General features: G+C 38.9%; 1 protein-coding gene across 14 annotated transcripts; it reads right to left on the bottom strand.

Moving 5' to 3' along the window:
- Positions 1-16,424: 16,424 nt before the first annotated feature.
- PPIP5K1 (diphosphoinositol pentakisphosphate kinase 1) lies at positions 16,425-128,354 on the bottom strand. Of its 14 annotated transcripts, XM_075207860.1 has the most exons (33): positions 128,174-128,354; positions 117,809-117,874; positions 104,522-105,032; positions 102,415-102,610; positions 100,430-100,520; positions 96,448-96,533; positions 95,972-96,126; positions 95,259-95,360; positions 95,009-95,170; positions 94,055-94,176; positions 93,740-93,841; positions 92,627-92,713; positions 91,894-91,969; positions 91,130-91,239; positions 87,946-88,031; positions 87,646-87,771; positions 81,289-81,410; positions 80,397-80,579; positions 79,198-79,339; positions 77,771-77,994; positions 77,308-77,435; positions 76,702-76,816; positions 75,139-75,246; positions 73,944-74,060; positions 67,488-67,652; positions 63,383-63,532; positions 55,784-55,874; positions 51,453-51,581; positions 39,463-39,525; positions 30,043-30,222; positions 19,990-20,127; positions 19,321-19,434; positions 16,425-17,290 (listed from the first exon to the last, which is right to left on the bottom strand). In XM_075207860.1, the coding sequence occupies exons 3-33, from the start codon at positions 104,669-104,671 to the stop codon at positions 16,824-16,826; spliced, it is 4,287 nt and encodes a 1,428-aa protein (XP_075063961.1). In that variant the 5' UTR covers positions 104,672-105,032; positions 117,809-117,874; positions 128,174-128,354; the 3' UTR covers positions 16,425-16,823. The 14 variants fall into 14 exon arrangements, with proteins under 14 accessions (XP_075063961.1, XP_075063960.1, XP_075063962.1 ...); XM_075207859.1 differs by lacking the exon at positions 117,809-117,874; XM_075207861.1 differs by lacking the exons at positions 19,321-19,434; positions 117,809-117,874.
- Positions 128,355-137,791: the final 9,437 nt, after the last annotated feature.

The raw sequence follows: 137,791 nt of genomic DNA, 5'->3' as shown, positions 1-137,791 counted from the left end.
CTTAAATATATCATTCCTACTAAGCCGAGAAAAACATAGAAAAAAAAAAGACACGGAGAAAGAGGGTTTGTCACATTATATAGCCTCAAGTGTTTTCTTTTCCTATCTATGCTCAGTTGAGTAGGAAATTAACACAGTGGTTCTGGGTTCCAGAGAGGCCAAAGTGAAAATAGACATTCCCATAGTGTTTCGCTAATCTCTTCAAACAGTAGTAACTTTTCTACTTTTTAATATTGAGTGCTCATTCATTGCTGATATGCACATAATGTACATTATTTTTAATGTTGTTAATACACCCACATTTTAGTCTTTTAGTATAAGAAGGCACTGCAGTGGTGGCAAACATGTTGAAATAACCATGAAATTAATTTTTTTGAAACATTAGAACCCTCCCAAACCCCATATAACATTAAGCCTCGCCCGCAGAACCGACATCAGTATAAAACATAACATTAATCCACAAACACACCCACTCTCACAATGCTTACAACATTTCTCCTTATGGACTATCGTGGGAGTCACCTGGCTCCAACACATAAAAAAAAACAAAACTGCAGATCCCCATCATTAGCAACTGTTACATGGGGATCATATAACCTGGTGATCACCAGCATCTGCAGCTCCCCACAGTGGTGGAGTCGGCCTGTAGTTAGAACACTCCAACCATGGCCTTATCTGTGTGGAGTTTGTATGTTCTCCTTTTGTTTGCATCGGTTTCCTCCCACACTCCAAAAACATAATAACAGTTAATTGGCTGCTGTTAAATTGACCTTAGTCTCTATTGTGTGTGTTAGGGAATTTAGAAGCTCCAATAAGGCAGGGATGGATGCGAGTTCTCTGTACAGCGCTGTGGAATTAGTGGCGCTATATAAATAGCTGCTGCTACTGATGACAGTAAGGAGTGACTGCTGCACATCAGTAGCTCCTACTGTATCAATGGAGGAGGGAGGGCAGCGGGTGACAGCTTTGGAGCCACAAGAGGTGGAGATCAGAAGCAATGCAGGGAGGAGAGCACCAAGCAAGAAAAGGTTGCCTGGGTAGCAGGCAGAGACCAAAGTCTAGAAGAAAGAGGGATAGGTTTCAGACAGAAGCTCAACAGAGTGTGTGGTGGTACCCTCAGCATGCTGTACCCCTGAGCGGCCACCTAGTCAGACAATACCTAGAGAGGATCGTATCCATGGCACTTGTCTTGGCTGCTGTGCTCTGAGGAGAAGGTTCAGCCAATGGTAGGAGTGATTGCAGTCGGTCATAGAGGCTCTGCAATAGGAGGAACAAGATTATGCCTATACAGGAAAGGGAGGGAGGCTGTGTCAGGGGGTGGAGGATACACCTCCACTCAGCACACAGAGGTACCAATACAAAGTCATACAAACACAGCACAGTAGTGCAGATAAAACATGAGCAAGGAAAACAGAATATCAAGTGTAAAAAAACTGTGATCAGTCCAAAAATGTAATCTATGGGTTTGCCTAGCATGGACTATGGCAATATGAAGGTGTTTGATTATATAATCTATCTTTCTGAGAGAGTTTTATGATGTCTGGAACAAAAAAAATGAGTCAAAAAAGAAATATGTAGTGTAAAGCAGTCGTATGTTCAAGATACAAAAGTGTATGGACATAATTGAAAAATGTGAGCGAGTCTTCCTTGAAAACATCATATGGATAAGAGGAAAAACACAGTGTGGAAAAAAACATTAAAAAGTGTACTGGAAGAAAGACAGTATGAATCCAAGATTCTTTAAGAGTGTTCTGCATAGCCAACAAGAGAAAGACTTTCACTGTCTGTAAACAGATAGACATACAACTGGCAGTGATGGCCAAGTGTCTTAACAAATGAAGTATTGAAAAGAGACCACCAAAACAGGCTGATTGTATCAGAGAGCAATTGTTATTTTGAAATAAAATATATAGCAGTTCAGCCAGAAATGGAAACACCAAGAGAAGGCAAAGGACCATCAGAGAGAAACAGTGAGTGCTCAGAAAAAAGTGGCCCATCAAACTGTGATGTTAGAAGAAACTGTTATTGAAACTTTATGAGTAAGAGTTGTAGAGTGTGAGTTAGAGAAAGGTCTGTATGTAAAACAACAATAGTGTGAACAAAATTAAGTGATGCTTTGAGGAAACCAGAAGAATCCCTTCTCTTGTGGCAGAATCGCACGTGGGTAAGAGAGAGAGATGGGAAATAAAAATAAAAATATTGAAAAAGACCCACTTAATGATGCAAAAATAAAAGAAAGTAGTCCTCCGTAATTTTGAGCTCCAGAAAAAAAACCTCTATGAAAGGTGTTTGATCAGTTACTCAGTGAGGAGAAAGCCATTTCTGTAAGATATGCAGAAGAATGTGAGTTGAAGCAAAGGCCAGTCACAGCTCTTACCTGCTCCCTGAAGGACACATTGGAGTGTAAAGCTGGATTAAAAAGACTTGACAAAAAACTGCATGATAAGTTAGATGACTTAGTCAACTCAAAGTACAAGGAAGTGCCACACCCAGGAGCTCATGCAGAAAAACATGCACAAGTTGTTGAAAACCTGTCTGTGTAGCTAGAGCAGAGTAGAAGGGTGAAAAAAGTCATCCTGGCTCTTAAGAGTAAGCATAATGAGCTAGCCAATGATGTAAAGGTCCTTCTAGAAAACAAAAAATGGTGACCTGGGAAAGTATAAACTTCCTCTCAACAAAAAAGTGGGGAAAACGGGAAGAAAGAACAAAAAGATGGAGAGTTAAATAAAAGAAAAGTCAAAGGAGGAAATTTACTGAAGTGCAGTTTAGTGAAACTCACCAAATCACCATGTTAGACATTGGCATCCCGATTGTGATAACATGGTAAGAATATAAAGAGTGAAATTGATCAAGCTGCAGTTTGACAAAAAAAGAAAAAAAAAAAAGAGGAGGTTGTAAGAAGCTTGATCAATCTGCATGTGGTTCAAGTGATCTGACCATTCAGAACAATAGTAGTCATAATTTACTTATTAATTTATTAGAGCAATCCTTAGTTATTAAGGATATAAAAATAATGAATAAATTATCTTTATGGAGCAAAATTATTTTTTGAATACATTAGGGGTAAATGAATGTATGATTATATTAAGGGGACAAAATTATTTTAAAATTATGTGTCGAAGTCGTATAATTGGATGAACGAAAGTATATTGGTTAATAATGTTTTATTGGTCGATACACGTGGCATACTGCGATCGCACGGTAAAATACCCAGGTACACACTCGCATTACATTTAGTTATTTATATAAATTATATTCATATTGGTTCCGTTATACAGTGATTTATGAGCAGATAGTATTTAGTTTATTATTAGTTTATATATTATGATTATATGTACACTTCAGTGTTATTTAAGGTTCAGGTTATAGGAAATGTGTCATGTCTGATATCATTCTAATCCCCTATTCATCAGCAGCTGTCCGGTGCATTCGGCGAAGAGATCACACATTGCATACTTTAGTTATTGAAGTTAGGGAATAAACCTTTACCCACTGCAGAGGGGCCAACACTCAAAGAGGGGTCCAAGTGCACTCATGAATCTGTTCTGGGAGGCCTCGAATGCAGTTAGTAGCACCTGAGCCAGAGGCTAAGACAGTTGTCAATCATGAAGTTGTAATTTTCCTGTTCTGTGTTTCTCTCATCACATTCTCTTTTCGGGATGGTCAATTCTTTTGATTGTTGACAGGTGACAGATGCTGGTTCAGGTAATGATAATGAGGTATTGGGGATGAAGGAGAAGTTAGTAGCATAATCGGTACAGCCAATTACTCTATTCAATTCAGGGGTAAAGGAAAATTTGGAAACCTTGGAGCTTGGAGAAAGTGCGAGGGGCTATTGTCTGAGTAGCATTACGTCCGTAAGTACGTTGACCACATAGTTCAAGCGATGCCAGTCCAGTAATATTCGGACTTGAGCAGGCACCCTTGAGAATGATTATCATTCTTGGGTGGGTAAGGTTTTAGAGCAAACAAAGTGCTGGGCGTGCTCTCACGTGCCTCAGTGATTATATCAAGTAGGATTAGTTCTCTTTCCACTAAATATTCTTGAGGTACCCGAATTATGGGTGGGAGGTCACTAGGGGAAAAGTACAACACCTAGGTCCCTTAATCTGGAGTCTCCCAATGTTTGGCAAGCTAACCGTCGAAGTCGTATAATTGGATGAACGAAAGTATATTGGTTAATATTGTTTTATTGGTCGATTGCACTCAGTACATACTGCGATCGCACGGTAAAATACGCACGCACACACTCGCATTACATTTAGTTATTTATATAATTCATATTGGTTCCGTTATACAGTGATTTATGAGCAGATAGTATTTAGTTTATTATTGGTTTATATATTATGATTATATGCACACTTCAGTGCTATTTAAGGTTCAGGTTATAGGAAATGTGTCATGTCTGATATCATTCTAATCCTCTATTCATCAGCAGCTGTCCGATGCATTCGGCGAAGAGATCGCACATTGCATACTTTAGTTATTGATGTTCCGGAATAAATCTTTAATATGATGCAGACTATAAAATGCTAATAGACTAGTTGTAACTGGAGTCTTGGCGGGAAGAAAGGAGCACATCCCCTGGAGAGATGACCCCCACCTTTGGATTCTTTAGTTTGAACTAGTCTATGACCTGTTTACCCTGGACCCACCTGAAGTCTCGACCTATAGAAGCAAGCCACGTCATCTGCATTGTTCACTCTAACACTGAATGTATATATATATCATAGCTGCGCTCCCACTAGCTTCAGTCTTCTCTGACCACAGTATTCAAGGGTGAACTACTGTTCACTGGTACCCGTGGGAGTGCAGCGAAGCGCAGAGGTATGTATGTATCTTTTGGTATTGACTGTACTGTACTGTATTATATAATTATCATGTATTGAACTGTTAACTTTTTACATCTGCTAAAATAAATCACTTTGTGCGTTGGAAACACAATACAATCGCCTATGCAATGCTTATTTGAAAACGATAGAATTACTTTAATATATGTTATGGGGGCAATATTGATTGCTGATGGGGATATAATTTACTTATGACAGGTGCAGTGACTATGGGACAAAGCCTCCTATGCTAAAGTCCTCCTTCCATTACTTGCCCAGGACTTTTCCACATCTTCTGGGTCATGGTCTTGAAGATGTGGAAATACCTTTGGCAAGTAATCGGTGAGGGGCCAAAGTCACTAACCTCAGAGGTTGCAAGTTGGGGATATGTTGTGGTTGCAAGCTAGGTGACGCCAACGTGCAACCTGTCAATGCCATGGAATCTGGGATCTGGCTAGAAAAAGGTGCGTTACCACAACCATCAACAACCTAATAGGGAGCTCAAGTCCCAGAACTAGAAATCAGCAGACATGAGCCCAATGGTGTGAGCTTAGTAGATGAAATGCGGCTGGCCCTGCAAAACGGTGGTAGTCACGACAGTGATTACACAGTCATTTAAAATCCGAAGACCGACACCCCGACATGACAGAAACAGCGACTTACCATTACAGAGACTGAAAATTCCCAATCCGATCTGTTCCTGACTGTTGAAAACTACGTCACTTGAATACACAACTGCTGATAAAACTCCAGTGCACGGACCCCGGCTTACTATAATCTCATGTAAGTAGTAGGTTAAGGTTGGGGGTAAACTTACCGTCAAAAGTCAGGTCTGTGTATTGCCGTTTTAAAATTGAAAATTTCCCAGTCGCGTTTTTAAATGACGTCATTTTCAACTGTCGTGAACAGATCGGCTCAGAAATTTACTGTTTCTGTGTAATGGTAAGTTGCTGTTTCTGTCATGTGCAGTCACTGTCGGTAAATTGTACCACACCCCCTGCAAAATACAGTTTAACATAGACAGGTCCAGTTGGAGACAGACAAGAGGTCTGTCCAAGGAGGTCCGGATTCCAACAGACAGGGGCTCCGGAAATCCCTTCATTTGTTAGAGACCAAATCTGCTATAGTGGCCAGTTGTGGAAAGGAGGGGGTCCTGTCCTTGAAGAGTTGGACCCATTCCAAATGACCACAGAGACTGCCTGAGGTAATTGGCCTAGCTACTCACTGGTTAGAAAGGGGCCTTGAAAGGTGGGCTAGGTGTTTGTTGTTTACTTAATGCCAGTGTTATTTTGCTGTACAGTTGCTGAAAATGAAAAGTTAGTTTATGTTTAAAACTATGAATTAGCTGGTGGATACCCGTGTTACTGCACCTAAAACACTAGTCACTGACCAAAAGGAGTCCAATCCAGTCACAATAAACATCCCACACTTCTCAAGCAGCTTTCCAGTACTGAATCATGCTCCGTTAAAGTACCACATCCCAGATTTTGTCATTAAGGCATTATACACATTAGTGTTTTACTTGTGTTTGATGTGCATTTTTACTAGCATGTACACTCAAACTCATTTACAAATATGAAGTGCAAATACTAATTTAGCACACAATGCACCAGTTTTTACTGCTAACTGAATTTGCAGGCCAAGATCGCTGCATCTGAAGAGTGGGGGGGGGGGGGGGGTGCAAAAGGCTGTGAGAAGTTGGGCGAAATGGGGGCTCTCTTTGTTGAGTGTTGAATAGGCAACATGGCAAACCTAGAATATTTAAATGAGATAATAGAATTTTATACTTCCATTAAATCCTTTTCTCAATCTATTGGTTCGACACCAGAGACATTTGAGTATAGAGCTCAGCCTGGAGCGCTGGGTTCTTTAATATTTGAATTGTAGTTCCTTCCCTTAGCCCCTGCTACAGCTTCATTTACATTTTAACAAAGACCCACAGGACAGAGAAGGAAAACAAATGAACAAGGAAAGAACATATATGTTTTCCCATAACAACAAAATCAGACATGGAAAACTAGAGTGCAAAGGTTTGGTGTCCAGTGTCCTCTTATGTAGTAAGAGAAAAGGATTAAACTTAAGTATAAAATCCTATTTTCTCAGGCATCCAATTAGGGGACACCAGAGACATTGAAGACATCCCAAAGTTACCCTTACTGAGGTGCAAAGCAATTTCCTAAATGCAAACACGTTAAACCTATAGACTCTGGTAAATGTATGAACGGAGGACCTGGTAACAGCCCTAAACAGCTGCTCAGCCAAGGCCCTGTGCCATCCATGATGCCCCCAGCGACATCGCAGAGTGAGTCCTGCCAATTTCTGGGACAGGTCACCCTGTTTGTCTGATTACTGACATAATCCATCTCACAATTGATCCCTATGAGCCAACCATTCTTATGGGCCTCAGAGGACTAAAAAGACTGTCTTGCAAATACAAGGCCTTGCATACAAGGCCATCAACAAAATTGCACCGACATACATTTCCTCACTTGTCTCGAAATATCTCCCTACTCGACACCTCCGTTCCGCACAAGATCTACGTCTCTCCTCCACTCTCATCACATCCTCCCATTCTCGGTTACAGGATTTTTTCCGGGCTGCACCCACTTTGTGGAATTCCCTCCCACGCACAGTAAGACTTTCCTCTAGTCTTCAAACCTTCAAGCGTTCACTGAAAACCCACCTCTTCAGACAAGGTTATGATATTCCTCAACCATCATCTTAATTTCTCTAGATTACCCTATTACCATCCTCTACACTGCTAACGCAAGACAACAACCCTCTGACCAACATTTCCACACACACAGCACACTCAATACTTTTACCTTTGCAGTCTAGCTGGTCCATTGTGCAATATGATGTAGCACATGCCCTTGTGTTTCTAACTCCCATTGTCCCATAGATTGTAAGCTTTCGAGCAGGGTTCTCTTACCTCTCTGTCTGTATGTATGTATTACCCAGTATTGTCTTATCAATGTTTGTTCCCAATTGTAAAGCGCTACGGAATTTGCTGGCGCTATATAAATAAATGTTGATGATGATGAAATAATGTAAGTCCTATGAACATAGGTCCTCAAAACCCTGGCAACATCCGGAGACTGTAGAGAGCCCTCTTCCACTGAAAGCCTACTGTGGACCAAGGCCGGAATCACTATTTCTTGGTTAAGGTGAAAACTTGAGCACTGCGGCTGCAAGGAAAGTCAGGTTCAAAGGACTGTCCTAACCTCGTGAAATATAGAAAGAGGATAAATCCCGAAGACTGGTATCTGCAGTCACCAGAGTCCATTCCCAAATGGAAACCGTTGATAAGGTTCTCCTTCCTCAGCCAACAAAGGAGTGACACACCTTTTGGGAAAAGTGCATTACCTGGCTGAATAGACAAAGGCAAAATTTGCTTTACTTTGAGATCAGTTCTAGTTGGAACTCTCTCGCAAGAAAAAAAGGAAACTGGACCTTCTTGAAAGTCGAGACCATCTTGCCCATTGGCCTCAAGCAGAAAAAGCTAAGCGTAGTGAAACGCGCGTCGGCGACTCACACGCTGTTCTTTTCCTATATAATTATCTCTGACTTATCTAAATGTCTAAACATATAAGATAATTAATATCCATAGGGGGTGGAGGACATGGGAAAGGCATTATATATAGTTTGAGGACCAAGCCTGTTATTATAATCATGAGCCTTTACAAATTGTAGATATCATTAGCTCAAGCTGTCACAAGGGCAGCATTAGCTGTTATCGAGTGCTGGGAACGCTATAAGCAGGAGCTATAAGGATCCTGTTATATCATGCTAGCTATATAGCAGTACGATGCCCTAATGATAATATCTCATATGCATCTATGATGTATCTCATATATAACAACGAGTTATCATTACCACCAACAGATTATTTATGAGAATCTAGGGGAATAGTAATATCTAACGTGACTCTACAACCCAGGTGACGGCAATTACTACATTTACAGGATTTGCTACCTCAGAGTAGCGTTTGGGATACGGTTAATAGTTCCTTTATTATTGAGTAGGGATAAATCTAATTAGATTATATATAGTCTGAGGACTAAGCCTGTTACTATACTCATGAGCCGTTACAAATTGTAGAGATATTACCAGCTCAAGCTGTCACAAGGGCAGCAATTATTATTATCGAGTGCTGGGAACGCTATAAGCAGAGGTTATAAGGATTCTGCTATATCATGCTAGCTATATAGCAGTACGATGCCCTAATGATAATACCATATTTGCATCTACGATGTATCAGGTATATAACAATCAGGTTTTATTACTACTAACAGATTGTACATGAGAATCTAGGCGAGTAGTATTACCTACCGTGATTCTATAACCCAGGTGACGGCAATCACTACATTCACAGGTTCTGCTACCTCAGAGCAGCGTTTGGTATACGGCTAATAGTTCCTATATTATCGAGAAGGGACAATTTCAATACTTATACCGCAACGCTACAATAGCTTACTATCCCATCTAGTCCTCACATCCCCACTATATGATATAGGTAATTTATCGAATATATTCTTAATATATACCTGATTGAATATATTATAAATAAGAACGGCGTGTACTAGCAGAGTTTGCTAGTCTTAACAGTTAATTATCAATCATTTTGGTGTTATTTGTCATTTACAATTTTTAATATTTCACTACTCTATTAATAATTATTTTAATGAATATCAATAAAATGTATTAAGTTTTATAATGCTCCTGTTCTAAGAGTGCCCCATTTAAACACATTGGCTTTTGTTGATTTGAATGTATAGAAGTGTGTCTGTGATCCAACAAACACTTTTCTATACTGTGCAGAGACAGAATTTTTTAAGAATCCACCTGTGGGATTCTAAAGTTTGTGTCTCCTGCACATGGGCCTCCAGAACTTTCCTGCTTTGATCAACATATTGTTCAAGTAAGGAATGATTTTCACACTCCGGGAAGGCAGCAGAACTATCATGATCTTGGTGAAGATCTATAGTGCAGTGCGCAGGCCAAAAAGGAAGAGCCATATATTGGTAGTGATGGGACTGGACAGCAAACCAGAGAAGACAATGATGTCCTTAACAGTATGTGCAATTTACTCATCCTTTTCCATGTTGTAAACCAATGATGCCAGGGACCCCATCATGAATCTGTGCACCTGCTGCTGGATGTCAAAGAGTTTCAAATTCAAAATGGGCCTGAACGAACTGTCTGGCATTTTATTCAACTCTCTTCTTGGTTAAAAAAAACTAAACCCTTCTTTTGATCCGGAACAACCACTCTCGCATTATGAAGGCATTTTGTCTTGTCTGTGGGAAGCCGTTGTGAAGAATTTTCTGGGTGGTGATCTGAAGATCTATAATGTATTCGAGCCACAATTGCTCTCACCCAGGCATCTGAAGTGCAAATTAATCACTGCTCCCAGAAGAGTAGACGGGCTTCCACTACAGATGAATTTGTAGCCATGCTGATGGCTTGTCAGAAGACTTGGCAGCTAAACGTCTAGCAGCCCAAGCTGCTAGACGGCAAACCTTCCATAGGGGCAAAGGATTGCCCTCTCATATACGGATTCCTAGTTTTCCCTGCATGAACCTCCCGTGAAAAACGAAAAGAGGAAACTTGGGACCTCTAGCTCTAAGAACATTGATAGGAACAAAAGCACTCCGTAACCCCTGAAGACTGACTGACAATTTTATCTAGCTCAGGTCCAAATAAATAAATGAAGCCAAACCAAACAGTATTTTAGGAGAATTTCAATGTTTAAATTAATGAAGGGGTTGGTCCTAAAGTGGCAACTTTGCAGACTTTGGAAAAAAAACCTCAATGAACCATTGTACCCCCTTTTCACCAATAGAAATCCTATAATTCAGTGAGCTCCAATTTGAGCTACAGACTGTTCTACACTCTTGCTAGGGTCAGCATTTCTCAGGTGGTTGATCTAAAGTGGTAGTAGGTTGGACTTCAAGTGACGTTCTACTGTTTCCGCCATGTGCATTTTATGGTGTGCTGCAAGTAGGCATAAACCAATCACCTTCTAACCCCTTGACATGTTTTCCACAATAATTTGGACTGGCCAAACGTGATAGTGAAGTGTCTTGTAGTGCAAATGATGAACCTTAGAAATCACAATGATGCACAAACTGGAAATGTAGCTGGATGTTGACCATGCTTAATGTGGCCTGAAGAAATGTATGGGCTAACCCAATATGTAGGCACAAATGCATATAAAGATGTGTAGGACATGACTGTTCCAGTGATTTTGTATCTACATGCAAAAACATCCACTGTAGAGTATGAGGAGTACTTCATAATATATTATTTAAATGATGTATTTCTCATGTACAGAGGATATCTATGCATGAATTAAAAAATGTTCAAATACAAAGTAATTTTGTTACTTTCAAATACAACTTTATTGCTTTTACACAGGTGTGCTGCATTTCAACAATAAGCCATTATGAATATTACTATGGTTACCAAAGGGTATGTGACGGCTCTTTTAGGAAGAAAACTGTACCATCTGCAAGGTAAGACAGAACAAAGACACACAGTAAACGGACAAGTGGTTTTCAACCATGTAAGGATTGTGGAAACACATAAAATTGGTGATTCCACACAATCTTTTAAAAATATATATTTATTTCAATAAGCCTTCTTATGCATTAAAAATATATGGCTTTATTTTGGCTTAGACAACTTCATTTTAGACTAGATCTGGTATACATTACACAATAATATTTAGAAAAAAACACTAATTAAACAAAAATATGGCAAAAATGAGCCTAAAGATACCACATTTTAGTCTTCAGTCGAGATTCCTATAGAGTTATTTTGTATATAATTCAAGAATTTGCAACACAGGACCAGCATGTTAATGCCTGTCACAATTCGGTAACAGGCTTTTAGTAATTTGATTAACATAATAAGAGGGGAAATTTGAATTTCCAGAAATAACTTTAACAACAAAAGTAAGCAAAACAAAAACATAATATGATAGTAACTTGAGGGCCAAGATCTAAAAAGCAAAAAAAAACAAAAAAAAAACCCACAAAAAAGAAACTATTACTAAATTAAAGATGAAAAAGGTAAGTGAGTAACACAAATAGGACAGGGGGTATCCAATAATCACCAACTTCATTGTTGCTCAATCTCATTTGATTAACAATATATAACTAAAACAGTGAAGACTGTTCCTCAAATTGCATTTTAACAGTAGACAATACTGCGGAGGAAGCACAGAGGTGAAATAACTGCTTCCGCTGGCAAACATTTAATTTCAAATATACATATTCAGTCAAAATATTAAAACATGAGAAATGGAGATAACAATCTTTCATATAGAAGTAATGTCCACTTCAGCCATCCTTTTCCAAAAGCTTCCTAAAAGTCATCCAAGGCTGGTTACCCCAGCACCATAATCACACAAAAACACACAGGCTTACTACGTAATTAGGAGGAATGATGTGGTATCCTTTAAATTAGAAATTCATCTTTATCATTAAAACTGTTGCATGACTGAAAGCTTAACCGTTATTCTGTGCAGCTTTTACTTATAGCAGTGTTACTCTGTAAATAAACAGTACTTTAACAAGGTCCTAAATATTAATTATATGCTTTGGATGTCTCTCGATGGTTGATTATCAGAATTCTTTAGTACAGGCCAAAACGGATATTATATTCTGCCCCCTGAGACGGCACTTGTACTCTGCACCCTCCCCTGCGCACTGTCAGTCACTGCACTTTCTCCAGCAGGAAGCGACTGGTGACTGGAGTGACGTTGGAGGTGAGAAGAGAACCTCATCTCTGCTGTATCTATGATGGTACCACCTGAGATGATGAATGGCCATGTATATAGTAATAGCATTATAAACACTACCTATGGAAGAAATACATTTGATTGCACTTTTGTACATAGAATAGGTGTTAAATGAAAATGGTGTCATAAGGGGGGGGCATAAACAGGGAGCCCTAGGTTTTCCCTTGTTACCATATATTTCTACTCTTTGCAAATTAAGAAATCTAGTGTATAATAGGGCATAGAAGGAAAACAAACTGTATATAAAACACATGTAAATCTTATATACATACTAGTGAAACACCTAAAAACAGTAGTTCAATATAAAGTGACAAATTACACCACGCTACCCCACAAAATCCACAAGTGTACAAAAACCAGAGAATCCAGCAGGTGATTACATCTGGATCACAATCAGGGGTTTTAATACAATTGCACCCACCTATCACAAATACAGAGAGAATAAGAGCAGATACAAATGTCCCGTATTCAGCACAGTGGTACATAGGTCCAACATTTTGGATAAATACTTACAATAGACAACTTTGTTTCTACACATACCATATATATTTATATATAATGCATTTAAGGTTTAATAAATTATTTTAAAAATAACATTTTCCTTTTATACATCCAACAAAACATTTTCCACCTTCAGTTACAGCTTCCGGCTTTTAAGAAAGTTCATATTACTCGACAGCTTTATTTTATTTTGTACTTTTGTTTATGTAATGTTTTACATTTTTATTATATAGAAGACCAGTAAAATAATGGTTGTTATCTCACCATGTAAAAAGTAAAATACAGGAGGATTTAAAATATTCTAGAAAAATGTACCTGTATGTTTGTTTATAAAACCTTATTTCATCAAAACCGGTAGCCAGAATTTACCTTCAAGTATAAGAGGACAGGATGCTTTCTAGTAAGTCGCACTGTATACTGCTAAGCAGTTCATATACATTTGGTTTCATTCCGCTGCAGATTTTCCTTATGTCTACTGACCATCATCTACTTCCTAAAATTACATGGAAGAAAATGGGGGATTTATTAAACACATCCATTCTCTTTTGGCACCTAAATAGGAGTTTTGTTCAATGAGTGGCCAGTGAACTGTATGCACGCAAATGTTCTTGTTGCAGTAGATCTATTCAAGTATTCAACAGAACTAAAATGCACCCTGTAAAGTCTAATTAATATACAAAATAGAAAGCCTTAGCTGCTTAATATAAATCACTCGGTGTCCCAAAGACACACTCCTGGCAGTATAATATACATACAGTTTTCTAAGGTAGGCAGGATAAAGGTAATTCTCCCAAAGGACATACACCGTATCTCTCACACAAATATTTTTCTGGCACAATCTACTGTACCGCAAGAACAAGTGCAAATTAATTGAATCCTATAATGCCAGAAGGACCCATAATGCTTTGAAAAATATTTAGTTTTCCAGGACCAGTTCTCCTAGCAATAAGTGATTTAATGCTGTACTTAAATAAGAGAGAGGTCTGTGGAATAGGATGTAATTGCCAGTAATGTACGTTACACAGTTACAAAGCATTAGCTGCAGTGACAGAGAACTAGAAAATATGCTAGCTATAGAAACACAGGCACACAAAATGTTATATGGATATTTTGTGGTAGGCCTGCATTTTTTTTCTTTATAAAATTTGTAAAAATCCATTATTTTTTCTTTTTTAACTGTGGCAAGAATATGATTGCGTAGATCACATTAATCCCAATTATAACGCTTTTGTGTTACTCTGCTCAATATTTTGTTTGCATGTACTGACTTTTTTTATGAAAAGATATATGGTGTTAACCATCGATACAAAGTACAATACAGAGGAGGGAGACATATAGACCAAGAAGTCAGTGCAGACAATATTCCAGAACAATAATGACAAATCCTTCATCATTCCAGACACCAGCTTGGAGGAGTTCTCCAAGGACGTAATTAAAGTATTGTACATAACAGTGTACAATGACATTACTGCAGTTGTATCTATCAGTGTAAAACTAATTGGAGGAGCGCTTCTATACTTACAGACCTTATTCTAAAGACTGCACCTAAATACAGACTTATGGAGAAAAGCAAAGTATAAAATAGAGTAAGTTGTGGTGCAAACACTTAGATCAAACAATATATATATATCTGCAATAAAAAAATTAAAATTATGTTCCCTAATCATTCATTTCACTATGAAATACATCCTTTACGCATGTGGAAAAGTTCTGATTAAACAACAGAGTTGTCACATCCTCCTCATGTAGTGTACTTACACTTTAGATCAGGCCTGGCCAACCTGCAGCTTTCCAGGTGTTGTGAAACTACAATTTCCAGGATGTCCTTCCAGCTATGGGACGACTATCTACTGGCAAAGTATGCTGGGGCTTGTAGTTTCACAACATCTGGAGAGCCACAGGTTAGCCAGGCATGCTTTAGATGAATTCATATAGCATTGGAAAAGAGTGGACGGATGTTTCATTACAAGGTTCTACTTTCCTTCAACAGATTCTGCGCTTGTGATATATTAAAGGTCCACTTTCTCTTTATATGAGCTGGTCTTGAAATGATTGTAAGTTTTGCAGATGAATACAAGCTTGTTCTTTAGAAGAACAATCTCAGAAAACAGAAATAGAAAATAGAACACTGTCCTAGTGCATTATCCTTTATTGTAATGGAATATTAAAATCAAATTTCTATGAACTTGTATATCATATGGATATTGCAGTATTATATGGGTCCTATTTTACATCTTTTGTTGATTGTCAGATAAGCCAATGCATCTTTGACAAGCGATAATTGAACTTGAACTGTCTTAGTGCATTATTACAATAAAGAATAATGCACTAAACAGTGGCCCTTTTCTTATTTTTATTTTCTGAGATTTACTGTCTAAAAAACAAGCTTGTATTCATCTGCAATAAGTTCTAATTGCTTCAAGACCTGCTCATATAAAGAGAAAGCAGACATTTACTTTATCACCAGCATAGAATCTGTTGAAAAAACTGAAACACCCGTCAACTCTTTTACACCGTTATATGAATTCATCTAAAGTGTAGGTACACTACATGAGGGGCATGTGGCAACTGTTGTGTATTTGGAACTTTTCAACATGCTTAAAGGATATCTTTCATAGTGAAATGAATGATTGGCAAACAGAACTTTTCATTACTACAGTTAGAAGACAAGTAAAGTATCTGAAAGACCTATGAATATTCAGTAGTTTGAAAACTGTCCATCTAATTCCATTGATGTAATCATGCATTACCCTTAAATTTCAGCTATTCCTTAATGATGAACTCAGGAAATACTGTAGTAAAGTGCATTATCACTGTTAGAACATAAAGGACAGTATGCTAAACACATGAAAACGAAAATAGACACAAAAACAAAGTCCATGATTATATGATTATCTTCATTCACGACAAAGAATTTTACGACGTTCTCATCTGGAAACATAGATCTTCTTGTCCTTAGCGTAGTGATTATGAGCCTGTTAGGTGGTGCTCAAGATATCTTATCAGTAAATCTTCAGTTTAATAAATATTCTTCTTGCAGGATCATCTGCTTTATATGTGTGAAACGGAGTTAATCTATGAATAGATCTTTGCTGGCACTAAACCATAACATGCAAAAGTCTAAACCGTTCACTGAAACGGATTACAACTGAAAACAGTTCTCCATTGGTTATATTATAAAGGCCCAACCAAAATGAACATAGGGCCCCCAATCCATTATTATGGTGTTTAGCATTTTCAGTTTAAAACAAAGATATAATATTCAAAACAATAAGGTGATAAATCAATCAGGTTCACTGTGTGAAGATAGCCACCATCATTTATTCCCAGTATTAAACGAACCATTCTCCAGCAATTTCTGAATGCATCAGTCAATTTACTACCATAGTAAGGTTCTAGTAGATGATGGTGACCCATAAGGGATATTATGATTCAAGGATATAAATGTTCAGAAGGCTTTGCTGTGGGTTAGTGGAGTTCCTTTATGCCATTACAAGACAGCATGAAGCGTATTTAATGCAGTCTTTTTGAGTTGAGTTATCATATAACAAAGAACATTTGAATTACCACACTTTTCAATCTGGTCACAAAACCAATACATTTATGGGTGGTGGTGGTCTGTACATAGTTCTTATTGATCCATCCATCCACATACTGCATAGCCTTTTCCTTACTTAATATTTGACCTAAAGTGAGGTTTCTTGTCCATGTAGGGATAACTCTGTTAGAATTTGTTCGTCTAGTGCTGACTGCTGAAGTATCTGGTTATCGGAGTCCATGTTCCATACAGCATGAGTTCCCTTTGCAGATTTTTGATTTGGAAGTGATGCATCTCCTTGTTCTGAGCTAAAATCGATCTCGTCTTCCATGCATGGCTGTGATGGTATTGCCATGTCCCATAGAGACTGCTGTGATACATATGGGGGATCTAAACATTGAGGTTCCTCCTTTGGAGGTGTGTCCGGACACATCTCCTGGCTACTGGATGCATCCTCCGTTTGATGCAACTGAAAAATGTCATCAAGATTTAACTTCCTTCTCTGCTCTTCAGTCAGTGAGGTCTTATCATTAAAGTTGAAACGAGCTGAAAGATCTATAGTGGTTGGAGATGAGGGGCCTGCACTTGACACCGTGCTGGACGGTCCACTACTATCTGCAAATGCATAACATGGTTTATTGTTAACATTCTTTGGGTAAAACAAGTTCTCACAATTGAATGGATATAATATCAAGACTTAGTAAAAAGATATTGACACTGCACACTGCCTATGGCAAGGTATGGTGGCCTTTATAAATATTTCCGCTAAAATATATAGATTTAACACCTGTTATCAATTAGAAAGGAGGCATTCCCAGCAATAGCATTCTTACTATTTCTCAGAGTAGCACATCAAACTCAGCCTTTCCAACCAAGTGCATATGCAAAACATTTACAGAGTGGAGCCTCATGGTATTGGCACAAAGTGGAGATTATGTAGCAGAGTAAGGAGTAAGTGTCCTGGTGCACCTTATTTATTATGTAATGAGACTGAGAAGAGAGGGTACATTTCCATGGGCGACCCATCCTCACAGCCATTTCATTTCCACTGTGCAAAAGGAATTCAATTTTGCCCCAGTTCAGAGCTGGCACACATCGGGTCTTTTATTATACTTTTAATGGGACTTTTTTTGTGCTTACATGTTGTATATTGGTGGAGAAGCGCATGTCCAGACTATCTAAGAAATTTAATAAAACTATACCCACAAATTGCTCCCTGTAGTTTTCACATTCTCATGATTAATATAAGCCATATATGGAGGCTAAACAGGCAGTGTTTTAGGAGAAAAATGTTATTTAAAGAAAGACGTGGTTGTAAACTGGTAATAGATTGTGAAATTGACAGTTTTGCATAGTGCAACTCTAAAGATGTTTCCACCTGTCTGCACATTGAGACACACTTCCACTTTGCACAGGAGTTTCCAGAGAGCGGAGAGTCGGTGTGCTGGAGGATCTATTGATACACAAAAGTGCAAATCCAAGGTAAGGGTGCATCAGTTGGAGGTCTTAACTGCCCTTAATTGGAGGTCTTAACTGACCTCCAATGTGCTCAGCCATCCACAAAATGGCTATATCATTCATTGACACTAACTGCAGAATTTCCACCATTCTGTGTTCATTCCACTTTAATAAATATAGTTTTGTGTGATTAAATTTCTTATTTGCAAAACATGAAATTAAAGAATATGCAATATTTAGAACTGCTATGCTATCAATATGAAACATACTAACATTTATATCCAGTAACTTGTGCCTGAATTAGAGGACTTAAAATGACTATTTATGACTTTGTAAACCACAGCAGCCTAATAATGAACTCTTGCTCCAGAGTTTCCTAGTACTGCCGTATAAACAGAGGTACAGCAAAATGAAATGCTACAGATGACATAATAGCAAGTATGTCATCAGGACAGGTCGATGAGGGATTCCTTATGGATTCAGTCATCTCCCATGCTAGAACAGAAATCTGCTGTAACTGAAATCAGTAAATCTGTCACTGAAGTCTGATTTAAATGTTTATTGAAATTAGGTTACAAGTCATGTAGGGTTTTTTTTTTGTTTTGTTTTTTAAGCGGCTACCTAGAAAAATGTGATTTAAAATGGTTAGCTTAATAGATTGGCTGGTTTTGTATTACATGCATCCATTTCACCGGAGCTCTGAATAGGGGTGAGGGGTCCCATTAGTAAAAAATATTTTCCTAGGTGGTAGTGCTACTTTAAAGTATAAAACCTAATGTAATTTACTTTCAATTTATATTGCAATGAAAAACCACCATTACAATAACTTTAGAAACCCCACTATAGAAGCTAAGGTCACTTAAGAATCACAGACGAACACTGTACACATTTCAGAGGTTGGATAAAAAAGCCTGTAGTCCCATCCCTAAGAATAATCAGGTAACAGTGTGGAATTAGGAAGCCTAAAGACAGAAAAGTAGGGTAAAGCCAGTAGGCGAGCACCACTGAGTTAGGGGAGGAAAGATGGAATTGTTACACTACAAACAACACATAAAGCGTGAATTTATTATGTGTAATTTGTAACAGAACGGTAGGATTATTAAGCACAATGCTACATACCACACATAAATTTAGTAGAGCACCAGACTTGCACGCAGGGAAAAATAAAGAATGCAGAAAGCACTTACACCAGGGAGGCCGCTCGGAGCGCTGCCGCAGAGGAAGTGATGAGGAGGATAGAATTCTGTGAGGCAGATAAGCATCGCTACGTGCGTGGCGGATCATCATGGACTCACATCCAGCTGATACAATAACAATTGGTAGATCAAGCTTCATTACAAGATTTTAAAATAAACAGAAATGTTCACGCAAAAGACTTTGTTGCTCCTGATCATCTGTGTCTGCTCTAGTAATAGGTGGCTGGACTATTAGGCCAAGTTACACATCTTACACATCCAGGCAAGCTTCCCCGCCAACGGGTTGGTGCAGAAAAAAAAGTTAAACATGAATCAGAAATCCCACCCACAAGCTGCAGCTTGTTCATCTGCACCCATACAGAAGGGCTGATCGTTGGTTAACATTACAAGGCTTTTAACTTACTTTACAATTTAGTTTGTAGAGCAATGTTGTCTGGGCAACAAAATCACTTGTGTGAACAAGCATTAGAAAAACTGATTCAGGAGCACTCAACTGACATTATGACAGAATTAGGATCATTAGAATGCAGGGATAAAGAGCAACAGCCTGAACATATCTCTGTAAAACAAATGCGTATGTTTATCGTTTTTTCTACAAGCATTTCATAGAGATCACAAAACCCATGCAATCCAGTGTTTATCACGTAAATTTTGTTATACCTGCAGATCCACTTGAATGGGTCTCAGCAAACTGTTTACACACAGTGGTCAGGAACTCGGCGACTTGTCTCAGTGACAAAGAGTTGTGAAGGGTCTCCAGGGGATAGATTGTGGGAACCATAGAACACCCCTCAAAACCTGTCAAAGATCAGAAAAAGAGAACACTAAAAAATGTCAACACAGACCTGCTTATAAAGTGACATATTGGTGGGATTGACATGCTGGGGCATCAGAGCGTAGACTTTACACAAACAGAAACCATTAACTGATAAGCCCTATACTACAATATTCATTGTGTTACCATCAACAAACTACATAAACATAACTGGCAATATTGTACGAACACAGATAATATCTATTGTTGACAATACCATTGTATTTATCTTCTCATCTATCAAGGTCCTTGCCAAAACTGCTCATGCTGACTATTCCCCAACCTTCAAAATGTAAAATAACCCCTAAAAACACCTTTTCGTAAAGGTCTATGAAACTCCCTATATTCTGTTATTAGATGGCCAAGTCCAGATAGGAAGGCCAAGCCAATATGTTGCCTAAGGCGGAAGGTGACCCTCTCATTCCTTATATAAAGCAACATACACTGTAAACCTAATATATATTACATTTTTACTGGAAGACAGCTGCTCATTATAGGTACAAAATTGGCATTCACCCAATTATTATCCCCATTCCCCTATAACATCTTCAACACCTCAACAAACTGAAAACACTTTTAGCTTGTAAGAGCAAACCACAGAAGTGCAGACTTACAGAACTATTCTGTGACCACTGGAATAAGCCAAATTCATTTGCCACTTGATTTCTGCTAATTATCATGAAATAAGTGATAAACATACATTATGTAAGAAAGACATCTGAAGGAGACAGCACAAAAAACAAGCTAGAATAATGGCATTTCTGTAAAATGTAAATTTTTGGCTTCTGTACATAAAAATCTATTGTTTTAGAGAGCAAACCTCACAATTCAGAAAAGCATAATCCTCGGTCTTCCCCATACAGAGCACACTATGTGGCACCTAGCTGCTGTTTGTTTTTAAATTCCTTTGGCAATAAGTCCCATATTGTCTTATGTATGCATCATATACAACCATTTGCCATAAACATCAATGTTCAATGTTAACCCTTACTTATCAACATCCTATTTTGCACTGCTCTTAATTGAGGTAATTTACAAAGCAGGAAAGAAAAATCTAACTATGATGTGCAAATGCTATTTCTTCCCACTTTGTAATGCCAGATGCCTATTTTTATGAAAGTGTCCACAGATTATCAGGATGTGGATTGCAAAAAAGAGCATTTCTTTCTTCTTCTTATGATGGGAATATTTTGAAGGACATGGTTGTAATGGGAAAGTATTACATTCAATTATGTGCACTAATACAAATAACGAGATCTTGATTTGCAGGACAATATTGTAATGAAACTCGAGGAGTAATGCATATTTGGAGACGTTCTTGGTATACTGAAAGCCCACAAAACCCTTTCCTTACGCATAGTGACCAAATTATTACACCATCAGTAAAGCTGGTAATTGGGCTTCAATGCTAGTTACAATACAACACTTTTTGTGCTATCTAGGCTCATTTCAAGGCAGAAGTGCATTAATACGCACAGATTAACCAAAGTCAACAACAAATCAAAAGTTGAAATAAAGATGGTCCCAGTGTTCTAATGTTGTCATGAATAAGACATAAAGGAGACTTCAATGAGCAGTGTTTAGGCGATGGAAAAGTTGAGTAGCATTTAATTACAGGGTTTCATTTTTAATAATGCTGACCTATGCATTTCTGCCACAGACCAGAAAGTTGATGGACTATATTGACCTCAATAAACTGTATGGAGGCTTGCTCCAATATGAGACAAGCAGCCACATTTGCTCATATACAAATGTGATGACCCTCAGTTTTTCCTATACATGGATCTTTGATAAAGTCTCCTCCAGAGACACAACAAGTCCAAGGCTTATTGGAAGGAAGATAGCGAATGAGGACTGCTCTGCTTTAGGCACCAACTTTGGATGGGCTTTGTCCGGAAAACCTCTTTAGAACAGTGACTCCATCAGCATGTCTGCTGAAAACCACACTGCTTTCAGGTGTTCACCTAGTAACCACAAGGTATCATTCTGCTACAATTGTATTCAATCTGAGATGCAGTAATGGCGCTTTTACAGTGTGCAACAGAGTATATGGGTCCCTGATCCTAAGGCTTGGGACTAAATTGAAGTGACTTATCAATTTATTAAAAAGCTGGTTCCAAGAATTATTCCATTTGTCCTCACCTAGATGAGCTGTTGCATCACTTCCACGTATATGCATTACTGTGGATTTTATATATGTACATATTTTTAATAGTCTGTTTATTAGTACATTTTATGTTATTAGACTATCTTTTATATAAGGTTATTATTCTTCCACATGAATGAGATCATACAGAGGTACTTTTTGTTTCTGCGTTTATTTTTGAATTAGTGCAGTGTGTTTTTTCTTGTTCAAAAATTTTCCCACTGTCTTCAGTTTAATGCTGCTATGCAAAATTCCCACAGTACAGTGACTTAAGTTCCAAAATCTCTGCGAGAGTATTTAGTAATGGTTTCCTATCCTCCCCCTTCCCTATTACTAATGGAACAAGGCAGAGGTGTCCCCTTTCTCCCCTGATGTTTGTCATGGCCATAGAACCTTTAGCGCATACAGTTAGACAGGCTTCTCATTTCCCAGGCATTACTTTTCACTCCTATACACACAAACTATGTTTATCTGCAGTTGATGTGTTTCAATTTGTTACCAGTCCGGAGACCTCGTTGTCAGCCTTGAAATGCATTCTGGACGATTACAGTTCGGCCTCGTTTAATAACCTGAACATTACTAAATCTGAGGCCCTACCTATTAATATACCCCAATCTTCGCTATCGTCTTTGCAAAAGATATTTCCATTTGTCTGGGTAAAGGATTCTTTGCCATATTTGGGTATACATTTTCCCCCTACCTTATCCACAATATTTGAAATCAACTTCACTCCAATTTATTTGCATCTTTCCTTTCTAACCAAGAATTGGCTCAACTTCGAGGTCTCCTGGCTGGGTCGTATAGTTGTCTTCAAAATGATATTACCTAAACTAATGTATATCTTTCACACTATTCCATAAATCGTACCTAAACGGTTGATGGCCCGCTTTCATACGCTAATGATGTCATATGTGTGGCATCAGAAACGCCCCCTCTTCTCCCATAAATGCATGGCCTTATCTAAACAACATGGGGGATTGATGCTTTCTAACTTAACTTATTACCAAGAGGCCTGCATATTGAGCCACTTGCGGGATTGGGTGCTACCTCATACCTCAAAGTCATGGGTAGATTTGGAGAGAGAGCTCTGTGTCCTAGTTACCAGGTGTTGGACCTTTTCTGGACACCCAGATCTGCCCACCTATCTGTTGTATATAGGCTACGGTCCATCTCGGATGCCATGCAGGTGTTGGATAGAATCATTGGGTTGCATATCAATTTCGCACTCCCATCTCGCAATCTCTCTCTTCAGGCAGTATATCAACTCATCTCAGATTTAAATCTGGTCGTTTGGAAAGATAGAGGGATTTCTTCCCTATCAGACTTGTTTACCCAAGGCCTATTTCTTCCCTTTGCTCATCTTCAAGATCGTTATAGCTTGCCATCCTCAGAGACATATAGGTGCTTGCAAATTAGACACTGGGTTGGAACGGTCTCTTAGACCCCCTACTCCCTCATTTCGCTCCCATCGTCTGTCTTGGATAGACTGACGAGGAGTAGTAGTAGAGGTGGAATAACATTCTGGTATCACTACATTTACTCCCTGATCCCCCAACCAAAACCCCTGCACAAACCCAATGGGAAACGGATGTGAATCTAATTCTCACCGAGCAACAAGGGTAAAGAATTTATGTTACCTCCCATCGCATGTCTAAATGCATTAACCATACAGAGATGCAGGTCAAACTTATCAACCGGCTGTACCTTACCCCGGTGCGGTTGCACAGGTTCTGGCCAAGTCAATCAAAATTTTGCTGGCGCTAATGTGTCCAAATAGCAGATATCTTTCATGTCTTATGGACATGTCCGGTACTTCAGCCGCTGTGGAGCGAGGTATTTGCTTTGATCTCAACTGTCTTAAAGACCCCTGTTGCTCCAAATTCAGCCCTAGCTCTTCTTCATGTTTACACGACTTCCATTCCAAAACAGGATTGCTACCTATTGTGCCACATATTGATAGCTGCTAGAGCGGCAATAGCACAAAACTGGAAGTCTCACGTTCTCCCTACCATTACCCGAATCATTACTAAGATACAGTATAGCTTTGAGATGGAAAACAACAGATATGCTCTATTCCTCATCTGCATCAGCTCCCATCATGAGATGGTTTAGGTGGCATGTATATATCACAGACGACCCCGGGGCCCCCCGGGTTATCCCCGATTACCCAACAACTCACTCACCAGCGGCCCTTACAGAATCCCCCCAGCCCACTGATCAGCTCCCATACCCTGGTACTCTTCCCATAGTGGAGGCATCTTCAAAGGCTCATATGTCTTACTGTATTTCTAAATCCTTAAATGTATATTGTCAATATTGTGTGCCTTATTTCAACTGAGTGATTCCCTTCCCCCTGCGTTGGGATTCCTTTTTGTGTTTCCCTCTGTATGTATTTTCTTCTCCCCCCTTTTTTTTTTCTGTACCCCATATACTTTTGAAAACATTGAATAAAAATATTGATGCAAAAAAAAAAAAAGAAAAAACAAAAGTAGTGCTAGGAAGAAAGTATCAGCATCTCAGCAGAGACCATGGGGACTAAAAGTGAAAAAAAAATTAAAATCTGCCCCCACGTGGGCTGATCCTTGTTTGTGTCAAGCGTCTAGTTCAGCTTACAATTTGGCCACTCAAGAGGGAAATAAATTGCGGTATGACATACACCACAAGGTGTGTGTTCACATGCACTAACTACTTATTAAATAGACTCCAAGCAGCAAGATCAGCCCTTGACAAAAAAAACTACATGACGATGAATCAAAATTTCCAAAGGTAACCCCTCACACCTCTATATTGTAAATTTACATGCATTCACTCAGAAGAACACAACATGTCCAGGAGACTGAGGTTTAATTCTCAAAACTACGTACTATACCTTGAATACACTATGCTTAGCATAACCTTGCATACTTATATACAATGTACTACTAAATTTACTGACAATCTGGAGAAACATTAAAAATGAACAAACATCTACTTTAATCTGTACACTACACACTGCACTCATCAGCAACACAGATCAGTGTCATTGTCTGCTCTCCTTCTGGTTGCCTTGCCTTCAGAATACAGGAACTTTGCATGTTTAATGCAGGCTTAAATATACATGACATTCTTACAACATAGACAAAATGGCTTATTGATCTGCACCCAGAGGCATTACAAACGGTGCATCACCTTAAATGCAGAGCGTGTGAAACCAAGTTATGGCATAATTAAAAAAAAACACTATATAGTATACTTGCATCTATATACTAACGATAGCATACACATATACAGCATTTATTTAAACTTTATTAGATGCATTTACATTCTCTAAATAGACAAACTGTACTGGGTACTTTCCTACAAGGAATGTTTAGTACTTATAAGTAGAAACTTTACAGCATTGAGGCCATGTATAGGAACAAGATTTGCTTTCCCATGAGGTGTACAACACTCACTCATGGTAAAATATATCAGACTTGCCAACTCTCCCGAAATATCCGGGAGACTCCCGCATTTTGCGAGAGTCTCCCGGGCTCCCGGGCGAGTGTGGCAATCCCCCGCATCTGGATAATTCTGCCCACTTCCTAGTGAAGTGGGCAGAATTAAGTCCCAAACGCCGCGATTCCCGGTGAATCGCGGCGTTTGGCCCCGCCCCCCGCTGTCAAATAACGCATTTTGCGTCATCACGTCATGGGGGCAGGTCCAAAATGACGTCACTTGGAGCCCCCCCCCCCCCCCGTCACGCCCACCTCCTCTGCAGGCTCCCGGATTTCACCAACAGAAAGTTGGTAAGTATGAAATATATACATACATATAATATAAACATAAAAAGAAAGTGGTACACATGCTATACATTTGGAGGGGTAGAGCCACTTGCACCCACACATGTACAATTTCACACCTACACATACATAGGAAAGACATGCTTGTATTCAAACACACATTGCTACAAGCAATTGTTTAGTTTTGTTAACTCAATAACTGTCACGTTGTGTAATTATTGAGCCATTTTGTTAGTAAACAATAACACATATAACTCCAGGACAGTGAAATGCACACGCTTTGTCTTTGCATTTTACAGAAAGAAAGGAAAAAAAAATGTTTATGGTTCAAACCTAAAATAGCGAAAACTAGAACCTTATAAGCACATTTGTGGTATTCTACAAATTTATTTATAAATAAAACGCAATAAATGATTCCCAGGTCCCAATGGTGTGTCGGCGTTCACATATGTTTGTTACATTTACAGACTACAGATAGAGGAAAGTGATTGGGAAAGGATGATGACAATCCCGGATGTTTATGGCCAATCACATCCAGGGCCGGATTAACCCTAGGGCTAACTGGGCTATAGCCCAGGGGCCTCGGGCATCCAGGGGGCCCTTCAAAGTCCTCAGCAGCATTATTGATCGGTGCGAGGGCCCCCATCCCGATCAATGCTGCTGAGCACTGTCAGTGCAGTCCTCCGTCCCCGGCGCCGCTCAGTAATCTGCTTACTGAGGAGATCTCGTGAGAGTTCACGAACTCTCGCGAGATCTCCTCAGTAAGGAGCTTACAGCGCGCCGCGGAAGGAGGACTGCAGTGACAGGCAAGTGCTTGGGGGGGGGGGGGCTCACGGGGGGCGGCGGGCAGCACACATTGGGGGCCTCACAGGGGGAATGGAGGCCCCCATAGCCCAGGGCCTCCATTCCCTTAATCCGGCCCTGATCACATCACACTTCCAAAATAACATAAGCAGAGCAGATTTGTTTCATGTTGGAAATATTTTGATGTAACACACAGATTCATACAAGTAAAAACACTCAATGCTTTGCACAATTCCCCCTCAAAAAATAATATGCTACCTACACATGCAATGCATTGCCTTTAAGGTCCTTTAGACACCTTTAAGTGGTACATTCTATTATAATAAAAATAAACGGTAAGGAATTCATGCATAGTAATTTCTTACTATTTATAGCATAAGGAATTGATGGAGCACAAATTATGATGTGGTTTACTAAACTGAGAACTAGGGAACACTGTACCAGGACATTTGCATTTTGGATCTGCAACGTGATCCATTCATAGGGTAAAATCAGCAGGACAATGGTAGGGCAATCAGCTATGGTAGATTATACAGTTCAGCCAGTCCTGTTGCCAAGATATGCTAATACAAGATTGTGGTTTAGCCTTTTCTGTTACTTACTTAATAAAAGACAAATGGCTACTCGCATCACTGCAAAGCAGCCTTCACCACAGCAAAAATTACCCTTTTCTAAATGGACATCTAAGTAGGCTTTAATTTTTGTTTACTATGAATCAAATAAAAGGAAGATACCTCTAATATACTTCATAAAATAAATAGTTCAGCAGTATTCATGAAATCACCCATTTTAGAGTAGCTTTAAATTGGTAACCAGTCTAAGACCAATGCAATAATCTACAGCACAAACATAACACCAGACTCAGCTAGGATATAATACAATGTTAGAAAATGCTGTTTTATAAAATTATTTTTAGTTAATAAAGTCACAGATAGACCACACACACACTCATGAACATGCTCATATATTGGATAGCTGCCCAGAGGATGCCTCTTACTGAACTTCACGCAGACAAGATGGTGAAAACTAAAGGAGCTATTTAACTCTCCATTAAAAAAGAAAAAAAGGATTACTATTGCAACCAATCAAATCACTATAAAATTCCATTGTGACTTGCTAATGTACCATGGTAATCCTGTGCCTTTGTATAAGAGTTCTAGCAAGCCGTAAAAGCAAAAACCCATGCAGTGTAACACAATGTGGACTACTGTATTTTAAGGGGCTGCGCACCTAAAACTAAATTCAAATATACAAAAGAAAAAAATGGTGCGCTCCCTCCCAACAGAACAGATTTAGGGTATTCCTATTAAAGATAATAGCTCATAATAAATTAGTGTCGTTTTTCAATGTAACAAGTGAAACAAAGAATAGAGAATTGGAGAACATTATCAGTCAGTAAATATTATTGTGGTGTTATTACAAAGATGTATGTACTCTGCATTTGGATGTATAAGAACAATATATGGACACAAAGATAGTAGTGAAAAAAGTAATCACCTTTGTACGAACCACTAAACATTTATTAATGAACCATTGTTCCCTATTTAGTCTTGAATGATAGACAATCTAAGATGATCAGAAAGGTAGTATGTAAAGTATTCATATATAATTTGGTTTGAGTCAACTGAAACTATATAAAAAAAAATGAAAAGAAAATACTTATTAGTCAAGAGACACAAGACTTATTAACTTGATCAGCACTGCAAATGTAACTCAAAAGTTCACAGTTGATGCATCTGTTTGTATATCTGCAGTCAATGAAAATAGAATAAAAAATACTTACTTTATATATATCCTGTACTGCGAGTATCTTTTTTATTTTTAATTTCTCTTGCATATTCATATACAAGTTGACTGTTCAGTCATCTCTTTAACACTGGTCCCCTTCAAATATAACTGAACTTCATAACAAAATGTACTGGAATTGTAATAGTTATATCTCCCTATCTTGTTAAGTGCCATCTACAAAAAGTATTTATTCAATGTCTAAATCCAGCATTAGCCAACAACAATAAGAGAGGTGCCAGTTATTTAACGCTGCAAAAACTATTATATCGTGAAGACAGTTCTCCTGAAACGTGAAGAAATATAAAAGTGCCACAGACAATTTCCACCCCTGGTGACAACCTTGAGTTTGGATTGCTGTCTACAAGGGCTGACCATCTGCCTGTGACACACAGAGGGTACATAAACTATATACATTCAGGCATCATGGTATATCTATTACCCACTCACAAATCAGAATGGTGGGGGAATAAAGATAGTAAAGGTAAAGGAGTAAGAACAAATACAGATTGTTCACGATTTTGAACATGAGTCTCAAAATCGCAGCTTGATACATTTGCATTTTTTTTTTTTTCAAAACTTGTGATTTGCCGCTGGCAAACTCGCACTTTGATACATTTACCCCCAGGTGTTGTAAAAACTGCAATCCCCAGCATGCTCTGCCAGCAGATAGCCAGACAACAGCTGTCAATGTATGCTGGGACTTGTAGTTCACAACACCCGAAGAGCCACAGGTTGCCTAGGCCTGATCTTGAATTTAGAGTCCACACCATTTCTGTAGCCCCATACAAGTTGTTAACCCTTGAAGCAGAGACAGGGAAATAAATAACTTAAGTCTAACAATAAAGTGAAAATAAAAACACAAGCATGAGGTAGCATTGGTACTATTTAAATAGCTTAAACCTATTAATATATAGGGAGTTTTTAGAAAATTCCATCCACGGCTGGGTATTTCTTTAAGACTGTCCTTATGGAAGGAAAACTCTGAGCTCAGTCATAAGTATGTGGCTAAATGGTAATGACCATTTCTTTTGCACAACATTATTCTACATACATAGTGCATTTCAGCGCACACATGTATTACAGACTAATGTTAAGGCAGGTAGAAATGGTTTGTCACACTCTTCCATTACAAACACAGCAACCAAGCAAAGCTCTCAAGGTGCAAACTTAGAATTTGAGCAGCCGGATATGACTCACTGCAACACAAAAATGCACAGAAAGCATACCACTGGAAAAGAACACTGGGGCAATGGAGGCAGGTTAATGACCAGACAGACATTTAAATGCTAGACTTGTGGTACGGGCATCTGAATATTTCTCAGCGCACTTTGCATTCCATCAAGCAGACAGCAGAACTGTCTCTGCCCTATAGCAAAAGGCACAGCGGAAGCGTGCAGTACCGTAGAGGCACTCCAAATCATCCTGGCCCGAAATCAGCCAGTTCTTGAAGAGACGGAGGTGGTAGTAGCATTGGTGGAGGTGGTGGGCCATTGCCCCATCCAGATAGATGTTCCGAGACTGAGGGTAGTCAGAAGAAAAGCGACGCAGCAGCTGGGCGACCTCGTGGTCTTCCAGGCATTCTAGAGGAAAATGGCCCATAACAAGTGACAAGGAAAAAGAGAAGCGTGAGGATGGCAAGATGGAAAGAAGGGGGCAAAAAGAAAAGCAAAATAAACATGTGAAGAGGTATCTGGAAATGTATAAAATCTCAGATGGAGGATACTTGGAATCCATGCTAAAAATAAAATAAAATGTGAAAAGCTAACGTCTTCTGAAACACTTTAACATTGCTGTGGTTATTTAATAAGCATTTCTAGGTTATGTATTTCATCAATATTGGATATAATGAAGACTCAGAAAACAATAAAAGAAAAAACCTGCAAAGAAAATCTATTAAAAAGCCATTGCAGGGATTATGTTATCTGTTGCTATGTAGTAGGGACAAATAATAGTTGCCGTTACAGATATTAAAAAACAAACATAAAAAAACCCAAAAAAACACACAGAGAAAAACCTCCCAAGTACTGACTACTCAGTCAATGCTTCTTCTATGTTATCACACAGTATTGTCCACTTTCTCAGAGAATGTGTCATTGATTCGTTAGTCTTGTATTTCATCTAGGAAGTGTGGAATGACACAAAAACAAACCTAAAGGGGCAATCTTTGCTTAAAGTGCTCCAGTAATCTTCTCACAATGGAGGCAGACATTTTGTTAGCTTAAAACCACATTCATGAAAATATTCACCTGTAATCGGTGAGGGAGGTACTACATGACCAAACATTCAAGAAGCAAAATAGCTGCCCCCACCGTGTGTGAAAGATGGTGCACAGACTGGCTTTTTATGAAAATTCATGACCATTTCCCCCATTTTTGGCTCCATACTTGTTAAAATACCACATCCATTGACTTTGTTTCACTCAAAATGCCCTGAATGAGAAGTATGCAAATCCACCACAGGAAACCCATGTGCCTTCACCTGCAATCTAAGGCTACTTTACATAATCCAACTACAAATATTTTTAACAAATAGTAGTTGCGGTACGATTAAATGACAACTACATGCAAAACGTGAACTGTTGTATATGAAACAATAGAGTTAAAATGCAGTATTCAATGTTGTTACCATTAAATAGCAAACCATTTTATTAACCAACAATTGCCTTCCCACATCTGCATTGAATGTCCAAATGAATAATGAAATGGTTCAAAGATCAAAACAGTATGATAACAGCAGCTCATTAATGGTTATACAAATATACCAAGCTGTACAAACCTGTCCCAGTGCTGATTATAGATCACGGATGACGCTTTAGATTTCACTCCTTTCCTTATTCTAGACTGATGCCTAGACAGCTTATTACAGATCTGCTCTTAGCAATAAAACAAACCATATATTTTGCTGGACAGATTGTCTCAGGTATATTATTGAGATGAGTGTCTTACATTAGAAATTAGAAGAAAATATTTGATTTATTTTTTTTTCTTTTGTTTTACATTTTCCTTAGTTGTCTTAATTAAGCACAAAAAAAAAATATACTAAAAAGGTAGAGTTCTGTGGTTTTTGCCAAGTACACATACATGTATATGTATACACTATCAGCAGTAACAGCGCTCATTTGCCAGGTATACCAACTAATTATTTTAATGGGAAAGGAACATGAAGGTGCATTATCAGAGTTAATGAACGATATTACTGAATCTTTCTGTCCAGCATTACTCCGCCTTGCTGTCCCTTATCTCTCATCATCTGGATTTTCTATCTCTCTCATCATGACAACATGTATTTTGCGGAGAACATTTGCTGCCAACACCTGTAAGGGAAACCAGTTGTAATATGAATGGCAAGAAGCTCATCCAGATGAGTGCTCTTGAACAAAGTACTGTGAACTACCTGCATTAGCTTTTAAAGGAAATGCGCCACCACCGATAAAATACTGATGGCTAGTAATTAATTGAACGGCTACTGACTTGCTAAAAGTAATGCAACAGCCTTAACAAAACAGTAATAATAGATTTGTGGGGACCATTTAGTTAAAAACTGCTAAATACTTTGTTAGTTTTATCATGCAATAACATTTGTTCAAACTTCTACTTTGTTTTGATAATTTGTCCACTAGGGACACAGTTCTATTGGACAATATTATACCCCAGAAGAGTAAGAAGGACTGAAGAGTCGTACTCAAGGACACCCGTTGTCTACACACATTGGAGACAGCTATTTTGTGGTCTGAAATCATGAGAATACTGCATATTAATGACATCACTGGCTCCTAATGAAGAGCTTGGCAGTAGATTATGATTATTATTGGCTCAGGCTACAAAATAACTGTCTACATTTTTGAAGGCCATATCACAGGTATACATTAAAAGATGCAGATAAATGCAGCTACTTGTGCACATTGACCTTTAGTTTTTTAATCATTTACAGAAACAGAGTGAAATGAAACCCTGCTAATCCATAAGGATTATTTCCTACTGAATGGCTCCTCTAAGGTTCCACTACTTTGTCTTGTTGTGCAGTGGGAGTGCTGGTATAGTGGATATTAAAAGTCTGTACACCATTATTGAAATTGCAGATGTCCTTGCAACCAACAAGCAAAAAACAATTTTTAATGGGGCATGGGGGGGGGGCGGGGGGGAGGCATGTTTTTCGTGGGCCCAGTTCTCCCAGCAATTTCCTCCCCCTACTGACCAGGCTGGGAATGATTCACATTATAAAAGAAAAGAAGGACCCTACACATCAGTCTCCCTGTTATAGAATGACCAGCTAGGCTTAGTGTTGGTTACAGCTTTTGCAAGGGGACCAACACTTGTCCCTCTGATTTAGCAGCCTATAGCTCTAGATACTTATTTAGAGTAACCAGCGCTACATGCATAGAAGGGAGAGCCAGGAATAAGATAGAGGCTTTGAAATATATGAAGGTTTTAACAAGGGGATTCTTCAGAGAACAGAAGTATTAAATCAAGAGGACATGTGATAAAACTTTAGGCAGTTTTTGAGGAAAAATACTTCACTAAAAGAGGAGTGGATAGGTGGAATAGCCTCCCAACAGAGGTGGTAGACTAATACATAGGGGAATTTAGACATGCTTGGTATAGACATAAGTGTAGTCTAAATCTGAAAAAGCTAAGGTCACCCCCTCCATGCAGGAACTACGGTCTTACATTTGGCATGTCGCAAGCATGGAGAGTATAACGTACTATCTGCACGATAACTCACACAATTTCGACAGGGTGTGGGCCCTGTGGTATTTACTAGAAAGCCGTAGTTGCCTATCCAGTACTGCTCCCCCTCGTGTAGTTGGAATATAGCTCTTGGGCCGCCTCTGGATCCTCCGGGCTGGGTACGGCGCACTGTTGGTGAGTAACACCTGTCTGCTATTTAATTGCCTATTTAATTGTTTGGTTTAGTTCCTCCTAGTCATGTTCCATGTATACTTATTAGCAATATCGTCAATACAATTTGTGCCTCTCCCCTTCTGCCTCCCCCTTCCCCCCCTACCCCATTAATATAATGTATAAAACATGGAGGAGACACCTTGTATATTAATTCTCTTGAGTTCAATATGTTTGTATTTCTCCAGTTGTTTCAAATAAAGAGTTTAAAAAAAAAAAAAAAAGGTAAGGTCAAGTAGGGTTATTATGGTAAAAAAAAATAATGTGTAGACTAGAGGGGCCAAAGGGTTTTTATCTGCTGTCAAATGCTATAGATATATAGCAAAATAATATAATATAATGCTACGAATATGCTAAAGATAGAGAAGTTGTCATTATCAACTTGATGATGATGATGCCGCCGTATATTTACTATGCATCACTTCTATGCCCTTAGGATAGCTTTGATGCAGCCACATCTGAACATTGTGTTTTTAAGTTGCATATATCTTAAAACGCCAGAAACCTGTTGCTCGGATTCACAGAAGCTCCTATAAAATGTATGTCCTGAAACATAATAATACAACAAAAACACAGGAATACAATGTCTGCACAAATATTAGCTTTAAGACAGATATCAATTAAATAATTAATTCCTCATTAAATACAAGTGGTCTTACTTGAAGCAGGCCCCACAAGTTGCAATACTTGCAAAGAAAATACCAAAAAATGCAGATAATGACCAGAAATCGGTAAGATCATTATTGGCCATAGAGGAAAAGTCATTCAGTAGATGACATACAGCCCGATAATAGTTGCAATGAGGCTGGAAGTGATTAGACCAGTCGACACAAGATATGAATGATCCGATCTTAAATGTTTGGGCCACACAGAAATAAAACCAAATGGAATATCAATCCTGTCGCTTAACGTCTGGGACAAGAGGTAGGGTGGCAGAAGTGGGATGTTGGCTAAGTGTCCCTCTAAAAAAAAATAAAAAAATGCTTAGGACAAAATACTACTAAGGAACTGGGTAGCAAGAACAACAATATCTAGTGTGCCAAAACATATAATGCTGCTGGTAATTTGACAATTAAATATAGATAGATCTATCACTCTATATATCTATATCTCTAAATCTATATATATCTATATCCATCCCCCAAGCTCTCTCATTTCCTGCAATTATTCAGTGGTTTAGAATTGACAACATATTTCCCCAAAGCTTTGTCTCCTCTGTAATATCTCAGTCTATAGCCAGCAGACAAAATCCTGAGTTGAGAGGGGATTCATACAACAAAGCTTCCATACAGCATAGATGTCAGGAAATGTTAGCTTTATTATTCAGTAAAAATGATAAAATGGATTCCAGCTTAAGCTAATGTTAGCCCTCTAAATATGAATATACTATTGGGAACAGCAGTGTTCAAACGGTTTACTGTGGTTCTCATTAAGCTTTTACTGTACATCTTATTTTGTATGGAGTCTCACAAAATATTTACTGTATTTCCCTTATTTTATTTGTAGTACATATTATTAAGATCATAAACATAAGTGAATATTATCCCAATAATATAAAGTCAGATATAATAAAAGGTAATTTTCATCCTAAGACATCAGCAACCAATATGAATGTTTGGGTCTGGACTTTGAACTAATGTATAATTATAATTGAAACCTTGTTCCCTCATTAATGTTTTTGATTCTTCTAGTTCTGCAAAATAAACGAGCCCTCAGTGTCCCCCTTCATACTTGCCTCTTCTGCGTAATTGGACTTATGTTCGTGAATCTGCATGAGGGATAATGGCATTGCAAGCTGTATAATTAGGCACTGAAAAGAAATAGCTAGCAGGTCATCATCCCATGTAACTGTTTGTAAGCCTCCGCTGACAGACAAGCCGGCTACTGATCTCCATGCAGGTAAACCGTATGCTGGGCCCTCGGCAATAATGAAATGTTTATAATGGAACCGTCAGGGTTAAGTGTTAGGCAGATAGCATAATGACAACCAACAAAAAGCATACTACTATATGTTGTGTTAGTAAAGATGTTATATTGTTAACACAGAACATGCACCATAAAACACAAATAGTTACTGTACACCCAAACACTAATACGAACACACAACTGCTGTTCTGACACTGTGTAAAGTAGTTTGTTTTGAGAAACGTGGACAGAAATGTTTAGATATGTCAGAAAGTAAAGCAAAAATATGTTTTATTACTTTAAATAAAATGTAGTTTCTCTTTTTTTCTTTTTAATGAACCCGGGGTATCTCATATTAAAAGTATGTTTTTAACCAGGGATATCTTCTGATACCTTTAGCAGAATGAATTGCGATAATTGCAGTAGGCTAAATGTCTACCACTTGTGGAATTCGAAAATAATGGGATCGGGATAAAATAATAATCAATTATATATTGATAAAATAAACCATAAGGGAATTCCCAAATACACTTAAGTACGGTAATGTGGTTTGTTTAGATTTTATCAATATTTTATCATAAAAATACTAAAAGCATCCAGCACCATTAACGGTTACAGTAATCTTTAGTAAAAATATTTGATAGAACTATGTTTTGAATGTATGTCAGTGTAACTGAAAAAACACTAACAGCAATGGGAAAATCAAAATCTCTAAAGACACTACAACATTTTTTAGTTCCTGAAGGTGTACAGGAGTACCCTTCTGAAGAATACTAAAACAATTTTCTTGAGTTTTTGATCAGTCTTTTTTTTTTGCTACAGTTTTTTTTACATTTTAAGTGCTGTTTGCCCAAGTGTACTATGTTAATCTGGAGCAAAGCAACACAAATGCCAATCAGAACAAAAGGAGTAGGAGAGAAGAATGAGATACCATGTATGTAAAAAGGTTTAAAATGAAGAAAAATAAAAACTGAGGAAAGAGTAAACTGAAGGAAATCTGCAAAGAATACCTGAAAAGAGAAAGCAGCTTTAAATAAAGAATACCAGGCAATAAATGAATATATAAAAGAATCAGTTGTCTCTAAAAATAAAAACATTTATTGTCATCAGTTTAAACTAATTATTATTGCCTTGCAAGCACTGTGTAATTATCCGATAGGACACACTACTCAAATTCTTTTTTAAATAATTTTAAATATGTATGTTGATGTTATGGTACATATATATTTTTATGTTCGCTTATGATATTTTAAATACGTACAATTAGAAATTAAGTTTATTTTTATACAAATAATTTATTCAAACTTTAATACGTTAGCATTTATGGTTGTGAACTGAAAGACCTAACTGGAAAAAACGGAAACGTTTTATTTGCCTAATGCCACTGAAAATATTGAACTATAACACAATGATCTCTACAGTTTGAAAATAACGCATTTATTGACATTTTAGAGTTCAGAAGATATTAAAACTTCGGAAGACTGACTTACAGCCACAAAGGATTTTATTTTTATTTCATCTTCATCCCTTGTATCTCACCAATAATTGAATGAGGGGAGGTGCTACCAATAGGAACTGGGTTACATTGTCTTGATGCACTATTGGATTTTCATTAAAAACTTTATTCAGCTTTTGGTAAAATAAAAAAATAAAAAAAAGCAACTAACCATCCAGTTCAAGGTCTAATTTTTTGTCAGCCAAATATTAAAAACTAAAGTGAAGTAGTGAATAAAATTATTCAAAATCAATCAATCGCTGAACACCACAGTACTAATAAAATATATTATATTTTATATATATTATATATAATTTTATGTAGGATACATATTTATTATTTCTCCATGTATATCTTAATAAAATCTAGATATCAGATGTCATCTATTATAGGAGGCTGGTCATTCAGTTATTTTCACATCATCCTATTTGTTGCCATATATGCTACTTCAAATTATTGTATTATATTGTTTTGTTTTGATGTGGTCTCTAAGGTGGTTTAACGTATAGCACCGATGATCAGATTATTTTTTAAACCGTATCTTTCTTTATTGTTAGGGGATAGATATAAAAATATATCTCATTTGCTTTTTCACTGTATGAATGTTATACCCCTTTATGTATTCTTTTACTTTGTTCCTCTTGTCACGTCAAAATTGTTAGATATTCATAAGGAACCCGATCATAACACAGTATATTCTAGTGGTCTGAGAATATAGCAAAAGTGAGAATTTTTTTTTTTTTTTTTTTTTTTTTTTTAAATAATCTGCCTAGTTATTTCTAATCTGCAGTTTTACTCTTGTTGTACCCATTATGTCCTGATTATTCGCTCTGTAAATAGTGATACTTATAAATAGGGTGAGTGTTAATAGTTTATACCGCTCTCTCTCAACACTAATCATGTAGCGCTTATCAGCTGGTTTATTAGTTGTTCAAATACTTCGATGGATTCAAGTTTTCATCCAATAGTAGCAAACCATATATGTTGTCGGGGTTTGAAGAAGCAGTATTAAGGATGTTTATTATATGTGAGCTATGTTACATGAATTATTCTTTATCTGCAGTTTATCATTACTAGTAGTACCCTCAGTAATTAGTGATATTTATGGTGTGGGTGAGCATTAATAGTTTGGGTCGCTCTCTGTCAATGATGTAGTATGGCTGTTATATTAGCAGTACTTATACACCCTATGCAACATAACAGATTGTATCGTTGTTCTCCCTACCTCTTCCCCTATTCCTAGAGGTTAATTTATTAATATTCATTCCACAATATAGTTTGGACTGAGGTGTGTAGCGAAACATCAAGGTGCATTTAGCTGTCTGTAGCTTTGCTATATATTGGATATTAAAAGTGTAGACCACAAAATATTCATTATGTAACATGCAAAGTTCTAATGTTCCTCCTAAATGTGGGTGCAGTTTTATTATATGGAGCTAACCCTGAAAACATATGGTGTATGTAGTACATGGTGACTATATAGTCTTACATTTCCCATGAATCCAGGAGAGCAGTTGTGCAAACCATTTAGAAGCTGGCCGCTAGACGTTACGAAATTTCCAGAAATCTGCTCCGCATGCCAAGTCAATAAATTGAAGCAGTATGAAATATACCGCCAACAAAAATGGATGCTACATTTGTGTTTGGTTGTGATTTATCGGTTTATATTACAAAAGATAAGTAGAGCAAAGCCTGCCTATTAACATAATCCTGATTTGAGAGAAATCTATGTGGCAGTTCTCAACAAGCAAAAGCTGGCATAGAACTGCTGCAAGTCAGTACTTAGCCTTGTATAGCTTTCAGATATAGAAACAAAGGTCAAATATGTATTTAAAATTGGTAATATTAGATTTAGATTCAATGTTTTTGGATTATAATATCCTACTTCAGTACTGTGAATTAACAAATCAGTTTTAAAAGCGGTCTTAATTAGAAACCTTTACTCGCCAAAATAAGAACAATATTTTTATTTAGATAAATTATTACCTCCAGTTGAGCTACTTTGTGCAATGTAGCAATATTATTAAGCCATTGGATAAATAGGATTACTTTAGCATGGTTTTAAGAAATGTGAATATTATTTTTTGTTCAGTTAAAAAGATTAAACTAATACATTATTATAGGTTGGGAATATTAAAATATACACTATTTAGAAAGTCAGGAATAAAATGAAGCAAACAAAGGTAATGTAAAAACCATTACAATGGTGTTTCTTTCTTTCCTCGTTTGAGTTTAATGGCGCTTTGTTGGGTTTAATTGAAAGAACAGGATAACTTTGGTACTGCATAATGTTGGGAGATGAGTGAGAGGAAACACGATACGACATAAAAAGATGAAATTAAGTACTTGAAGAAAAATGATGGAAAAAGAGGAAAGGAAGGATCCACATCACAACAACATCAGTATGAACAAGAGTTGTCGGAATGGCAAACGAATATAAAAAAAAAAAAAAGACGAAACGAAAAAATAAAAATGGGGTTAATAGTGTGAGGCAACACTTCAAATCAAAGAAGCGAACGTACCATTAGTCGGATGCTTTGCAAACGACACAGAAAATCGTTTTACAGCTGGCATAGACAACAGTTCTGAGGAAAAAAAAAACAAGTATTGGCGTTAACATCCTGGTCTTGGGCACTGGGACAAGCACATACACACACCAACAGGATCCTTGGACAACACACGGCAGACACAGCTTGTGTTACAGCCCAAACTTCACCCATTCGGTTCAAACATTATCAGAAGCCACATGCATGAGAAAAGCAGAGATACTGAATGAGTCAGCTCATGTAGGTATGTTTTTCATGCACAAGTTATGTGCCTAAAACAGGTACCAAACCACGTGTCCTACAAATACCAATTTACCCAAAATGTGCACTCATGGGAATTGAAATACAGCTGTGAACTATAGAATGGTAGGTGGCAGGAGAACCATTTTGAACGGAAATAGCTTTGAAATCCATCTTTACATAGAAGAATGTTTTGGGTCATTTCAACCAATATTATTTCAAAGATGTCTAAGTGACAGGGTCAGCCATTGCACATTAGGTTGGTTAAGTTTTACAAACCAAACAGATTTACTAAGACAATGATGAAGTTAAAAGGTCATAATATGTAGGTGAATTTAAAAACATTGCTAGACTAATTTGTTTAAAATGTAGAATGATGATTCCTTTCAGATTCAAGAATACAAAACGGCTATCAAAATAGGTCTTTAAAAAAGACAATGCCCCAGAAATAAAAACAATAAAAATGTATGTTCTTAACTAATGCAATTTAAGTCCAACCACACATATGGACTTATTTAAAAAAAAAAAAAAAAAAAAAAAAAAAAGAAGGACAATTGCACTGAAACCACCACATGTGTTACTGGCATGCTGTTATTAAATAATCCTTTAGATGTTTATGTTTACTACAAAGGTATGTACATACTGATGGGAGTATTGGATACTCCATCTTAAAAACAGCAAAACACATAAGAGAGAAGTGCTAACTATTAAATAAATAAAGGCCCCAAATATTTGAATGAAAACCAAAACATAACCTTTGGTATACTCACTCAATGTATTGCTGCAGGCAAACACATTTAAGTAAACTTCAAGGGTTGTGCATTAACAGGTGAGTTTCTGGGAGATACTTATATATTTTTTTCAATAGTAGATCATGAATTCTTCCAACACAATTAGAGGTTTGCTACTTTCACTTGTTTCTTAATTATAAGCAGTGTGTGTGCAGGACTGAATTGAGAATTACAAGATAGGGGGCATGTAATAATAAATACTCTCCATCTGGTACATCAGCAGGATATATGTGTATACATTGTAGAAAGGAAACTAGCAAGTAGGTTGACACAGGTTTACAAAAAGAGAACAGTGTAATTAGTTTCATCATCAAGGTACCTTTAATTTAAGAGAAATTAGTACGTCTCCACAAGGCATTAAACAGCAGGCACTTTGGAGTGAGCTTTTTCCTTAATTTGTGTGTTTTTATTTAGTAGACTGGGTAGTTGTATTTAAAAAAAAATTGTCTTAATTTTTCATCATAATATTGCAGGGCAGTTGTATTTAGAAATGGTGTGAAGGTCTGTTCCCCTACCCCATCAAGGTCTATCTTGGGGATATTTATGCTAAACTTGTGTGAGAAAAGTAGAAACAAGTAAAAGACTTAAGCGACGTACACTCCATTGTAAATAGTGGATTACTCAGCTTGGCTATGCAGCTGACAATTGCATGGGTTAGATGGGTTTTCTCCATGTCACAGAATGTAAGCAGCAGAAATGGACTAATATAGTTGAATATGTAATTGGAGTTTTATTTTAACCAAATAAAATCTTAGATCATTTAAAGGATCATATAAACATCTGATCCACCTAATGTAAGGCCAGCTAGCCTTTCACAACACTATAATGTAGAAGATGTAGCAGCTTTAGCAGAAAAAGCTTCATCAAAACCAGCACAAATTGGTCTAAACGACGCTTGTAAACAAGTCAAAGGAGAGTCAGAGGCAGATTATTTTGACAGATTAAGAGAAACCTTTAAAAAACACTCAAATGTAAGACCCAACTACTTGGGTTCCATAGTTACATCTTTTGAGAATGTTCTTATGTTACCTGTCCAGACACAATTTAAAATACTGATGTGAACTGACAAGAGATGCATTTTAATAAAATAAATCTCAAACAGTTACAGGTGGTTAAACTGAAAGAGCAGATATTTACCATTACACAGGAACTTCAGTGCTCCAGCTCTAGGATTACCAAATTACAATAAACTTTTAACACTTTACTATCAGGACAGGGATAATTTGGCTTTGGGAGTTTTAACAAAGAAACCTAGGTCTATGCACAGTCTTATTGCTTACTACAGCACACTGCTTGATCCTGTAGTACAAGCATTTTCCCTTTGTACAATTATTGTTTTAGGGTTAATATTCATTATTGTAGTACCTCATGCATTATCTTATTTGTTTTGAAAACATAACACCTTTCAGCCATAAAGCTTACAAAGTGTGAGTGTCCATTCTTCCCTTTACCTGATATTTCTATCATATGATGCTCTATGCCAAATCCTGCTTCACTGCTACATTCTGTGGAAGACCAGGTAAAATATGATTGCATGCAAGGTCAAATCTCACCTCATCTAAACAAGGATATATCTTAAAAGACACCTAGGGGTAAATGTATGAAGGATTGGTTTTTGCAAGTCGCTGGAAATCGGCAACTTTGCAGGGGAAATTTAAAGCGGCGATACCTTTTAAAGGCAAGTTTGAAACTTGCCTTTAACTTAATTTGTGTACTTAAATATTCACCGACTCCAAACAAGTTGGTGTAGGGTGTTGTTAAAGTGTATGGACAGCTCTGGAAACGAAGATGCTATTTTATATCTGCAGGCCTATAAAAATGGTCCTTATGTAGATCATATCATGCTGCCCACTGATATAGGGATCATCAAATGCACAGCTCCCACCTCTCTCTTACGGATGTCATATGACAAGAAAGCACTTTGAGGACAATTCTGCTAAGACAGTAGCAGAATTGGAGTACTGTGGGGTTCTGCTAAATAACACACATACTCCTCCGGCCACTTTAGAGGACTTTGCTAAACTCCAAAAAGAAGCCCTTAACTTAAAAAAATTAATTTATAGCTGCCTCAGCTTGCATGTGTGCACCATGAAATTGCACATCTGAGCAAAAGAGGTATTTTTTATTTCACAACAATATTGTCACTCGTCATATATGTCACTTACAATGTTGAAAAGTCGTAACAAAAAACACACATTTGCAAAATGATTTCATTTAGATGAGAAAACGCTGCAGCTTAATTTTCTTTGCAGTTGTATGTAATTAGGGTTGTTTAAGGCCTACATACCAAATTAGACGCTACCAGTCAGCAAAGGGTTAATACCTAGGATATACCGACAAGGATCAAATCAGATAGGGGTATGCATTCCAAGGACAATATGAGAAATATGAAAAACTCTATAAGTCAAAACAGAAATTTGCATGCCTACATCACCCTCAAGCTTCTGAGAAAGCATAAAAGACAACATATGTGAACGGATTGCGTTAAAATGGCCTAAAACATCATCTATAGTCCTAATGATAATGAGATCCACTATGAACAGAAAGACTGCACTCATAAAATATTAATGGAGAGATCTATAAGATTAACCTGCAGCTGTGTGATGACCTTATCTTCCTACAGGCAAGACGGAATAAACCATATCAATTGCCTGGGGCGTAACACTTGGGTCCATGCACTACAATGCAAAACTACCACAGCTCTTGCTGGCTGGGAGGTTAAGAGAAATCAATCCTTGAACTTTTCTAAATCCAGGATAGGGTGAATACCGAACGTAGCAGAGTTACGAATGTTATCAGTGAAATTGAAAAGAGTCAGTACTGAAGCTACTCAAGCTCTGATATCAGTGTTGAGCTCTCTGCCAACAGGATATCTGCTTCACAAAACAGAATGGCGTTGGATTTCCTGCTGGCTATCAGAAGAGAGACCTGTGTACGGAATGAAGGTAAGCAATGTTGCAGAATTCCCGACAATTCTAAACAGACGTCTAATCATGGTAAACTGGAACACTACATTTAAATTATCCCATGAGTTTATTGTATAGCTTTGAATACTAGGTTTGCAAAGATTAGATGGAATTATATGCTTATTACCTTTATAAAGTGCTATTCAAAAAAAAAAAAAAAAAAAAGGATTTCTAATAAAAAGATCCAGCAAGCTGTCCCTTTGACACACACCATAGGCTAAAAGTAAAGTAGCTATGTATTTCTTGTGAATCAAAGTTCTCTCTTATCTACATTTCATACATTCACATGTATCTTTCTAATTTACCCTTGTGAATACGTTTTTGCTTAATTAACTTTTAACATCCAATTAACCTCAACCTTTGTCCTTTTATTTAGCACAACACTTAAATACACTATATTCTTAAGTTCAGTTTCTTTTATTAACTAGTTTCACTTTTGCAAAAATGAAAAGAGATATGTAAAAGAAACTGAACTCAAGAATATAGTGTATTTAAGTGTTGTGCTAAAAAAAAGGCAAAGGGTGTCAGATTAGTTGGATGTTGTGGCTGTATTACTTAGAACTAACTTCTAGTATACATGTATTTCAATTAGTGGTGCACTGCACCACTGTGTATCATTGATAATGTACTGGTTTTTGTATTGGAAATGTATTGATTTTCAAAACAGTATGCCATGTTGAAGGAAACTTGCTTTTGTAACTTCTCTAAAGAAAGAGTCCCTTGCTATTTAAACCTTTTCATCTTAGAGTGAGCAACACATCTTTTTAGCCCAAATGCACAGGAGGGGGCCGTTACCTTTTTATCCTGTGTCTTTAAAAGATAGAGGAACTGAATAATGCAACAGCAAGTAATCTGGGTAATAGACAGATAGATGTAAATTTTGCTAACTTTAAATTGTGTTAAATCCAAGTATAGAGAACATATTGTATTCACTGTTTAGCATCAGTATGCTATATCTGACGTTGTGGTGCCATATATGGGTAGGGGGCTGGATTACCCCCTTCCAACATGTGTATCGGAAACAGTATAAAAGAGCTGTATTTTGTGTTTCAACTGATATATACCATCTGTGCTTCTGGATGATCACTAGTACTTTCAACTAGTGTGTAAATGCAAGGAAAATAATGTCTGGTTTTGCATGTAGAAACCAATATAGGGTCTTTATCCTTAGTCTATTTATTTAGAAAAAGTGGTACCTAAAGCTGCTTTTCGGTATTTTAAACCCATCTATTACGTACTCTTCATACTGCTATCAGGCTATGCAACACCCGAAGATGGATAGTCGTTCCATTCGCACATATAACCTAGTTCATTATCCTCGCCAGTTAATTAAACTAGTGACGTGTAGATATCTATATAATCTGTGAGTTGGTATTTATTTATATTTTATCTGTATTTACCGGTTTCACATGCAGTGCTGCCTGCTGGCCTCGTATAATTGTAGAAAAAAACACAATTAAATAAATCTAGATTGCTTGATTTACCTAACTTTATTAACTGAAACAGCTGTATTATGAAGCAGACAATCATTCTCAGCAGTGATCTCCTGTAACTTGATAAATATACATTTAAATAGATCTGCACTGTACCTACAGGTAGCATATAAATATTGGGCAGCTTTATAATTGATTTTTTGTTGCAGTCATTTTTATAGAGTTTAGCTAGGGCACGCCCCCTTCAATCTCTATCTATGTCATACTTGCCGACTCTCCCTAAATGTCAGAGAGACTCCCGAATTCCGGGTAGGTTTCCCGGACTCCCAAGAGAGTAGGGCATCCACCCGCATCTGCCCACTGGAAGTGGGCAGAATTAGAGCCGCGATGATGCGATTCTCAGGCCCCACCCTTGATGTAAAACGTTGCAGGGGCGTATCCAAAAATGATGTGATTCATCAAGCCCGGGCCCCTCCCTCTGGGGACTCCCAGAGGGGTACTTAAAAAAGTTGTCAAGTATGATCTATGTCTACACAATTTAAATTTGCTCCCTTGCAGCACAACAGGGTTTTCCAAAGTGCAAAATTGCATCTTCCAGCTGGATTCACTGCTAACTCTAAATGAGGCCCCACATGTCCTGCAAAAGTGTCTGTAGTATGAGGGAAAATGAAAAACACTAAAATTAATTGTTATAGATTACATTATTTTTGTTTTGTTCTTAAAGTTGCTTCTTCATAATTGCTGTGTAAACCATAACATAGGATATACTGCAGTCTTGTCCTTGCAATGTAGGCTGAAGTGGAATCGCAAATTGTGCAAATCAATATTTCTTAGCAAAGTTGCTTTTAGAGCTCTCTAAACAGGATGGAGCCCTTTTCACATTCCTCTCTAATTCATTTCTTCTTTGCCAGTAAAAAGAGAAACATTTGATCGTTCAAAATTCAATTAAGTTTTAAAGTGCCCCCCCCCCCCCCCCCCATGTGGATACATGTTTATTTTCTGTGGGAGTAGTGCAGTCACCTGCCCTCACCAGGTAGTTAGACATACAGCCACACAAAAGAAACAAAAGGAAACAAAACACACTACATACAGTATATTGACAAACAGACAGTATAGATTTACATACTGATATGCCCACTACAAGTCAGCATAGACAAATAGACATAATTGGCAACACATACAAAGGATCATAAATACTGTAAATAACGAAAGAGACACTTAAGTACATCTACATATAAGGACAGACATGCATAAACATAGAGACTATATGTACACAAGTGAAAACATGCATACTTAGGAGAGAAACCGTAACGTACTCTAGGATACATGTACACAGAAATAAAACTACTAACATACCTGTACAGTAACAAGAGTACTTGCACATGTAATGCACCTCATACATATGCACTTAAAAGATAAAAAAACAAAACACTTACAAACATTCAAATGTTAAAGAAACTTTAACACGAACACACATGTATGCACAGCCACATACTATAGGTACACTTGCCAAAATTGATATAAATTATCTGAAACATGTCCAGACTTAACACACCTTTATAGGAACTGGTAGCTGTACGCAAATATACATGCATTAACTTCAGTTCACATACATCATACTTGCCAACTTAAGATTTCTCCCCCGTCAGATCCGGGGGATAAGTCATGTGACAAGGGGTAGGAGAGGGGCGTGGTGACATCTACGCTTCACCATAGCCCCGCCCCCACTATGGAATGCCGAAATTCACAGGATTGAATAGCGGGTCGCGATTAAGCCCCACCCCCCCCCCACCCCATTCAATGCCTTGAATTTCGGTGAATGCGGGAGCTTTGCCTACTCTTCTAGGAGGACGGGAGCACTCCCTGAGTTTCGGGAGCTTCCCGGGAATTGCGGGAGAGTAGGCAACATGTCTTCACATTATCAGAGTACAGTTTTTATTATTTCAATAACAAATTCCTACTGGGGAAACAACAAAGTATTTTTGAGGATCGTTCTTAGGATTTATTAAGCTGCATGTAAAAAAGATACATTAACTTTCATAATGACTTTTTTTTTATTGGGCTTTTTAAAGCTAGTGACAGGGAAGACTCATGAAAAAAGCAAACAACTAATGTTGGCCACTCATTGTCTAAACCTGAAGCCAATCTGGCAACATACTTGGTGCGTTTAGTGTCTGTTACAGCAGTCAATAGATGACTACATACACAGGCTGATTGCGGTCATCTTCTGACCACATTTATCAAGATGAACAATAATGCTTCTATCACTTTTGATCAGATTATTACTTTGCATTGCAGTATATCTGAGGCCACACATAATGCAATTTCTAGCCAATTGCACAGTATCACTTCCTCTATTGCAGAGTGTATGGCCAAAATACAATGTATCGTGGACATTAAAGGCTAAAAACAGGAAAACTACACAGACCTACTAAAATAGCAGCACAAAACGATTCACATGTGCTAAAACGATTACTGGATCCAAATGGGTAGCGCATACCTCCCAACATGCCTGTCCCCACCAGAGGGACAGAGGGCCTGGTCACAGCAATATGGGGGGTCCACATCGCAACAGGGGGCATGGTCACACTGTAAAGTGCTAGGTTGCCTATTACATACCTCCCTTCCCCCAAAATTCCCACGCGCCGGACAAACATGTCCCTGAGCGGGACAGAGGCCTAACATTGGGACTGTCCTGCTGAAATCGGGACAGTTGGGAGGTATGGTAGAACAACCACTTTAATAAATAGGCATAAGTGTTCACCAGGAAGAGTGTTGGCTTTCTTGTAATGGAAATTAGAATCACATGTCTGAAAACACTTGTACTGCAACATTCTGGTGTATCAGAAACCTTCACTAGGTCATAGAACTGCGAATATGATACAGAGGCATTAATCTTGCATCTTAGAATTTTGCTTTTATATTTGTTTTTATTTGTTAACATGTCCTCATGGAAAACACAATGTGGGTGAAGCCTTACATTTTATAATGCATGGAGATGAGGATTTATAAAGACAAGGTAACAACATACTTGCCAACTCTCCCTGAATGTCAGGGAGACCCTGAAATAGTGATGATCTCCCTCATTCCCTGAAGTGTCTGTCATTCTCCCTGATGCTGAGCCAGTACAAGACGTGTTTGGCTTCGCCATCTGTGGCATGATGACACAGTTCAGAAATTGTGTCCTATATCCATGTATTTGATGCCTATGGAAATGGCCATTTTCATGGAGACCAAGACTTAATCAAACACTGACAAGTAAGACAACATGACTTCAGTAATGGAGACACAAATGTAAAATACACTTCAGTCTCTAGAGATTCATTAGCTGATTTTCTTTAATGCATAGTTGCCTACTCTTGTGGAATGTCCGGGAGACTCCCTCTTTTCTGTGAGACTTCCCAGGCTCCCGGGAGAGCAGGGCAACCTCCCGGTTCTCACCCCCACAATAGATAAGTGGTGGTAGTGGTGATGGGGGAGGGGCTTAATGATGCAAATATTGTGTCATCAATGATGCGATTTGTCAAGCCTCGTTCCTGCACGCCCACCTCCCCCGGGAGGAAAATTTGGCAAGTAAGGGTAACAAACACACCAAATATGTCTCTTAAATACATCGTTGAACTTCATTATGGATCTTGCCTAATAAAGGGGCCTGTGTGTCCTGAAAGCTTGCCATGTAATGTTTTTTGTTTGTTTGTCAGTTAGCCATTAATAGGCATCACTTTTATATTCATTTTGCTTTTGGCCACACAAAAATATATACTACCTCATTTGCACTAGGAAAAACTGTACAAGAATTATGTGCAGTTCATTGTACTTGGATACAAAACAATGTTAAAACGGATAAAATTAAAGGAAAATATTGTACAGCTAAGGAAAAACAGAGAGCAAGGATATCCGCACTGGCGACAACTATCCTGAATTGCAGAACACCCCCTCACATGGATGTCATGCTGCATTTGAGTTTTAGCAGACATACATGGACTTGAGAGGGCATGGACAATAACTTGCCAAAGAACATGATGGATGTATGAACTCTGCTTTTCACGCCATTGTCTCATAGCAGTTTTACATTACAGCTATGCGCTACTGTTAACATTCAAATGCTTGGATTGGCTTCATTTTAACATAGGTCTTCACATTTTAAACTTACCTAAACATGGACATATGTTAGTTGGATGTTCTGAAAAACTATGTGCTACCATCAACATAATGTTCTGGCTACAGACTGTTCATGCTTGGCTCCTCCACATGTACCCAGTTTTATACAATGATGACAGCAAGTACTCATCTTAGGCAAACATGCATATTATTGGCCTGAGTCATTAAGAAGAGCAAGGCAAAAAAAAAAGGCGCAAATGTGACCCGGGACAAACCATGTTACAATGCAAGTGGTGCAAATTAGTTTATTATTTTGCACATAAGTTAAATACTGTGTACTTTTTCCATGTAGCAAACAAATACTTGATAGCTTATTTTTTACACTGAAATGTAAAGTTGATCTAGGACATGCCCTACCCCAATTATAAAGATGCCATCACATTTTACTCTTTCAATAATACGGAGAAAAGGATCTGGAGAATATTATATAAAAACCTTATCTACAAATTTAAGTATATTTTTTTTTATTAATTATTGTTGTTTTTGCACATGTCACATGTTGAATTATGCTTTTGTGATAATTGTTTGATCTGAACATATGTGAACACACTTAGCCCTGCTGAAATACTCCTATCTATTATAAAGGTACCATGAAGAAGGTGAATTTAGAGGTCAATTCCCAGAATAGTTGGGGGCAGCAGAGTATTTTTCTCTTTGGCAAAGCACTCAAGTATCATATATCCTTAGAGATGTTTCAGCCTAGCATTAGATGCTTATATCCCATCCTGACGCATTTATAGGCACATTTCAACAAATGTAATACAAACGTTCAGATACACAGAAGTGACCCATGTAATAAAGACAGTTCTGGAGCTTCCTCACTCATGAAAAATAAGGGAGATCCAAGAAGTATTTTAGGAGAAAAATATAAATATGAAATGAAGAGCGTCGTCCCAATCCCTCAAAACGTTGAGCAGATGGATTTTCCGAATTCAGTTCCCGAAACTGGGATGTGGGCATACTAGGCAGACAGATAAGTGCACTTGTGCAATAGTCCACATTTTGCACTTTTGTTCATGACATTTATTGTAAATGTTCTGGTAGACAGTGAATGTCTATCTGCAAGTATTATTAATAATTCTACAAAGGCATTACTAGTTCTAGGAGTAGGTAATTATATCTAGAAGAAAAAACCTATAGTATTTGTTTAAGAGTTTTTAACTGAAAACCTAGAAGTTGTTTACCAGAGCAGCTGCAATTCTTAGTATACAGCAGCCAAGCCATCTACAGTTTGACAAAACAGTGTAACTAAAAATTAGTGGTAAAACTAACTGCAACTGGCATATGATGATCAGAGTTCAAAAAGATCAGATTTACTGCTGAATACATTAATTGTACTATGGACACAATAATAGGGATCACATCATAACAAGACTCATTGTGAATGCTTACGGTTACATTTGAACCTATTTTACCCCAACACTCTAATACTAACACAACTAATAACATCTTCATATAGAAAGAGTCTGAGATTGGGCCATGGTGTAGGAGGGTAAATATCTACTGGTGAGCAGGCAATGAAAAAACATTGGCCAATTAATGAAAAAGGGGTTCCCACCTCAAATATATGTATTTTTTTATAAAAAATAACTTCTCTTATGGGAATAACAGAACTTTGGTAGGGTCAATTCCTGGCATATGTAAAATGTGCTGTACTGTACAGGATCAAATTATCATTATTATTATCACTTATTTCTATAGCACCAATCAAATTCCGCAGCACTGTACAGAGAATATCACACCCAGTCCCTGCCCCATTGGAGCTTACAGTCTAAATTCCCTAACATACACACACACACACACACACACACACACACACGTCCATTCTGTCAGAAGTCAAGTAACCTACCAGTGAATTTTTGGACTGTGGGAGGAAACCCACACAAGCCCAGGAAAAACATGCAGACTCCACACACATAGGGCCCTGGTCGGAATGGACCCCATGCCCCCAGATATGAGAGGTAGTCATGCTAACTAGTGTACCACTGTGCTCCTCTGGGGATCTCAGACCATCACCTTCAGAGCTACTCAGCTCTCTCTGGTCAGGAAAAGGTCCATCAAAAGCAGCTTTAGACCTTCTTTCATTTTTAAAGCCATAAACCCCTTTAATCACTACATCATTAAAAAAACGATAATGATGTGGACTTTTGTAAGTTATTATGCTTTAAGAACTATTGCCATTTGCCTATGCCCTCCCCCTCTGTATTAATGATTAGATATCAATTACAACTTATCAGAGCATTATTGCAGGACACTAAAGAGTCACTGTGACATAAAATTAATTCCATGCGGGAGCTCCCCCCTTTCCAAGGCTGAACAGATAAGTACAACACAGGATTGGGATACAAAGTCCAGCTGGTTTTGAACACACGTACCGTCTTTGTAAGTCAGGCTGGCAGCGGCGCTGATTTTTTTGCGGTGGGTGCGTGCGTAGTCCTGTAGGTTTGGAGCGCTGGAGGAGCCTCCCAGCACTGTGGTGCTGAACAAACCAGTGCACTGTGATCCTGGAAAGGTGGTGATTGGGGATTAGTATTCACACAGATCTAGAGCATGCCATTAAAACCCTATGACCCCGGTTAATGGTGGCCATCGTTTCATTTGAGTGGCTTTGGTCCTCATCTGTAAATATTGAAACACCGTTGTTATTTGATGATTTAGTACAATTATAATGGAGGGATACATCAAACAGGAAATCTTTAAATCATCCCATATGTGATTTATTGATATGTATAAGTCAAATGAAAAACAGACTGAGTTTATCCAGGAAAAAAAATAGTATAGGTATTCCATTGGAATACTGAGTGTTCTAACATGAGACTACAGCAAGATACATGAACATAGGGCATGACCCCCAGTCTCATACCTTCCACCTATTAGGATTTTTTATTTTTATTTTAAAAATGCATAGTTTCCTCATATAATTACATTAAGGATGGTCCTATTCACATTTTTGCTAGTATTCTTTTGTACACATCATTTTTAGTCCTTTGAATGCCATGTCTACTATGTTGTGTAGTGGTCATTTTCATTTAATTGTATTCCTCTGCACAAATAAGACCAGTCTAAAAAGTGTTAATATGATCGTAGACATTTTATTTTTCTAAACTTCACATATGTATCGAGGTAAGACAAATACATGCAAATGTGACGGGGTTATCGCAGGAATTTTCATTATATTACATTTCTGCATGCAAATCGTGAGCGGTCTCTCAAAGATCTATGAAATCTAAATGGTATTTATTTAGGTGAAAATGGTAGATAATAAATAAATAAGAAGAAATCATTGGAGAGCGACGACAGGACAAGAAGAACGAAGTAGTGAAATTGGAAATCCAATCACAATAAAGACTGAACGCAACCAATCACCCTAAAGATGAACCAAAAGAAAAAAAGAAATGACAGGAGATGAGACCTATAGCTACACTCGGCTTCTACACACAAAAACCCACAGGAAGCAGCTGACCATATTGAAAATGATTGAGAAAGATGTGCTGTCCAGATAGATAAAAAGAAGAAACTGAAAATATAATGTATGGGAAACAAGGATTTCCAGAGCCCAGGACAATGCATCATTTTGTATTCTAGGATATAGTGTACGTATGACCAGTTTTGTATGCACATGACAGTGAGGATGCAGAGACAAGCACATGCAATGGCTAGAAATAAATACCCATATCATTTAATACATATATATATATATATATATATATATATATATATATATATATATATATATATATACACACACATATTTACATATAATATATTTATACACATATATATATATATATATATATATATATATATATATATATATATATATATATATATATATATATATATAGATATATATATATATAGATATAGATATATATATGCACACACATACACAAACATATGTATATATGCATATATATCTAATCACGGAATATAAAAAAAATAAAAAAATAATATGCACAACAGATAACACAACTACCGTACCAGAAAGTAATAAATCCACAAATAAAAAGGATGGAAGTAACGACTAATGATCATAAACTTGAAGGAAATGGTGGGTATAATATGGGCCATTTGGAAAATCTTCTGTAAGTTCTGTGTCTGTGGTAACAATTTGACATAATGCAGATGTTTGTTAAAGAGTGATGCAGCCCAAGCAAGCTCCAAACACATAGCAGGATTGTTAGTGCGACTACAGAAGCAGCCAATAGCAACGCATGCAGAGTAACTAATCTTCTGCTCTATCACCTCTCTCAGTTTTCATTTTATTGTCACTATTATAAATTATTTCATTAATTGCAGAGTTGTCATTATTGTTTTAAAGGCCTCGAAACTTGTCAATCTTGTATTTACTATTTTTTTTCCCGAAAAGTCTACCCCATGGATGTCCATTGATGAAATGGGATAGGAATATGGATTTTAAAAAACAAACAAACACAGATTAACAGATGGAAGTGGACAGTTCATCATCTGTTCTCCAAAAGTTATCATGAATTCAACAAAGATCCCTATATTACCTCCATGTTTATTCCATTTACTGTACAGCAAACCTCAGGAGGATGCGTGTGCCCAAGCTCCTACATGTACCTTAAAGTTGTATCTGCACATGGATTAACCTACCAGAAACCAGCTCAGTCATATCAGTGGAGTACACAAGCCGAGAATTACCATCTAACGGTAGCAAACTACTGTATGTACTACTATCTTTTCATGAAGTGTGAACGCTTTCTGTAAGACTTATGTCTCAGCTTCTTGTTAATGAAAATTAAAGCTCACAAATATTCACTTGAAATTATTAAAATTATACATATGTTAAAAAAAATGTTACTGCATGAAACATTATACTTTGTATACTGAAATATCAGTACTTATAAAATGTCAAATACTTATAACATGTAAAAGCATGAAAAGGATTACTTACCAGGATTCTGAAGTTGAAACAGAAAATTTCCAATCAAGGGTAATACCATACTAAAATACAGTCCCTATTTATGGTTCACCCCAACTTGTCCTTATTTCTTTTACTATTGTTCCTCATAAACATTAATCTTACAGAGAACATTAATTTGCAGGCGCCTAAAACTGCCCATATAGTTCCTTACTTCATTATTCTTAATATTAACATTTATTTATTTAACGCCAGCATACTGCAAAGCCCAGTAATAAACAAGACTGGGTAATAACAAAGAGATAAGAGGCTTACAAACGAAAGGATAATAAGAGTCTAATACATGAGGTTAAATGCCACAGATTGTAAACCGTGTTTAGTGGGGCTATATCATCTAGTCACCCAGCAGTGTTGGGGTTTGGAGACCATAGGTTGCTGGGGATAGAAAGAATACATGTAAGTTTTGACCAACCTGTATATTTTTAGTGTTTCCAGGGTTTACTTATTAGGGAATTTGGTGTTAAATTATGCCTTTTTTTCACATGCAAAAATAAATGTTTTCAGTGTTCAGTGAGAGATACCAAAAAATAAAGAAAAAAGAAAAAAAGGAAACACTTCATATGATTTGGTTTATCTTGTTTTTATTTTAACAAGCCAGGGAAGAGGGGTAGCAGAGGGGAAATGGAAGGGTGCCAGGAGAGAAATGTGGAAGGGTGCCAGGAGAGAAATGGAATGGATGGATGCTAGGCAAAATGATGCCAGGGAGGAGAGGAAAGGTTGCCAGGGGACAAAGCTCTGGGGAATAGAGTGCCATGGAGAAAGAAGACTGCCTCATGAGAGAGTGTACAAAGGGAAAATGAACAAGGAGAGGGTATCAGGGAGAGTATACAATAAATGTAGTAGTGATCTCCACTTTCTGTCATTTTCTCCTTTATCTTCTTCAGTCTATTTGTCTGTCTTTCCCAGTCTCTCTCTGTCTCACTTACTTGCCTTATTTCATCTATATTCTGAATTTGTTTCTCCTCACCTTTCCTGATTTACCACTTGCACTGGCTCTTCCAAGCTTTCCAACTATTTCAGTTTTAGCCAAACATACCAGGAAAGCCTACAGTGGGAGTTGTTCTGACTTTATTGTTTAAAACAAAAAAAAGGAATCCCTAATTGTTTTGCATGGTGTGTCTTGTTTGTTACTATACAATAATTTGCACTCATATTATATACATAACATGAACACAATTTATTGAGGCTGACCTACAGTACCAATATTTGGCAGTCAGCAATGTTAAGCGGCATGGAACTATTACTTTTCCACCAGATTTTCAGCATTCTCTCTAGAGCGATATCTTCCTAGCAGAGATTGTCACACTCATGGAGTAATCAGAAACTTAATTCAGAAATGAGTCATTACTGGTGTGACCCTTATGAACGTGTGACATAAAGCAACAAAATACCATAAAATTACAAGTTAACCTGATGATTTATCAGGGTAGTTATATGCCACCTTCAGTAAGGGGAATATTAGATGACATAATGCCTGACAACAAACTATTAAAGTATTCAATGACATTTGTGTGTATAAAACAATAATGAACCGAATATTAATATTACATAATTTAATGACAAGTTGTTCTTTAGCTAATACTATATAACATGAATATTATATAATCCCCCCATATGTTACTATTAATTTATAAAGCTGCCTCATTAAAAGCAATGTTCTCATTGTTTGTAATGGGTTTAGAATAAAATCTGGGCATCAGTTGTTATTCCTTTATGTTTGAGGAAATTATCTAGAACAGCAGACAATAGGCTCTAACATACCTAGGCCGCTTTGCTTCATGTCGGAGGGCTGTCTGGCATAAGAAGTGAAGAGACGGTAACCACCGGATTTAGAGGATGTTTCTGAAAGCACCTGTGGGAAGGAGATAGTGAAGTTTGAAAACTATTAATCAGAGCAGTAAAACTTCATCTAATATTAGATATCATTCCTCATTGAGCGTCACCACTCAAAAATGACAGTATTATATGTTCACAACAAAAACACGTTAGTTAACATCACAGGAGATGTTGGTTCAGAAATCTACATTAGGAAAGGAAAACAGAGGATCATATATTAGCTATAGCATCAGCGAGGAATGAAAATGCACAATAACAGGCTCTACACAGAGTGTAGGACAGATAATTCATAGCAGCAGGACTGGTCCTAGGCCAGGGCAGAGTAGGTATTTTTCTGGAGTCACAAAGATTACAGGTGCAGCCCTAGGATTATTCTTAGTGTGCATTGCTTATGTTAAGAACGATATTGTCGTGATAGCAACATGCTTTCTGCCACAAACAATAAAGTAAGCAAAGAAATCAAGATACACTTGTTGTGCAACAAGGAGTTGACTAGGATAATGACACAGCAAGTGCTGCACAGAAGAAGACAAAGAAGAGATGGGTAGTGGGTATTTTATAATGCTTTGCAGACATTGTTTCCCGTGTAGAAGAATAGCTAAATAGTATGTGGTAGCAAAAAAAAAAAGATATAGCTAAGTGTTCACCTAAAAATTAAGAAGACTTTAAATACCAATTAGGCCAGTATGTACAGTAAAAATATAGTGCTGAATATTGCCCCGATTTTCACTCCAGTGCTTTTGCAAAAAAGCATAAAGTATATTATACTCCTTCCTTAAACATATATCCTTGTTATGATTGTTTATTAACTGGATTCTAATCCTATAAAATCTAAAAAAATAAAAAAGGTAAAATATAATAGAAAGCATATTATAATGGAATGATTTAAATATGTTTTTGTCTGTATTCACAAAGGAGCATAACAAAATTCACAGAAAGAGCTTGTGTGGCAATGGCCTATGCACATCATTAAATGTTACTTGTCTAACACAGGAAACGGTGCAGGACTAAGACAGATAAAGTACCTGGCACAGGGGGTAGCCACCCACATGTGCTAAAGGAACGAAGACTTTTATTTCTGATATTTCTGAACTCTCCATAATCAAGTCATTACCTTAAGAGTGAATACCTCAAGAGTGTAGATTAACATATGCGGTATCAATTATTAATAAGGGAACAAAACACAGAATAAGTAAATGATAGACGAGAGAGTCTGACTTTAGTCATTAGAAAATGTGAAGGAATTCTGGGGGATGAGTGTGTGAAATACACTGTAAGCAGAACTTGATAAAATCCGCTATGGCAACAACAAAATACAGCCTAGCACCTGGTCTACAGGGGTGCATGGCCGTGTTGGCCCCTTATCTCTCTTCATTTCCAGTAGCAGGCATTGCATGTCAATGCCGGGTCTCTCATTGTGGGGGTGTAGTCACTGGAGAGACACAGACTGTCAGCGAATCAGAATTAATCAACTGCCAGACTGTCACTCATATACAGTAAAGAGAGGCTCATAAGAGACCTGATCAAAGTCTTTTCTTGCAAGACTAAGCTTAGCATCACAGTAGGCTTGTTGTTGCTGCCAGGTCATTCCTGTGAGCCACCTCATATGTAGCATAGGTTTTCTGAAGAATTGCTGACACCTACAAGCCCCAGCATACTTTGCTAATATATAGCAGCTTATTGCTGGAAAGGTATGCTGGGACTTGTAGTTTCACAACACCTGGAGTGCCACAGGTTAGCCAAGCCTGCTCTAGACCCTACTTCATTCACCTCCTCTCTTAAAACTCCTCTCCTCTCTTCACACCCTGGTCTGCCCTGATGTGGCGACCTCCGTCTACAAACACTCCCACACCACTGCTCCGGATGCTGTTGCTTCCGCCTCTTCTGTCCGCCGTCACCGCTTGATACCCCAATCTTAACACTCCAAATTCACCCGTTTCCTTCCTAAGTGCATTCGTGCTCCCTGGCAGACTTCCTTCATTTCAAATTTATCCTCTCTTCCTATAGCTCCGTCCTCTCCCTCACCAAACAATCTTCCTTTAGGTCCCTTGTTTCTTCTCGAACCTCCAATCCCAGCCTCGTTGAGACGTTCAACTCCCCCAACCCCCCTTCCACCATCATGCTCTCCCTTCTCTGCTAGTGACTTAGCCTCAATTTTAGAGGAGAAAAGGGAGGCAATCAGGCTTGACATCTCCTCCTCACATTATTCTCCTGCACACTCCTCACTCTGCCTTCCTTCAACAACCAACTCTAGTGATCCTTTCGCCCTACTTCGGTTGAAGAAGTCCCCTTCCTCATTCTTTCCTCTCCCCCATCAACCTGTCACCTGGATTCCATCTTCCTCTCCTCTACTGCTGCCCCTATCTTGCACACCTCTTCAACCTGTCACTCTTCACTCTTATCGTCCCCTCTTCCTTTAAACATGCCCTCATCTCTCCCATTGTCACAAAAAACAAACAATCCAGACCCCACCTCACTTGCTTACTACCACCTCATTTCACTTCTCCCCATGCCTCTAAATTACTTGAGCAGGTTGTTGTCTGCAACCACCTCACCAGGCACCTCTCTGAGAATTCCCTCCTTCACCCTCTCCAATCTGGCTTTCGTCCCCTCCACTCCACTGAAACTGCCCTGGCCAAGGTTACTAACGCCCTTCTCTTGGCTAAATCCAGGGGTTATTCTCCCTGTTCATCCTGCTGGACCTCTCTACGACCTTCGACACCGTGAACCACCCCCTCCTGTTACAGACCCTTCTTCTCTCTGCCTCTATCCTTGCTTGATTCATCTCTTACCTCGCCAACCGCTCCTTCTCTGTATCCACTCCTGGTTCACCCCACCCCCACCCCCCTCTTTGTAGTAGTCCCTCGGAGCTCTGTTCTTGGACCTCCACTGTACACTACCTGCCTGGGTGATCTCATCACTTCCTTTAGTCTTCAGTATCACCTTTATGATAATGACATTTAACTCTACATCTATTCTCCTGATCTCCAACCCCCCTTCTCCTCTCACGTGTATCTGACTTCCTTTCCGGCATCTCCTCTTGAATGTACTCACTTTTTCTCAAAATAAACAGAGCTCATTGTCTTCTCTCCTTCTAGATTTTTATCCCATCTTGATCTCTCTATCACTGTCAATAATCCCACCATCCCATCTGTTCTCCAACTCCGCTGTCTGGAAATCACCCTCAACCCCTCCCTCTCTTTTGCCCCTCACATTTAATCTCTTGCTCAATCCTGTCGCTTCCAACTTTGCCCGCATTCGGTCCTTCCTATTTCAGAATGCCAGTAAAACCATTCTCCATGCACTCATCATTTCCCCTTTTTGATTACTGTACCCTTCTCCACAATGGCCTCCCTCGCTCGCACCTTGCCCCCTTTGCTCTAAACTCAACACAGCTGTGAGACTTACACCTCAAACCTCCTCTCCATTCACACTCCCTCCCGTTCCCTGCGATCGGCCAATGACCGTCGCCTCTCCTCCACTCTGATCACCTCATCCCACCCCAGAATCCAAAATTTCTCCCAGGCTGCCCCCCTCCACTGGAATGATCTCCCACTCTGACTATCCACGTAATCTGTGCACCTTCAAACAGGAACTTATAACTCAAGTCTACCAGCTATCTACCTAACCATCTCTCCATACCGCTCTCTTCCCCTTACACACTCCTCTTGCGCTAGATCCGACCCACTGACTTCCTCAATGTGCCTGCTCTCTGTTTGCCATCTCTTTAGGATGTAAGCTCTTATGAGCAGGCATTATTCCCTCCTGTCTCTCTACCTATTTTTCTGCTCCAACTTCACTTTACTAGCTATGCTTGGGAGCTTTTGGAGTCCTGGTATTATTTGTTTATTGTGCTGTACTGTTTTACCCGGTATGGTCCACTGTCTGTATTCTGTACGGTGCTGCAGAAATCTTGTGGCACCTGTGTCTTTTTTTTTAATCTTCCAAACTATGAAAGTATATGCAATCTTTGATCACAAATAAAGCAAAAACACACAATAAAACATAGATCATATTCTTTAAACTTTTAGTGACATTACTAGTTATATCACGGAGTTTGAATTTTACCTAGTAGACTATAAATAAATCTAAATCTAAAGGACCTATTACATGCATAACTTTGTTCAGTTTCACTTTCATAAAACAGAAAAAAAACACCACACCAACACAATGCTGTAAACGTTTCAGCTTTCAGAAAAGGAATAGAACATATACTTTTTCAACAAATTTAGTTTATAATAATCTATTCAGTTTCAATAGTTACTTAGCCCATTAATACAAAAGCAGCATGTTTTTGTCTAAAACTAGAAAATAAAAAAAATGCATGTCCTACTTTAAAGACCAATGATTGTCAATTAGCCAATGACTGATTGTTATACGTGTACCTTACTTGACTAATAAATAATTGTGGACAATAATTAACTGGGACCTCCCCACTATTTCCTGTATGTGTACTATTGTGACTGTTTGAATAGATGTTCGCAATCGCATAGTCCAAGCACGTGATATTCCTTTGTCCAGATCTGCTACTGATGGTGTGGAACACCCTATTGTTCACATGCAATTTATATGGTCTTCATCCTGTAAATGCATTTTTCTCTCTAAAAATTTTTTAAAATCTATTCCAGGCTTCTCTATTTTTGTTTAGCACTCTCCTCTACTTACCTGAACCCTCCGGAAGGTGCAGCTGACACTACCTGGAATAAGGAGAACTTTACCTTGGATCTATTTATCAGAAATTACTGGTTCTTCAATATTGTGAGACTTTTCATCCTATTTTTAAGAGTTAACTTCTATCTAATATACGGAGGATACATCGAGAACTTCTTTTTAGAAAAACCGGAGTATAATTAGAGAAAGCAATCTAATCATTTACTGCTAATTACTTTTTCTATATGATGAAACAGAGATTAACTTAATTTTATGGTACATTGCTTTTTTTCCATAATAGGTTGTATTCTATATCAAAGCAATTAGCCATTAGTCAAAGACCATGTTATACATAAGAATTTGTGCAACTTCATATCAGTGATACCCAACAACTTACCAGACACTGTCATAACTCAGTCTTAATATTTCCAGGGGGTAAAAGTATCAGCAGTTTGTCAATTTAAAATTCAATGCAGATAAGGCTGAGAGGCTTGTGGGAAGTGCCTTTTCTATGAACTTACTTAAGACATCCATGTGGGACTACAGAACACTAATGCAATAGACCGGTCAGCTAGATAGCAAAGGCACACACACATTTTTTAAACCTGTCATGTTAGGAGAAAATTTGAATGTTATAAAATGACCAATGAATTGACTTTCAAATAAGATAAACTTGAGCCACAAGACCATTTTCAGTATTTTAAAGAAGAACTCTGGTAAACAGATGGAGATTGTCTGTGTGTGTCTTGTCTAATCAGTCAACAACTAGCCCCTGCACTAGTTTACATTCAAAATGCAGGCTGTGAGCCCTGGAGGACTTCTGCAGTTCACAAGAAACTTATTCAGCAGGGATTACATCCTCGAGAACTGCGGGGGTCTGTGGGAAGCGAGTGATTGGGGTATTATGGATCTATTGGTAAAGTTAATATTGCACAGCATGTTCTTCTTCAAACAATTACATGAAGTAACTTAGTTCTGCCTTGTCACTGTGCAAAATAAAAGCATTTCTGAACTACACATCACCTGAAGAGACAATTTATTACCATCAATATCAAACTGGCCCATATACACCCAACAACATTAGACATCAGTAAAATATATCAACAGACTGAAAAGGACACCAACAAACATGAAAAGTGCAGTGTGAATGCTTTTTATGCACCACTACAGGTCTACTGTTAGGCAAATACACCTAGACTGACATGAAGAAGTCTGTACCGTTGGATGGATTAAGGGTGATCCTGGCAAAACAAGCGCACCTACATTTCTAATAAAGGGCAAAAACGAGACAGAGAAGGTGAATTTACAGAGCCGTTCAATACTTTGTGAGAGGCAGCAATGCCATTATCTCTTTGCAAAAGAGCTTAAATTCTCTGCTTCCTCGGAGATCCTCGAGATCAGGTCTCCTTGTATCCATCTGTACTTTTATGAGAAAGTTATTTTCTGGGTGAATTTCAACGTGTAATAAAAATAAATAAATAAAAATATAAACACACACACACAAATTTCCACATATAATAAAGACAGTCCTGACCTCACCACACTCTCAGGATTAATAGACATAAGTGAGGAAAAACCAAGAAGTACTTAAGAGTTAAAACAAAAGGAGAAATTAAAAAAGGGAGTAGTAGATTGGATGCCGATATGGCGTTTCCATCCTCCACATTTTTAAAGTTTATCTGCCAAACTCAAAACTATGATGCTCTGGTTGGGGGTAAGCTGTGAAGTGGATGAGCACCTTCCAATGCACATGTAACAGACAGGAAGGTGCACTTGTGCACATAAAGAAGCATCTCAGGTACACAGATAATGACGTTTGTAAACGAGTCTATGTCCATATTAATTTCAAGTGACTATTCAACCCCGTTGTTTGCCCAATGTCTATAAGCGGACATCACAGAGACTGCCACTTATAATTGGCCCTCCAGTTCACATTCCCCTCTGCAGCCATATAAAAATAGTGAGCAGAGATAATACAGACGGCTATCTGGGAGTCAATTTTAATGGCCTTGTATAACTTACCTTCAAGATTCAGCTAGTCTATATAGTAGTACTAATATTGAAATCAGTGCACGTGTGTAATATCTATATCTATCTATATATCACACACAGTATATACATACATGTACCTTAAGACTCATCAACAGCCTTAGTGAATGAGGCACACATCACACTGGTGTGAGTAATATTGATCATTTACACATAACTGTTCTTTTCACTTAACAGGAATTTCAGTCAAGGAAAGTCAAAAGCTGCAAAGGGAAACTTCAAAAAGGCACCAAGACATCAATCAAATCATAATGACTGCGAACACATCTTAGCACAGACTGAATACTTGATGACAAAGACAAATCAATATATATTTCACAAGGTATTCTAAGCGATGTAGAATACACGAAAGACTACAGACTAACAAGCATCAAAGGACCTCACTTATGTAGTATGAGCATGGAATCTGCACCACTTTTTACCAGTTGCATACCGCAAGGAATTACACTACTACCTCAGCATCAAATCAATGCCAAACTGACATAATTAAATCCTACAGGACAGTTTTCAATCGTTCTAATTATGCATATCTGAGGAAACTCACTTGCAGGCAAACTATAGATAGTTTGCAATATGCCAATGCAATACACATAAGTGGACTGCACTGGAGGCCCAGGAAACATAAAAAGAAGCCATATTTTATTTCTATTTGTATGGGTTTAAATGGCAGAATTGTCAGGGTTACAAACTTAAACATCTCTGAAATACACAAAAGGAACAAGCAAAAGGAGAGAATTCAGCCGCTAATAGAAGGAGGGAATTTCAGCAACAAAAGGTAGCAGGAGATGGGTGGCGGAGGAGCAAAATGTAAAAACAAAAAGACACCTGTCGCCATGATGCCAGGTTAGTGTTGGACACGGCCCTGGACTGCAGAGTGGTGGAACATGTGGAATGATGGGGTTCTCCCGATCTTCTCCTCCGGTGCTCCTTGTGGGACATGAAGTCCACATTCCCTGTGTTTTTGCCATTCATCACCTGAAATCAAATCCGTGGACAGCAAGGTTTCAGCCCACTTACAGCTGGCTGAAGAAAGATGATGCCTCACTACTTATATTTACATCACCAAAGACATTAACTCACATTATAAGAATATACCAACTTACTCTTCAACATACAGACACCACCATAAGACCAGTTCGCCAGCTAAAATGATTTCATGGCCAATTATCATTCACACATCACTTGAAATATCTTAAAGTCCTTAAACAATTGGAAAGCTGGGGACTATGCGCTTAACTGAAAGTGTGGCTTCAAAGAACAGAGGACTTTATACTTGAATTGTGCAGAGAAAATTACCCAAATAATTACCACTCATTGACCTCTCTCTCATAAATTTCAAAGTTAAGGGCCATTTACGTGAGCGTTCTTTTCTTCCACACTCCATCTACAGAATAGACAGGGTTTTGTGTATTACAGCAGAGGTCGGGGCCAGCTGAATAAAAAGGAGGCCACCAGCCTGTCAATACGGACTTCAGCTACATTAATATGTATTTTGCAGACAGAGTAGGAGCACCGCATCGCCAGGCTTCATAGCAAAATTTGGAGGGCGGCCAGATTATGCCACTTCAGCCTCCGGGCCACCAATCTCTCTCAGAAGATAAGATCGTGGTCTTTTCTGAGCATGTGGGTCTGGTGCAAGCTCAGAACAGGCCCTGCGGGAGCATTGAATTTGGTTAGCCCCACCACCTCCAGAATATGTGGCAGGTCCAAACCTGCAATGGCGGTAGTTCCACCACTGTTATCGGGGTTTCTTTTACAGTTATGAGAACAACACTTTCATGACTAGGGAGCAGGAGACAATAGGCTGATTTCCTCGCCTTACTGATAAAGTTTAATTTCCCCTTTTGTGAGCCACTCCTTACTTCCTATCAGTAGAGGAATAATTAAATTTATGCCTCTCAAAATATCTTAAGTTGTGCGGCGTACACAATATAAAACAGACTGACTGGGTGAGTTGAATGGACATCCCATGATTTTTAGCAGTTCCTCATTAGTAATTAATGCTGCAATTTTCCTACAAAAGGGAGTTTGAGGATTAAAATGTAAAAATTAAGAGGAATGGTCTTATAAAATTCCACATTACTTTTTAATTCACAATTATCAAATATCCGTTGGATCATGGACATTTGATGTGGGATCTCCATCTATCTCTGGCCTCAGTAATTCTACATGCATTATTAATAGCTTTAATGCAGAAATATATTCTGTTTGTGCTGCTTAAAAATTACTGGCTCAGCACAAAAAAATTGCATTTCTTGCACAGTGGCAATACGACTTAGAAAACTTATTTTCATCCTTACCGAGCCAAAATGAACCTCCCCTAAATTCTATCGAATGGTTCTACTTCAAAAACCTAAAGGGCAATGAATGTAAGTAAGCGGATACAAACTTAAATATTACATTATACCCTGAGAAGAAAGATGTCATTTCACTTAACATTTTTGGAAATAAATCTAACAGGAAAAAGAGGATTCAGTAGGAAAGGGTACTAGGAAAATAATAAAAAAATATATATATATAGATCAGTAAAAGTGTAGTATTTTGCAAAATAAACTTTACTCAATATGGATCTTTAGGTTGATTCTGTATAATGCACCTTTCAGATAATAAATAAGGCTGCTGAGACTGCTACAAACTCTCTAAACTGGAATGATAAGACTCAAACAAACAAAGGAACTTCAGAGGTAAATGGGAATATGCAAGTACACTTCCCTCAGATCTAAGGATTGCCTGGATCAATGAGCAAAGTTAATCCATTAATGAATTTGCAATTGGCAATAAATAATATTGTTCTTCTGAACAAATGCTGGAGAACATCTGCAACCTGGGAAAATGTATAATGCCTCTAAAGAGAGCATAATCCCACTAGGAAAGCATTTCTTGCCCTAGAAGTTTTTGAAACTGAAAAACGACAAAGAAATGTTTTGAGAGAGGTCGGGAGAAGATTGTTTACCCTTCCATAACAACTCTCAACACTCTTGTCATCAAAGAGAGCCAAGATAATGTACTGGAGACACCCTCCCATTAGATCTCTGAACTTAGGAGGGATATGGGCAGGAACCCTATGAAGCTGAAACACCTTTACAGACCCCATTTGATTAAGCTCTTTCTGTTTGCTTTACTCTATTCTGAAAAGTGAATAACTTGTCAAAATAAGTGTAAATTATAAGTGACCTCAAATTTAGATCAAATTGGAACCATGGTATTGGCCACAAAACTTATTTTCGGACTACCCAGTTTTTTGTGTAATTCGTCCTTTAAAAAAAAAAATGTTGCTACTGCTGCACCGGTTTTTAGTGGGAAACCTCATTTTGCCTTGAACTCCTTATTGAGGCAGTACATAAAAACAAACGTTATGCCAATTGTGATTGTTTATACAGAGTCTATCACTCTGTCAAAACGGTCTCCTAGTCCACTGAATGGACCAAATATGTTCACAAAGGACAGCAATGCCTCTACTCTGATCTCCAGCCCGTCCACTTCTAAAATAGGAGAACTTGTCCTCACGAAAAAAAACAAATGGCTCTAGCTCTTCCTTGTCATATCAATTCTAGAAGTCCTAAAGAGACTTACAGAGTTTAAGTTGCTTCCACCTATTTTCCATCCTAGTCAAGCATCTGAATTTGGAGTGCAAAGCAGATTTATTTGCTGCTTTGGAAAAGTCAATGGTTTAGGAAATAGCAACCCTAAAATAGCCAATGAAATGTAGCATCTGATGCGATATATAAATATCAATCTGAAGAGTACAGACAGGAAGAGAAGCAGTATCTGCCTCATCAGAAAGCAGGGAGCAGCTGCACCACACGTTTCGCTGTGCACCTGGAATCAGACCTCTTCATCTTGGTCAGATGAAGACTAGTAATCCTAGTTCTGGCTGGTTACCAAAAAAAAAAAAGAGAGGAAACCATGTGTCAGTGGGGAAGGAGCAAGGTAGCAAAATTTGATCTATATAGACAAAAGAGGTCAAGTGCCCCTTACGCAGATATAGTATGCAGAAGAGGGATGCTCCAGCTGATGTATCTGATCGGTGGAAAAAGCTATTAGACAGTCTCTACTTTTATGAAAACTGCAGAACAACAATACAGCCAAGTACATGAAGAATCCCTCAGCTGTTTGAGTAGCACAGCCAGGCTAATGATGAAATAAAATGCTACAAATGTTATATTTACAGAAAAAGAAAAGGGGTGCAATCTTTAGTCCCGAGCCTCCCATTCTCATGGACAGGTCTGCTCAGACACTAAAGAAAGTCAGCACAAATATAGCACTGACAAGAGGCTGTCGGAGAAATAAAAAATATAATTCCCTTTATATGGTCACACAGGAATACCATATAGATTTGCAAGGACATAATATAGGAATTATCTAATAAATTGTGAAAATAAAATTTTGCAACGACAAGCCAGGACATTACATTAGAAAATATGATATACACAGAGACTGGTACAGTTAAAAAAATTGGTTCAGTCATTTTAAATACAATTTATTATTCAACACCTTTACAAAATATCAGATCATCCAAAACAGCTCCTATTAATTACTGCTACTAAACGCATTTTATTCATAAAGATCACCATTTTGATTTCTGTAAAGGTAGATTAGAACACATCACAAAAAGATAATATTCCCAACATCGTCATTATACATATCTAAAGCACAAAATCTTCATCACTACTGAAACATTATCTTATCTGATCGGGAACAGGTCCAAATATGCAGTATAAAGTAATACTACATTTTGTCCAACCCATCTTTCTCTTCCCAAATGTATGTAAATAACTTCAAAAACTATCAACACAAATGAAAGAGCCACTAGGATCTATATTATGATGGAATATACTGCAGTAAGCTCAGTTTTCATTGACATATTTTATGTTCTATACCAATAAAGGCCAACATTGACATTAAATACAAACATTTAACTGAACATTACCTCCATAGAACCCGTCTTCCTAGTACGTGTAAGAGGCGATTTCCTATTGATGCTGATCAGCTCTGATGGAAGTGGCGACATCAGGATGAATCGGTCAACATCATCAGTGCCTTTTACCTTGGATAAGTCCTCCAGACTCCCTTGGTCTGTCTTTTTATCTTCATTCTAAATAAGGGAAGCACACAAACCTTTATAGGAGCCACTTTAAGGCTATAAATTATAGCCTATAGTTTATTTACTTATACAAAATTATACTGGCTACATGTTATTGTTTAAATAGTCCTGCAGGATGTATTCTTAATATGCATGTTAGAGGATGAGTAACTATTCCTTAGGGCGGTCCAATTAAGATTGCATAAAAAAACACAACAAAAACCTGCTAAGGGAAACAGACACCTTTCCTCTAATTCAAACCAGGAAAATTATAATAAAAAAAAAAAAAATCGCTAACTGTTGTAATCACGCTGCGCCCTCTATGACCAAGGTTAGCAGCATCCCCAAAATAAAATGAATGAGAAATGAATGAGAAATGAATGAGAAATGTCTAAGTTTATGTGAACTCGCATAGAATAGACTTGTTATAAAGTATTCTCACAAGACAAAACAACAGTAACAATAAAACCAGTGTTTCCCAATACCAATCTGAAGATTGCATAATCATATAATTTTACATAGACCACAAAAGCTATTTGGGCAGTATAAATGGGATTATTATACTCACGATAAATCCATTTCTCTGATTCCATCTGGGGAACACTGCTAACATGGGTTGTAGTGGGGAGTGAAGGAGTTGGTACTTAACTAGTTAACTTGTGACTTGCTGATAGACCCTTCACCTCTGCAACCTCCCTGTAACTCCTCAGTGTAATTCTAAAGCCCCAAGGACGGGGAGAAAAAAAAGCCAAAGACCGAAGAGCAGAAGGGAGGGAACGCAGTGTTCCTCAGATGGAAACAGAGAAAAGGATTTAATCGCGAGTATAAAAATCCCATTTTCTCTTTCATCATTCTGGGGGACACTGCTACTATGGGGACTTACAAAAATAGTCCCCCTAAGGGAGGGAACGCTGTGATTGCCCGGCCTGTAAAACACTACGGCCAAAGCTAGCGTCGCAAACACATTGAACTGGTAAAATTTAGTAACTGTGTGTACTGAGGACCAGGTGGCCGCTCGGCATAGCTGCTCCACCGAGACGGCATTTCGCGCGGCCCAAGAAGCTCCCACTGACCGGGTGGAATGGACAGTAACGCGAATGTGCACAGATCGGGTCGCACTGATGTAAGCATACTTAAGTTGAAATAAGCCATCTGGAAATGCTCTGCTTAGACAAACAGGTCTGCTTCTCAGTTTAGCACTCCTGGGATAATTACTGCCGAAAGCGAGGGAATGAATAGTTCCGCCCATTTCAGGATCTGAGTAGCAACCTGCATTGCCCTGGCACTTTTGGTTCCCATTTGTTGACGTATGCCACTGCTGTGGCATTGTCGGATTGGAGGCGAACTGGAATCCCTGAAGAGCCTGAGCCCCCTTCAGTGCCATTAACATAGCCTTCAACTCCAGAATGTTTATTGGAAGCTCAGCTTCTGCTTGTCACCAGAGACCCTGGAGGCGAAGATGACGGGTCATCGCCCCAGGGTCTCTGGGGCGATGACCATGGATAATCATCACAATGGACAGTTATCCAGTGTCCTGGATAATCGTCCATTGTGACGATTATCCAGGACACTGGAGCAAACGACCTGCCGACAATCAAATGGTCTCGAATTATCCATCAATTAAGGGACGACTGGGTCTACTGAGACAGACGGACTGGCTGGGAGTCCAATCTGAGGTGAGACCCTGATCACTCTGATAGAAGATCCCACTGAAACTGTCTGGAGTGGAAACTTCCGTAAGGGATACTCTCGAATGTCGAGACCATCTTCCCTAGGAGCTTCATACATAGGAGCATGGACGGACTGTGTGGAGACAAGACCCGGGTCGTCAAGATCTGAATGGATCGGACTTTGTCCTCGGGAAGAAACACCTTCTGTTCTATGGTGTCCATGATAAGACCCAAGAATGTCATTCGTTGTCAAGGGATTAACTGGGACTTGTTTAGATTTAAAGATTCATCCGTGAGACTTCAACACCATGATAGTGAGATCCAGATGTTGACTCGAGAGATGAGCGGATGCCGCCTTGAAGAGAAGATCGTCCAGATAGAACACTATTCTGACCCCTCTGGAACGAAGACAACTGGCCATCACCGACATGACCTTTGTGAAAACTCTTGGCACTGACGAGAGACCAAATGGGAGCGCCCTGAACTGGTAGTGAGAGGCTTCTATCGTGAAACGAAATAGGGACCGATGTCCCTCCTATATTGGAATGTGCAAGTAGGCATCCCGAATATCTATGGATGCAAGGAATTCTTCCGGTTCCAGGCCATTTATTATTAGACTGAAGAGATTCCATGCAAAATCTTTCCACCCGCATGTGTAAATTTAGGGACTTAAGATTGAGAATTGGGTGAAAGGAACCATCCGGTTTTGAGACCAAGAATAGGTTTGAGTAGAATCCCTGGCATCTCAGCACTCCTGGAACTGCACAAATGACCCCTGCAGAAAGAAGAGAAGCGATGAAATAAAATGCTACAAATGTTATATTTACAGAAAAAGAAAAGGGGTGCAATCTTTAGTCCCGAGCCTCCCATTCTCAAGAATTTATGTAACATCGCTTGTCTCCTTGTGGGATCTAACGGTAAGGAGATCGAAAACAACAGACGCGGGGCCTGACCCCCCGTCGCCTGAGAAATGATATTACCCAGCTCATGGCTAAACAGTACAGATCGTAAGTATGGAAGAGCCTCAAGGAAACACTTTGACTCTGCATCGGCTTCCCAGGATCTAAGCCAAAGGGTTCGTCTTGCTGCCACCACTGAGCCAGACAAAGCGGAAGACATTGAGGCTGCATTTTGAGCCACCTCATTTAAATAGCCTGATGCCTCTTTAAGGTGCAGCGCCAGGGGGAGAAGGTCAGAATCCTAAAGTGCTGCTGCGAGCAGGTCAGCTCAGGACTCCATGTCCCTGGCAACCCATGCCGAGGATAACATAGGTCTAAAAGAAGCTCCTGTAGCTACATGGATGGATTTTAAAAATCCTTACACTTTCCTGTCAGTAGCGTCCTGAAGGGAAGCCGAGTCCGGGACTGGCAAAGTGGTGTGACGCGCCAGGCGTGCTACCGGAGTGTCAACCCTTGGTACTTCCCAACGGTTAATATCCTCCAAATGTAGAGGCTACAATGCCATGAATCTTTTAGGAACTACTACCTTGCGGTCTGGTTGAGACCAACCTGCCTTCGCAATTTCCCTTAACTCAGAAGAAGGGGGAAAACAGACTGCTTCTTTTTTTTTTTTTTTTTTAAAAGCCCCCGATTTGCAGCAGTAGGCTCATCTATGTCTAAAGGTCTAAGGTCCTTCTAACTGCGAAGACCAGATCCTCAATGCCTTGATTTCTGTGAAAATCCTCAACATCCGTCACCTAGTGACCGTCTGTCTAGTAAGGAATTTCTTTCTCCATCCTCTTCAGATGATATTTCTGAATCTGACACTGAAAGAAGAGGATGATTGGTGCTCTTACGTTTGGTTCTAGACTGAGAAGATCTCAGAGAGTCTAGAAACACCTGTACAGTCTATCAATTCCCCTAAACAAAGAGGAAGACCAAGCGGGCTCCCCTACGGGAGCCCTCTGGGAAACAATATAGGATGAAGAGCCAGCGGTTTCTAGGTCTGTCCCGTCATTAACCTATTATTGGAGTACCACAGAAACTGTAGTTCCCCCTCTCGAGGTAGAAGGAGAGCTCGCAGACAGTGCTGCAGTCTCTGCCTGACTGGTAAGAAGCTGCACCAAAGTGCCCATCGACTGTGCCAGCGATATAGCCCACCCTGGTTCTTCCGTTAACAACAAAATACTGCCCTGGAAATCTGCCTCACAATCTATCCAGAGCCCCCGGATCCTGCTGTACATTTGGAAACTTTATCTTGCATTTTGAGAAAGCAAAGAATTTTGCTTTTGGTGATTTCCCTTTATCAGACATTATAAAAGGAATAACAGTCACAGAATAGGATATACGGAGACAGCTAGCAATTATACAATACAAGAAACAAGGCTATGAAAGATACTATCTAATCGCTGACTATCAGTCAAAAGATGTATCTTGGAATATGTTGTATGACACTATATTAGTTAGCTTGAAAAAGTCCGCTTGGACGGACGAAACGCGTCGCTGTTTGTCATCTCCTAATTCACGGAATATCCACTACTGAGCATTAGCTCTGTTTAGCCTCATCTATTGTGAAGACACTTGATACATTGTCTCCAGAGGCATTACGCACATCGTGTCCTCAAGAGGAACATCTTTACATCCTTCTGTGTATTAGAGATGAGCGGGCTCGGATTCCGCTAATCCGAGCCCACCCGAACAGTGCGGATCCGAACACTGTTCGGATATTTCCGGCGGGCAAAAAATTGAAAACGAGGCTCTGTCGTCCAAGTCTCGCTTCGAATCTCGCGAGGGGTGGGAGGGAGGGCCCAGAACAATTCCATCTTGTACCTCTTTTTTTGGCATTATGTGCTCAAGCTACCTCGGTGCAACCTTTTGGCCTAAAAGCAATATTGTGAGGTGTTCAGAATAGACTGGAAATTAGTGGAAATGATTGTTATTGAATGTTATTGAGGTTAATAATAGCATATGAGTGAAAAAAAAACCACAAAACTGGTTTTTAGCACTTTTTATGCTTTTTTAAAAATAAATCAGAACCAAAACCTTTCGTCGGATGTTTTGGCAAAACAAATCAGAACCCAAAACCTCAAGCTAATCAGAACCCAAAACACTAAAAGTGGCCGGTGCACACCCTAAGTATTAGTCCGGACGGATTTAGGTGGTGCGCACCACACAAGACACACTGTGGAGTCTCCAGCTGTTTGAGCCGCTCGTGTGGCGTGACAGGGATTTGGACCTGTATACCCCTTAAAGGGTAAGATTTGGATGGTCTATTTACTCACCAGCTCAACTAATTATATCAGCTGAATGAATACCACTAACAGCGGACCGCTCCACTGCTAACATATCACTATACAGCTGTTATTATGGAGCTATACATTTGATTATATACACCGCTTCACTTGTGGGAACTTGTCATCTTACCTTATAGCCGGAATCTGGTGAAATAGAGTTTCTTCGTCCATATCCGTAAACAGAGCTATTACTCCTTTGGTCATATGGACATTCCGTTCTATGTCAGCATTTAGGCTCTATGTTGAGACACCTGTTGGAACCCTTACCCATATAGGTTCTTATTAGCTTGAGAAATATCTCATGTGAATATGGATTTTACTTGTTTTATTATTTTTATTATTATGTACTGTATTTATCTATTGTTGGAGTAAACATATATACATTTATATATCGAGTTATTTGTCTGTTTAGCTCCATGCATAGTTATCTTTAACAGAACATCTCATGCGCAATCTGCTTTTTGGTTGGTATGTCTGTTTATTAGAGGATTTGCACTCCCTCTATTGATTTGCTACATTTTGATGTTCAATTTGTATTTTTATGTCCATCGTGCTACCTATTAGCTCTGGAGATTTCCAATATATTGTCACTATATTGTGTCCCAGTCAACTGTGAGATGCAGTAATTTCTCTAGCATATGCTGCTATCCAACAATGAATATCAAATATCAATACTGTATCACAGAGTGTATATTAGTAAAAATATAGATATAGTTGTACTTGGCCTTCCTAGACTAGTACAAGTCTGCAGCAGGAGAGGAGTCTCTGTCAGCAGTGTAGCAGAAGCTGGGAGTGTACTGTGTACTTTTCCCGGGCAGATCTTGGCACCTTAAGAGATACCATCGCAACCTCTGCTATGGGGGGGGGGGGGGTGTTCTATTATCCAGCTGCATTTCTCTGCTTCATTAGTCTCTCTCCTAGCCCTAATGTGCACCACTTCCATAATTTAAGAGCATCATCCGGTCTGTTGCCGTACACCCATAGTTGATGTAGTTATTTACCTAAATATTATCATGAAATTAGGGGCATACACACAGTATATTCAGATTTTTTTTCTCCCCAAAGAATGACATGGGCCTATTCTTGTTTTAAAATATATAATGTGTTCCCGATATTGTATATACCACCAGAGGAGCATCTCTCTCCCATAAATATTGTCAAAGTAAACTATGATGAGATGAAGCAACCATAAAAATTATTCCATTTTCATATGTATAATGTTATATAAGGTGTAAAAAACAAAAAACAAACAAAAATACCCCCAAAACTAAATAGAATCGAATCAAGAGCAGATTCAAAATTTAGAGCAGGATCTGGCTTCTGAGCTGCATTTCCACACAAAAGAAAGTATATTTCCAGTAAAACCCTTCACTTCATCTAGAAAACAGAAGACACTCTTACTTCTGCTGATGCCGGACGAAATCCAAATCCCATAGGGGCCTTTTCATCTTCCTCACAGCCCTTCACTCCTGGGCTGAAATGAAGCTCTACATGAAATCTCTCTTCAGAAGATGGGTCCTGACAATACATAAGTAGAGGCAACGATAATGATTTAGAGAAGAAAACCCAGCCAATCTCTAAACCAACACAGAAACATCTCCAGAGCATTGATTTAAAAGGAATTAATTCCAAAAGAAGAACATAGTTATAAAATGTTGCAATCATAAAACATATCTGCAGTTTGCACACAATGACAGTGTGACTACACAGCACAAGCCAACCTTAATGAAAGAAGCGTCACTTCACGCATTGAAGACGCATTGACTAGTGTTGCAATATACAAGTCCTTCTGTTAAACTGCACATCATAATACTGCTTTAGGAATGTAACCCAGAGCTCACCCTTATAAAGAAACATGGTATTTGATTGTTCGTATTTGCAGATATGGAATTTATTTTTACAATTAGTGGCCCAAAGTGATTAGCAGGCTTACTGCATGAATCCAGGAGAAAGGATACTCTATAGAAACTGCTTATGTGGAAAGGAAAGGTTTTTACAGCTGGCATTTATTTATAAATATTTTTTACTATTTAAAAAAAGACACTAATAAGTCTAACTATAATCCTGCATTCAATATTACAACAATAAAATATCAAGTCACAGTTTATTTTATTGATCTGAAATGTAACTCTGCTGTGTGCAGGTTTATCATTCAAGACATTGAGAAAAAAAAAAAAAAGAGGAACGTGCCAACAAATTCTCAAGCCGACTTGAAAGTGCCCTTACATGTCTAACAAAAGAAGGTATTCGTCTAAAGCAAAAATATTATTTTTAAAAGAAATCTTCTAAGTTCTTAATAAATAAGAGAAACCCGAACACCCCATTACCTGAACCCAGAATCCTCAAGATGGGAGCTGTATGGACCATGCTGCGCTGGAGAACTCAGGCCATGCTGTCCTCTTCATCTGAGCAGAGCGAGTTATCCTGCACTCAAAGCTCACAGTCCAATACAGATCCCAGCTTCAGGTAATAAGGTTATTGGGGGAGGGGGGGATCTGAGGTCCCTCCTTGCTACATGGGGTTTTGCTAGAAACTGGATAACTCCTTTAATAATGACATTATTACATGCAAATATAATGCCTTCTATAGAACTTACCTTGTTGTTGTCCTCATACAACATAATAACAATCTGGGTCATGTAGTTTAACTCCGAGACTGCGCTTAAATAATCCATGGCTCTTTTCCACTGTTGATCTTTAGAGTCCTAGAATATACAGTATTAGCATTATATATTGTATTTAAACAAGTTTTTTTTACATACCATAATCTACCACACTCAGCAATAGGTTTAACGATTATTGTCACATGTAAGTGCTAGTATTATTTATTCCAACATGACAGAACACAATTCAAGTATATGACAAAGGACGTTCTCCTTATTATTCGTACAACTGTAAACAAGAAAAGAGTAAATATAATTTTAAAATGCTGATCATGACTTACATGATCTCTTTAAATTAAAACGATTACTTTAATTGTATATTTATAAATCCCCAACATATCCCATTAATATACTAATCGGTAGGCCAGGCATGTGCAGGACACTGCTTCTTCGTTAGAGTTTTAGGATTCTATAAATTAGCCGCTAAGAAAATAAATAACATATCACAATATCATTGTGATATAACATTCTGAGGTCACTTCCACTGCCCCATAGATTGTAAGGGTCCACCTACCTCTTTATGTCTGTCTGAATTACCCAGTATTGTTTTTTTTACTGTGCTTTTCCCAATTGTAAAGAGAACCCGAAGGAATTGCACAGTATATCATCTCACTGTGCAAGTATTAGGATAGTAGTGAAATGTTTTCTGGTCAATGGGTGATAAGGCATCACCACCCCACAGTGGGTTAACCGGCTGCTTTGGCTGTGTGGATAAACCATGCATGGACTTTGATGTCAAGAACAGTAGGAAAAATGCTTAAGGTGCTTAATGTCTGCTGGACATGAGAGCTGCATACAACAATCCTGTGGCCATATATTTTATACTATGAATAACCCAAATAAGCAAAATGTTTTGTAATACTTAATGAACTTAAGGGTGCCCACACACAACAGTATTGCATCTGGTATTGGCAATTGATGCAACAATGCAGAGGGCGATGGGCGATATCAACAACGATTATCAGGCATGGTGGAAACTGTGGTTAGAAGATCTAATCAGCCCATGTGTGCTGTCATCGTCCAACCTTGTGTATTGTCAAGCTGAATGATAAACTGGGCGCTCGGCCCTCCAGCGTAGTTGTTCCTAATTTCCAGGGATAGCCCCAGGTTTTAAAGATTTGTTTCTGGAAATGTCTTCATTTGTCAAACTCTACAATAAACTGATTGTAATTCAGTATATGTGATACGAACCTTCTATATTTTGTGTACGCTGAATATGTTAATATTTATAGAAGAGGAATATTTAAAATGCAGCATATCACATTAAAAATAAGATGCCATGATGGGAGTTGTAGTGTAGGAAGGGCCACTGAGACATGCTTATATGCACCTGCTCAGCAGTGCAATGTTAGCAACTATGCCCATGGGTCATATGATGTGTGTGTGGCCCACTGAACACTTACAACATCTGATGGACAAGCTTTGATTTGTTGCAACATTAAATGAACATTTAAAAATGCAAAAATACGTTTAATAGGATCATTTAATCACACTCACATCCAAGAGCCCTCCATAGCGAAAAATACTTAACAAGGAGTGCACATGGCTCTCGCTGGTAAAGTACAGACGTGTTCTAACATGACGCCCTGGAGACAGGACTCCTCTTGAATAGCTAAAGATAAAGAGACACAAAAAAGTAAAGACAACATATATGAAACAATAATATAGACTATAATTACACTACATGATGCAAACCAATATCGCAACCACAAAAACTTATACACTACAATTAATGAAGACTAGAGGGCCAGACGAAGATCACCTGACTTAGTTTTGTTTCAGGTATCTGTTCAGCAGCCTGCAGCAACTGTAGCGGTATATAACACAATGCACCTATTTTGCAGTAGATCACAACCTCCCATCTAACAATCCTACAAGGTATTGTACACCTTGAAGTATTACAAAATACATGCATTCAAATGATGTCATTGTTATATGGCCGATATATATGACATTTCTTCCAAGCGATAATGCTTAGGTATTGCATTAACCACCCTGTGATATACAACCATCAGATGTAACAAACTGTAACATAACTTTACATTGGAGCATAAAATAAGTATTTAATCTATAAAGACGACATTGCTATGAAGAAAATCTTACAGAGGGTGCAGCTTATTTACAGACTCGTCCTCATGAGTTCTCTGCAGGTCCAACTGGATCTTATTAATAAGAGGAAGACAATATCCCACTGCAATCTCCAGTTTCTCCTCTTTATTAATCCCATATTCCTGCAAAGACAGTCAGAAGAGAATAAAATGTCTCAATTGCCTACAACAAAAAAGTACTTGGAAAATAAGTTAGCTAATCTGCATGTCAACCAGAGTTTTACAGATGTTTTAAATTATGCACTAGAACAAATGTCAACCCCAAAAAATTAGATCCCGTACCAATAATAGCACATGTGGTTCAAATATCTCCCTATGTTTCAGGCAACTGCTTGTGCTCTGTCAGTAATAAGATGGTGTAGCTTTCCCACATATCACTGTACCAGAGTATGTCAAGACAAATGACCATGCATCAATAGAATGTTAAAAAGCAGGATGCAAAGTCAGTAGAGACCCACCTGTGGGATTATAATATCTGCTAATGATTTGGAAAGTTTAAAGAGCTCATCTGTCCCTTCCAGTGTAAGGGTGCTGTTGTGCTGAACATCGTACTTGACGCAATCATAAATATCAGGAATCTTGCTGATATCATAACGCCCATTCTTCATGCGGAAATCTCTCTCCAGCTTGCTCCATCGCTGTAACATCAGCTCTAAAGTTTCGCTGTGGTACAACTGCAGATCTACGGATAAGATCACTGTTAGCATCAGCAAGTCCACCCATAGTCATCAAAATCCTATAGCATCATGGCAGCAATTACACACCTTGCAACGCTTACAACAACCAATATACTGTTTAATAATGTTTATATTTTAAGAAGCAGACAGGGAACACCTATAAATATAGGAGACCAATAAATATTGAAAAAGCAGCAAAAATCCATTTACTACAGAAATACCACACCATAATAAAAGGGAAAATACACTAAAGCATGGATCCAAATTTGCTGGAAACATACAATTGTTGAAAGCAAAACAATGTAACCCATGGGCCACTGAGTCTTTAAGCAGCCATATTAGCATGACAAATGTAAAACTGTGTAATATAGTGGCGCTATATATATATGACAATAAATAGACAAACTTTAAAATGTGTAGCAAAAATAACTTTTGATTATTATTATTACAGTACCGTGTTAGCCAGAAAAATCTATGTGATGTTAAATACTTTAGTGTCAAAAAAGACAAAATTATTATAGGAGTGATACTTTTATTGGCTAACCCAAAAAAATGTATTATATTTGCTAGCTTTCAGAGCACAGAGGCCCCTTCATGAGGCAAGTTTACAAATGAATGAATGGGGAAAAGGCACAACATTTAAGAGCTGTTACATCAATAAATTTTTACAGAGGGAGGCGGGTAGATACATCATTAACATAAGCTAAAGTAATAAAACAAAGGTTTTCCTTAGGATGGAAGTGTAAAAAGTCCTAGGTGTTCAGAGATCTGGAGTTGCTCTGCTGTGGGGTGTGAAGTGTGTCCATGTAGTGGGTCATAAATCCAGGTGTTATATTGAGTCCTTGAGTTAATGACTGGAATGTTCTTATCAGTTTGAATTCCCATATTTTTCTCTCCCTGTCATTTTTAAAAAGATCTTTTAGTATTAAGACTTTTAAATCTGTTATACTTTGTCCTGGTCCAGAGAAGTGTTTACCCACGGGGGTGTCCAGAGACTTCCATATTGTGTGTCTGTGTAAATTCATCCTGGATTGCAGTTTTGCTTGGTCTCTCCATTGTATATTCCCTCAGGGCACCTTGGACACTGTATCATGATACATCATGATATCCTATAATACTTTTGTCTTTTTTGACACAAAAGTATTTAACATCACAAAGACATCTTTAAATAATCTGAAGAACAATTGCTTGTGGTGTTAAAAGTTTACCTGCAGACTTCGGATCTTCCAGGCGTTCTTGAATCTGTGATGTTAGATTTTCAATAAGGGCAAACACTTGGTCGCATGTTTTCACAGGATTCTTTATGGATTCCATGGAGTTAATCAGAGATGTGCTGCTTGTGGGGGCCAGCTGGGGGAACGTTAGAAAGAAATAACTGAATAACATTCAGCACAAACAAAAACACATACATTTAGAGTCACATGAATAGTAAAAAGCCTTACAGTGGAGGTTCATGCATGACGAAAACAAACCCTCCCTTTGGTGACTCAAACAAAATTGAGGTACCCTCCACTGTAACCGTGGCCATTACAAACATGTAATCAAGCAATAAATAATAATATTTAATAATTCCACTCAAAATTGAGTGTTTCCCCTACCAAGCTCCCCATAAGTGTCTCCTCTGGGCCACAATTACTGCCTGGAAAAAAACACCTACTGACCGCTGCATCTAGATGTCCAATACATAGATTTACATTAATACATTTTTGCTTCTTGGAGGACTTTTCATAAGTTTCAAATGGTCACTTTACCATTTCCCTCTAGAAGTATAACTCTTATAAATACAACACATACACATGGTATGATTTATCTTAAGACTTCTGGGTCAGTGTTGTAGGTGTCCACTTACTCTTTAGTACCTTCTAACTCCTGCAATAACTGTAGAAATGGAGCAATATGATAAAACTCAAATCAAGTAGTGCACACTAAAGATGGCACCTAACTGGACCTCTGTTACTCCGGTCCAATCTGCCATTTTCAGGACAAATTCTGTTTTAATAAAAGCTGAGAAGATAGAGTCTTCCACTTCTGTTTAAGTGGTAAAGGAAAAGTAAGCAATAGGGTCCCAAGAGATTGACCTCCACCAGGATTCTACCTGGATAACTCTTGCTTACAAAACAAGAGCGGAGTTCCTCTTTAAGACATTCATTCTTTCTTTCAGTTGTGACATACTGTCCTGTAGAAGATATTTTAAAATTAAGCAATATAGACTGTATTTTAATTCAATGTTGATAAATCATATACTACACAGAACTAAAGTCTACATCTCTCTAACTCGGTAGTTGCGAGCTACAATTTGGACAATTTTGGATCACAGTGCGGAATACTTTTAATCAGCATTTGTGAGCTTCTGAATGCTTTTATATACGCTAGAAAGTGACCTTACAGGTATATAACACTATTCTACCTTCTCTTGGTCCTCCTCAGTGAAATCTGCATCCTTCTGCATGATCTCATGTAGATGAGCCTTCACTTTCTGTTGGCAGCTGCTTAAAGAATCACTGTCGCTGTCCAGGAGACCATTCATGTTAGCGCTTTTTACCATCTGAACAAGGATAGGTGTAAGCTCACCTTCTAAAGCCAAGAGACCCTGTAGACATCACATTGTTCATATATTGAGAGCTGTATATGTTAAAAACTTTACAGTAAAAAAAAAACAACAGCACAATTTGTGAGACAATGCTAAAATCAACAGCTCTAGCACAGTAAGAGTGTACAATTTATATGAATAACTAATGTTGTGCTTCTAATGGTGTTAGGGTGAACAGTATGTGCAAAAAAAAATAGAAAAAACAACCATTAAAATTATGTAATCTCAATAAAATAAACATTCCTAGCATTCACTTAGACAACAGTTTTCAGTCTGAAAAATAAAATAAACACCAGTATTGAATATTATTAGTATTGGGTATTATGCCAATAACGATGCGTCAAGCAAACACGGCAGCAGATATGGAGTATTGCACACTAAGTGGCACCATTCCCTGAATGACACAGTTTGCTAATTTAAGGTCAATGAAGCCCAACAATTGAAAACGTTCAGAATTGAAGGTCAAATACATTATTAACTTAGTCTATTAGTATTATTTATTTCTCTGAAGCTTTGCTAAAAAATAGTTTTATTATTTTCTCTTCTCCTCCATCACAAAAAGCTATCGTCCCTCACTTTAAGTTATACACATTTGTTTTATGTTCCGTTGTCCATAATGAACCTATAGTGGATATGTACTGCAGACTTGTTACCTTCAGTAAGCATAACAGATATGACCGTAAGATGCATACTTGAATTCTATAAGCACCTTTGCAAAAGCAGCAGCAGTCATCTGCACCCGTCCCTCATCAGATGCATAAATCTTGAGGTCATGGCGGTAGGTACTGTGCAAACGTAGAAGACCACATCCTGGAAAGCCTGCATAGTCTCCTGCAATGCATCAGGAAAAGTCAATGTCATTCAGTCATCTGCAGTATTTTATGTAGCAAAATATACTGGATATGTGCATTATCTTAGCAGGGATTTCATGTAGGTAATTGAACGCTATGATAAATGCCTAGAAATTGGAGAGTACTAGAATAAAAGACCATCTGAAATACATAACAATAAATCCCACAAACTGCCATACAAAGTAAAGCTGACCTAATTAGTTAGGTTTTATTACTGCTAGAGCCAATGTTGATATATGCTTGAACTCTCTGTGAAAAAGGCAGCCATTTTTATATACTGCAGTTCTAAATGTGTGTCAGGTTAACGATTACAAAGTATTTTGTAAAGGTGATCCATCATAAAACTTTAAATTTAAATGGTAGAAGCGTTGCTAAAAAAATAAATACAAATTAACAATTGCCACGGGTATCCCATTAAATGTGCAAGTAGTTGCTTCAGTCTTTCTATTATGAAACAAAAAAAAACAACATCATTTATTAATGCAAGATGCTCTGGACAATTTCCAAAAGACAGCAGACAAGGAAAATGTTGCTCTCCCTAAATAGTGTGACTCACAGGACTAAGTGGACAAGTGGGAACACTGTACAAAGCATTGTCTGTGGCAGAAAATGTATGCACTGGGAGAAAACAGAATATTAAAAGCAGCAGCCTTGTCACCTCTGCTACTACCACCATTATTTAACACCATCATGACTGAGGGAATTTCATACTTTAATGCCCACACTAAAATTGGCGTTTAGGAGGTGTGTCAGGTTTACAAGGAATAACAATAGCAGCCAACTCTGGTGAATTAGATTATTTATTTTGGGACTAATAGGCCTTTCTATTTATGGCACATTTTTGTACACATCTTTTTGTATCTCATTATATAAGGAAAAACAGATAAAATGGGAAAGTAGTTAATTATATATACCATTAATCTCTCTTTCCTCAAATATTCCATGGCAGCCTTTAACAACGAGTGGCCCCTTCTAGCCCAAGGTAGAGGCCCCCAGTTACTATTATAGTGCTGCTCCTCCTATTTCCCTGGTATCTGAGAAATTTCCAAAGCTGTCCCAGAAAAATATAAGGCAATATCAGGCTGCCGTGGAGTATTTCCAGCAAGAGGAATAAACCGTAAACTTAATTAGCTCCTTTCCAATTCAATCCTCTATGGCAGCTTTATGATGGGAGCAGCAAGATAATAGGGAGGGATAATAAAAAATAAAAAAAATACCGTATGTTGAAGGTATGAATAGATGACCATTCCGCAGCTTTGCAGAGATTCACTGTTAATGCCTGAGCCCTACGTGCCCACACAATTGCTACTGCCCTCGGTGAATGAGCTTAAAGAATTCCTGTATTCCTCTTGTATGCCTGTATAATATTTTCTGTTATCCATCTCCAGATGGCCTTGACTTTAGTTAAGAGGGATGGATTAGTACTGAAATTATCTGTATAGCCATTAAAAAAGGCTCTTTGCACCATAAAGCCTGTAGTTCTATGAGCAAAAGTAGTTGCCTCAAGAAATACTACATTAAGTGTATAATACCCGAGAGGAATTTCTTGCAATGGTTCAAATGGATCAGATATTCAAGTGTTCAGAATTAAATTGAAATCCCATGGTGCCACAAAGGATTTAAAACTGCTTGAAAAATAAAACCTGATAATAAGAACCTCAGAGGCTAACTTAGTGTACCAAAAGACACTATGAGCTGAAAGAGCAAGACCTTTGCCAAGGTCATCCGGAAGAAACATGTGAGATACTGGCAGAGGCTGGATTCAGCTTACCTTTTCCAAATTTCATCATAGACCACAGAAGAGCATTTTGTCCTTGGCTGAAGGAGTATGTCAATGACTATCAGAGATTCCATTCCCGTCCGCTCATGCCATCGGAGAGAACACTTTCAGATTCGTATGAAGAATTGGGTCCTGGCACAGGAGATCGGGCCAAAGAAAAAGAGGCCCTTGTTGCTCTAAGAGCGTTCCCCAGTGTACTGAGAACTATGGGCTCGTGGGCTGAATGGAAGAATTGCCATGACCTCTGCCTTTTCATTTTTGATTTTCTTTAGGGTGCAAACAATGAGAGGGAACAGAGAGAAGACATATCCTAGTTTGAAAGGCCATGGAACTGAAAGATGTCTTCTGTTCTTGAAAATTTGTGGCAAGAGGAAAATCGAAATATGTTGTTTTGGTTGGACACCATTAGAAACATTTGAAGGAGACCAATCTTTTTTTTAGTAACTGACAGGTTCCTAGATGCAGAGTCCAGTCTCCAGGATGAACTGGCCTTCGACTGATATAATCGGCTAAGACATTTTCCCAGCCTGCCACATGAAGCACCAAGAGAAACCTTTGATTGTTCTCCAACCAGGAAGTGACTTTTGACACTTCTGCCATAACGTTCTTGCTCTTGGTACCTCCTTTGATGGTTTATGAAGGTGCCTTCCAAACTACCCTCATTTACAGGATGTTCACATGTAGTATTCTTTTACTTTGTGACCATGTACCTTGCACCCCATTTGACAGATTGGCCCCCAGCCTGTTGCACTAGAGTCTTATGAGTATTGTCCATTTGGACAATTTTGGATCGCCACCACTTGGGGGACTTCTTGGTAGCTCTCTTCATCCGATTGACGTGATATAGAGATGTTTGTTAGCAATCCCACTGAGTAAGTAGATCTAACTGAAGATTTTGCATATGCCGCCTCACCTAGTGGAGAATACTTATGGTTGAGGAAAGCATCCCCAGAAGGCAAAATATAATCTGTACCACAAACCGTTGCTGAGGCTGGATTTTGATCCATCTCTCTTCATGAAAAGACACCTTGTCTCAATCAGTGCCTATCTGGACACCCAGGAAGCTTATTTTCTGAGAGGGGATAAGATAACTATTTGCCCTGTTTATGATAAAGCCATGCTCCTGCAAAAACTATATTATCTGAGTTGTCCTGATTTGAATAGTGTGCTCTGAACTTCCCATGAGTAGGATGTTGTCCACATAAGGCAGAGAGTAATATCCGGTTTCCTTGATTCTGCTACCAGGATAACTAAAACCTTGATGAAGGTTCTGGGGATGTAGCAAGATCAAAGGGGAAACAAATGAACCTGAAGTGCTGGCCCAGAACCAGAGGAATCATTGGTGCTGACCTGCAAATGGGATACGAAAGACACTAAAGAAGAGGAGGAGCTAAAAGAGACAACCAATTGTTAAGGCTGGCATGGTGTATCGAAGTGAAACAATATATGTTTCAGAATTCTTCCCATAGTTCCTTTCTCACAATTTATGCATATAGAAATTAACCAAGTATTTCATCAGTTTGTTCTCCAAATGGGTACTAAATATGTCTATTTACTGAGCTATGACAAAGCTATAGTGCCAATAACCAAAGAACATAGTTTTGTTTATGTAAAATATACTGTGAGTGTACATGGACACAAGCAGCTTTTTATTTTTAGATTGGTTTTACTGATAGTGGACATGGGTGTCAAGTAACTCAGATTGTGGGCACACTACTGGAAACGAAGGTCGTCAATGATTTGGAGCATAGTCATTCGGAATGTAGATATACAATCTGTTATGCTAAGGCCCAGTGCAACAAGATGTAGATTTAGTATAGGGCAGACAACAAAAGGATAAATAAGCTCCATAATTATTTTTATTTTTTTTACATTGGCTTAATGAAGGATTTATTATATGTGCTGTGGTTGGCAAAGTAGTTTGGGCACTATAGTAATCACATTAGTACAGCTTTAAAGTTAAAGGTCTTGAGACCAAATCATTACATTTTGGGTAACAGGTGCTGAATTAATAGCCAAACAAGTAAAACCATTATACACCTACACAAAGCAAACAATGGGTTAAACTGTGCAACAATGGATTGTCAATTTAATTGTTTTACACCAAATTGGTCCCAACTGCTGCAAATGCTTTATCAGTAGGTCAGCAAAATCAAAGGCAAAACAAATGATTAGTTGTTATTTCGAGCAGCTGACAGCAGTAACAGGACTCCGCTATATGATTCAGTTACTTGATCACCGCACTAAGCAACTGAATCTGCCTAATGTGGTGATCCACGTGTCTATAATTAGCAATCAGATCTAGTTGCATGGGAATTAGGCCAAGCAACTGATCTATGCAGAGAGTGTCACATGCAATCGCCAGTGCATGAGCACTGAAGACCCCAAACAGGTCTTTACTGCATGCGCCAACTCCCGTTTAAGCTTGGAAGCGTAGATAGAGGGGTCCGTGTAGTGGATGAACAGGCATCGTCTAGCCCCCTCACTTCCAGGCTCTTATAGTTATGCCCCGCATCTGTGTATTAGCAGATGATAGACCAGGCATTAATGAATCCTTTCATTTTTGTGTTCTTAATCATAAATAGCAGTTGTGCACATAGTGTGTACTGTGATGACAGATCACAGCAGCTAAAGAAATGTTTCCTACCCAATGTATAGATTTTCTACCACAACAAAGAAATTCTCTCTTCAGCTCTGAAATCCATGGCACAAGGTTTTATTGGTTGACAAAAACATGACAAAACATTAGGGCTAAATTACTAACAATAATTAGTATATGTTTATGTCATAACTTTATAATAAACAAGCAAAAACAATGTTAAAGTCTTCAAGTGTTAAATTTCACTGTTAACAGAACATACAAGGCCACAAAACATTTACCCAATTAGAATGGAGGCTCAGTAAAGGAGTAATATAAAGAAACAGGATGTACTCTATGTGGAAATATTCCCTGCTAACATTAAGATTGATGGTAGATGTAATTTTGGCCTACTGATAACAGATCACAGAAGATGATTGTTACACAACAAATGCAGTACTCCCAGAACCGAAAAAGCCACTAGCATACACATTTTAGATTAAACAAAGAACAGCACTTTAAATGTATCATCTTAAAACTTGTATTTATAATTTTTTTGTTTTATATTACCCTTTTAGAATCTGATGCCACTGGGGCAAATATACAACATAAATCATAGTGATCTGAATTCTTAAAATACAATTTGGCCTCATGTATAAAAATCTTGCAATACCGAGATGTCATACCCGGTATAATAGAAATGTTGGTACACATCGGTGACATTATTGTCTGTGCCCTCGGGGACAGCTCCAAGTTAAACGAAAAAGAACGGTACAACAGCAGTGATCGTCATTAGTATAATGTTCCCTTTTATCTCTATGGAGCAAAGACTACATGGTATCTCTATATTCATAAGTGTCTATTTTCTTTAAATAATTGTTTTCATTGTAACATGTAAATAGATAGGGTCTAATATTTCAACCAGCTCAATCAAATTTGCTGTTAGGTATAAAACAAAGTGCAAATGTATTTAATTGTTTAATGGCTAAATAGGTCTTTAAAATGTGTTTATAGTGTGTGCTCACTTTTTCATAAATAATTATCAAAAACCATGGCACCCTGGAGCTTAATTGCCTCGAGAGGAACTCCTATTGCTTTGTCACATTTTACAAACAGTGTAAAACATTTTTAAAAAAATTAAAGCAAAATACATTTTTTTTTTTTTTAAACATGAGGCTAAGTGTGTATAGTAAAGCTGATAACTTTGTATAATATCAAATGTACACTGGTCCAATATAACACTTTGCATGCTCTAAACCGACCAGCTCCTGGGCTTCTTCTGTATCACAAATTGGATATACAACAATCAAACTTAAGAGGGGGATTGTTAAATATATTTATAAACTTCCTACAGAAGTTAGTTGTATGGCAGTGGATCCAGTGCCTTGTTTAGTTGGAAGGGATGGGATTTCCCCAATGCAGTTAAAGGGACTGTGCAAATCACGCCGGCACTCATGGCTCTTACCGAACTCTACAGGAGAGCTACAGCCCAAAGCCGGGATGTTACCATCTACTAGAATATGTTGATAAATAGAGAGGACAAAGGGTTAACCAAGGACACAATTAATGTGTCATCAGAGGATGTGTAGCTTCACTAGAACATAAATTTAGAGGGTCATAATGAAAAGGGTTGAATAGAGAAAAACAAAGTTTAGAATAAGTGAATGCTTGAATAAGAAGTAAAAGAACACAACTTGTTATCAGTAAAATAAAAACATGAAGTGAAAAAGAAACAAAAGCAGGATTAGAAGTAACACAGGTGCCTTGCTACAGACAGGATGACAAGGAGCAGATGTAGACAAGGCAGTAATGGAAAGCAGAAGAGAAAAGTGTGGCGAAATGATGAAGAAAGCATACCTTGCCCTCCAGGGTACATACAGCGAAATGCCCGCCCTAGCTCTTCTGCCTGGACTCTCCCAGCTGGTGTCAGTTCACCACCCCATTTCAGGACTAGTAATAAAGAGGGACAGTCCTTCCGAGCATCTGTGAAGACAGACCACAATGACATTCATGGGTGAATTTCAGCAGCTACTGCACACACAAAAACTTTATCATCAGTCAATAAATCATTCACAAAAATGTTAGGAGGAATACCCATTCAGGCCACCATAACCTGTGAAAGCCAACCGATACATAAAATGCCTTAATTGGTTTTACCTTCATCCTCACTGGACGACTTTGGATGCCCATGGGGCAGATATGTCAGCTGCACCTTCCTATTAATACCAGAGAAATGTCCATACCTGGAAAGGAAAACGCACCATAGGTAAACACATTTTTTTAAATAACTTTTGAATAAATCTTAATTAAATGTAAGTAACTTTTATCACCCAAAACATTACAGTTCCTAACTGACTATGACAAACTATAAATCACCAATCTAAGAGGAGAAGTGTTGGGTGTAATTGAGTTGGTGTTTCTCTACACTATCATCATCATCACCAATTATTTATATAGCGCCACTGATTTAGCAGCACTGTACAGAGAACTCATTCACATCTGTCCCTGCACCATTGGAGCTTACAGTCTAAATTCCCTAACACATACACACAAACACAGACTAGGGTCAATTTGAAAGCAGCCAATAAACCTACCAGTATGTTTTTTTGAGTGTGGGAGGAAACCGGAGCACCCGGAGGAAACCCACTCAAACACGGGGAGAACATACAAACTCCTCACAGATAAGGCCATGTTCGGGAATTGAACTCATGACTCCAGTGCTGTGAGGCAGAAGTGCTAACCAGTTAGCTAGCCATCGTGCTGCCCACTAAGGGGTAAATTTACTAAACTGCGAGTTTGGAAAAGTGGAGATGTTGCCTAGAGCTCTAATCAGATTCATTTTGTAGAATGTACTAAATAAATGACAGCTAGAATCTGATTGGTTGATATAGGCAACATCTCCACTTTTTAAATCCCGCAGCTTGATAAATTTACCCCTGAGCGTTATTATCACAAAGTGTTTGGAAATGCACAGCTAAACACCACAACAGCTAACCATCTTTCTCCTCTTTTATCCCCAGGTATGTACATAATCTGCTAAAACTCTCATCCTCTCCAAATCTGAATCTAACCTCACCTTATCTCTTTGTAACTTGTGCTTCACATCAGTGCAAATTGTGTGTGTTTTCTTTTTTAAAAAAGCCCAGCTGCCAATCATGGCCTCTGTATCTTCTAGGTCCCTGCACCATCCTGGCCATTGCCTAAATAAGCCTCTGCACCATCTGGACCATCCTAGGGCCCTGCACCAGCACGGCCCCATCTGGGTCTCTCTACATCCTAGCCTCAGTATCTTGCAGACCTCTGCACCATAAACTCCTGTAAGCTCTCATGGCAGGCTCCTCTGCCCTGTGCTTCGTGTCTGCACCCTGTGCCTCGTGTCTTCCCACTCTCAGTCCTCCTCAATGTCCCAGTTTTGTCTTATGCTGAATTACTTGTGTGTTATGCGATTTGTTCTGTTTATTGCATCCATGCATTTATTATTTTGCTTATCTGTACCCATTGTTCTATTATGTATGTACTTGTGTAATTTTATAACTTTGTTGTGTGTTCTAACCCCTCTGTATGGCACTGTGGAAGCCTTGCGACGCCTTATAAATAAAAAGTAATCACCATGAATTCTGCTTCATTTGGTATTTGGAAGTGTTTTAAGAATAATGAAAACAGTAATAGTTTACAAATATTTTTTCAAGACAGCAAGTGAACTTTACATCTGACTGTTGTAGATAAATGTCCAAGGTTTCAAAGCTTGAATTTAAAATATAAAGATATTAGAACTCACAGATGAGCTCCATGAGTATATAAACGTCTAGGCAACAGGCTGAATGCCTTTTACATAGGTCATGGAACATCAAGGTTCCTTTAATGTATGCTAACAGTTAAGCCAAGCTAATTTTTTTTTCTCACAAGTCTGCATGTTTGAATATTATCAGTAATATATGCTATAGCAGACATTACTACCTCCTTTACACATATATATATATATATATATATATATATATATATATATATATATATATATATCTCTCTATTAAAAAAATAACAATTGACAATTAGCACGGAGCATTTTCAGCATGATACAATATCCTTTGTTCTCAGTGTATTCAGAAGAGTACAATACCATTCTCTCCGATAGAGATCATCATTACTGCCCTTAAGCAGCAAGTGATGAGGCCACAGAACTGATGTACTGTAAGATAATATAAAACACTTAGTTATTACTTTTACATACATGGATAGATGCTTCGTATATGGCATAAACTAGAATTTCCTTGCTTTTAGTTACTTTTATTTTGTGCAAACTTGCAACAGGATCCCTATGATTAAAATTGTGCTGGCTTAAATGCATCGATTAATGTTGGCAGCAGGGGGTGCTGTGTACACACAAAACAGGCAGAATCTAACCACTGACACAGCAAAGCCTGCATAGGATAATTTGTGCACCATTTACATGAATCCTAAGGTCTTGCCTACATGAGATGATTTGACTTTGGCAGGTAAGCTTACCCCAATATAGCTATATCCTGCACACAATTCTCCTACTTACGTATATGCTGACACATAGTGATTTATATATTGTTTTAGAGCATCAGACTATCTTGTTTTCATGCAAAAATTGAGTTAGTAACTTATAGACCAAATGTGTTACATTTAAAACAAAATCATACAGATTATCTATCATACATATTATTGATTGTGTACAGCCCTTAAAATGATAAAAGCAGAGTTATGGACAACCACGAAAAGCTGATCCTATTTATTTGTGTTATCTGTGATATTTTAGAAATATTGAAAATATTCAATTTAAATAAACAGTTCAATACAAGAGGATTTACACATTAATTCTGAAAACACTCTTGAAGACAAGTGCCATAGCCTTGAGCTGCTTAGACCCAATTATGAACTCTTATTACTTATACCTTTGCTTAATGAACTTTGGGTCTGCTATGTACTTATTAATCTTCCCTGTTAGCTCTTGCTGATAGAAGAGACTGGAATATTCAGAAGAGCCTGTGCTGTAAGTATGTGCAACCCATGCACATAGTGTTAAGGTAGCAGCCTAATAAGGGACATTTATGAAAATCAAAGTTTGAAAAACAGCCTGTGTTTAAATGTAATATTATGCTCTTAAATCATTTAGCCAAAAGCACTCTGTGCAGTGGCCAGCACCAGTTAAAGGAGTAATCCATGAAAATGTTCTAATTTGGATGACAGTTCTTGTTGATGCAATTATGAAATTCACATTCACTTCCAGACTGAGGGACCTGGATGATTATGGGACTACAGAAGCCAGTGTGGGTGGTTTCATCTGAACATTGGATCAGTGGATATTTCTTTCACTTACATTTCCAGGACTGTTTTCAGCTGTTCCAGCTTGGATTTCCTCTCTTCTATCTCACAGTCATTGTGAGTTCCAAGTTCTGATAGGAGCAATCTTGCTATGTCCAGCACCTCCTGTTTAACATAACCCGTGATTGCAGGCATTATTGTAGGCAATAAAACATAAAGGGTTACTATTGTGAAGATGATAGTTGCAACACTGCTTATGTAAAATGATGGCCTGAGAAACATTTTTACTTCAAAGCTCTTGCTTTGAAATTGTAAGAATTCTTTTATTTTAAAGAATTAGTCCACTGAGGTCAGTGTTCCACCACAGTCTGGGTGTCATGTTGCTTCAAAACGGAATCTTCCACTCATAATATATACAGATAAGGTTGTCAGTGACATAACATATGTCAACTTGGGAAGCAGAAGTGCCCAAAAGAGCTGCTTCTGCACCATTTAGTCTAGGGAACTTACTGTAGCTAAGAATATTTAATATAAAAAATATAGATAATGCCACTCTGATGCCGAGAACACAATCTGATACTACCCTGCTGAAAATAATAAATAAATGGTGAACAAGAGTGGAAAAAGCCCAAACCCCGTATAGGTCCCTATGTGGTCCTATACATTTGTCCCCCATACGGCTGGGGGAGAACATTGGAGATACCTCTCGGAGCCAACTGTTACTGAAACTAGCTTAGATTGCAAATGTACAAACTAACTTTGCTAAGCAATGCATAGCATATTTTTTTTATATATTTTAAATGCAGAAAACAAACATACCTGTAGTTGCTCTGGCTTCTTTAGCTTCAGCTTTCCTGTTTTGTAACCATCATAATGTTCAAATAACTCAAAGAACCTGAAAGCACAGAAAGAAAAATACAGATGAGAACTCTGACAAAAAAAAAAATGTCTTCTTTTGCCAATCAGGGGTTCCCTATCTGCTCCACCAAGTGGTTTCCTCAACACCCCTCACCTAGAGATTGTAGGTGTTTATGTTACAACTGCCCCCCTTCTTATATTGAAAGGAGGAGTGCATTAACAGTGAATAAAAACAGTTTTAAGCAGGTTTATTCTTATAGTCTTCAGGCTGGGTGGATTCACCCAAGAAAACATCTGCATCCTCCTAGCTCTCCTATCTCTGGCACTAAGAGAGCCCTAAGAGAACAGCTAAAAGGGATTTCTATGCCAGGCCCATTTGTAAACAATAGGCAATCCACATGCACTGTCTGGCACGGCCATCCTGCCCTCTTTGTAAGTTCTACTGGCAGAGTTGTGCAGAGAATTGTAACTTTGATGCCTAATATCAAGGTAATGTTGTGGGTTTCAAGGACAACAAAGTCAAACTTGTTCTACAACAAAGAAATAGGAGGTAAACGTAACAAAATTATATTGGGTGTAAAGTCCCTTTAAATCTATAACAAAATGAATCATATGTAAATCAAAGTATGGAGACCATCAGTCTGTGAATTGTGTATGTTGGAAGCAAAGTACCTTAGCTGAATTACTGTATTACCTAGTATGCCGAACCTCCATCTTCATTTTCTGCTTCGGTGTGCGGTCTCCATGCCGGATTACTGCTATTACACATCGCAACTCCATCCTAATCATTGCAGACAAAAGGTCAACTTAATATGGAGATAGCATGATTTTTACATGGTGGCCTCATACACTTGTCAATGTTTCTTTTAATCACAATAACCAAAGAACATCCACCACCATTTCTAGGCTCCTCACTTTTACAGTGCAGAAACTCCAGTCACCTACATGTACACCAAACCCCCCTCTCTCTCAATCTCAATTTCTGTAGCTTCTTTATCTGTTAGATGTCGTGCAGGGAAGGGCTGGCAAAGTTTAGCCCAGGGGAGCAAGACCAGCAGCCTATTAGGAACATTTTAAAGGAAAAATAATGCAGGTGTCCCAGTGACCCAGTCCAAGGTAGCCCACTATGGGACTGGCACGGGGGGCAGATGCCACCCTGCCCCTTATCCCGTCTTTCTCACCTGCTTGTTCTCCCTGCCAACTCCTCTTTTTTTATACCCTGTGTCCAAAGTTGTCCAAGGCTTCATACTATGCTACCAGACATTACTTTCTCAACTACTTTGTGTCATGAGGAACAGTTGTCACCACCTCTAAAAAACGAAAAGAAACAACAACTTGTGTTCAATCTCACAAAATACTACTGCATAGGTGGGATCCTCTTCATCATTCACCTCTCCATACTGGGAATTATTGGACCCAATAGTAAAGCACTATGGAATTCGCTGGCGCTACATAAATAAATGTTAATGATTATGTCCCCTGGCCATTCAAAGTATGGATCACTTTTCCTGTACATACATGAAAAACTCACAAATATCCATCTAATGAAGACAGCATGTAAACGTGTTTGTCTTTAATACTGGAAATCCCACTGTTATCAGATAGGACAATGAACGACCTCAGTAAGATGAAATTGGGAGATCCCACTTTCTAACACACAAGGTTCAAATGTGAATTACTGTTACTAGGAGTGTTTTGCCAAAACATTTCTCTGAACAAAACAATGCTCTGGTGTATACGTTTGTGTAATAAATCAACTTAATCAAGATACATGGCCCCTTATAGGAATAAGTATCATGTCACTCACATTGTGCCAGACGTAGTTGGTACGATGGGAATATCCTCTGCCTCTGTTGGTATGGACCAGGGAATGTGGAACTGAGGAGCAAGTTCCCTCATTATAATATTCCTAAATAAAAGTAAAACCGGTCAAAAAAAAGACACTACCCTAAACCCATTTATTTCCCAGAATCCAAGAGGTGGCCTACAATCCTGTACACAAACTGCCCCCATTTCTTGGTATGCTAATGGAGAAAGTTTATAGGGATCTGTAGTTTCAAATTGAACTAATAAAGCATGTTAGTAAATAGCATAAACGCAGTAAGGGCCTAGGAGAACATACCCCAGTATTTTGGCACAGTCATCATAGTATTTCATAGAGTTCTTCACAAAACTGAAACCGTTGACATCACAGACAAACGAGTGCCCGTTGGCTCTCAACAAGTCAAAGCCGCAAACCGTTTGCTGAAACATATATATTCAGATAATCATTTTAATAATTGTAATGTTTCTGTAGCACTTTTCTCACAATAGGACTCAAAGCACTTTACATATTTTGTCAGAAGCTAATTAACCTACCACTATGGTTTTGGACTGAGAGGAAACCAGAGTACCCTTGATAATTTTCCTAATACAAAAGCAGGCTATGGGTAAGCTCAATAACCGACTGTTAATAAGTAATATAAAGAAGCATATTGATCATACTTTTTACATGTGTTTACCTATATTATACAGTCATTTACTTGCATTTGAAGCAATACAGACTTGTACACTTTGATTATATATCATATGATTACATTCACTACTGTTTTTTCTGGCAGGACTATCAATGTTACTGAGGGAGAACAAGACAAGTAAGGTAACGCAATAATATACATAGATACTGTAGGTACAATTACAGGAAGAAAGTGAAGACTAACATATAGATTATAGACTGCTCCGTTTTAAAAGATAAACAAGAGTGAAGAACTCTTGTATGCCAATTAATCTAGACAGCTTTCAGAAAAGTATCAATCTATTTTAAAAACTTGAAGACCCATTGCTGTATTTATTGTGAATTGAGGCAGCAGATGGGCGGACCTGGTCAGAGAGTGCATCCAAGGGTAGGCCAATTACGAAGCTGGCATCCAATCCTGTGATAACCACTTCACAATAAATATTGGGGGTTTCCATCCACTTTAAAACTGAAGCCATATTGAGCCAAGCGTGACACAAAAGCCTCTAGCTTGCATCTGATCCATCTCCACATAAGCATTTTTCAATTACATATCATTTAGACTGTAAGATATCCCCTAACCTTAAAAGCCAAGCAGACTTTACGGGCAACCAGTTTCTCCATGGCAGTTAGCATGACCGGATACCGGATTTCTTTGCCCTCACTGTCCCGCTCCACTTTCCCATCCAAAGCTGGAGATTTGCGGGCCTCTGCATGTGCATAATCTGGACCAACAGTATACACCTAAACAATAAGATAATTACTGTTACTTTAACTGTTTGTTCACTACAGCTATTGCAGACAGCAAGATGGTCAGATCCTTAATTTGTACCTTAACATCAGTACCATCAGTTGGCATGAATTCCTCGTAAATGTACGATCCAGTCTTCCGAACACTGCTCTCTGGGGAGTAAACACTGCTGCGACTGCCGATCTACAGTGGCAAAAAAACAATTAACCACCTTAACAATACATGTCATTATTCTGCTGCACAATACAATATCTTGTGCAACTATATAAAAGAAATATAGAAATTTAAGGATATTGGTATGTGAAGTATTATTAACATGTCATATGTCACACTATAGAAGAAAATTACAAATTTCATAGCAAACAGCTTAAGAATTCTTGACAACCACAGAATACATTGTATAGCAGCTCGGTGTAAATGCTACCTCCTGTTTACTGGAGGCTGGTCACTGGCTGCCATCAACAGCTCTCTTTTTTTTTTTAGAATTTATTGACTGATGAACGTCAACAGTCTCCGAAACTGCATGACATCACCACACGCAACTGAGTTGATAATGCATGTGACATGGAACACATAGTGAGTGATGTAGTTACAATGTGTAAAACTACAGTAAATAGAATATAGCTATTTAACAGATATTCAAAGAATGGTGTGTGCTCAATGTGGAGGGGAGAGCTGCTAAGAGAAGGCTTTGCGTCCCAGTGTGTTACTGCTGAGAATATATCTCAGGCAAATACTCCAAATGTAACATAATGCAGCCAGGAAACAAAGACTTTGGAAGTGGTAGCTCTTACCTTTCTGAACAGCCTCTGGCTGCCTCCCCCTGCGGACGTTGGGTAATAAATATATACATTGTGGTCTTCTGCACTGACTGGCTTTTCTACAAAGGGCTTGGGGAAGATTTCTCCATTTACTTCTACCTGGTCTTCACCTTCCACTAGGCTACATTCTGTTGGTAGAGGCTCACATTCACATTTCTTATAACAAACCAAGAGCAGTAACATATGACGGACATTTGAATAATTCAGACATAGATACATTCATACCAAATATATATTAAAAAAAACAAGTTAAGTATTAAGGCAAACAAATGGAAGAACCGATCTGAATACATCTGCATAATATTTGGGTACTAGAAACTACCAATGATCACTTTGCATAGCCTCCCAGTGACACCCACACAATCACATACATTTTAAGATAGGCCCATATCTTTTAGGTATGTCATTTTTGCCATTTACCTGTTCATGTCGTCAAAAATTAAACTTACCATCTGGCTTATCAGGATCTCTATTGAGTACAGCATAACGAGGAAGATCTATTCCCTCTTGCTGCAAAATTCTGTACACTTCCCTCCTAGAGAAAAAGACAGACGTTCATTTAGCAGGATAACCAGTAGAACCAAATGATGCATCATTCCAGCGTTTTGTGTACCACCTGAAAATGAAGATTAAGTACCTTGCTTTGGCTTCTTGTTTTTCACCACATTAGGTGTTACTCTAATTTAATACATATGGGATTTTTTAGCCGTTCCTAAATTTAATAGCATTTTGGTTGTCTTCCCTCTTCTTCATAGCCTAACACTTTTTGTATTGTGTACCTGCTCCCCCAATCAGCAGCTGGCTTTACATTACAGTTGCTGTGTCTGCTCCTGATACTGCTGGAGTACATGAAGAAGTCAAGATATAATTTCCTTTTAGACTACATGGAAGTCACACAAATAAATTAATCCTAAAGCAGCCAAGTAGGGGGAGGAAAAAAAGTTGACACCCCAAAATGTATATACACAAAGTTGTTGATAGTCACACAAACACACTGTTAGTGGAAAGAAACCAGTCAGATGTGAATCAAAAACTGTGTTTTTTTTGTTGTTTTATTTTTTTTTGAATAAGATACACATACATACATACATACATACATACATACATACATAGCTGAATGGCTGAAAACATGGATTTCAGCTGTGATAGTTGTTCCACAATCATGCAAACGCTAATAGATTTCAATATCCTGTGTGTGAATGTCAACTTTCATATTGTCATCACCAGTATCGCCATCACCAGCATCAAGCAGGTGCAAAAGATATGCCTGTGTCAGGCCCATTAGCGGCTGTTGAGAAGGGCTGCATCTCATCACAATAGCGTCAGCACACCCTTGCTGTACAATGGGGAAAGTCAAAATGCCCATTCTCACCCCGTCAGACCACTCGGTCATAGAGGTTGATACGTCTGAAATCTGTACAACTTTGCAATCAACCAATATTGCGTGCGTCAGTTTTCTGAGCATAGACAGTGCTTCATAAGCGAAAAACAGCTATTTGCGTTCAACTCTGCATGACACCAGAGGAATCTACAGCTAGAAATACTTAATGTATGGGATCACAATCCAAATAATTGCCTCAACCTCTGAAGCTTACAAGAACACAAAAAGATCTTTGGAATGGTGGTAGGATCAAACATGGATGGAGAGGGGAATATCAATCTCAGAAACAGTATGGACTGTAGTAATGACAGATTCAAGCTCCAAAGAATGGGGAGCTCATCTGAACACAGCAGTAATACATGGTGAATGGAATCCGAAAGAAAGGAGACTACATGCTTATATCCTGGAAGCAAGAGTGTGCAGCATGCAATACAAAGTTGTGTGGCATGCAATGAAAGGACGGTGGTAGCTTTTAGAAACAGACAAGGAGACACAAAGAGCAAACGCACCATTGCAGAGATAATTAAATCCTGGGCAGAACACAATTTGAAGTCCATCTCATGACATAATGTAGCAGTAAAGGACAAAAAGGTGACAGATCTCAGTTGTCATCAGATCCATCCAGGAGAATGGGCATTAAAAAGGAAAGCGTTTCAGCAGATAATAGAGAAGCTCGGGATTCCACAAATAAATTTGAAGGCAACAAACCAAAAACAACAAGGTAAAAGAGATTCTGCTCCCATCACAAGGATTCAAAAGCTGAAGGAAAAGATGCGCAAACAAATGCTTGGAAATTCAAACTGGAGTATGTGTTCCCTCCTGTTTTTCTAAATGCACGTACACTGAAGAAAATATAGAAAGAAGCAGCAGAAGGAATAGCAAGTCTTCCATTTTGGCCTTTAAAAGCCCGTGGTTTGTGGCAGCATGGGAAATGCTTGTGGAATAACCATGGCCTCTACCAGTTCGGCCAGATCTGCTACATCAGGGGCCAATTTTTCACCCAAGTCCCTTTGATGGGGTGGAGATTCAGAGCTGCCAGTCATGAAGAGTAAAAGTATCTCTGACAAAATGACTGTACTACAACAAGAAACAAAAATTCTTCTATAGCATACTACAGGGCTTGGAAAACATTTATAGAGTGGTTCATGTTCAAGTTAATCAGTGCACCAGATGCCAGCATACCTCAGATACCGGACTTTCAAGAAGGTTTGCAGAAAGGATTTCCTTTTAGTACAATGAAGGTTCAGGTGTCCGCACTGAGTGCAGTTCTGAATAAAATATTGACATCAGAAGATTTAATCAAGAGGTTCTTTCAGACAGCCAAAAGAATAAAATCTTCACTTTGGGAACTCTATGTTCGTTTTAGAGGCTTTAGGAAATCTTTGAACCCTTGGCGAAAGTTTCACTCCTATGGCACACACTCAAGGTAATATTTTTGAAAGAAACTAGAAATCTGCTAGAAGAATGGAAGAACTGTACATACATACAGATCCATTGGTGCTGCTGACAAATCCTACATTTTTACCGAATGCAGTTTCCAAGTTTCATATTGACCAAGAAACCGTACTTCCAGCTTTGCATCTGGAAATGTCTAACGAAAAAAGAAAGAGAAAAAGTGCATACACTGGATCTGGTCAGAGCAATATTTATATCTCTCCAGGATAAAGGACATCAGAAAAACAGATCACCTCTTTATAGCCCCTGAAGGACCAAGGCAAGGTCAAGCTCCTTCCAAGAACACGCTTGCGAGATGGATTATAAAGAGAAAAGGATGTGAGGTGACAAAAATATTTAGGGCACATTCCACAAGGGCGGCAGTGACTTCTTGGGCTCATAGTGCAGAGTGCAGGCTTTAGCAGAAGATATCTGCAAAGCAGCAGGATGGTTATTGGTTCATACAGTTGATCAATAAATTGTTTTTATGTGCATGAGACAGTGTGTTTGATTAATTCCGTTGACCTCCCATCACCATACTTATTGTTTGGTTAGATCCCATTCGTGGGACTGCAATGGAGTCAGAAGAATACAGTTGAACATTATATTTACCTTATCATTTGTCTGTGTTGAACTTTGAAAAACTCAATGGAAGCCCCAATATTTCCTCCCATTCTCTTGTGTTACATTTTTTGAGACAGTTTGGGAAGTCACTCAAAAAAGGAAAGTAAGGAAAGGATGAGTCACATTATATACCTTCCAGGGTTGTCAACCTTTTTCCTGACTCGGCTGGCTAAGAATTTAGTGGGGCTGCCATGGGATTCTCCAATGACAAGAAATGATCAGGAAAACATAATTTGCATATTTACTGCACATCCAACTCTACCAACACACACAGCGTTCTCCAAAATTAAATGCATATATCTTAAAATTAAAAGAAAAAAATGAGAATAGCACCCAGCTAATGCCGGCCACACATATACAAAATTGGCGATTTTGGACCAAAGTTGCGTAACGTTATACAGTCGGTAAACTCATTTTAATGTCTGGATTGGATCTGATATGACAGGATGAAAAACAGCTTTGCTGATTACACCGATCCCCACGCCGACCTCTCCGCCCCCAGTGACAAATGTGTGAGAGTACTGGCTGGACCTTAAGCGACAGGAAAATATGTACAGCCAATTTACATTGGAATCTAATTAAATCTATGCAATTTGCTCAGAGTAAAAAACGTAATTGCAATTAACCTAAACAAACCAATTTAAAATGTATCATCAGCATGAAGAACTGTCATTTTAATATGCAATTAAAAGCAAGCAAGGAGATCTGTATAGGCTGTGCAATAATAAAATCATTTGGTTTCCCCAGCATTGTTAAGCCATGATAATAATATACAAAGGACGATGACAAGCATATACAATAGAACAAAACAGTATTCTACAGCCTTAAAACACTATACAGTATCTCAGCAACTTAACGATGGCAGACTGAACGCAATGTAACATTAGTAAAAAAAAATGATGGTCATTAACATGCAAATAAAAGATCTTTTTTGTAACAACCATTCATATATGATTTTACACTAATAAATAGGTGAATATATCCTACTCTACCTGTCTTGGATGAAATATTGCATATCCAAGTCATTGATCAGAAATGGGTTGCGTAATTTTGAGTAAGCAACAGCTTTATCCAGTGGAAATCCTAATGAAAAAGATATATAGAGTATTAGTGTTACGGACACCATCAGTTACATCACTGCATCAAAACGCAGTCCGTCTGTTAGCACATACAGCAAAGCATTAGATGCCCCAGTAGCTGTCATTTGCGGTCTTAAAAATAAAATCCCATACAGTTATTGGAATTCTCTCACTCAGTATTGAATCTGCAACTATTACGGTTTCAAAATCATTGCTTTCTCCCTGATATTTGTACTGGGATCCAAGACCTACATACAAGTTTGAAGGCCCACATGAGCAGTATTTGCACACAGCCTGCCAGTGGACAGGTTGTTTAAAAGTCACTTATTTTTGAAAAAAACGCTTGTATACAAAAATTATTACTTGGCTAAGTCAGGTAAGCATACAGATACTTTTCACAATAATGTCACTGCAGTTTACACTGTTCTATTTGAGCCTCCAGACGATATTTCATTTTTTAAGTGCACCTGTTACCCATAGCCACTAAAACCAACTATTTTGTTACAGTAGTTCAACCAATATTTAAGAAAGTGCATGCAGTCACCTCTTCTCCTAGACAACACTTTAAATCACTTTACAGAACACGCTCCTCTTAACGTTGCATTGTGTAGCTTTACTTTTTCTCAAGCGGCTCCTAATGTAACAGATGATGTTTATCTTCCAAAATGTAGGCATCAAATGACATTAATTTTACTTACTGTATTATACAATGTAGCTTAACAATTCCATATTAATAAATGCTTTTTATTTTTTTTTTTTTACTAACAACTAAAATAAAATACGCGTTCACCACAAAAAAACAAAACAAAAAAGAAGCTACTTGGTAAGAAAAGAATTGGCAGCAATAACATTTCAGCTAGAAATGATGTATTATTTAATAAAACCCTGTATAATGTTTCATAACTCATCAGTTGTGACACAAACATGGTTCCTTATATCATCTTTAAATAAAAGTGTGTACTAACCACTTATAAACCACAAATATATTCAATGCATTTTAATATTTATTTGTTGAATCTTATTTCCTAACAGTTACAGTTTTTAAAAAATACATACCATGATTTTTATTTTAAGCCCTTAATACACATTATCCCACCCCCCAAAGAAACAGAAAAAATGGCAAAACAGTAGATTAGATCTTTTGGGCCAAATGGGATACTAAAAATGCAGGCACCAGGACCAACAAGACAGGCAGCATTAGGATGCCACCTAATTCAGGAATTAGCCGCACATACAGTGGAACACCCCCGACTAAGTAATGTTTATACAGTTGTTGTATACATCCGATTGGATGATGCTGCATGTACAGAAAGAAATAACAGTTTCATTGACGGACAGCATTGAGCTAGCCTCCTAAAGGCTGCTACCTTGCTTACTGGTAACACCAGTGCACTTTCTGTAACACATGGGAAAGAGAGGAAGGGGGAAATGAGATTTAAATTCTTTGCACCCTATGTACTCTATTGTGACCCAATTCAAAATATTTGTTTTCCATTAGATTTTCCGTTTAAAAAAAGAGTCTAAGAAATTATAGCAGCAATTGGAGAATACTATCCTAGAATCACCATAAAGGACTTGGAGGGGAGAGAAAAACGGCTATTGCGATTATTATTTTTTTAATTATTATATGTAAAATGGCCCTACATACAATTCCATAGAGAACTTGGGTATAGGACAAGTATAGCAGACATTAAAAGCCATATGAACATTTCCAAGTGCATACGCTGTCACCAGATACCCTTTAATAGAATTACAGTCCTCTAATTTAACTGATTAGCAGGCAGAAAGAATTTAATTATTAAAAAGGGATTTTATCTTTGAACCTGCACTGAATAACTCAGCAGAGGCTGTCAGGAGCAGTGATGCCAGACTGAGAAGGAAGACAGGGAAGATATTACCTTTAGAGTGGAAAGAGATTAGACAGTCACAAATGGGCCACTTGTCAACAGGCTCATTCAGGATGATGTCTTCAGACATAATCACCACAGTTATGTACTCAAACTTGCACAGTCGCTCCAAGATTTGTGTCATGGGCTTAGACTTGGACTTTTTGGTCATGGCACAAATTCCCACCACAATCTGGCGCTCAGGAGGCTAGATTTAGAGACAGATGTATTAAATTTACATAACAAAAATAAATATTACACAATACATTGAAGTCATATGTCTCACTTGTTATTCATTCAAAATAAATAAAGACCACTATGTTTATACGTCAATGTTTTCGGACAGAGAAATAGAAAAAAATAATCTGTAAAAATAAAATCTATATTAATATTCATAGGAGTGCAACCTATAAATTTACATCTCCGAGACATGAATCAGGTGGTGCTTTATGTCGCAATGATGTCACAAGCTGTATATTGGTTCTTTCCACAAAAAGGCTCTCTTGACTATGTGTAGGTACTGGGTCCATATTAAAATGTGAAACAAGGCTGAAGAACATGAACTATAGCACAAATGTCAGGTGTAAGCAATGCAGCAAAAGGTGGATGTAGTTGAGCAAGCAGCATGCATGAAATTGCGCTCCTCTGTGTAGAAGGCTTGCACTATTGTGTTTTGTACACAGAAGAGTCCATGTGACGGATCCATTCTGATTGTTGTAGGTTATGTAACCATTACCTGGAGCAACAAATGCAGTTTATCTTGGAGGAGTTGTCTATAGCCCACTATGGAAGCAATTGAGTGTGACATCTTGGAAACAATAAAAAAAAATGTGTCTGGTATTTTCCCAGATCCCTGGGAACTCCTTGAGTAATATTCCAGAGAGATCTTACACAGATACCTAGTACAGCTCTCCTCGAGAAATCCCTAGACTGGAAGATCGCTAACACTTTTTTTGCCCTTTCAAAATGGTTAACTAGGGACCAGAGTCCAATATTTCTGCTTAAGCCATGTGTTTGTTATCTGGCATGCCAGAGAAATTAACACTTTGAATTTCACATCTAGCCTAATGAACTGTGTCTCTTTCAGACCTACTCCACAATTTCTGAAACTAAACACAGCTGGAAAAGAATCAGACTGAACAACAAAAATAAGATTTATTGCAGCCAGTTAAAGGTAATATGGAGCGAGAACGTCAACAAACTGACATTAATCAGTTCAAGACAACCACTGAAATACAATGCTCAGCATTTCAGCGGCTGCTGAACTATGGCCAAATGATACTCCGTCAACCCATCAGCATGCACAGTGTACAGTCATTACCCGATCCTCTAGTATCCATGCTATTGCTTGGCAAGAGCCAGATTTAGTAGAACATGTCTAGAGGCTGTGAGACAGGATGGGTGAAAAGGTACAAAAATAGTCACACAAACCCAAGTCTGCTCATAGCCGGTACAGAAGGATAGCATACAATAACGGTATTTCTAGTACATGCATTCTCTTGTACTAGAGGCAATTACATTCAGCAGCATCACCAAATGAAGAATGGAATGTTAAATAAACTGGGGGGAGGATAACCTGTCCAACTAAAAAGGGTATACATTGGGTATGTTAGTGCTGCTATCCTCTACAAGCCATTGTTGTGTGTGAACCATTCTAAGGCCTGGTAGTGATGTGCGATATTTCAGACAATGGCATGTCTGCTAAATCATAGTTGCCAATTGTCCTAATTTCCAGGAACAGCTCTGGGTTTAAACATTTTACTAGTGACCATTTCTTTATTTTTCAGTATTGACCAAATATATAAAACATTTCCTAATTGTTGGATGCAATTCTTACTCACACTCTCTCATCTGGAACAACCCAAAAAACAGTAACAAAGTACAGTAAAAGCATGTCATGATGGGGATTATAGTGTACCAAGGACCAATTTACACAATGGCTTTGTAGGCAAGATAAACTCTGCAAACACACTTAGTAACACCTTCATAGAAGTTAAGTAAAAACATGTAACATGATTATTAATATGTATTCATATCTTAATGTGCACGTATATAAAACAAGTACAATTAAACGTCTTATGAAAAGAAAGAGCAAACATTTTAAAAGGGTCTTTCTTACCGTCTCTTCCTCTTCTTCATCTTCCTCATAGAAATCAACCTCGTCTGGATTCATGTTTGATTCCAGGAAGTCTGTCTCATCATCTCGGGCACCAACAAAAAATCTGGGTGTCGAGCTGTCGCCCTCGCAGGGTGGGGTCAGGGATGACATCACAAACTACTGGGCCTAACATCACGCTCTGGAACCATCACGTAAAAATAGGAGAGATCTTGAGAAAAGAATTAGCCAGTTCTAAGGCCTCCAGCTTCAGGACACAGGGTTTGGAAGCAGGTAAAAACATGCATGTATGGGATAGAGATGCCTTAGAGCTTCTAAGTACGTATGAGATCATAAATGACAGCATGCTCTAAAAGTCCAGGTGATCCATACAGATCATCAATTAAGAGTAAGAAAGAGTAGCAAAAATATCATCTAGTCCATCCTAAAAACAAAATGCAGAAATAACAACAAGGGAAGATGGGAATTCTCAGCTTGTTGTCCTGCCACGTAGAAATCTAGCAGAAGCCTGGACCTAAAACAAACAAAATAAAAGAGCATTTAAAATAACAATCTATACAGAACTTTCACAAATACTTATAGGCGCTGTCTGTTAATTTACAGACACCATATTATGTTAGAAAACAAAAAAATGAAAAGACTACAGAGGAAGACAAACTGCAGGTAAACATAGGACAATGAGCAGAAAACCTACATAAACAATAGGCTCAGCAATCTGTGCTATCCACAGTAAAAGGTGGAGCACTTGATAGAATTGTTCTCTGTCCTTCAAGTCGGGCTTACCAGAAACAGCCAGTTGAGCCAAGTTTGCTAAACTGATGATCAGTAAACAGTCATTCTCCTGAGCACTGCACACATGCACTCAAGGAGAACAGCAGTTAGAGGTGAGTTAAAGTTCTGGCTTCTCAGTAACCTATGTCTATCACTGTTCACTGCTCCACCCTTTCTAGACAGCTGTCTCAGCACTTCCATGAGGAAGCAGCTCCATGCAGTCACATTATACATGCAGTGTATAAAGGTTGTGATAACGTTCTTACACACTGAATATATTTTCACTTTATTATTCACTTTTCTTTCAAACACTGGTAAGTAGCATCAGTCTGTAGCTCTCACCCTTGCCATGTTCACACCTTCCTACATAATCTGTTTCACTAGGAACACAATGATCTACTCACATTTTATTCTATTACGAAACATGAATGAGGTTATTGAAATGTTACTTAATTATTTCAGTGCAGTTTACTGCCGTTGGAAAACAAGTAGCAAAAACAAGCATAGTCAGTTTGGAAAGATAGACATAGCTACAATGCTTGTTTTAGAAATCTGGCACAGGGTACCTCCACGCGTTCTTTTCTCAATCAGAGCATTGCATGTAGATTCAATTGTCTTTCCTGTATGCTTCTGTTTCAATGAAATAGGTTCATAAAAGGTTATGTTTGTGGTATAACGCCATAAATCTGAAAAGAAAGTACTGGATTACACCAGCACTGTCTGCCAGTACGCCATCCTGGAACGATTGCCGCATATCGTTCATCCAGCAGCTGACGACCAACATATCAGGCTGTTTTCCCTGTATAATGTTTTATAGGTGTGTGGGAGGGAAAGGGGATCAGCTCAGGATGATATGCTGCCACAAGTATTAGTGTCCACCATGTCTTTAATAACATACTACCTTAGTGATGGTATTATTAACCCTCCTGTGTCTGGAGAATCATGATAATACTGAATTCTCTGACCAAACAGAGCAATGAGCTTGTATTTTATGGTGAAAATGAATATTGCTCAATGAAAATGACCTATTACATGACTCTAACTAGCTATGTGTCAACAGAGAAAATCTTACAATTAATGAGTGGCTCCATTGTTTAGCTGAAGACCACACAAACCTCAGGCCGTGCAATAGTGATTCTACTGCACTTGTTAGCCATAATACATAAAAAGCCTGTTCTATTAAGGCATTATTGGTAAAGCCTGCAGTGGTTCAACTGCTGCAAACGTCGGTGATGATAGGATAATGGCCTAGAATACAGCTGTATAAAACTAGTGAACATGATTTCACAAGGACACCTAAATATAAAACCAACCAATAGAAAGAGACAAATGGAACATTCACAATGCATAAGGAATTTCTCCACTTGAAAACTGTATTTTAAGTCATGTGTATTATGTAGAATGTCAATATCTGCAGCTAGTATGAATAGTGGATAGCACTTGTTTATGTGTGTTTTTCTCATGTCTTGTACAGTATAAGATCACTTATCCAGAAAGAGTTTATCTAGAAATTTTAGATAACTGGAAGAGGGAAAAAAAAATATTATATGGAGAACTATGGGGACGATGGTATTGATCGTTACTTTAGTGAAACTTGATATATTGCTCCTGTACTTTTGCTAGGCCCCATAATCACAGCATGTTTCCTCTTTGGCTACTAGGAAAAACTCTACTTAACAATTCGAACAGTGTGGGGAAATTCACAGGTAATATAGGGAAAGACGGGGTCAATTTTAAATGTTTTTTTTAGTATGGAGCTCCAAGTTAATAGACACCATAATGACCATACCTGTACATACTTCTACTAATCACTTTATCTGTAAGTATGTACTTTGCACAGTCACTGATTGTACCATAATGAGTTATCCAGTATTTATAAAACCCCAACAGTTTATGTAGCAGTGTAAGATTTGTAAGAGGAACACATACATTACATGCTAAATTAACAGATACAAGAGGATGAAAGGGGCAGTAATTTTGAAAGCTTCCAATTTAAAGGCAAACTTCTCTGAAAAGATGAGTTTTCAGCAAAGCTGAAGAAGAGTCTAATGGACTAAAAGAGAGAAGAGGAGCCAGTCTAGATGTGCGTGTGACAATGTAATAGAGGTGGTATACGTAGGATGTGGCAGAAATGTACATGGAACTATGGCTTAATGTATCCGTAGAGGTGCTGGGGACATTGAGTGTGAGAAAGGGGTGTGTTTCATAAATACTGTAAAAGAGAGAGCATGGATTTGGGCAATAACATGACGTGAGGTTGAAAGGAAACATTGGTTTTAAACCCCCATTACAAAAACATGGAAAATGGATGTGATGATTATGTTATTGACCAGAGAAAAATTCAGAGACACCAAAGGATAGTAGGGGGAAATATTATTCTGTTTTACATAAATTTAGTGTAATATGGTGTTGGAAAGTCCTAAAAGAGAAAAAAAATCCTGCGCTGGGCTACACTTATCTTAAAAAGTTACACAATGCAGCTATTAAGAACAAGGGTAAACTGCTATTCCCCAATGCATCCATCAAAAACATCTCTCCAGGTATGGCTGTATTCCAAAGTGCGGTGAGTATTGAAAATCTGCCCGGGCAGGGACCAATATAGAGACTAGTGAATAGCTTGAGAGCCGCAGGAAAGCTGGAATCGGAGAGCCGTAGAAGAGGGAACACTGAGTTGGTTGTGAGTACTGACCGTTTCATCTTCTCACTAATATGTTTCTGGACTATCAGTTGGCTCGTGTATTCGGACCAAGCTCGTCTACACAAGTACTGTTCTAACTGTGCGTAGACTGTATTACTATTAAGAGATTAGTGAGATTGGCTCACTCACTCCCTCATACTTATTGACGGGAATTTTCCCCCAGTGTATATATCTGTGTGTTTGGAAGGTCCTGATCATTCAAGAGACTCATACTATAGATATTTATTCAAGCCTAAAAAGGACTCTTTATTTGATTATATTTTTCTAATTGGTGACATTTGATTTTAGATGTGTATCTTTTAATATTGAATTGTATCAAATACTAATTTGATGTGGATGCAGTCTAACTTCTGCCCTGGTTTTTGATAAAGATTACATTTTTCAAATACTCCTCTGTCACACCTTTGCACTGGTTTTGTGTGTTTTCTTGATGGTTTGGAAGCCATAATCTCAGATGAGAATTCGGTAATACGAAGGCTAAAAAAAAAAAAAAAAGGAAGAACTGCGTGTAAAGGGAATAGATTTGAACATGAGGGTCTTTTACAAAGCTTTGAAATACTCCAACTAAAAGTGGAAAAGGGATGAGTGTGAAACACGAATGTCCTGGTATGGATGCAAGTCCTCCTGCAGAACGCAAAAAGCACACTTTGCAGCACTGCACAAAAACACAATATTTAGTGTCTAACATAACTTGCACTTGCGGCCCCTGGAGTTAATGGGCATGAAAGCACAAATAAAGTCCAGTAAGGTAAGCGTGCACATGTAAGTGTAGCACACCACCTGGTCATGTATCCTAGTTACACTTGGACCTCTAGGTACACCTCAGCACATCTCTTTACCAATGAAACAATAAATGTCCTGCCCCAAATGACTATCCAGCACCTTTAGCCAGGGGCTGGTTACCATTAAAGTAGGGGGAAAAGACAAGCATGGGGTCCCCAGAAAAAGCAGTAACCAGCATTAGGCTTTGCTGGACACACTATAACAGGGAGATCCACAACATGGGGCCCTGTCATAATGTGAACCAGCCCCATCCTGCTAAGTAACAGTTGAAGCCTTAGGGGGCATTGGGAGCTTTAGGAGGAATTAGGCGCTAGTGCAGTGGATGCCAGGATCATAGTATCTTAATATTACAGAATGCTTCAGCAAGTCCATGGCAGCCACTGACTAAATAAATATGTTGCTGGCACTAGTATTTATTTCAATTAAATTGTTTTTAACTGGGTTTGTGCCATTTTTTTTTTTTTTTAAATTAAAGCCACTGCAGAACTACATGTTCCACAACAGACCCAGGTGCATGCTAAACTTGTATTTCCACAAGCTCCAGCACATCCTCGCAGTCAATGGCTGCCATGTGCTTGCCGGGACATGTATTTTACAACAGTTTGTAACAGACTATAAACTATAATTACAATGGCACCCAGAGAGACACCAGGAAGAAAATGGGGCGATTGGCTTTTTAGAGGAGGACTTGTTTTTTGTGGGCCTGATTTCCCTAGGGACTCCAGCTCCATGCTTATGCACATTATGACAGAGGGACGCCACTCTATGGTCACCCAGTTCTAGTGCAACAAGCCTGGTGCTGGTGGCTGCACTAACACCGTCCCTTCAGGCTATAGCACTGGGGCTGGTTTTTCATTCATTTTTCTTACACAATAAAGATATGATAGTCAGTTTATGATTATGACGTGTATCATTGCTCTGGTCGCAGCATCACACTCCTGTCATATCTTAAGATACAAGAAACTCAAAATAGACACATAGAAATGTAAATTATCAAAAGAATTTCTGCTTCTACATTCAGAATCCACTTTAACACGAAACTCTACACCAGATCTTAAATATGCAGTTGGAAGGTAGTGAGGTAACCCAGTAACAGCTGTGTCACAGGGGTCAAGAGGATGGCAAGGAGGATGGTGGAGAGGATAAACACCGTCAAAAGCAGTAGATCAAGAAGTACTGGCAAGGAGTTGAACTTGACAGTGATTAAATCATTAATCAGTGTAGTAAGGGAAATTATAGTGGGGTGTTATTAACAGAAAACAGACTGCAAAAGGCCAAGTATATTGTTTTCAGAGAGGAACAAAGAAAAAATAAGCCCACGCTCAGTATATTCCATATTATATACAGAAGGTGAAATAAGTATTGAACACATCAACATTTTTCTCAGTAAATATGTATTTAATATGGCTATTTAATGAAATTTACAACAAATGTCAGCAACAACCCTTGCAATCCACACATGCAAAGAAATCAAACCATAGATGTCCATAATTTAAGCTTTGTGTAATAATGTGAAATGACACAGGGAAAAAGTATTGAAGAAAGGGAGGTGCAAAAAGGTATGGAAAGCCAAGACACCAGCTGAAATCTATCAGTAATTAGAAAGCAATCCTGCCAGCTGGTCCAGCAACAACTGATGGCCTATAAAAAGGTGTCTCATTACGAAGGCTTCACACAAGAAACATCTCATGAAGGGTAAAGGAGCTCGCTCAAGACGTTCGCTACCTTATGTCTACCTGTGTCATTTCACAAGATTACACAAAAACAAAATTATAGACATCTATGGTTTGATTTCTTTGTATGTGTGGATTGCAAGGGTTGATGCTGACATTTGGTGTACATTTCAGTACAATAGCCACATTAAATATATATTTACTGAGAAAAATGTTGATGTGTTCAATACTTGTTTCACCTGCTGTATGGTACCAGCTGCATGGCAATAAGCCTGTGCTCGGTATATATCATAGATCCCCACATTATATGCAGGTCCTATATGCTTTAAACACCTTAAACACCATTACAATGCAGTTAAAATCAGATGCACTCACCTCCCATTTATAGGGGTTTACATCACGCAAAGGCTGGCTTGTGAGCCACGCCCAAAATGTGCCTTAAATAGGCTTGATGGACAGCTGCTATGACAACATAAGGCAATATTTTGAGACAGAAACAGAGAAAAAATTTTAAATAAACCCCTATACCTGGTAGGTGAGTGCATCTGATTTTAACTGCATTTTAATGGTGTTTAAAGCATATAGGTCAGTGTAGGACCTGCATATAAGGTTCCTTTGACGCTCCAATGATCAAAATATGAACTAATACCTCATGTTTTCATTCTGCTAGATACACACAGATATGCAGTGTTAAGGATAAGTGCTGACAACTGTCTTTTTGTTTTCAGAGAGGAATTGGGTAAAATGGTTATTCTGGGGGGGTTCAATTGTCGGCGTTGTGGTGCGCGGATCGCGCTGCGCACATTGTCGGCAATTACAGTCAGAATTTCCGTTCATTTTTCCCCTTGCAGCTCTTTAGGAGTGAGGGAAAACGAGCGAAGATTCCAGCCATAACATCGTCGCAAGGTAATTCCGTGGACAGTCCTTACTCCAAATTGAATCTCCCCCTAGGAGCGCAGAGATTAAGCGGAATGAGGAGATTCGTAATAAGTTACCAAGGCAGATCAGGCCAAGAGACTGTCTTTAGAAAATGGAAAAGAAAGTAACGGATTCAATCAGTGAGGGCGATTCAAAGCTCTGGGGGAAAAAAGATTGAGTTATTTACTATGCAAACTGGGCCATTCTGTTTGTTACCAGGCATCTGATTAGTGACCTTTGTCGAGGTTAATGCTTATAAATTGATGTTTACATGTGCCTGATCCTTGAAGACAAAACAAACACTCATCATTATATAAACAGGGAAGTTATGAAGAAAGTTATAAACAAAGCTACATATGTCTATTTTAGGGGAAAGTATTCACATTAAAGTGGTCACACATACAAAGTTTATGACTGGGAATTATTTTTTACTGCAATTACCCCAATACAATCAATCAGATTGCAATTTAATCATCAGACCAGTCAATACGGTTGGCTGAAACTTCCATCAGCATGTCTTGTCTATATTGTCATAATAACAATTTAGTTACAAAAAGGCTTTTACAATATACAAATTCACAGACTGAGAAATTGCCACCTTACTACAAGATATTCCAAGAAATAACAATAGGCAGTGCAGGGAGAATTCATATTGATGCAAATCCACATATGCTTGGACATATTTGAAAAACAGAACATGAGCTTAAATAATGATGGGAAACGCTCAAAGAGAAACAAGCTTTGCTTAGCGATCCTGAGTCTGTGAACCAAACGGAAAGAAGGCGGAATCTTTAGATGGCTCAATAAATGGAAGATCTCTTGGCAACACTAAGGGCTAGATTTACTAAGCTGCGGGTTTGAAAAAGTGGGGATGTTGCCTATAGCAACCAATCAGATTCTAGCTGTCATTTTGTAGAAAGTACTAAATAAATGAAAGCTAGAATCCGATTGGTTGCTATAGGCAACATCCCCACTTTTTTAAACCCGCAGTTTAGTAAATATATCCCTAAGGGTAATTCACATTTCATAAAACATATGTGGACAGCACTGTTTGTTGCACAAGTAAACTTTCCAGTCAATGGAACTACTCACCTGGAGGTTAGCTATGTTAATATGTTTGTTCCTAAGTGGAAGGATGATGTGATTTGGTACAATAACAAAAAGGATCTTGTCTTGTGGTTAAGAGATTAACAAAGCATGTGGAAGCCTCAATAACAAGCATCATGGAGGCACATGTACCGCCACAACACTTGTTCTGTTATGTCTATCCTCAGACAGCTAGAACAGAAGAAAATTAATGAAAAAATGCTTTATTCTTTGAATAAAGCAATTATCAATAGTCACTGTTTTTAAACAAAATATTTTCATTTTTTATTATTATTTTTAATTTTTTTTGTTTTAATGGCCCATCAAAGCAGTAAGTTAACACTTAATATAAAAACTGATCGCCGCATATTACTATATAGCCCCTCTTCGTTTTTTTCTTTTCTGGTATACGTCAGGATAAAGGGAAAAATTTATAAAATAATAACAAAGTTGGATATTTCAAATCTAATAAATACAGAAAATCTGTGTTGGAAGAGTCTTCAGTATAAAATATGCACAAAGCATTTGTATATACGAATAAAGCCGTCTCTGAACCAGTCACTAATACAATCGTACACATTACCCCTTGTACCAATTCATAGCAACAAATACAGGGTAACCCATCATGGCACCCCCCTTCCCAAAGGGATATTTGTCTTACCAACCAAATATAAATTAATATGAAATGTTTGCAGGGAGTGAGCAGAGAGCTAGCATACCTCCCAACATTAAAGTCCCCGGCAGCAGGACAGTGAGCATGGCCACACCCCCAAAGGGCTGCCTAGCGCCCAGGACTGTCCCGCTGAAATCAGAACGGTTGGCAGGTTTGGAATGGTGGCACAGCAAAATGTGTCTCTTTATGAAAGATTACTCAAACTCTATGAAGTCCCTGTATTCCCTAAACTCCTTGCACCTCCAAATCTCCCAATGAAACATGATATAACCTTTACCCAAGTCACTGTCGAAATAGTCTGCCAAGATACACTCTCCTAACACACTGTACCTTATAGGTGGGATTGCTTCAACATCACAATGCAGAGGTTAGGAGCAGAACTCGGCATGTGCAGTGAGGTAACAGGAGGCTGGGGGCGGGGCACAGACATCACAATGCAGAGGTTAGGAGCAGAACTCGGCATGGGCAGTGAGGTAACAGGAGGCTGGGGGCGGGGCACAGACATCACAATGCAGAGGTTAGGAGCAGAACTCGGTATGGGCAGTGAGGTAACAGGAGGCTGGGGGCGGGGCACAGACATCACAATGCAGAGGTTAGGAGCAGAACTCGGCATGGGCAGTGAGGTAACAGGAGGCTGGGGGCGGGGCACAGACATCACAATGCAGAGGTTAGGAGCAGAACTCGGCATGGGCAGTGAGGTAACAGGAGGCTGGGGGCGAGGCACAGACATCACAATGCAGAGGTTAGGAGCAGAACTCAGCATGTGCAGTGAGGTAACAGGAGGCTGGGGGCGTGGCACACACAGATATTACAATGCAGAGGTTAGGAGCTGAACTCCGCATGTGCAGTGAGGTAACAGGAGGCTGGGGACGGGGCAGAGTCATCACAATGCAGAGGTAAGGAGCAGAACTCGGCATGGGCAGTGAGGTAACAGGAGGCTGGGGGCGGGGCACAGACATTACAATGCAGAGGTTAGGAGCAGAACTCCGCATGTGCAGTGAGGTAACAGGAGGCTGGGGGCGTGGCACACACAGATATTACAATGCAGAGGTTAGGAGCTGAACTCGGCATGTGCAGTGAGGTAACAGGAGGCTGGGGACGGGGCAGAGTCATCACAATGCAGGAGACCGGAGGGGAGGAGCAGAACTCGGCATGTGCAATAGCTAATTGGAACAGTATCTAGCCAATAGGAGGGGGCGGAGCTAGCAGTTAATGCATCAGAATTTCCTGATTTAACAAAGGTCTGTGATTCTGGCTGTAACACTTTGGGTGCAGGGAGGGCTGTTGCAGGGCCCCCTTTACTCATGGGCCTGTTTGCAAGCTTTTGCGTTATATGTAATAACATATCGATCATAACAGCTTTGCTATGTAACCTTCCATACACCTCAGGGCATCAAAGTAAATGCAATAGTGCGCATATTGTTCTACTTAATCCTTCAAATATGACACACTGGTTTAAAGCTGCATCTAGGTGGCTTAATCTGCCTTTATCTGAAAATGTCTCTGGTGCCATTCGGCTCTCTTCTTCTAAACTGGTTATTGTAGGAAGTGACTGTACGATAGAATTTAACCATTTTGCTGCTACATATGTGCATCCAAGGTGAATGGGGATGTTGGCAGTACCCATAAACCACGCAGCTGTCCCTTTCCTTACGAGCAATCTCATCTAACATTACACATCTCACATTCCCATTCTAAACTCATAACTCTAATCTATTTTGGCTTACTAAAGCTCAAGCTAGGTTGTCAAGCACTGTACAGGATGTATCCCTTGTCTACTGTTGGTATCATGAATTATAGTCATTTGTATCAATAGATTAGCAATGGGCCAGATGAAAGGATTGACAATTAGATACTAAAACAGTACTGTCTATAATGGCAACATTCATAATGCTGTTGTAATCGAGAACTTTGAATCCAAGAAGCCACACAAAAAAAATGGGCAGACACACACAAACATTGTATATTGTTTCAAAAACTACTACATTATCAGGCGCCTTTTTCCCTCTTTTCTGACTTTCTTAGATTATGACTACAACATCGGACTTCCCACCCGAGTTGTTGAGGTAAGGCAGCCGCCTTGTATTAAGGAAGGGTTATAAAATTGTAATTGGACTTTAATCTGATTTAATGTCTTGGTGTGTATATATATATATATTAAAACCACTTGCCTAACATTGTGTAGGTCTCACTCGTGCTGTCAAACCAGTGCTCCTTGTAGGTGCTTTCGGCAGTGGACATAGGTCAGCATGGGCTCTCTGACTGGTCTGCTGATCCATATGCAGCCATCTGCGAAGCACTGTGTGTTCTAACACCTTTCTATCATGGCCTGCATTACATTTTTCAGCAATTTTTGGTACAGGAGGTTTTCTGTAGGATTGGACCAGATGGGCTAGCCTTTGCTCCCCACGAGCATCAATGAGCCTTGGACGCCCATGACCCTATCGCCGGTTGTACTTCCTTGGACCACTTTTTATTAGGTACTAACCACTGCATACTGGAAATACCCACAAAATATGCCATTTTTGGAGATGCTCTGACCCAGTCGTCTAGCTATCAGAATTTGGCCCTTGTCGCTCAAATCCTTATGCTTGCCCATTTTTCCTGCATCTAACATCAACTTCAAGAATTGACTGTTCACTTGCCGCCTAATAGGAGGTGAAAACCAATATTTTACACTTTACTGGTTAACGTAGTGGCATATATATATATATATATATTATAGTATAGCCATACTATGGGGGCATTGGCAAAATAATGTATTGCTTGAAATGTCCCTTTATAAAGCAAAAGTCATCTGGAGAACACAGGAAAGTTGATAATAAATGTAAGTTCCACAACAATACCAGTCTTTTCTTTGATTGAACTAAACCATCTACTACTACTACTACTACTAATAATAATAATTCAAAAAGTATAAAATTATGAAGGTCTCTTCATGGGCACTGAACACAAACACCCACACAAGGACAAATCTTTGTTATGGTAAAAATATTCCAAATATTGGCAGAAACCAGAAATGTGTTCTCAGCCAATAATCAGCTTCAGTTGTGTGTCGAAGTAGATTACTGTTTATGAAAACAACAAATAGGAAATTTTTGACTTGAACAAAAAAATATTACATAATATTTGCAAAAACAAGATTATGGCAACCTAACATAAATAGCAATGGAACTCAATGGAATTCAATTGAACGCGTAACGAGGTCTGCGCACTATTACAGTTACTACAGTAATTTCAACACTGATTTTTGCTTGCGGCTCTGAGAGCTGTGAGCAGGAATCTATGTTAAGACTACCGTACTAACGGTAATAGTGCGCGGGCCAATTAAATCCCCGCCATAGGATGAGAACACTGATATGAATGTTATTTCATACAGTAACTACATATGAACAACCATTCTTCTTCTGCCAAAACAATCAATTAAAGACTGCTACAAACAGCAGTTAACAGCCCATTTGAAGCACCACCATGGTTGTTGTGGAGTTCTAGATAAAACCATATACCCAAGAATATGCCAAAAATCCTGCACCCTCATCTATATCATTCCTCTTCCATAATGCAGATATAGAAGCGCTTTACTTTGTTATCTGGCATTTGTTCACAGGGATTGTGAGGAATGAGAGAGAGACAGAGAGACACCAATGGCCACTAGCTATATATTCACATTTACTTTCATGCACATTGCACAAATAGAAGACTGATTTTAAAGACTATGCAGTGTACTATGCAGTTTGGGGGTGTAGGAGGACAGGGTTAACAGACAAGAGCAGTTGATATAAAGCAGAGCCATCTTCCTCCAGCCTGCACAGGAGGGGAGCTGTGAAGTATCCAGGAAGTCTGTTTGAGAGTGAACATTGTGGTGTCTGAAGGCTGTACACTGAAGAATGGTTCAGCAGTCAGAGTAGAGAGCTAATTTTTGGGCCAGGTTCACACATCCCCATGCAAAATTAGTTATTTTTTGTTTTGGTTCATTTACAGGTTCTAAGGAGGTGCCAAAAATTGGGAGTCTTCCTATACCACCCAGATACAAGTAAGAAAATGTACATGCACCATACATTCCAACTTTCCTGATTTCAAGGGATAGTCCCATCATTGACAAATTTATCCCAACTCGCTTAAAGTTGGAAGGTATGTCCAAGCATACCATGGTGAGGGGGTGCCGCATGCACCAGCGGTAGGTGGCACTGGTACGCCTGGCAATTCAGGGGAGTTTTAAGAGAAGGGGTGGTGGGTTGGGGGAGGCCTAATGCTTCTGAAGCTCTAGACAGCCCCCAGTGGGCGTGACTACACCCATTGTTTCATGTACACTTCTAATGTGATACGGTCACACCTTCACCCTTTCGGAGGAACAGCGGCATTGTCCCACTTTAGAAGTTTCAAACGGTGGCATGCACACAAATAACAATGTAATAAAGATATCTAAACACATAAAAGTTACAAATGTAATGAAAGTTGCGTGATGTACCTTCACTTTCTGTAAAATTTGGAATCCTCAAATTCTGCTCATACTCTTTCCACTCCAAAACTTTCTATCCATCACTTACTTGTAATCCCTTCAACTTTATATACCTATATCTATTACCCATCCCATATCCTGTGTATTTTGCAGAGCCTGCTTGTAACAGACTCGCATCCATCACTTCAAAACTCTTTAACCTCCATGTCATTTCAGAAACCTGGCTTACCTGTTCTGACACTACATCCCCTGCAGCTCTCCTATGGGGAAACATTATTCAGCCACATTCCCAGACCTGAAAACAGACAAGGGGGTAAATGTATCAAGCTGCGATTTTCAAAATCCCACAATTTTTTCGGGAGACTTGAAAATCGCCGATGTATGAACCTGAGATTTGATGTAAAAAAAAACTGTCAGAGATGTGTTTCTGTCAACATCGCTAGTTCAAAAATCGCTAGATATCAAAGTCTCGACTGTTTGCTGCTCCAGCTATACTAGTCCCGAGTTTGCTTCAAAAAAATCACTAGATACAACACGCTGCTTCCTAGCTGCGAGATTAGTAAACACATCACTGTTAGACTGCCTATATATAGAGACACAGGTCCCCGGCGGCTGAAAAAAAGTTTAAAACTAGATAAATGTTGAAAATAAAATAGCGTGGTGCCCCCCATCCGAGCACTGTTAACCCTAGTGCTGCCAGCCTACTGCTGGTTGCATGAAAATCAGGGAAAAATTTGCGTGGGGTCCCCCGATTGTCAAGCAACCAGCACTAGGCGGACCAGCAGGGGTGGTTGGCAGGGGTCCCCCTGCCATAATGACATACCAACCCCAGGCTGTTCAGCATTGGCCTAGATTCCCTAGGGAGTAGGGTCAGCAAAAAAAAAAAAAAAAAAAAGAGAGCTTTACACAGGCGCGCATTATATTTATACTGTACGGGTTTTCCCACTCTGTCATTGAAAACCCCATATTTTTACTTCTGCCATGACCTTCGTCTGTATAGGCAAACCAGTGCAACAGTGATGTGTTTACTAATCTCGCAGCTAGGATGCAGCGTGTTTTCTATGGCAATTTTAACCTAAACATGGGAGAGTTCACTGGAGAGTTGGCTAAACACGGGAGATGGCAAAACACTGACGTGTTTGAAATCCCAGAAAATCGCGAGAGATGACAAGAGATTTTTAAGATCAGAGTTAAAAACGCAGCTTAATACATTTCGCGACTTGGGGACGAAAATCGCGGGTGTGATTTTATATTGCTGAAAAAAATTGGAACTTGATACATTTACAAATGACAACTGACAAATCCACTGACTCTGCTGCCCCAAAACTACTTTGTTACTTCCTCCTTCACGAACCTCTCTCGCCACCTTGCTATTCACGCTTTACAACCAGAACCTCCTTTCCTTCAGTTTCACCTGATCTCATGCTTTCCCACAGCACTCAAATCCACATGCACACATAAAACCCAAATACTATCAACCCCATACACTTCTCATTTTCACTAAAACAACTCACTACTACCCTGCACTGCTCTGTCTACACCACCACTGCCCTACATCCTGCCGTCTCGATCCTATTCAATCCCAACTTCTCTGCTCCCTCTCCACCACTTCAAGCTCTCTCCACAGGCACATTTACATACTCCTTTAGACATGCCCTCATCTCACCAATCCTAAAGCAACCATCCTTTGACCCAGTCTCTCAAAAATACCTCCAGATTTCTCTTCTACCATTTGTCTTACTTGAGTAACACTACTTATCTCATTGTCTCTCATTCCAGTACCACCTTTATGGTGAGAGCCACCACATCATCCTCTCCTCCTCTGACCTCCCCTCTTCTATTATTATCTTGTATTACCAACTCTCTCTCTACTATCTCATTGTTAAGAATAGAGGCTGGCGTCGTTATTCGCTGAGCACATTGCCTGGTAGCAGTAACCGGCATCCTGCAGTCAACCGGCGGCAGCAGGCCCTACCTTGCTCTTAGCTGCTTGCCAAAAAAAATGGAAGCCAATGTCTCCTGTGACTATTCCCAGCATCTAGCCATTTGCTAAGCACCAGAGGCTGTCTAGCAAAGTCATCCATTTTTATCATGCTGTTCATCACTGCTCTCATTCAGAGTTGGTGATCGTTTGTTTGAACCATTGTGCTGACCAAGAGTTTTCTGTGCTTCTTTCTCCTGCCCCTGACCACAGCTTAGTATTGGATTCTCTACTGACCACTACCTGCCCTGACCTCGGCCTGACTAGTGGAGCCTACACTTGCCTGCCTTTTTGACCTCTGCCTAGTTCATGGATTCCAAAAGTCACCAGCTGCTTCCTACAGTGTCCTGTCCATATCTAGAGTTAGACTCTAATACTAATAATAGAGAAGACTCTAATACCACAAGTTAAGAACTCGGGACAACAGAGTACTCTGGTACATTGGTGTTCCTTGGAAAGGAGGCTGCTATAGGTGAAAAACTCTTGGGGAGGTTCTAGGGATTTTATTATCTCAACTGATATTGTAATAACATGGGTGTACTAATGCTACCTAGATCGGAGCTTGTAATCTTCCCATCTCCCAGAGTCACCACCTACCCTCACATGTCCCTCACAATCAATAACGCCATCTCTTCTCGCCTTATTGTCACATTTGACTATTTGCTTCAATCTTCATATCCATTCTCATCAATGGTCCTGTTGCCTCTACCTTTGAATACTTACCCAAGATTCAACCAAAGCACTTATCCATTCTTTTTTTTTTTTTTTTTTTTATCTCCCATCTCAACAACTGCAACCCCCTCCTATCTTGCATTCCCTTCAACCATTGTTCCTTGCCTCAATCCATCTTAAATTCCGCTTCACATCTACCCAACCCACTTTGCAAATTCCTACACTGGCTCCCTGTGTCCTGCAGAATCACCACCCACAATACATCTCTTCTCTAAATACTCTTCTTCACTACCTCTTTGATCTACCTTTGACCTGCATCTCATCTCACATGTCTACAAGACTTCAGCCGTGCTGCTACACACTTATGGAATGCCCTGCCATGCCTGATCACATTCTCCCATAGCCTTAAAATCTTTAAACGGTCTCTGAAAAGCCATCTCTTTATTAGAGATCGCCCTACTCCCACTTACACTACTCTCCCTGGTACACCCTTACAACTATGCCAATCTCCATTCTGAGCCACATTTGCTCATCTTGCCTCAGCGGTGCCCTTTTCCCATTAGATTGTAAGCTCTAGTGTCTACTTGTTCAAGTATGTATAGTTTTGCCCACTGCAGAGCACACTGTCGTGCCTTACAAGTCAACGACAATAATAATACTAATAATCTGCTGATGTCAGGCAGATGGTACAGCAGTGGGGACTGGACATATACAAAGAACGGATATAGTTAGATGGACCATGCTAGAGTGTATCTAACCAATGATAAAAGATAGCAATGATTTTTTTTTTTTTACAAATTAGACCCTTTGGGGGAAATGCAATTCCCTGTGTTGTTCTCTAGATTATTACCTTTAGTACAGCAATTTTAGCACTGATTTTGCTGCGAGCAATAATCAGCATTGAAATTGCAGTACTAACGGTAATGATGCACACCCCACGTTGCTCTAAAGAACAACACGGGAATTGAATCTCCCCTTTTTGTCTTTTTTGTGTCTATTTTAGCTGTAAAAAAAACACAACAAAAAACAACAAAGATGTATTCAAAAATATAACTAGCATTTTTTGAAACATTTAACCATTTTTCAAAAACAGTGAATTATAAATAACAACTAATGAACAAATAATTTAACTTTTCATTATTAATAAAAGTTAAAAAAATAAGCACTGCAATACATACAAACTTGAGTTTGGATTTCTCTTTAAATTTGGGGAGATTAAAATTTTGGACTTTCATTTAGACAATTAATGCAAGCCACAAACTTTAATTTATTATAATGATCCTTTACCAATTTTCATTATGTGTATTTTGACTAGATTATCATTCCTATTTCATTATTTAAATATTTTGCATTGACTACTATTAATCAGTATATTATACATTTTAATTGATGATAAATTAATTTCTTATTGTGGCTAGTTTCATTTAATTCTATATTGTGGGATTATGACTATTTGAGTTTTGATGTTTGAGTTTTAACCCAGTAGGGACTCTATTTAACAACTATAATTTAACCACAGAGATTCATTCTTAACAGTTTTACCATCCTGAGCCAGATTATTGAGCCTAAGAAAAGATACAAGTTTGGCCCATCCTCTTAGTCCGATCAGCCTTGCCAAAATGCCTTTTGCTATTGTTTTCCCCTCCCCCAGGGGCGTATCTAGACATGTGTGGGTCCAGCTATGGTCCACTATTTATTTTCCCTGTTGATTTAGATATTCTCAAGAAAACACCCCTCTGACCACCCACAGGAGCTGAAACTAGAAGGCCTACCATACCAGTCTTGTAATTCCACAAGTGGAGGATAACAAGTTGCACAATATTGGCCCACTTCAAGTTGTGACTACATATATTGCTATACCATCAAGTTTTATTAAACTTTAAAAATAATGTACCCGCAGACTACTCTGGTCTAATATTTAAAAATAAAATGCTGTACTCACAAGCAACTTAGGTAGTCCTAATCATATATTGATGACCCAATCATGCTCAGCACACTGTCAATCGCTCAGCTTCAGTTACATGAGTTACTGAGGCCTGATTGGAGAAGCTCAGTACACAAGAGGTGCTGGTGTGGTGCAGCACATGTACAGCCCCGTTGCACTGTAAGTATATCTGTCGGGCTTGCACATTAAGATATAGAGGCCCTAGCCTAGTGGTAGTTCATACTCTCTCCCCAAGGTGAACTGACAACTTTCGGCCTGTGGGACAAATACAAGCAAGCAGCCCAGGCTCTTCTACCAGCATGTCACAACTGAAAAATAGGTGCAATGAAAGCTATGGAGATGAACCTTGTCTAATATGGGAGTGGTTTTATACAGCCAATAAAATTGCTACATCAAAGAGCTAAAAGCAAATACGACAGTCCCATTTGACTTGAATGAAGAGACTGCCGCACTATGCAGTGAGCATCCTAGTGACCGCCTTGCTTAAAAAAAAAAAAAAAAACCATCCTAATGACTGCCGTATTATACATAGAGCATCCTAGAGGGTGGCATACTGTACAGTTAGCATCCTATTGACCATCACACTATCCAAAGAGCGTCTCAGCTGGGGCGGACCGAGACTTTACTTCGGGGGGAGGGAGTTTATAGATTAATCCTGATGACTCCACCTGTCCAGTCATGGCTTCTCCCCTCCAGACTACTCCCCCTCTCCAGTCCCGACTTCTGTAGGCCTTGTGCCTACAACACTAGGGGTCATTAAGTAAAGCATAGAAAAATAAAAAAAATGAGTGAGGCTAGGTACACAATAAAGAATTTTCCGACCGACGTGTTATCTCAAACGATTGTACCTACGAGTGAAGTTCTGATCAGTCTGGTGATTCATGCATACACACTGACAATTTACCTTCAGATCTGTGCTCTTCATATGGTCCTCTAGTCTCCAGAGAATGACAGCACAATATTCATTTATTCATTCTTGTCACATTATAACACGGATTAAAACCATCCTTGTTATAGCTACCTACATGTCCTACTGAATTTTGTTAGCTTCTGTGACTCAAAGTGTTTCAGGACGAACAAATGAATTATTTCTTCTACAGCACTCTCTACATTTAGTCACCGGGACATTCATCGCTAGCATCGGCTGAAAAGAGCATGACTCTGTAAACTCTATGGAGGTCGTGAGCATGAGTGCATACACACTACATGATCGTTAGGTGATTGTTCGGAAAATATTAAACAGTATGGAAAACTAAATGAGCCACCAATCGACACTTTGGAACACCTTTCGATCATCGTGTCACTATGCACACTAACCCGGTCGAATGTCGGCTTATTTGCCCAATTATTGTCCGAAAACGCTCCAGTGTGTACCTAGCCTAACTCTGCACATTGGCAAAACCATGTTGCATTGGAGGGTGGGGTAAATCTAAAATGTGGGGACAGATTTATAGTTGGGGAAGGGCATGTCCTAGATTAACTTTAAATTTCAGTGTAAAAACAAAGCCATTGAGTATTTGTATGCTAAAAAGCAGCCAGTATTTTCCTTACATGCAAAATAATAAACTAATTTGCGCCTCTTGCATTGTAACATGGTTTGTCCAGGATCAAATTTACACTCTTTTTTTTTTTTACGTACTTTCCTTAATTACTCAGGACCTATGTCTCTCACAAAATAATGCATTTTAGAATAGAAGTCCAGTGTTCTTCCTACAAAATATTTCCAGCCGGGTGGCATTAAGAAGCAGCCGGTTGGGGGCAGTTGTAATACTTTGCAAGGACTGCTCAGACTAGGAGAAACAATGATTTATACTTTTATAATAGGACTCTGTTAGTCTCCAAGAGCCGGTTGGCAGGTTAAAACAGCTGGGTACAGCACCCGGGAAATAGGTGCTGGGGAGAATACTGCAAGTTGGTTAGGTTTGTTCTTTATTTTAAGTAAAACACTATATAGCTGTAAAATCACAACAATTAGAGCAACAAATAACAGATATGTTTGCCCCATCATCACACTGCACTATCTTCAGTGATAAGGATGCAGAGACCGGGGCGAGACCTTGTCCCATTGCACTAAAGGCGGCAGTGGCTTGTAGTAATTTACTTGTGCAGCCTCAGCTGTGTTTGTATAGTTTGCTCTAAAGAAAACTTAACTAGTTGACAATCAACTAAAACCTTTAAAAACAGGTGGGACTATATTTCTTCATTTAATTTAAAATCATATTTAATCAATAAGTCCTTTGTGTTTTTCATTCCAGAGGTGTAGTATTTAAATAACTCCGTCATATTTTTGTATTGTTACATTGTATATGTAGCGCAAAACAATGACTGGAACTTTTTCTTTCAAACTGTAGACAAGATCTAGTTTTAATACTGGGCATTCTGATGTAAATATTGAAAAAACAAAACAAATGTATGTTCTAAAAAATGCATATCAAACACAAATACAGCCATGGGGGGGGGGGGGGGTTCTTGGAAAATTACATGGCTAAAAAAAACCCTTGGGGGTTTCACATTCAGAATTCATCATCACCATTTATTTATATAGCGCCACCAATTCCGCAGCGCTGTACAGAGAATATTTGTCATTTACATCAGTCCCTGCCCCATTGGAACTTATAGTCTAAATTCCCTAACACACATATGCTAGTGTTAATTTTTATTAGCAACCAATTAACCTACCATTATATTTTTGGAGTGTGGGAGGAAACCGTAGTACCTGAAGGATACCCTCACAAACACGCCACACAAATAAGGCTGTTCAGGAATCAACCCTAGTGCTGTGAGGCAGAAATGCTAACCACTTAGGCACTGCGCTGTCCACTTCATGTTTTAAAACTATAATGTTTACAATAATGGATTGCTGCAGTCAACAGTAAGTCAATTTAAAGGATGCAGAAAACATACATATGTGTCTTTATAATGTAGAAAAAAAAAAGAAAGATTCTAAAGCCAGCTGGCCCCAGATGGACTGCTCAGTTGCAGAATATTTAACCACTGCTTCTATTGTATCAGGGTCATCTTTTATTTTGAGTATTCGTACCAAATGAGGGGATAGAAGATCAGAAGTGAGATAAGACTCTGGTGCGGAGAATTGACAAATTTTGGAGAGCTTGTTGCTTTTCATGGGAGTGTCCCATGAGCATCTCATCCATATTGGGTGTATATATGAATAAGTATGGTCCTATAGATTGCCCCTTACTATACATGGAAAAGTCACTACCAATTTTGCCCAATACCTCAAGAAACTGCATACATTTCATTTTTTCTCCAGACATTTTCTTTTCACTGGTGAAAACTCCCAAAAGCCTAGAAACAGAGGAGGTGGGATCACCTTGACTGAGTCTCGAGAGAGAGGTTACCTGATATTTATCAAGAGGTGTTGAAACTTCTATTGGCGCCCCCTCTAAGATGTCAGAGTGGTTCAAAAAGAAGTTCCTGTTTTGAGTAAAGCATTTCAAAATGGGATTGTGGTAAATATTCATTAGCAGGTATAGAAAAACTCAGGTACCCTTGCTTTATTTGCAAGATTATATTTTTTTGTTAAAAGAATGACAACAAATACTCCTTTGCTGTCTATGAGCTTTCCGAAGGTTCAATCAGTATTTTATAAATTTTAACCATTATATGCAAATCTGCATCAGGACCCAATGACCTGCTGCTAGTAATTAGTTGCCAACACCATAGGCTTGTTTCAGGCCGATATAAACATCTTCCTGAAAATCACATGTTCATCTTGAATTAATATGTAACATGTAAGGAACTTCTGATCTCTCACTTTGTTATAGCTTTCAACATTGTGATTAGGGGAACTTTGCTCCCACAGACCTCAAACCTCACATATTATTACCATTTATTTATATAGCGCCACTAATTCCCCAGTGCTGTACAGAGAACTCACTCACATCAGTCCCTGCACCATTGAATTACCTAACATACACACAGACAGACAGACAGACTAGGGTCAATTTTGTTAGCAGCCAATTAACCCACCAGTATGTTTTTGGTAGTAAAAATACCCAAAGAGAACAAGTCTCCCTATCTCTGTTCCAGTTACAAACCTGTTTTCTTTCTCAATTTAGGATTAAAATAGATATAAAAGTCTTAGCGAACAGGCTGAACTTGCTTCTTTCAAAAATTATTCATCAAAACCATAGACGAGAGACAATATCACCAGAGCTATAAATGAATACAGAAGGCCTAGTCGGGGGCCTCACCTGCAATGTTGGTGCCTACTGAAATTGGGACAAACTATTGCTCTCTTCAGTTTGACGTTGCAATATCATTCATACAAACACTTTTGTATTCTTATTTCAAATACTCCATATACACCTCTCTCTCTCATTTCTATGTGCAATCCCTTTTCAATAAATTAAAAGGATAAATAAGCTCCCTTGACATAACAAAAATTGTATGAGTAGCCATGGACAGGCAATACAATTTTGCCACCTATACCTAACTATACGGCCAACTGTCTCTACAAAGAGGAACAGTGCTTTAAAAGGTTGTATGTCTCCCTCATCTCCCCCTTTCTAACCTATAATAGGCTACACTGACTGCCCTCCAGGAATGTACAAATAGTATTTCCGCCTTTAGCTGAACTTGGGGTGAAAGTAGCCCACCAAGACTTGCTTAGGTGAAGGGGGACCTGTAGACCTTTATCTCTGTGGTTGCCACCTCTAGAGGATGGATGGCCAAACTACAGATCGCGCAATAGAAAAAATGCTCTGTTCATATGACAGTCCACAGAAAAGGCATGTTTATGCAGTGAACAACCACTGTTTGGTTCACGTGACTACCCCATCATTAGCTGGGCAGCATGAAGTGGGACATACCCGCCCTAACAGCTCAGGACAATCCCCCCAAACTTGGAACTGTATCACCAAAATCAGGATAGTTGTCAGAGAGTGCTGTTCTCTCCTACCTGTTCAGTAGGAGCAAGTAGTCTAAACTGCAAGGTATCTTAAGCTCAGTTGCTGCATGGCCAGATCCTGGAATGTTGGGAGGCTATTTGGAAAAGATTTATGTAAATTTCACCTCCTGGAAAGCAGAGCAATAAGTGGACGCTGTTTCAAGAACTGTGCAGAGTTCTTACAGTCAAGCAGTGAATGTCAAATAATGCATCCTAGATACGTTTAACCTAGGTGTATCAAACAGGGCAATGCATTAAAAATATTACACATTACTCAAACAAAACAACACTTCTTATATAAAACTTTACTCTTTTATAATAACATGTCTCAGATTTTATTTTTTATTTTTTTTTTAAACAAAAACAAAACAAAAAGCAATAAAAGTCAAACTAGTTTACTGAAACATATGAGACTAGGGACCCTGGCCAGAAGAGCAGACATCTCAGTCATGGTCATGATAAAAAATAATGCATATAATAGAAATAATGAAATCCCCTGACAACAAGAGATGATGCTAAACTATTAGACGTTGTTAAGGAACTCATAACACCACAAGAGAATCTATAAACAACTGGATTCTGACTGCAGAACAAAAGCTCCCAGCAGAGTTCATTTAACAGTGTCAGTATGACTGTTGTGTCCCACAAATGCCAATGTTAATAACATATGAGTGGCACACTTAGCAGTTATGACAAAGTAATCTGAACTCAATGAATGGAATTGGGAACATATGGAGAGGCAGCATATACATTACTGACCTCCTGACAACATTTAAAAAAAACTGAGCATTACTTAAAACTGATAAACCACGAATCATTTAGAAACTGCACATAAAAAAGACTAATTTTTTATGATAACTTTTGTACTTAAACATAGGAGAACATACATAGAAATATCTACAAAAAAAAGCACATACAATGTAAAATATTGTGCAGTTATAAATTACTATATTTATGTTATCTATACACATGTAGTACTACACACAGTGATTTTACCATGATGTGCTGAATAACACATGCACACATCCATACACTATATGTTACAGGCCATAGTGCTGCTTGCACAGACACACAGTGTGGTGCTTACCTCTCCAGAACACAGCACGGAGTGCGAGAGTAAACAGCAGGGGGGACGTGCACACAGCCATCATGACAAAGATCCGATAGAACAGTCCTGTGCATGGAACATCGCTGGGATGGCGCATGAGATGTTCTGAGACTCTGGAACTGGGAGACTGGGACTGACTGCTCTGACCCCTGACCTCTGACCCCATCCGACCGAAGACCGCCGGAAACATGGCGCCGGCGCCTGCGCAGTACAGAGCAAAGCTGCGCCGGCGCCTTCTCGGTTATTTCATGTGTGTCCCTCTTACTGAACCGCAGCGGCCCGGCTACACCGAGCATCAAGCTGTTACCGACTATATAGGATAATCTATACATATATTTTATTCTTCGTATGTTTGTACCTCTCTGATACAACACATAAAGAAGTACAAGTTTCTGTGGACATATATAGACACAAATGTATTAGGTCTCAATATAGACAGCATAGTACAGCACTCTTTGGAAGCAATCCTCTTGGCAGCCAGAATTGAAGAACTGTTATAAAGATTCATTATTAGATTTTGTTTTCTGTACTTTAAAGGGTGTGTACTTAATTATTATAATGAATGTATGTTTTTCTTATTAGGAGTGTAGTAGATGGTAGACATTATTATTTCTATTAGCCAAACTAAGTAAATTAAAAATCTTGGGCCTGATTCATTAGTGATCTTATCTTGTGCAAAAGTTAAGATGCTTATTTTAAGAAGAAACGGGGAGATAACAGTGAAGTTGAGATGGATTTTCATCTTAACTTAAGAAATTCTTCACTTATGCAGTGGAGTTTGCTTCTTATCTCCCTTTTCTGAGCATGCACAAAGTGGATTTGCTTAAGATAAGCAAAAAAAACGACAGATAAGATCACTAATGAATCAGGCCCCTTATCTTTATTATCTTCACAACTGTATTATTCTGTATGTGATCAGAACCTTCAGTTGTTAGGGAGGAATTCAATTGATGTGGCCTGTGCACTATTATGTTAATACCGTAACAGAGCTGCAAGCAAAAGTCAGTATTGAAATTACCGTACTAACTGTAATATTGTGCACCATTACCGTAGTAGCGGTAATGGTGCAGGGGCCGCATTCTTTCAAACAGCGCAGTCAATTCAATTTCCCCCTTATAATTTTTTTTTTTCTGATTACAGGTTGTGTCAGACATGCACCTAGATGGCTAGCTCTTTTACAGCCAGAAATGCGCTAGCATTTATAGTGCACATTAGCTTCCATGGTGACAGATTAAAGTGAAGTGGGAACATTTCTACAGAAATACCTGGTCATGCCCCGCTTCATCGGGGCATAACCATGCTAGAATGAGCGTGGCCATGACACTTGGAGGGCGTGCCCAATACTTTGGAAGTGGTGGGTTGTTCCCCAGCTCCCATTCCCTGACCTAAAAACACCCCTTCAGTGCTGCATGCACCTGCCATTGGTGCATGCGGCATTGAAGGATTATCACTCCCAAGTGACAGAAGAGGAGCATTCCCCCTTCACCCTGTCACATAAATGACCTATAGTGATCCAAGAAGGTAACACTGGATTTAACAAAGGGTCAACAGCAACTCTTAGGACAAAGCAAGTGACAAGTAAAATAATTACTAGAACCTGTGGATGAGTTACAATGTGTCAGTCGGTAATAGATAAACTTGTGCTCCAGCAAAAAGATATGGAAAACGTTCTGCTAGGAGGCCCTGAGGACTGGGCTTGGAACACCCTCTCTTAGGGAAAGATTAAATTCAGCGCGATGTGTCCCTGCCAGGGTTGCCATCAGAAATTGCGGGGGCCAGTACAAATGTAACAGACAGGGCCCCCCTGCTTCCTATTCTCACTCCACTCTCATTCTTTAAATTATTTTCTACCCAACATTTACCCACCCCCCATTATCTACATACGCCCCTCATCCCCGGTTCCATTTAACCCACTACCTCTTTGTGTCTTCTTGCTGTCTTCTTTCAGCTTCTCTCTATTGACAGCGCTGTGACATTATTAATTACATGACATCAGCGATGCTGATGGGAGTGTCTGTGCCTTGTCGTGGCTCTCTGTCCTGGAGCCGGGCACCTGGCGGCTGGGACTGGAGCAAATGGCGGTAGCTGTGGGGCCCTGACATCTCGGGAATGGAAGCAGACATGCTGCCAACAAGGGGGCCCACTGACACATCCTTAATTACACACAGAGGTTTCTCCCCACATCACATCTCAGGAGCAACCACCTCCCTTAACTCACTGCAGAGTCCCCTTCCCCTAGTAAATTTGTTTGGGCCCAGGGTTGGTGGGGCCCCACTCTGCTATGTTTACATTTTTGCTTTGTTGAATGATCTTGTGCATTTTATAGTCTAACCATCAAAAGACTATAAGATGCACAAGGGGTTGGAAATGATAAAACTCAATGTTATGGAATCACATTAAAATAAGCCACCCTACTTTGTATCAGGCAAAATATTAAAAACAGTGAAAACATTAATCCTCTGCATTGCAATACACTGCAAGATGCGCATCTGGTAATGAGAAGTCACGCCATGACTGATAATATAAGTCTCAGCATTATAAGATACCATCTGTGAATTTCCACTAATGGTGCAACATGTGTGGTGTCTGTACATAAACACTGTGGTTACTAATGTTCACATTATTGCTTATGGTGGTCCTAATCACAGAATGAAGTTATGTATACATAAGGAACCACATGGGCTGCAGTTAATGTGAAGGACTAAATTCTTGATTTCAGGCTACTATATGAGTCCTGCTAGTTGTTACATACATTGTAACTCAAGTATTAATATATCATGGGCATTTACGAAGCCCATTACATGTATTACACATGAGTTTGATGTTGCAATATCACCATAATAGAAGCAGATGACTTGATAATTAAATCACATTTAAACTCCATCAGTATCAAAAAGCATTTATTTATGATACAAAATATTTATGACCATTGAGTCATGTAATGTAAGGACAGCATACAAATTGGTTGTGATTATCATATTTGGAGAAAGCTATTTGACATATGAGGCATTAAATAAATATATGTCCTCTCAATCCTGTTTCCTCCAAGTTCTTCCGCTCCCCCCTGTCAGGCGCCGCCTGCGATATCCGGGACGGCCGCCTGTATCTTTTCAATAGCGCATCTGGTTGCTAGGTAACCAGATGCGTCTTTTCCGGCCGCTCGGCTACTACAGCGTTCCCGTTGCCTAGCAATGTTGCCTAGCTCTCTCCTCCAGTGCCAGAGTTTCAGGTCCATTCCTGTCTCCAGCGTTTCCCTCAGTGTGTAACAGATTCTGGATACTATATTACTAATCTTGATTAGCACTGGCTTACCTGAGGTGCGGAGTCTAACGATCTCCCCGGTGTTCACCAAGAACCACCGCAAGGCGGGGTGGGCTTCGCTGCCAGGAGTCGCAGGTCGCGGTCCCCAGGTTCGCCTCAAGATGTAGTACAGCGGAGTGAAGCGGTGGTAGCGGAGTCAACAAGCCGGTTCGGTACACAGGAATGGAGTCAGGCAGAATCAGAAAACAACTCTGAGTCAACAAGCCAGGTTCGGTACACGGGTCACAAGAATAGGAGAATGGTCAGCAAGCCGGGTCGGTACACAGGGATAGGAGAGCCAGGGAAGTCAAACAGGCAGAGATCAGCACACAGGAGACACTGGAAACTGGAAGACACTGCAATCCACGAAGAGCAGGAGCCAGGAACAGGTAAGTGTTGCTCTGACACTCAGCGAGTGTCAGAGTGAGGTTTTTATACTGAAGGGGATTCAAAATCCCCGCCTCTAGAGTTGTGGTCATGTGACCGCCTCCGGGTGCGGTCACATGGTCCTGAATGCGGAAGTGCGGCTGGACGGAGCGGCGGGGATCAGGTAAGTCCGTGACACAGTGTCCCTGTTATTTGCCTGTCTCCTGATTAATTGCCTGTCTCCTGATTATTGCCTGTCTGCCTGTGACCCTTGTGACCCGGATTGCCTTTGACTACCCCCTTTGCATCTTCCTTTGTACCACGCTGCCAGAATGCTACCGACCCGGCTTGACTAACCTTCCCTTCAGATTCTCCTTGTGTACCTGCCTTGCCCGCACTGTTGCTGAACCGGCTTGTCTGACAACTCTTCTCGTGCTTCGCTATCTGACTCGTGGAAGGACAGCGACCTGCGTGTTTCCTGCAGCTGAGTCCATACCTCCTTGCGGGGGTCCCTGGTGAACACCAGGGGCACGTTAGATTCCGCACCTTCCTTCGAGTAGTGCCAATGATAGCAGGTATGCTATATGCAGTCGTGACACCTCCCTTTCAATGCCAGTTATCACCTTGCTCACCTCTAACCTCTCATCTCTCCTATTCTCAAGAAACCTTTCCTTGACACATCCTCTCTCTCCAACTATCGCCCCTTATCTTTGCTACTAAAATTCTCGAACTATTTGTCTTCAATCGTCTGACTCACTATCTCTTTTACCACTCTTCCTTCACTCAACTGAAACTGCCCTCACTAAAGTAACAAACGACTTACTCTCAAATAAGTCCAAAATGCACTTCTCCCTTCTCCTACTCCTCGAACTCTCTGCTGCTTTTGACACCATTGATCATTCTCTTCTCCTCACCACCCTTCACTGCCTAGAACTTCGTGAAACACCTCTCTCCTGGTTTCCCTCCTACCTCTCTGGTCGCTCTTTTAACGTGTCTGCTTCTGACTAGAGATGTTCACTGATCCTCGTGTTTTGGTTTTGGATCTGTATTTTTTAGAAAAATAGCTATAATATGCTAAAATCACATAATGTAGCCCTTTTTTGTTCCTACATTATTATTAACCTCAATAACACTAATTTCCAATAATTTGCAGTCAATTTTGACCATCTCACAGGTCACAATATTATTTTCATACACTTTCAGACAAAGACTGCAACGACCTGGCTGGATGCTAAGCGACAGCGCAACAACACAAGCACACGGCAGTTCATAGCACATCTGGGAAACATTGCCAAACAGCAGTGGCAGAAAAGAAAAGTGGTGCAAAATGGAATTGTCCTTGGGCCCTCCCACCCACCATTGTGTAAGATATTGAAAAGGACATGTACGGTTTAACAAAGCAAGCACTCCAGCTAAAAGCAGTGCCACTTTTGTGGCTGAAGTACTTGGTGTGTTTGGCCCCCAACAAAACAAGCTACCAATAGCTTAGCTGCCTTAAGCCTAACAGTGCTGTCAATGAACTCTACATTATTAAACCATGTCTGCTTGTGCTACATCTTTAATCTTCTTCTCCTCTGTGGATACCTCCCTCTCATCCCTGAAGAACTGTCAAACTTATGTGGACACAGGAATGGATATTCCAACTGAAGAGGCATTAGATCTGCTTCAGAAAGACTGTGACATGGAATCTGTCATGTTGCAATATGCTGCATGAAATGAGATCCTGGATTTAAGAGAGCTTGTACACAAGAGATACACTGCACTCCTGAAGAAAAGTACAGAGGAGGCCCTGAGGCAGGATGATAAATATGGCCAGTTTTAAGAACATCTAAGAGACCTGGGAAAACAAATGAGTGTGTCACCAGTCCCTGAAGACTAAGCGTTGGAAAATGAAGACAAGGAGATCGCAGTCACCCAGAGCACACGGCCGGTACAGTGAAACTGAGAATGGGTCATTAAATCAGTTATAGTTCCTTTGATCGTTCCACCCGTTCCTTGGATAACTGTGGTAATTCTACAGCTAATACATGGTGACGAGCGCTGACCCCCACGGGATGTGTGCATTTATCAGACCAAGACCAATCCGGGATGCCCAGGCGGGTTGGAGTTAGCGAGCCCAGTGAAAAGCAAAGTATGTGGTCACAGGTAGTAGAGAGGAGCAATTAAAAGGATGATTGAAAACAAACTTCATCCTTTCACAATATTAATTCAACCCCACAGGAAACCACCATTACCGAAGTCTGTGTAACATAAATGTCAAAAACAAAAATGTGTGCTTTATAACTCTTACCCCATATCATACGAACACAACTTTGGAACAGTTTCCACAATACTGAATGGTTTGAGTTAAGAATGGTCTCTGCAGATCCTCCAATTAACTTATCTCCACCTTCTAATAGCTAGGTTCTGGATAAGATGGGTTGTTTGGGAAAAATAGACACAGGATGTTAATTACTTATTGAATTGTATGAGAATTGTGAAAATATGTATTTATTTCATAATGCATTCAATTGTATATGTTATATTTTATACCTCAATAAAAAATTGAATATATATTAAAAAAACAAATGTAAAAAAAAAAGCTTTTACCTTTTTAAAGAAAAAAATAAATCTTTAATAAAGGTGTAATTTTACTGTAGAAAAACATAAAATTGGCAATATGTCATTTTACCCAAATATTAATAACCATTCCAGCATCAGGTAGCTTACTTCTAGATCCCAGCACCTGCAATCTACATTGTCATCATCCTCACCCTCATCAGTGTGTACATCATCATCACTCAATACTAATTAATCCCGGCTGGAATCCACCGTTACAGAAGTCTCTGTACTTTGATCTAAATGCCAGTAAAGGCCTTCCTCGTTGAATTTGCAGTTCATTTTACGACAGAGCTGTCATGATTTTTGAAGCGGTACCAGACATAACGGCATCCTCTCCTTCAGTTTCTCAGGCTACTGCTGCTAGGAAAAAATTAAGCTTTTCTAAGAGACCCAAGGATGATGCACATGATTCAGCATAACATTTTGGGCTAGATTTACTAAGCTGCGGGTTTGAAAAAGTGGGGATGTTGCCTATAGCAACCAATCAGATTCTAGCTATCATTTTGTAGAAGGTACTAAATAAATGAAAGCTAGAATCTGATTGGTTGCTATAGGCAACATCCCCACTTTTTTAAACCCATAGCTTAGTAAATCTAGCCCTTTGACTTTTGGTCTGGTCTAAAAGAATTGACCAAAAATTGTGACAGCTCTGCCTTAAAATAAACTACAAATTACATGAGGAAGGCCATTACCAGCAATTACATCAAAGTACACAGACTTCTGTGATGGTGGATTCCAGCGGGGGTGAGTTAGTATTGTTTGAGGATGATGTACACACTGATGAGGGTAAATATGATGACAGTGTAGATTCCATGTGCTGAGATCTAGCTAAGAGAAGGGAGCTAGCTGATGCTGGTATGCTTGGTAATATTTTGAGTAGAATGGCATGTTGGCAATTTTATGTTTTTCTACAGTAAACTTTCACCTTTATTAGAGGTGTTTTTTTCTTTAAAAAGGTACAAGCTTTTTATTTACATTTTTGGTTCCCTAGCTTAAAACCACTATGCACTTGAACATAGGCTTTAGCACATGAGGTAGAGGGATTAGTATCATCATGACTGAGACTGGAGAGTGACAAGAACAATGTGACTGAAGACTGGAGAGTGACAAGGACACTGCCACCCCTCCTGTTTCTGTATGAACTATGGCACAGTAGAATGTCACTGGAGACTTTTAAGAACACTGAAAGCCCTATTATTACAATTTCTGTTTCAACACTGAACCCTGCCACCTCTCCTGTTTCTGGGTGAGCTATGGCACAGTAAAATGTGACTGGAGACTTTTAATAACACTGCCAGCTTTATTATTTGAATTTTTGTTTCAGCACTAAACACTGCCACCTCTCCTATTTCTGAGTGAGCTATGGCACACTAAAATGTCATGGTAGACTTTTAAAAATATTGCCAGGCTTACTATTTGAATTTCTGTTTCAGCACTGAACACTGCCACCTCTCGTATTTCTGGATCATTTCTGTAATGACAATTAGCAATGGAGTAGAGGACCTCTCCTGTTTGTGTGTGAGCTATATAACACAGTACAATGTGACTGCAGATTTTGAACAACACTGCCAGCCCTATTATTTATATTTCAGCAATGACAATTAGCAATGGAGCAATGGACCTCTCCTGTTTGTGTGTTAGCTGTAACTCAGTAGAATGTCACTAAAGAGTTTTAAGAAAACTGCCACCCCTCCTCTTTCTGTTTTAGATATGACGCTGCCCAATTGCACTATAGACTGCCAAGAACCGTGCTACCCTTTGTCTGTCTCACTGTGAAATGGCGCTGGATCGCATTGGAGGGCGGTACTTATAGAATCCAAAACACGCGAGATCCGACGACGCAATAATGACGTTTTGCCTCGTTTTCAGTTCCAAGGGCGCACAAAAGTACCGAAGGGCTCGGCTCGGTACTCTGATCTGTGAAGTTCGGCTGAGCTTGGTTCTTGGAGAACCGAGCCTGAGCATCTCTACTTCTGACTCTTCCTCCGCCCCTCTTTCTATTGGAATCCCACAAGGCTCTGTCCTTGACCCTTTGCCCTCTCTCTACACCACCTCTCTCGGTGAACTCGTTCAATCATTTGACCTCCAGTACCACCTCTATACTGATGACATGCAAATCTATCTTTACTCCCCTGACCTCTCTCCCAACTTCCTAACCCAGGTATTTAGCTGTCTCTCTGCTGTAACTGCCTGGATGTCACAGCGCTTCCTGAAACTCAACATCTACAAATCCAAGCTCATCATCTTTCCTCCTGCCAATGTTGCTATCCCTCCCAATATCTCCCTCTTGCTTGACAACATCACTCTTTCTCCTGTCACCCAAGCCCGCTGTCATGGAGTCACCCTTGACTCAGCCCTCAGTTTTACCCTCATATCCAGTCCCTGAACAAATTCTAACGCTGTAATATTATGAAAATCCATCCATTCCTCTCTCAGAGAGCAACCAAAATCCTTGTCCATCCACTCATCCATTCTCTTCTCGACTCTTGCAACCTCTTTCTCAATGGCCTTCCTCACTTTCGCATTTCTGACATTCTATTCATACAGCATAGGCTCATCTTCCTCTCTCACCACACCTGTTCTGCTTCTTCTCTGTAAATCCCTTCATTGGCCCTGTCAATCCCTTGCCATTTCAGAATTCAGTTCAAGCTCCTTACCCTCACTTACAAAGCCCTTACCAACACTTCTCCCCATACATCTCTGACCTTGTCTCGAGGTACATACCTACCTGGCCACTCCGCTCCTCCTCTGACCTCCACCTCAATCCACATCTCATTACTTCCTCCTAGGCTTGCCTCCAAGACTTCTGCCGTTCTGCACCTAATCTTTGGAACTCCCTACCCTGTCTCACTCAACTCTCTCCCAACCTGCAGTCCTTCAAACACTCACTGAAAAGTCACCTTTTCAAGCTCACCTATCCTACCACCTCCTGACCATTCTATCCATCACCTCCTCTTCCTTGCCTGCCATATCCATTATCTCCTAGTTGGTCCTGCTGTCTCTCACCACCCCTCCCTTTAATATGTAAGCCCTCACAGACACGGTTCTCTCTACCTATTGTCCCACGTCTGTCTACTGTCCCTCGTACATCCTGTCACGTCTTTTGCTGCACTCTGTGTGAGTCCCCATAGCATTAGTCACACTCATCTGTGCTACTTATGTCTATTACCTCATCTATTTGTTACTTGCTTCTGTATCTGGCGCTACAGAATCTGTGGTGCCTTATAAGTAAATAAATAATAATAATAAAATATATCCAGAACTATACCATACAAGGAGAAAACTAAAGTATGAATGCCTGTCTATAACTTTGGGGATAAATATGCTGTA

The sequence above is a fragment of the Mixophyes fleayi genome, chromosome 4, assembly GCF_038048845.1.
Source record: "Mixophyes fleayi isolate aMixFle1 chromosome 4, aMixFle1.hap1, whole genome shotgun sequence".
NCBI lineage: Eukaryota > Metazoa > Chordata > Amphibia > Anura > Limnodynastidae > Mixophyes > Mixophyes fleayi.
This window is presented reverse-complemented; position numbering and strand designations above follow the sequence as displayed.

What these genes read in the sequence shown, in the direction of transcription:
- PPIP5K1 (XM_075207860.1), bottom strand. Translation starts at nt 104,671, where the DNA reads ATGTCATCCCTGACCCCACCCTGCGAGGGCGACAGCTCGACACCCAGA. An exon ending in TTCGTCCGGCATCAGCAGAA is followed by an intron (nt 67,653 to 73,943) that starts GTAAGAGTGTCT and finishes TCCCTTATTTAG; the next exon opens with AATGAAGATAAAAAGACAGA. An exon ending in TGCAAAGCATCCGACTAATG is followed by an intron (nt 30,223 to 39,462) that starts GTACGTTCGCTT and finishes ATTTTCCTCTAG; the next exon opens with AATGCCTGGAAGACCACGAG.